General features: G+C 51.5%; 8 protein-coding genes and 1 long non-coding RNA gene across 17 annotated transcripts; 4 read left to right on the forward strand and 5 right to left on the reverse strand.

Moving 5' to 3' along the window:
- Window positions 1-230: 230 nt before the first annotated feature.
- On the reverse strand, window positions 231-23,554 carry Xrcc1 (X-ray repair cross complementing 1). 2 transcript variants are annotated; one of them, XM_020187651.2, is made up of 17 exons: window positions 23,427-23,554; window positions 22,944-23,036; window positions 14,911-15,021; window positions 8,239-8,397; window positions 7,550-7,624; window positions 7,342-7,453; window positions 6,910-7,019; window positions 6,721-6,832; window positions 6,112-6,370; window positions 5,696-5,812; window positions 3,184-3,277; window positions 2,901-3,033; window positions 2,572-2,623; window positions 2,361-2,500; window positions 990-1,080; window positions 513-588; window positions 231-421 (listed from the first exon to the last, which is right to left on the reverse strand). In XM_020187651.2, the coding sequence occupies exons 1-17, from the start codon at window positions 23,475-23,477 to the stop codon at window positions 308-310; spliced, it is 1,899 nt and encodes a 632-aa protein (XP_020043240.1). In that variant the 5' UTR covers window positions 23,478-23,554; the 3' UTR covers window positions 231-307. The 2 variants fall into 2 exon arrangements, with proteins under 2 accessions (XP_020043240.1, XP_020043242.1); XM_020187653.2 differs by lacking the exons at window positions 22,944-23,036; window positions 23,427-23,554 and adding an exon at window positions 15,638-15,660.
- Window positions 23,555-24,358: 804 nt separating this feature from the next.
- Window positions 24,359-28,072, forward strand: Pinlyp (phospholipase A2 inhibitor and LY6/PLAUR domain containing). Of its 3 annotated transcripts, XM_074057449.1 has the most exons (7): window positions 24,359-24,498; window positions 24,685-24,831; window positions 25,843-25,959; window positions 26,475-26,636; window positions 27,065-27,217; window positions 27,557-27,700; window positions 27,833-28,072. In XM_074057449.1, exons 2-7 carry the CDS (start codon window positions 24,762-24,764, stop codon window positions 27,985-27,987), a joined length of 801 nt encoding a protein of 266 aa, XP_073913550.1. In that variant the 5' UTR covers window positions 24,359-24,498; window positions 24,685-24,761; the 3' UTR covers window positions 27,988-28,072. The 3 variants fall into 3 exon arrangements, with proteins under 3 accessions (XP_073913550.1, XP_073913552.1, XP_073913551.1); XM_074057450.1 differs by lacking the exon at window positions 26,475-26,636 and having other exon boundaries at window positions 24,362-24,498; XM_074057451.1 differs by lacking the exons at window positions 25,843-25,959; window positions 26,475-26,636 and having other exon boundaries at window positions 24,360-24,498.
- A 2,660-nt stretch (window positions 28,073-30,732) lies between these two features.
- On the reverse strand, window positions 30,733-38,286 carry Irgq (immunity related GTPase Q). 2 transcript variants are annotated; one of them, XM_074057452.1, is made up of 3 exons: window positions 38,085-38,286; window positions 37,248-37,776; window positions 30,733-35,891 (listed from the first exon to the last, which is right to left on the reverse strand). In XM_074057452.1, exons 2-3 carry the CDS (start codon window positions 37,772-37,774, stop codon window positions 34,589-34,591), a joined length of 1,830 nt encoding a protein of 609 aa, XP_073913553.1. In that variant the 5' UTR covers window positions 37,775-37,776; window positions 38,085-38,286; the 3' UTR covers window positions 30,733-34,588. The 2 variants fall into 2 exon arrangements, with proteins under 2 accessions (XP_073913553.1, XP_020027709.2); XM_020172120.2 differs by having other exon boundaries at window positions 38,065-38,285.
- Window positions 38,287-38,366: 80 nt separating this feature from the next.
- Znf576 (zinc finger protein 576) lies at window positions 38,367-42,548 on the forward strand. Of its 4 annotated transcripts, none has more exons than XM_074057455.1 (3): window positions 38,367-38,497; window positions 39,029-39,129; window positions 40,604-42,548. In XM_074057455.1, exons 2-3 carry the CDS (start codon window positions 39,045-39,047, stop codon window positions 41,029-41,031), a joined length of 513 nt encoding a protein of 170 aa, XP_073913556.1. In that variant the 5' UTR covers window positions 38,367-38,497; window positions 39,029-39,044; the 3' UTR covers window positions 41,032-42,548. The 4 variants fall into 4 exon arrangements, with proteins under 4 accessions (XP_073913556.1, XP_020027676.1, XP_073913557.1 ...); XM_020172087.2 differs by lacking the exon at window positions 38,367-38,497 and adding an exon at window positions 38,519-38,720; XM_074057456.1 differs by lacking the exon at window positions 38,367-38,497 and adding an exon at window positions 38,774-38,911.
- Window positions 42,549-48,738: 6,190 nt separating this feature from the next.
- Window positions 48,739-59,469, reverse strand: Znf428 (zinc finger protein 428). The gene is made up of 3 exons (XM_020172089.2): window positions 59,100-59,469; window positions 55,533-55,734; window positions 48,739-49,383 (listed from the first exon to the last, which is right to left on the reverse strand). Exons 2-3 carry the CDS (start codon window positions 55,606-55,608, stop codon window positions 48,887-48,889), a joined length of 573 nt encoding a protein of 190 aa, XP_020027678.1. The 5' UTR covers window positions 55,609-55,734; window positions 59,100-59,469; the 3' UTR covers window positions 48,739-48,886.
- A 1,891-nt stretch (window positions 59,470-61,360) lies between these two features.
- Cadm4 (cell adhesion molecule 4) lies at window positions 61,361-76,055 on the reverse strand. The gene is made up of 9 exons (XM_074057453.1): window positions 75,948-76,055; window positions 65,213-65,359; window positions 64,855-65,007; window positions 64,480-64,614; window positions 64,001-64,165; window positions 63,805-63,895; window positions 63,229-63,401; window positions 62,711-62,839; window positions 61,361-62,377 (listed from the first exon to the last, which is right to left on the reverse strand). Exons 1-9 carry the CDS (start codon window positions 76,009-76,011, stop codon window positions 62,268-62,270), a joined length of 1,167 nt encoding a protein of 388 aa, XP_073913554.1. The 5' UTR covers window positions 76,012-76,055; the 3' UTR covers window positions 61,361-62,267.
- Window positions 76,056-82,444: 6,389 nt separating this feature from the next.
- Plaur (plasminogen activator, urokinase receptor) lies at window positions 82,445-97,701 on the reverse strand. Of its 2 annotated transcripts, none has more exons than XM_020172122.2 (7): window positions 97,555-97,701; window positions 95,509-95,619; window positions 93,432-93,569; window positions 86,926-87,081; window positions 86,332-86,466; window positions 84,431-84,577; window positions 82,445-82,976 (listed from the first exon to the last, which is right to left on the reverse strand). In XM_020172122.2, the coding sequence occupies exons 1-7, from the start codon at window positions 97,610-97,612 to the stop codon at window positions 82,723-82,725; spliced, it is 999 nt and encodes a 332-aa protein (XP_020027711.1). In that variant the 5' UTR covers window positions 97,613-97,701; the 3' UTR covers window positions 82,445-82,722. The 2 variants fall into 2 exon arrangements, with proteins under 2 accessions (XP_020027711.1, XP_020027710.1); XM_020172121.2 differs by having other exon boundaries at window positions 93,432-93,572.
- Window positions 97,702-109,484: 11,783 nt separating this feature from the next.
- LOC141418211 (uncharacterized) lies at window positions 109,485-112,881 on the forward strand. Its single transcript, XR_012442889.1, has 4 exons — window positions 109,485-109,618; window positions 110,242-110,393; window positions 110,946-111,086; window positions 112,667-112,881. It is a non-coding gene; the product is annotated as an uncharacterized lncRNA (long non-coding RNA).
- A 19,665-nt stretch (window positions 112,882-132,546) lies between these two features.
- Window positions 132,547-133,944, forward strand: Irgc (immunity related GTPase cinema). Its single transcript, XM_020172090.2, has one exon. The coding sequence runs from the start codon at window positions 132,547-132,549 to the stop codon at window positions 133,942-133,944; it is 1,398 nt and encodes a 465-aa protein (XP_020027679.2).
- The last annotated feature ends 3,257 nt before the right edge of the window (window positions 133,945-137,201 follow it).

The raw sequence follows: 137,201 nt of genomic DNA on the forward strand, positions 1-137,201 counted from the left end.
CCACATAGAGTGGCAGGGTCCCAATTCCCTGCACAGGGCTACAGGGGCAGGGAGAAAAGGCCAAGCCCCTCCCTTCCTGATCTCTGAGAGATCTGCATTCATACCGGACCCCAGTGGACTCTAGGACAGGGACCCTAAGGCAGCCTGGGGCCCTCGGAGGGAAAGTAGACCAAGATGATTCCCAAGCTGGGAGCCTCTCGCAGTTTATGGAGACGCCAAGTGAGATGGTCTCCAAACCAAGTCACCTTTATTAAACGTGTGTGTATGAGTGTGAGTGTGTGCACATGTGTGCATGCAAGGAGCACACTCAGGCCTGGGGCACCACCCCGTACAGCTGGTGAGGAAGTAATCTCTGCTTCTCGTTGCAACTGTAGATCCATCGGGGCCGGACGAACGCCAGGGAGGGGTTGTCCACCAGGGCCTGGGGGGGTCCACATGGGCATGTGTAATCAAGGAACGGAGGGCATGTGAAGGCAGATTGGGGTCCCCCATCTCTGCCCCTCCAGGCTCACCTCCTCGAAGCTGGGATCCCACTCCTGTGCTGTGATCACAAATTGGACTCGGTCACTCATGTAGTCCTCGAGTTCCCTGGCAGCCAAGGAGAAAAGAAGTGGAGGGCATATCAGAGACTTGGAGGCCCCTCTCAATACTGTGCTCCCTAACCTTTCTCAAAGACTCTGACCTCCCTCCAGCCCAGCCCCTGTCCTCTGGAGCTGTCTGTGGGCCTCCACCGCCCATGTGGCAGCCTTACCAGGCCACAGTGGCAACGCCCCACAGTGGCAATCCTGATGGCAACTCTTTCAGAAGGAGGTAAGGACCCTCACTTGGAGAAGAGCAGCCTGACGGGAGGCATTTGGTCTCCATGGCCTGTGCCCACCCTGCCGGGCTCGCCCCTTCTCCATCCTCCCCACTGCCCTCCTTCCCACAAGCCCGTACCCTCTGTCATGTCCCTGTGCCCTCAGTTAGACCATCCTCCACCCCAGACTCACCCATTGAAGGCTGTGACATATCGGATGAGCTTCCGACGCTCGTCTCCAGGGAATTCCCCGTACAGGAAGAAGTGTTTACCCTGGAAGAAGTCTGAGGGAAAGATGGTGGAGGGGCAACTGTGACTCCCAGAAACCCAAGGCTCCAGTCAGGAGCAACAGAACACTGGAGCTGAGACAGGGAGGCAGGAATGGTGGCTGAGGATAAGTGGGGGGGTGGGTCACAAGGGACAGACACCGATTGCAAGCCAGTTCCCAGGCCAGTGGCCCATCAGAGTTTCCGGGAGGTTAATTTGTGCCTTTTGCTTATGGATTGACTGGTGGTCAGTTACTTAATAGTAACTTGTCTTCAACACAGGCTACAGATGTTTCACTGGTCTGAACCAAGATGGAAGATCCAGAGACAGCGGTTTCTCCATCTGGGCTGGCTCATTCTTCCCACCACCTTCCCTCACTCTGGTCTCCAGGGTGACTTTCCAGGCATGGACTTGCTGGTGCCCCTTTGGGGGCTTTGGAGGATCAAGGTACTTTCTAGCAAAGAGCCTGGCAAACAGTCCTCTCAGTGGTCCTGAGCCTCACCTCCATTCACACTTCCCTCTGTTCCTGGAACTTCCTAAGCAGTGCTCCACCATCTGAGCCACATTCCCAGCTCTTTTTGTTTTGTGTTGCAGTTGGGCCTCCTGTTTTTTGCCTGGGTAGGCCTGAATCTTGAGCCTCCTTCCTATGGCCTCCTATGTAGCTGGGATTACAGACACACACAAGTATGCCTGACTTATTGACTGAGATGGGATCTCAGTCTTTGCCTGGACTGGCTTCAAACCTCGATCCTCCTGATCTCCACCGTCCCAAGTAGCTGGGATTATAGGCATGAGTCACTGTGTCTAGCCCTCCTCCCTCTGATTCTTGAGGGCAAGAAGTTCTGTCACGCTCCCCATTCTGCAACCCCCTGAAATTCTCCTATTGCCTGGATTTCCTATTTATCTTAGGAACTCAAACAAACGGTGTACAGCATCTGTGTCCTGGGTGATAAAAATGACAGCAAACACATGAGTGCCCACCACCAAAGTCCCAAGAGACAGCAGTGTCCTCAGCACTTTGCTCTTGGGAAGGCCAGGCCTCCCCTAGACAGAACTGAGAGGCGGGGTGAAGCACTGGTGAAAGGGCAGGTTGGTCACACAGAGAGGGGAACCCCAGGTGACACTGCTGGACTGTAAGGAGGGTGGCAGAACAAATCAGGAGGGACAGAGGAAAGTCACACAGAGGATGCTGAAGGGAGGGAACAGGCTAGGAGAATAGGGAGCAACCCTAGGTTTCTGGCGCAAGTCACAGCTGGGGCAGAGGGGCAGGAGGTACAGCAGGGACAGGATTTCCAACCTGGGAGCTCTGGAATGGGCAGGTCGGGAGACTCCGGGTGATCCTCATTGTCTGTGTTCTCATCCGTGGAGCCCGCATACGGGTCCTCACCGTTTTCCCCTGTGCCAGGGGGCTGCCTCTGCTCTCTCCGCTCCGCCACCCTGGTGCAGCCAAGAGTTGCAGGGGGCGAGTGCACAGAACAGACCCCTCCCCCTAGGCCACCCAACCCTACCTCCTCAGCTCGTCCTCAGTGTCCCCGGACTCTTCTGCCCCATTATCCGGTCCTGCAATTAGAAGCTCAGTCAACCAGAGGCCACATCTCATCTTCAGACACCTAAACACAGTCCAGATATGCTAACCCAACCTCATCTGTGCTCCCGATCCAGTCACCTGGACCCATGGCTCCTCTCCCTCCACTCCATGTATCTGGATAAAACCCCACCTCCCTCAGACCCAAGAGTCCAGGCCCAGCCCCTCCTCCCTCAGACCCAGGGGTCCAGGCCCAGCCTCCTCCCTCAGTTCCAGGGGTCTAGACCCCACCTTCCTCCCTCAGACTTTGACCTGATGGCTCGTCCTCGATGTCTGTATCTTCCTGGGGTCCTGGAGAGGCTGCTTTGGTCAATTCAGGGGTTGGGGGCTTTTGGGGTGAACTGGGTCCCGCTGCCTGGGGGGGCTTAGCCTTGGTCTGGGGATGCTGAAGAGGATAGATAGGTGAGGCATGCAAGAGTGGTGTAGCTGTGGGTGGGGGGGCTGCTTGCAGAAGACAGGTATGGGGTGGGGGGAAGCACAGCAGACCCTGGCACTGCCCCCCCTGCACCCTCCCTCCCCAGGCAGGGCATCAGACCTTTTGAGGAGGCTTGGGGACTTCATCTGAACTGCCGCCGCTGTCAGAGCCCCCTTCATCCTCACTACTTGAGCCAGGCCCTGCCATGAGGTACCTGCTTGGGGCAGGGAGAATTGGGGCCTCAGACAGAGGACGGAGTCCTCTGAGGGAGGCAGGAGGGTGGTGGTGACAGCCACAGGCATATACCACATTCTCTTGTTGGGGGGGTCCTGGTGTCTCTCTCACCTGCTTCTTCCCAGCATGGGCCCCAGCCAGCCTAGCCACCCCCACAGACACCTAAGCACACGTTCTTCCATTCCTTTGGGGAAGCAGTGTTCCATGTCAAGAGGAAAGAAACATCTGAAACAGCCATCCCCTTTGGAAATTAACTCAGCTGCTCATTAGGAAATAACTCTCCAAAGCAAAGTCCAGTCCCTCGAACCTACAACTCCATCTGGGCATCCAGCCAAACAGGGATGCAAAATATTTGGGGAAAAAACTGTATCTGAAGCTGGGTGTGGTGGTGCACACCTTTAATCTCAGCACTTGGAAGGCTGAGGCAGAAGGATCATGAGTTCAAGGCCAACTTGGGCTTCAAAGCAAGACCCTGTCTCAAAATACCAAAACAAACAAAACAACCACCAAAAAACTGCACCTGTACTGAACATGTACAGACTTTTTTTTTTTTGGTCCTTAGTCCCTATGTAACAGTATAACAATTATTTCTGTAGCATTTACACAGTGTTTGGTATAATAAGTCACCTGGACAGGATTTGAAGATGAAGGTTGTGGGAGCTAGGCAACTGCTATACTGCTTTACATTATGTACTTGAAGGTCTCTAGATTTTTGATCTCAGTTGGTGTTGTGTGTACATGCATCCTGAACCCAATTCCCGAGGACAGAGAGGGCCACCTGTGTGTGTTAAAGACCCAGCACCACATACATGGTCCCTTCCACCACAACACTGCAGGAAGACTCCTCCAGCTCTAAGAAGTGGGGCTTCCTCCCAAGCGCCAGGCATGGTTCTGAGCATGGGACGAATGTTGAGTCATGGAATCCTGAGGTGGGGCAGCTATTTTTAGCCCATTTTACAGGTGAGGAAACTAAGGCACTAGGAGATTTTTTTTTTCTTTTGGCAGTACTCGAGTTTGAACTCAGGGCCTCACACTTGCTAGCCAGGCATAATGCTTGAGCCACTCTGTCAGCTCTTTTTTGTGATTGGTATTTTCAAGATACAGTCTTAAGAACTATTTGCCCAGGGCTGCCTTTGAACCATGATCCTCTTGATTTCTGCCTCCTGAGTAGCCAGGATTACAAGTATGAGCCACTGGCACCCACCCATCCTTTAACTTTTAAAACACAATGTGCTCTCTGAATTTTTGCGTGTTGAACCCAGCCACAGCCTCTTCCTCCATGGCCCCCCTGGCCGCTCCCAGGCAGACCATGATCCAAATCTGCTTCCTTCTGCCTCGAATGTATCCTAGCCTCCTCTGGTGTCTCCACCTGTGGCCTTCCCTTAGCACTCCCACTCACCACAGCCTGCCCCTGTCTTCCTCAATCCTGTGTCCTCCACTGGTCACACAAGAGATCCTTCAGGCCAGATGAACTTCCAAATCCTGGGTTTTTCAGATTTCAGAGGTGGAAGGCGGGTCTACAGACTGTCACTTAATCCCCCCAGGGGGCCTGGGGGAGCACCCGGCACCAAGCCAGCCACTTTTCTGCAGGCCACCATGGCACACCTGAGGGGTCCACCCGGGCCACAGGCAGCCTCATGAGCAGCAAGCAAGTCTGCACTAAGCCTGGGAAGAGTGCTCAGCTTCCAGAGATGTTTGGGTTCCAGAACTAGGTACAAGGGCCACAGAGCCAGATGGAGCCCAGTGCCTTCCTTGGCCAGGTTGAGCTGACCTGCCCACCTTTCCAGTCTCATTGGAAAAGCCCCACTTTGGAACCCATGCAGGCCATGGAGCACAACTCAAGCCTCCCCTCCAACCCACAGGCCTCAGAACGTCTCTCGTGGCTCCTACTGCTCTCGCCCTGGCTTCCTGGCCACTTCTGTCCTCCCTGCCCCTCTCCTCCAGCACCAGCACCACACGCCTGCCCTCGCCTCCTCCGCCTAGCATGCCCTCTGCCTCTGTCGGCTTGTCCTCTCCTCTCAGTCTGCAAGAACCCTGCTGACTGTGGAGTTGTAACACATCTGACCCCTCGTCCAGGAGAGAGGCCTTCATGACAGGCCATGACGTCTGGCACCAAGAAGCTCTGAGTGACTGTGAACAGTCTCGGTGTTCTGTCCTCCAACCCTGCACTGCTTATGTGCTGTCCCAAGTCTGCAGTTCCCTTTACCTCCAAACAAAGCAAATGCCATAGACCCTTCTGTGACCTTCCCAAGCAAGTCCCCACTCCATCTGCATGCCCCAGCCCCAGCCCCTCTCTCAGAAGCTGCTGACTCTGTGTCGAGACCACCTGAGCTCAGCTGGCAGCCTCTGGGGAGGAGGGGCAGGCGTGGACCTGAGTGTGGGCGCAGAGGGTCCTCACCTCCGGGAAGGCAGCCGTCGCCGCACGCGGTGACAGTCTAGCACCCACTCTTTGCGCACAATGCGGCCTCCGAGGCCCAGGACCTGGCTGTACTTGGGGGTGTTGGCGAAGGCACAGCTGGGGTGGGCAGAACAGAGGCCTGTCAGTTAGTTGTGATCTGAGGGGCAAAGGGGAAAGAGAGAGGGGTGACAGAGAGAAAGACCAAGAGTAAGAGAGACATGAGAGAAACAAACCAGAGGGGAACCAAGGAAGAGAGGCAGACATCAGAGAGAAAAAGACACAGACACCAAGGAGGCAGTCAGAGAAACAGAGAGAGAAAGAGAGAGAGAAAAGAGAGGCAGGCAGCAAACAGCTGACACAGGGCAAGTGAGGAGCCAGAGGGAGGTAGAGCAGGGCTGGGGAGGGCACAGGCCTACATGAGGTGGGTGCTGTCCGAGGTCCAGTCTGGCCGATACTTGGCCCCCAGCTCCAGGGCCTTGTCTCGGAGCTCGGAGCGGAATGGGTTCTGGAAGCCACTCAACACCACCACCACACCCTGAAGGATCTTCCCCAGTTCCTGCGCACCAGCTCGGGTGCCCTTGGGCTTGGCGCCTTCTCCCTGGGGCTTCGCTGACATTGTGCCCTGTGCTGGGGTGGATACTGGGGCTGCAGCTGGGGCACGGTTTGGGGCTGGCACTGCAGAGCCGAAGGACAGAGATTCAGTTAGCACCACTGGACTATGACCGGCCCTCCTCCCTCAGACCCAGTGGCCTAGGCCCCAACCTCAACTCCCTCAGACCCTGGGGTCCAGGTCCAGTCCTCCTCCCTCAAACCCAGAGATCAAGGCCCTAGCCTTCTCCCTCAGACCGAGGGGTCCAGGCCCCAACCTCCTTCCTCAGACCCAGGAAAGCCCAGCCACCTCCCTCAGACCAAGGGGTCCAGGTCCCAGCCCTCCTCCCTCAGACCTAAAGGTCCAGGGCCCAGCCCTCTTCTCTAGGACATTGGAGCCCAGGCACCTATGGAAACAAGGTACTGAGTATGCTCACCTTTGGGTTTCTTGAGGGCAGGTGGTGAGAGCTGGGTTGATGGTTTGCTGGGGGTCTTCTTTTCTTCCACATTCAAATCCAACTTCCTCTTTCCCTTCGGAGACTCTTGAGGCTGAGGAAGAGGAGCGAGTCTGAAGCTCCCAGCTACTCTCTCTCCTCCTCCACTCCACTAAGGTGTGATGATCTCACCTTGGAGGTGCTGCCTGCAGCCTTGGACACTGGCGAGGCTGAGGAGACTGCACTGGAGGCCTGGAGCGTAGCTGCTGCATAGCTGGGTCCTGCCGGGTCACTGGCTGTGGCTATAGAGGGAGAAATGGATCCAGGATAAAGGGCAGGGCGCTTCAGCTCCTCTCTAGGGAACACACAGTGTGATTCCCCACACATGGTAGTGATCTAGAAGTGCAGATCCCAGCCCTCCTTCCTCAGCCCCAGGAGTCTAGGCCCAAACCCTCCTCCCTCAGACCCAGGGTTCTAGGCCCCAGCTCTCCTCCCTCAGCCACAGGGGTCCAGACCCCAGCCTCCTCCCTCAGACCCAGATCTCCAGTTCCCAGGCCTCTTCCCTCGGACCCAGGGTGCAGGCCCAGTCTCCACTCATTGAATACCCAGGTTATCTACACTCACCTGGAGACATCTTGTTGATCCGGTTGAAAAAGAGAGCCCCCGGTCTCAGGGAGTTTGCACTCTCGTCCTCCTCCTTTACCCGGAATTGGCCAAGCTTGGTCACTGTCACCTTCTAAGGTCCCATAAGGTCAGTGTGGTGGGAGGGCTGCTGGCAGGTGGGGGTGTACTAGTGGGGAGAAATCTCTGGGAGATGGTAGGTGGAGCTTACCTGGGATGGGGCCTCTGCTTCTTCTTTGTCTGGGCGGCTGTGAAGCCGTACAAAACTCAGGCCATAGGGGGAGTCCTGGTAAAGCAGGCCGGGCAGGCAGCGTATTGGTCCAGTGCAGAGCCTGGCCCCTGGACTCCTTCTCTTAGGGCTGCCTCTTTCTGACTCTTTCCCTCTCAGGGACACAGGTCTAAGCAGGTGGCCTGATGACGATGATGTTGATGACAATACTGAAGTTTACTGGGCCATGAATCTGGCTCAGGCTGGGCCCTCTGCCTTACATGCATTTGAGCCCTCACTCAAATGGCAATCTGCTGGGTGTCCAAGAGAGTCCACTTCTGCATGGCCACCTTCCTGCCTCAATTCACTTCTGGAACACAGAACTACCCCAGGTTCTTTGCCCCTCTGGCATGCAGAGGCCAAAGGCAGGAGGAGCCTGGGTCCTTGGCCCTGATAATAGTAGTTAACATTACAGAACCTGACTTGACACCCCCCCTTCCCTCCAGAGAACCAAGCTTCCCATCATGGGGAGGATCCAAAGCTTTTCTAGGAACTCAGGGACCCAGCCTCCCCAGAATCCCTTGGGGACACCAGCTGTCCATTTCTCCAGCTCCTTGGGACTCAACATTGGTGCTCCAGTTCCTCTCACCCAGGACCAAGGACTCTCCACCCGCTGCTCACACTCTAGGTACCTTGCTGTAGGGCTGGCTGCACACAATCTTCACCCGGTCCCAGCGCTTCTCTGCTGCTGCCCGGACCAACTTGTCAGGCCCAAAAATGCGAACGCGGTTGGGGTTTGTGCCACTGCGGCTCTCAGAAGGAGACATGAAAGATGAGGTGACCAGAAGGACCTGGGAAGGAGGTGGCACAGGGCTGTATGGTTCTGATGACAACTCCCAGCCGGTGGGCAAGAGGGCAGGAGCCCCAAGTAGGGGACAAGGAGTCACTATAATCCAGATGGAAGGCTGGAGGCATGGCTTACATGGTAGAGCACCTGCCTAGCAAGACAAGGCCCTGAGCTCAAAACCCAGTACCATCAAAAAATAAAGAAAATCTGCCAGGTGCCAGCAGCTTGTGCCTGTAATCCCAGCTACTCAGGAGGCAGAGATCAGGAGGATCTTGGTTCAAAGCCAGCCTTGGCTAATAGTTCGAGAGACCCTATTGAAAAAAAAAAATATATCACAAAAAAGGGCTGGTGGAGTGGCTCATGGTGAAGGCCCCGAGTTCAAATACCAGTACTGCAAAAGTAAATAAATAAATAAATAAATAAAAAATAAATAAATAAAATTTAATTTAAAAAAACAGATCCATCTTGCGCCTCGATGTTTGTAGATTCATCCTTTGTTCCAGAGCCCCTGGTGGGTGTTGCGCTGACACAGAGCCTCAGAGGAGTAAATATGCGCGGATGCGTGTACACACACACACACGTGTGCGCGGATGGGTGTACACACACGTGTGCGCGGATGGGTGTACACGTTTTTAACTGACACGGTGGGACATTCAATACAGTGTGTAATGACGAGATTAGGACAATTGGCCCCTCAAACATTTGTCATTTCTTTGCATGGGCGCACTCTAATCCTCTCTGCTAGCTATTTTGATTTCTTTCTTTTGGCAGTGCTGCCATTTGAACTCAGGGCCTCACACTTGCTAGATAAGTGCTCTACCATTTAAGACACTCTGCCAGTCTTTTTTTTTTTTTTTTTTGTATTGGGTATTTTTGAGATAGGTCTCATGAACTATTTGCCCGGGTCTGGCTTTGAATCGATATCCTCCTGATCTCTGCCTCCTGAGTAGCTAGGATTATAGGCATGGGCCACTGGCACCTGGCTGGGATCAACTTTTTAGTTTCCACATATAAGTGAAAACATGTAGTATTTGTCTTTAACCTGACACAATGTCTTATAGTTCCATCTATCCATATTGCTGCAAAGATAGAATTTTATTATTTTTTTTAATGGCTGAATAAGATTCCATTCTGTAATATACACATTTTCTTTATTCACTGATGGACACCTCAGTTGATGCCACATCTTGGCCACTGTGAATAGTGCTACAATAAACATGAGTAGACTGATGCTGGTGGCTCACACCTGTAATCTCAGCTACTACTGTAATCTCAGGAGGCTGAGATTACAGGTGTGAGCCAGTAATCAAAGCCAGCAAATAGGACTGGCAGAGTGGCTCAAGTGGTAAAACCACCTGCCTAGCAAGCATGAGGCCCTGAGTTCAAACCCCAATACTGCCAAAAAAACCAAAAAACTAAAAACCACGGGAATGTAGGTGTCTCTTTGACATGCTGACTTCACTTCCTGTGGATGTAATATCCAAGGGTGGGGTTGCTGGATCATGTGGAAACCTAGAGGCATCATTCCTGCTCCAAACTCTTGAGTGGAGTCTTCAACCATCAGACAATATGGTGGGCTACAAAGCCTAAGGAACTGAACTCTCCCAGTGAAACCATTCACAATGACATTCAAATACCTTCTGAACATGCGTGACTGAGTCAGCAGAAAGACAAGAGGACTACAGGAGCCCAGAAATGAGAGGGCAGGTTCCAGGTAGGCAAGGGAGCAGTGTCAATTATTAAGTGTGGGGTTTCTCCACTCAAACCCACCTCCTGGCTCAACTCTGCCACAGGCCTGCAAGGCTGACCACATTCTGCTTGCCAGCTGCGCTTTACAATGACTGTCAGTAGGGGGAGCTGTAGAGAGCAGGCATGTAGAGCTGTAGAGGAGGGAGACCCTGCTCCTCTGCTCATTTGCAGGTCCTGTGAGCATCACCGCAGGTCTGCTTCTTCTACTTCTGCACTAGCTCCTTCCCACCACCAGCTTCCTGACACCTGCAGAACCAGCCTCATCCAAACCCTCTCTCTTGGGGACAGATGTACATGAGGGGATGGGGAACAGATTTGAGTTTCAGCTCCCCAAGACCACATCTCCACACTTGTAACCATCAATTATTCAATTATTTCACCCTTTCTTTTGTTCCCCTACCCCGAGGGGTGGAAGCTGTCCCTGCCTTGCTTCTTCCTCAGACCTGTCTTGCCCTAGCACCAAGTCCTTACATTAAATTCTGTTACAATAACAGCCTCCAGGTGGGGGCAGGGCTGCCAGGCAGCTCTGATGTGGGTAGCCTGTTCTGGGGCTGAGCCTGGGTGGCCCAGAACTTGACTTTAAACGCCCCCTTGTGGTGGTGGAGGAAGGCAGGAGACAAAGCCTGGCTCCCAGCAGGGAAGATTGCATCCCAGAGAAGGGTGGAACAGCAGGTGGCTGGGTTCTCTCAGAAGGCAACACCCTCAGTAGGTACAGCAGGGACTTCTGCCTGTGGAAACAGGCAGTAGGAGGGCTGTTTGGGCTTCCACAGAGAAAATTCTAACCATGAGTACTCCTCTCAAGGATTTCACATAAAAATTCACACTAGCCATCTGCATGAAGAACCCACAGTGAGCATTTTAAGTGGCTCTCTGAGCCACTACACCCTGACCTAGGGCAACTCTTCCTTACTGACTGTCCTGCAAGGCAGGCTCTTAGAGGTGTTCTACAGCAGGGCAGGGCGGCACTAAGGAGGTTGAGAGGCAGGAGCATCTCAAGTTTTAGGCCAGCCTGGCTACATGGCAAGTACAGGGCCAGCAATGCGCTACGAAGCTAGACCCCGTCAGAAAGGAAGAGAGGGAGGAAGGAAGAAAGGAAGGATTCACAGATATATTCACACACACACATGCGCAAACACACACACACACACACACCCCTACGAGGACACAGCTGAGGACCTGAGTTCAGCAGAGATCACAAACTGCACACTTAGACTTGCAAAGTCTGCATATATTGATTTTTTTGTTTGTTTGGTAGCACTGGGTTTGAATTCAGGGCCTCACACTTGTGAGGCAGGCGCTGTACCACTTGAGCCACTCCACTAGCCCTCTTTTGTGTTTGGTATTTTTGAGATAGGGGTTCACAAACTATTTGCCTGGGGCTGGCCTTGAACCTCAATCCTGATCTCTGCCTCCTAAGTAGCTAGGATTATAGGAGCGAGAAACTGGTGCCTGGCTAAGGCTACAAATATTGAAATTATAAAACACAGTATAAAAATAAGTATGTTTAACAGCTTAAAGGCTCAAATGGAGATATTGACAGTACGATGAAGAAACAAATGACAGTCAAAAGTGGAAAGTTTTGAAAGAGTGGGAGAAGAACTGTGTGCCCAACATACAGGAGCTGGTTCAAGCAACCCCGTCCTTCTGCCGGTGGTTGGCCGTGACCCAGTGCTGGTCAATCATATGAAAGAAGGAGGCACTCAGAGCTTCTAGGAGAGATTCTGTCCTTCCTTATTAAATAGACAGCCAGGCATGGTGAGGCATGCCTATTATCCCAGCACGTGGGAGGTGGAGGCAGGAGGATTGAGAGTTTGATGCCTAGGCTACACAGTGAGACCGAGAGAGAAAAAGAGAGAGAGAGAGATACCATGCCACCTCCTCTAACACTTCTTGCTTTGAATGCTGCTGAAGCAATAACCATCTACCAAGCACCCAATCTTTGTTGAGCTGCAAGACCAACTCTGGTTCTGCCCAATGCTAGCTGCCTCTCCTAAGGAAAGAACCACTTTGATTCCTTCTGCTGCAAGTGAACTTTGAGTTGAGTGTAACTTCTCATTTACTTACTCTTTTCTAACTGACATACTATGAAATTCCTAAAATTAAAAAAACAAAGCCTTTGGCTGAGAAAGAAATGTAGACTATAACTGTATGTTTCTTTGTGGCCAGCTCTGATTATGAAAAAGAAACCAGAGACAAAGAAAATTATATAGAAGGGAGACAGGTCCTGGGCCCTGGCTCTATCTCTTTATGAAAGGCTCAGCTGATGGGAAGGCTGAATTTAGCATCCAGTGACTAAAATGAGGAATTATGCAAAATGGCTGGCACCGTGCCACCACGAGGCAGCGTTCCCCTGAAACCCCTTGCATGAGAGAGAAAACCACTCTGGAATCACACTTCTCTCATCCACCACCTCCAAGCTTCTGAAATTAAATGTTTTATCTTTAGCCTATGCAAACCCCAAGTCTGTGATCCTCCTCTGTATACTGTGCAGGGGAGTGAAAGAACTCTTCATGCTGCGCTGAAGATGGCACTAGCCATCACCAACATGAGGCTCATGCTTGATGTGTAAGGGACATTAACCCTGACCTCCCTCCTCAGCCCGTTTGCCTTACTTTCATGGTTCTTCTGGCTATATCTAGGTTCTGGGTAGAAACCAGGCATTATGCCCCAGAGCCTTCATTCAGAGGTGGCCAGAAGTTCCAACAGAAATCTGGCACTCAAGCAAAAATTTATAATTTTTTTTTTTTTTTTTAGCAGTACTGGGGTTTGAAGTTAGGGCCTTGCACTTACCAGGCAGGTGCTCTATAACTTGAGCCACTCTACCAGCCCTTTTTTGTAAAGGGTTTTTTCGAGATAGGGTCTCAGGAACTATTTGCCCAGGCTGGCTTTGAACAGAGGCTCTCCTGACCTCAGACCTAGAATTATAGGTCTGAGCCACCAGCGCCCAGCCAGAAGTTTGAAATCTTGAAAGAAACTGGGCCTGGTGGTGACACGTGTGACCCCAGTTACTCAGGAAACAGAGGAAGAAGGATCTTGAATTCAAGGCCAGTCTGGCAAAGGGAGTGGGACTATATCTCAAAAACAAAATACAAAATAACAATAAATGGGGGGCATGTCTCAAGTGGTACACATACACGCACACCATATATATATGCACATATATATAGTCAATTAATTTTCAGGAAGTCCCAGACTAGGAGAATGAGCTGTGCCTCACATATCTGAGAAAGAAGACATTGTTAACTCCTATGACAAAAAGACAACCTACCAATAAACAAACAAACAAGACAATAGAGACAAACAACCTAATAAAAACTAAGCAGGAAGTTGGGTGTGGATGCCTATAGTGCATACCTATAATCCTAGCACTTGGGAGATGGAGGCAGGAGGATGGAGCGTTTCAGACCAGCCCAGAGGACACAGCAAGACCCTGTCTCAAAAGATCAGGGTCTGGGGATGTACTTGTGCAGTGTGTGTAAGGCCCTGGGCTCCATTCCTAGCTCCAGATAGACAGAGAGAGAGAGAGAGAGAGAGAGAAAAGAGAAGCAGGAGACTTGAGTAGACACTTCATACTCTAAATGACTGGCTAACAAGTACATGAAGGCACACAATGTCTTCGACAGAAAATGTAAATTAAAGCCACTACTTGAGGACTGCAGTGCAGCTCAATGGTAGAACATGTGCTTAACATGTGCAAAGCCCTGGATTCAATCCCTAAGCATAAAAAACAAAACCAGCCGGGCACCAGTGGCTCACGCCTATAATCCTAGCTACTCAGGAGGCAGAGATCAGGAGGATCTCAGTTCGAAGCCAGTCTGGGCAAACAGTTTGAGAGATCCTGTCTCCAAGAAACCCATCACAAAAAAGGGCTGATGGAGTGACTCTAGGCGTAGGCCTTGAGTTCAAACTCCAGTACCACAAGAAAAAAAAAGTTGGAGGGGGAGGACACGGGGAACTTAAAGGGACACTGGAAGGGCTCTATGTGTTGACCTGAGGATGGAGGTACAGGTGTGTACACACACCAAATCTCTCACCTGGACAGTAAGATCCTTGCACTTTATTGCACACAGAGTCAACCTCAATTAAAAGCTACTTTTCACTGTAAGAAGAAAACACATCTTGTAGGAAACTGGTTTGTTCACTTAGACTTGTGAGTGCTCTTTGTCACAGCAGGTTTATTTTTACCCACCCAGAGTTTCACCAATAACCAGCTGGTTAAGTAGGAGCTCACATGTTCGATGTAATGAACTCAGCCAGTTCATGAGAGCTGGCCCACGCCTGAGGACCCAGCTTCTAGGAGGCTGAGGCTTAGGACCCCTTGTGCCTGGGAGTCAGGGCTGGCCTGGTAATACAGCAAGACCCATCTCAAAAAATTTTTAAAAAAATTTCAAAAGGGCTGTGCTGACTTTTTGATGATTCATAGGATAGTCACAGGCATTCTTTCTTGCCAAAATTTGTCACAACTATAATGGCTAACAGGCATCCCAAACACTGTAGAATCCCAATTTTCAGTATATCTAAGAGCACCTTGGGGACCTGAGAGAAGCAGCTTTGTCCTCAGGCAGTGCCTGATTCTGCGGCCAGTGATGCAGGTCACCTGGGATCTCCCCTGGAGGGCGGCTCATACCCTGCACCTGCTTTGTCTCTGCAAGAGGTGATCTTGCAGAGGGTAGCAATCGGTGTGACTCACTCCACCCCCACGTGACCTCCTGGAGGCCTTGGGGACAGCAGAGGGATGAGGCAGCACCCCTAGTCCAGTCCTACTTACCTCATAGTCTTGCTCGCTGGTCCCTCCAGCCGAACTGCCCACCAGCACTTCCACAAAGGCCGAGCCGTCGTTCCCAATGTCCACACTGTGTATCTGCTCCTCCTTCTCCAACTGCGGGTAGAGAAAGGCCACCGTCAGGTCCTAGTCTGCCAGGCCCTGGTCTGGGCTTGCTGCAGGACAGGGATAGAAAGAGGGATCACCCTGGAATGTCACTATATGTCCCTGGCATGCAATCCAGGGCGTGACGTGGAACAAGAGCACTGAGTGAATACACTGACTCCTACCCTGCACACACTGCTTCCCCAACTTTTCCAGACTCCTCTGCATCAGCTTATCCACACAGAGCTCTGCTTGGCGGCACCTGCTACGGGTGTAGCTTACTCAAAGTGTCACACAGGCAAAAGGCATTCAACTTCATGGAGGCTCCCCAGATGGACGGAGGACAAAGGTTGTGCCCAGTTTTGCTCGCGCCAATTGCTGGGATTGAACCACAGCTCTGCTGTACACTAACTGTAGGACCTTGCTGGCTAGTCTCTTGGAGCCTCAGTTTTCCCATCTATGATGGAGAGGGTCAGCATGTGGAGGATCATGGATATAAATAGCAAAGCCACAGAGCACAGCATACAGTAGGAGCTTAACTGCTGTCAGTTAGGAAGCATTCTTAGTCAATGTTGGATAACTATTTGTTGAAAGAACCAAAGAGCTAGCCAGGCATGGTGGCAAATACCTGTAATCCCAGCTGCTGGGGAGGCAGTAGAAGCACAAAAGCTCAAGACTGGCACGGACTAAGGAGGGGACCTTACCTGAGGAGTGAAAAAAAAGGGCTGGGATGTGTGGCTCAAGTGGCAGAGCGCAGTGCCTCACTCAAACCCCAGTACCACAAGGGAGGGAGGGAACTACCTGTAAGAATTCCCCTGAATGATCACCTGCCCTTCCAGAAAGGTGTGCAGGGCCCTGGGGTGCCGGGAAAGACTGAGGCACATCTGCTGTCCAGTCTGGGGCTCCTTTATCAGGATCCCAGAATGACAAGTTATTACAGCCCTCAAAGGTCCCCAGGTCACTGCCCTACAGTGCCCTCCCCAGGGGAGGCTCTCTGGCTCCCTTCTGCTCCCTTGCAGTCAGGAGGTCACCAAGACACCACCTGCCAATGCTACAGACAGGAACCTGGCTACATGGAGGGAAGGAGTGGGGGCTTGGAGTAGGAGGTCATATCACATCCAGCCCATCTGAGAGGCAGCTTCCTCAAGTGAGAACAGCAAGGGTCGTGATAACGGCTCTCCTTCAGAAGGGAGCTGAGACAACCAGAATAGCACACACCAACGTGGAATGACAACACAAGGATTGACTTCTCACAACAGCTCTGCAAGGCAGGTGTTATAACGACCTCCATCTCACACATGAGTAGTGCAGGCAGGAAGTGCAGCAAGGCCTGAGGGAGCCTGAGCTGTGCATCGAGGTGCTTCTGTGTGGAGGAAGAGGCAGCCAGTACAGGGCCAAACCCAGGCTGAGCCCTGCATGCCTCCTGCACGCCTGACCACACTTCACCAGTCACAACTCTGCCTCTTGTCCAAGAGACACTGGCTCCTGCCCACCTCAGGGCTTTTGCATCTGCTATTCCCCAATACCTGTCCCACTCTTTCCCATATCTCCTTACTTTTGGAACCTTCCATCCTTCAGGTCTCCACTCAGATGTCACCTTTTCTGACCGAACTCACCTCCTGTCAGGTGCTACTCTCTAGCCCTAAGCCTGCTTCTCCCTTAGCACCACTCGGGCTTTTTTTTTTTTTTTTAAGTAGTGCTGAGGATGGAACCCAGGGCCTTGCACATGGTAGGCAAGGACTATACCTGAGCTATGTCCCCAGCCCCCACTTAGTAGTCTATACTTCCACTTTTGTATTTGTCTAACATTTATCTACCCCATTAGATTTTTAAGCCCCATGGGAGCCAGGAGGATGTGTGAATTGCTCTTGACCAAGTACCAACGTCAAGAACAGGGTCTGGCCGGGCACAGGTGGCTCATGCCTGTAATCATAGCTACTCAGGAGGTAGAGGTCAGATGTCACGAAGATCGCAGTTCCAAGCTAGCTCAGGAAAATAGTTCAGGAGACCCTATCTCAAAAAAACCCATCACTAAAAATGGAGTGGCTCAAGTGATAGAATGCCTACCTAGCAAGACTAGCAAGTGTTGAGGCCCTGAGTTCAAGCCCCAGTACCACCAAAAAAAATTAAAATAAAATAAAAATTCAATCCCAACACCAAAACAAGTGAGAAGGAGAGAGAAAGGGAATGAAAATACCGACGTGTGCTGTAAGATGGATAAGCCTCCAAACACTCTGCTAAGTAAAAGACCACACATACATTCCTAGGAAACAGCGAACCTGCCGACAGAAAGTAGATCGCTGGCTGTAAAGGCAACCTGGGGGCGGAGAGGAAGTGGCTGCTTGACGATTCTGTGGTTCAGAGATGGTCATGTGTATAGAGGAGGTGGCTGCAGACCACCCACAGTAGACTGACAGCCACTGGACTGGACACCTGAAATGGGTACAGTGGTGAATTTGTGTTCTGTGAAGTTTACCTCAAGGAAAGAACTGAGTGCTCAGTGAAGGTGAGTGCTCAAGGTAAGGGGGCTGAGGCCCAGGGCCACTGTCACCTGTGGACCATGTTTGTCAGCACACACCTTGCTCAGGAAGACACGACACATGAGAGTTGTGAAATAAATGGGATACAGAAGGTTGTCAAAGTTCCTGAGGCATCTTGTGAAAACCCTTGTCTACGTCAATAAACATGTTACGTATCACTAAAAAGAATGAGGGGGTGCCAGGTGTGGTGGTACATGCCTGTAATCCCAGCACTAAGGAGGCTGAGGTAGGAGGATCACGAGTTGCAGGCCAGCCTGGACTACATATGGAGACCCTGTCTCAAAAAAAAATAAAGCAAGCAGAGTGCATATTTTTATTTTTATTCATTTTCATTTATTTATTTATTGTTTACTTATTTAGCAGTGCTAGGGATTGATCGCAGGGCATCACATGTTAGGCACGTTCTACCAGAACCAAATGTCTTTTTGTTTTTTATACTATGCTTTTTTATTTTCTTTGTGGTAGTAGAGTTTGAACTCAGGGCCTAATGCTTGCTAGGCTACAGTGTAGCACTTGAGCCACACCCTCAGCCCCTGCACTACCCACTTTAAAAGGGTAGAGGAAGCAGATGTACAGATATATTTGTGTGTGCACAGAGTGAAGCAGGAAGTCACACAGTGAACTTCGGTTCTGGTTGCCTCAGGAGCCCAAAACTGGGTAGCAGAAGTCAGGGGAGAGAACAGGCAGAGACAGGAGGTGGAAAAGAGGGTTTTCTTTTCTTTCTTTCTTTCTCCTTCTTTCCTTCCTTCCACTCCCTCTCTCCCTTCTTTTTTTTTGTGCTACTGAGATTTGAACTCAGGGCCTATGCCTTGAGCCACTCCACCAGCCCTGTTTTGTGATGGGTTTTTTCAAGATAGGGTCTTGAGAACTATTTGCCCAGGCTGTCTTCCAACCTCTATTCTCCCGATCTCTGCCTCCTGAGTAGCTAGGATTACAGTCGTGAGTCACCAGCATCTGGCTCTTCTTTATTTTCCTTTCTTTTTTTCTTTTTCTTTTTTTTTTTTTTTGAGTCACTATATAGCCCAGACTGCCCTCAAACTTCCTATCCTCCTGCCTCAGCCTCCCTGCTGCTAGGATTATAGGAATACACCATCATGCTCAGCTTAGAGGCTTTCTTTTTCAAAAAGAAAAGTTATTTAAAATCACAATGGTAAAAAAAGAAAAAAAAAAGAAAGAAAAAGAAAAAAGCACAAGCACACAAAGCACCCACAATGGTTATTTCCACACAAGGAAATACAACACAGGAAAGACAGAAGCAGGAAGGAAGCCTCTACAGCTACATGCAACAACACAGGTGAAAGCCACAAAGCCATGAATGCCGAGCGAGAACAGCCAGACACAGAGCACAGACTGCATGCTTCTACTGACGTAAAACTCAAAGCCACGATAGAGTGAGTGTGCTGTTAAAAATCAGGGCAGTGTGCCTGGTGCAGTAGGAGGCTCAGGCAGGACTGCAAAGTCAAGGCCAGCCTGGGTTACACATCAAGACCCTATCTCAAAAAACCAATCCAGACAGGGGCTACCCTTGTGGTAGGGGGAGGTGTGATGGGAGAAGGAGGCAGTGGCAGGAAGGAGCAAGAAGGGACTTCGGGGCCAGGCAGGTGCTGCTCCTCTCCTGCACTGGCTGGGAGCACGTGGGCTCAGGTTTGAAGGGCCACTAGACTGAACCATTACTTGTGCATTCTGCTGTCTGTGTGACACACTTCAAAAACAGCCAGGCGCCAGTGTGGCTCATGCCTGTAATCCTCGCTTCTCAGGAAGTAGAGATCAGAAGCCAGCCCTGGGCAAATAGTTCAGAAGACCCTATCTCGAAAAAACCCTTCACAAAAAAAGGCTGGCAGAATGGCTCAAGGTGTAGGCTCCGAGTTCAAGCCCCAGTACTGCAAAAAAAAAAAAAAAAAGTCAAAACAAATTTCAAATACCACCGTGGCCTTCTGAGGACCTAGAGAAGTACAAAAACATCCAAACAAGCCGTGTGCCACTGTGCTGTTGAACACTGCTTCTAAAGAAAGCACCTGTGGTGACGTGCAGGGCTCCATCTGGATCCGGCCAGTCCTCCCCTCCAGGCCAGGAGTGGTTGGCAAAGAGATTGAACTCCTTGCCTGGGAGCAGGTGACCAGCTGGCAACAGAGTCTCCTGTGGCCATTGAAAACAACAAAAGGTGTGTGGGGCCATCACGAGCAGAGGGCTAAGCCCATGTGGCAATACCCAGGGGTTGTGTAACTGTCTGGAGAACACAAAGGGCGGCAGGAAAGCCCACTGAGGAGCCTGCTGTCTCTGTCCAGAAATGTCACCCTTACCTGTCCTGCACAGGGCAGGTACAACTGGATTTTCCAAATGGTCTGTGGCATACAGTGAGTGAGTGCCCTGCTCACCCCGCCCCACCCCCCACACTTTATCCCCATCATGGAACCAGAAGGATCCTACCAGGGCTTCAATGGGATTCAGTCCCTCCTCTACTGCATCTCCACTGGCTCCCATTTCACCCAGGGGAAAGCTTAAGTCCTCACAATGGCTCTCCAGGCCTTGAGTGTTTGGGGGGCTTTCACCCTCACCCCATTTGCTCATCCCGGCTGACCCCAGCCCAGCACACTGGCCTTCTTGCTGTTTCTCCGGTGTGCCAGGAATGACCTGCTCTGACATCTGCCTCCTCCCTGGATGGATGCATAGCTCATTTTACTCAAATGTCACCTGCTGGGGAGGACTTCCCTGCCCTCACCCCACATTCTAATAAAAACATCTGCCACCACCCCTCCCCAGGCAGGCACTCCCATTCCCTTAAATGTGTTTTGTTTTGTGTTACTGGGGTTTGAACTCAGGGCCTCATACTTGTAAGGCAGGTGCTCTATCACTAGAGCCACTCCACCAGCTCTTTTTGCTCTGGTTATTTGGAGCACTTTTTGCCCAGGGCGGGCTGGATGAGCCTCCTATTTGTTTCCCATGGTAGCTGGGATGGCAGACTTGTGTTGCCATGACTAGCTTTTTCTGTTGAGACAGGGTCTTGCGAGCTTTTTTTACCCAGGTTGGCCTGGAACCTCAATCCTCCCTATCTTAGGCTACCATGTAGCTGGGATGACAGGCAACAGGCACACAATACTGTACCCAGCTATTGGTTGAGATGGGGTCTTGCGAACTAGTTGCCCAGGCTGGCTTTGAACCTCAGTTCTTCTGATCTATGCCTCCAGAGTGCTAGGATTACAGGCATGAACCACCAGCACCCAGTCCAGTCCTCTTCCTTGTTGAATTTCCTCCCAAGAGTTCATCATTGGCCATAGGTTCTATTTGCTGAGTTGTCTGTCACACTTTCCCTACTAGCATGAAAGCTCCAGGGGGCTGAATATTTTTGTCTTGTGCTGTCCTCTGCTCTTCAGGCCCCTAACCTAACACACTGTATAAGTCACTTAATGAATACTTGTGGAATGAATGAATGAATGAAATGAACAAATGAATCCATCCAGTCCTGAGTGTCCTGCCCTGCCTATGTGACGACAACCTCTACACCTGTCTCCAGCTCCACATCTGATCTCTGGATGCTCCCTCTTGGAAGTGCCAAAGTCACATCAAAGCTAGACATTCCAACCAGAAAACATCATCTGCTCAAGCTGCTCCCACTCTGGGTGACATCGTAACCCTGCAGTCTCTCCCAAGGCAGAGAATCCTGTGCCTTGTCCCCCTGACTCCCTCTCTCTCCACATCCTGTCTCTCTGCCTCCAGCCTCTCTGCTCCCACTGCAGCTGAGCTAACAGAACTGGAGGTTATTTCCTTGGGGTCAGTGGATCATGAGAGCCCAGCAGAGTCATCACCCCATGGTAAGTCATAAGCCCCTCCCTTTCTACAAACATCTACATGCTGACAGATCACTTCTGCAGACATCATGTCACCAAATTCTTACAACCACCCTGGGCTTGGATGTCATTATTCTCAATGGACAGGTTTAGAGAAATGAAAAAATTTGCCTGAGGTAATAGAGCGAGTATGAGGGAGAGCTAGGATTTGAATCCAGGTCCTGAAACTAAATTGTCAGTAACTTGGATCTGCCACAGTTTAAAAGACTGGCTTTCAGTTAGTTGAAAGACTAACTTCTCTGGGCCTCAATTTCTTCATCTGTAAACTGGGGATAGTAACCTAAGTCATGAGGTTTTTATGGGGATTCAATGGAGTAAACCATGTGAGACATGTAGAATGGTGACTGGCATGTTGTCACATTGAATAACGTTAGCTCTCATTATTATCTAACGTCAGGGACTTAGGAGACACTTAAACATCTGAAACCACTCAGTAAATTTTGTGGGTCTGTGTACTGAAGAGAATCCTCTCATTCTCATTAGGTTCTGTGACCCAGAACTTTTCAGAACCACTAAGCAAAAGAGAGCCCAAGAACACGTTCAGCATCCAACACCATCGTGTGTGCCTTGACTCCATCAACATCCCCTCCACAAACTGTGGACTGTGGCCAATTCCAAGAAATCCAGCCAGTGGGGTTGAGGATGAAGCTCAGTGGTTCAAGCCCATGTGTGAACACACAGCACTACGACAAAATGGTGAAAAGGACCAATACTCAAGTCTTAGCATGTCATTTATTAGTGCTGACAATGGCCCTTACATCATACACATGGCGAAGGGCCAATACTTAAAACTCATTTAGCTCTCTTCTACCAGTTTGTTTGTTTGTTTTTTAAATCCCTGTCAGGTACAGCCTCCTTGGAATTCTAGAACCATCTCAGGTCAAAGCCCCCTCTCCTATTTGCCGTCCTCCAAATCCACAGGATCGTGTGTGGATTTGGTGAAAATATGTACAAGGCTCACAGCCTGAACCCAACCAGCAATCCAGAAATGACAGGCCACTCGTTTCCCCTCCCTACACTTCAGTTTCTGTTGTCAAAATCAAGTTGATTTGTAGACTGGGCATAGTGATGCATACCTGTGGTCCCAGCTACTTGGGAGGTGAAGGTAGGATGATCACGGCTGGAGGCCAACTGGACAAAGTTAGCACAAAACCCTATCTGAAAAAGAAACTAAAGGAAAAGGACTGGGGGCGTGGCTGAAGTGGTAAAGGCCCTGAGTGCAATCCTCATCCTCAGTGGTGGTGGTAGGGGGTTCATTTGCTTAGATGACCCCTTTCAGCCCTTAATCCCACTGACTTTAGGAGGGCAATGACTCATTCTGTTCCAACTGAGGAAACTGAGGCCCAGAAGGTAGAAGCAACCTATCTTGGCCCATGCACTGATTCCTGAGTTCCCTGGGCCTGGTCCTTGCGTCTCTGATCTCCTCTGCTGAGGGGCACAGGGATTACCTACCCATTTTCCAGGTAAGGAAGCTTAGGCCCAGAAGGGGAAAATGACTCAGCCTGGGATCCCGCAGCCCTAGTAAGGAGGTGAGGGAGCACGGGATCACCTGCAGGACCACGGAGATGGTCTTCTCGCCTGCCTTGGCTGCCCGCCATTTTCGGTAAGTGTCTGCTTTGAGAAGATTTTCTGCACAGTGGGTCTGCAGATAAGAGGGAAAGGAACGTTAGGGCAGGGATGAGAGCTAGGGCCCCAGCTCTCAGCTTTCTCCTCCGAGACTTCCCAAACCCTCTGGGATTCCCCAGATTGAAGTTCCCCTGTCAGTCCCCCACACCACTCCTCGAGATTCCCCAATATTTCCCCCTGGAAGCTATGTATGGGCTCTCCTACTCCTTTTCTCTCCAGAAGTTCCACAGACGCCCCAAAGTTTCCCTATTCCACATATTTCCCAGAATTCACTTTTGGCCTCTAGAACTCCCCCGTGACCCTCCTTAGACTTCCACGAAGTTCCTCTCTGCACCTCTAAAGTTCTGACGGAACCCTCTTCACTAATTCCCTTCTTCTTCCAATCTCCCCCACGCCAGTGCCTCACCGAATCCTGGCTGCTGCAGGACACGACGTGGCGGAGACGGATCTCCGGCATGTCAACGTGGTGGGCTTCGCCTGGACTGAAGGATGAAGGGTCTGGGCTGGGGGGGGGGGCGGGGTGGGGTGCGTTCTGCGCGGGCTTAAGTGCGCAAGCGCGCGAGGCTCGGGCCTTTCAAACAGCGGCGCGCCGGCGCTTACGTCAATATTGCGCATGCTCATTCGCACCTCTCCAGAAGACAGCTCTGCGTTCCCTAGCAACGAGCTCTTCCTATGGTCCCGCCTCTCTCTGATCCGACCTCTCTCTAGCCTGGCTTCCTGATGACGTTCAGATCTTGCTTTCCGGACGCCTAGCAACAGGAGCGGCCTCAGGGATTGGTGCTTAGAAGAAACTCCCCATTCTCATTGGACAACGTAGTCACCAACCAAACTGAAGCCTAGAAACGCGGAGTAGTTTTCGCAGGAAGCCTGGGTCCTACTGCAACTTGATCTCCTCCACCTGTTGCTGCTGCTGCACGCTTCTCCCCTCTCCCTGCGCACACACGCGAAAAAACCAAAAATCTCAGCTCTCTTTCAGCTCTATGCCTGGGGGGGAGAGAGAGAGAGAGAGAGAAAGGGGAAAGGTCCTAAATAAAACACAACGCTTGAAAAAACACGCACACTCAGTCTAGCACGCTTCCTCAAGTGCCTCGATTTCCCAATATGTGACCTGAGGGTATTTGTCTCCTCCCTAGTCCGCCTGCGGCCGCTCACAAACACCCCTCTGTTCAGTGCCCTGGAGACCCAAGGGTGCAGCCCTGGGCGGGGTCGGAGCTGAAGTCAGCCTAAACACAGAAGAGCGAGTGTGAGCCAGGTACGGGGAAGGAGAAGGGATGGGAGACAAGGCGCCCGGCCCCCGCAGGACGAGCTTGGACATGCTGGGCACTCCCAGGTAGGACCCCACCCACGCTGGGAACCTCGTTGGGGAGCGAGAAGAGAGGGGATCCCAGTCTTTGCAACCGCTCTCCACCCACAGGGTATCAAATGACCCGACTCCACTCTTGGACGTAGAGGAAAGGAAAAAAATGGATGGTGGAAAGGTAAGAAAACAGGAGTGACCTTCTGGGTTCTGATGGAAGAGAGGGTTGGAGGTCCAGATTCCTGGGTTTATGCGGAGGGAGGGCTGGGCAGATGTTTGGGTTCCTTTGGATGCTGCTTCCGCCTCCCCAACCCCGAGGCTGCGGAGGACTGTCCTAGGTTCTGACCTCAGCTATTTCTCACTCCAGGGTGAAGGTGGGTCCAGACCCGCCCCTCCTCGGCTCCCTATAAGGGCAGAGGACCTGGGACGGTAGACTCACACACCATGAGGCCATCCACAAGACAGAGGACCTTCCTGCTGGCCTTCACGGTGCTCTGTACCCTCCTGGGTCTCGGTAAGTGACAAGGGACCTTGACTTCTTTCTGGGACTTTAGGGAGCATTCAGCAAAGTCCCTCAAGAGGGGACAGGGAAGGGATCGTGGGAATTCGGGTCCGTGAAGGAGGCAGAGGGTAAGGGGGGAAAAAGTCTTGGGACCCCAGAGGGTTTGGTGGGCTCTGAATCCTATGTCCCGTACGTAGGGTCTCAAAATAAGATAACTGAGTTTTAGGAAATCAGATGACAGCATGACTAAAATAGTTCCAATCTTTGAGTTGAGTGGCTCAAAAGGTAGAGCATCTGCCTAGCAAGCGTGAGGCCCTGAGTTCAAACCACCCCAGTACCGCCAAAAAAAGGGAGATCTTTAAAGAATAATTAATTTTTAACAAGAGGAAGAGAGATTTCCTTTCTTCTTGGACTCTCGGGTCTCCAGCCCCCTTTTCCCTCCAGACGCAGCAGTCCATGCCCCTCACGTTCCCCAGGACCTAGGTGTCTGTGCTCCTCGCTGAGGACCAAGGGGTCCATGCCCTCAGTCTCCCTGGTCCTAACTGTCCCTTCACCTTGACCTGGGACACAGACTCCGGCCTCAGTAGCCCCTGCTAAGCCCCTGCTCTCCACGAGACCTGTGCGGTAGCTGCCAGGAGGCCAGTTCCACACCCAAGAACCAGCTGGACCTGAAGTTTCACAAAAGCCCACGGAAACCTTTTGCCACGACCCCTCCCTGCCCCCGAGCTGGCTCCGAGGACCCTGGCGTCCAAAGTCCCCAGCCTTGTAATTAAAGTAAGCAGGCTCCACGGTGGAGTCGCTTCCCGCCCCTGGAAGCCACTTTCCTGGCTTCAGCATTGCTTCCTTCTCAGCCTCTGGACAGTTCCCTGGACAGTGGTCAATGCCCCACCCATGAAAAACCAGCGAGACGCCGGCCCCTCCTCTTTCAAGACTCAAAAGTCATCTTCCCTCCCCCCATCTGAACCCCAAAGTCGAAATCGCGGTCAGAAGACCCATGACACAGCCTCGCCCTCTACACTGCAGGGTGCCCTCTAAGCTGCGAAGTGTGTAAGGGCCCCGGGCACACGTGCAGCGGAAAACTGAAGAAGTGCGAAGCCGGCAAGGACGCATGCGTGGTCCTCGTGGGCGAGTCCAGCACAAGTAGGGGGCGTGGCTTCGGCGGGGGCGGGGGCAGGGGACCATTGCAGTTCTCAGGCGCGGGAAGAATATCAGAGAGGGGCAGGAGAGTAGGGAAGACTGTCGCGAGATGGAGGAAAGAGAATTGAATGGTGTCATCAGGGATTCTGAAAATGAGACTGTCCAAAAGAGAGGAAGATTGGGGGAGGGGGTGCGTACCGAAATAGTGGGAGGGAAAGAATCCAACAGGGAAAAGGTAGGATGGGGGTGGGGAGTTCGGAAGGAAGAGGCTGGGCTGGGCTGGGGGAATGTGATCAGGGAGGAGACCATTTCTGACAAGACGAGAAGAAGTGATGTTGGGGTTGGAAGAAAGAGAAGTGACCACCCAAGACAGGAGAGGAAAAGGAACCTCCAAATTCAGAGCAAATCCTCGTAAGGAGAAGAGGTAGATGGGGGAGGGGGAGGGGAAGGGAAGGCCGATGAGTGAAATGGAAGGAAGAGGGGGTGAGGACCTAAATGAAAGAGACTACCCTAAACAGGAGCTGGGGATTGCCCCCTTCCTCCGGGTAAAGAGCGGAAGCATTGGAATTGGGTTGGAAGACACCAATACATGGCTGGGGAGGGGGCGTGGAGACTGGAAGAGACCATCTTGGAGAAGACCTGGGGACAGCCAGGAGAGCATGGATGGGAGATCTGGGGAGGTGGGTATGAGTCTTTGGGGGACAGCATCCTGCGGTTTGATGAAAGAGACTATGGGAGGGGGGAGGAAAGTGGTGACGGCTGGAAGAGACCACTTCATACAGGCACGGAGTGTCCACAGGCGGCTTGGAAAAGACTCCAAGGAGAATGGTGGAGTGGGGTACAGTGGGTGAAAGGGATCACATCAGGCAGGCTCTTGGGAGCCACGGGGGACCACCAAAACCCAACTCGGGTTTGTCGCACCAAAGGACAAACCACCCCAGACAGCACACCAGGCAGGTTAGGGAGGATGGCTGCAAGGGACAGGAAGAGACCACTACCCAAGGGAGCGGCGGGGTTGAAGTAGTGTAAGGTTAGGGGAAATCCCCGAGGTGGTGGGACAGTGGTTTGGCAGTGCCACCTGTCCTCTGCTCCTGTCCCCACCCTGCAGAGGGCCGCAAGTCGGTGAACACCTTGAAGGCCTGCATGAAGTTTAGTGATTGCTACTCTGGCTTCGTATCCACCACCATGGGCCCCAACGACTACATGGTGTCCAACGCACAGTGCTGCCAGAGCGACGGCTGCAACCATGACTCGGTGCCCCGTAAGTGCCAGTGCACCCCCACTCCAGTGGCCCTGCCCCCAAGGACAAAGTGCTGGCCTTGTGACATCTGGCAAACGCCTTGCTGGTTCTGAGCCTCTGTTTTCTTACCTGTAAAAAGCAGTGTCCAAGCTGGACGTGGTGGTACATACCTGTAATCCCAGCACTTGGGAGGCCGAGGCAGGAGAATCTCTAGTTCAAGGCCAGCGTAGGCTACATAGCGAGTCCTGTCTCAAAACAAATAGCAGTGTCCACTAGCAACCCCTGTGTTCCCCAGGGTTTTGGAGGTTGGGGTAGGGGCTCAAACGTCCCTAGCTACCTTACGCTTCCTCTTGTCCTCAGCGCCCCAGAACAACCGCACTGAGAACGGCCTTATGTGTCCCTCCTGCATCGTGCCCTTCCAGGACTCCTGCCCAGGAACCCGGGCAACCCGCTGTGTTGGCCAAGAAACCCACTGTATCTACTTCGCTGGCAATGTGCAGGCTGGTGAGGGCACCTGATCTCTGAAAGAGGGAAGGGGAGGCTGTTGGGTTTCGGAGGAGGGGACTCCAGAGAATCGGGTGAGGAGGTGGGGGGGTATGGAACCCCTGGCTCATCCAATCTGAATCCTCTCCCCAGGTATTTTTAACACCAAGTTTGCCACACGAGGCTGTGCCACCCAGAGCGCCTGCTACACCAAGCCTGGAGCCGAAGTGCCCTCGGCCTCCTATCTCTACTTCCTCCGCCGTGCAGACTGCCTTCCAGCCCCCCAGCCCCCTGGCAGGGCCGAGTGAAGAACTGAGGCGGATGTGGCTTGTACCTCTCTGTCTCCAGCCTGCAGCTCCCATGTGCTTATAAATTAAACAAATAACCAAGCAAGCCTCAGTCATTAAGACATGATGCATCTGTGGGAGGTAGGACACATGAGGGTACGGGTCCCAATCCTCTTCTGTAATGCCCTCTTTTCTTTTTTTTTTGTGGTGTTGGGGCTTGAACTCAGGGCCTACACCTTAAGCCACTCCATCAGCCCTTTCTCGTGCTGTGTTTTTTTCAAGATAGGGTCGTGTGAACTATTTGCCCAGGCTGGCTTCAAATCACTGTCCTGATCTCTGCCTCCTGAGTAGCTGGGATTACAGGCGTGAGCCACCAGCGCCTGGCAATTGTGGATATTAATGGTCATAACCTCGTAGGGTTGTTGTAAGATGTGACAGGAAGGAAACTAACAGCATGCAGCACAATTTAAGAGAACAAGTAAATAGTCGTCATCATAATACCTGCCACTTAATGGCCGGCCATTAGTTGACAGGCGACATCCACTGGCACCAATTGGGTCACACTAGACAATGTTCCAGTAACAAACACTCCTTGGTGTTGGTGGCTGTGTGAGTCAACTAGTGCTGCAATGGAGCCCTGTAACAAGTCATCCCCAGACTCAAGCTTAGGACAACACACATCTTGTTTCCAAGGATTTGTGGGTGGCTGGGGTGACCCCACTTCTAGCTGCATGCTGGCTGGTTTGGAGTTTGCTTGGGAGGAGGAATTGTCTCCTTTGGAGGCTCCCGGGCAAATGTTCCTCATGGCGAGTCACAGAGGTACAAAAGTCAAGTGCATTTAAGGTCCCTCCCTCCCACCCCAGATGCTGGTGACTCATGCATGTGATCCTAGCTACTTAGGAGGCAGAGATCAGGAAGATCAAGGTTCGAAGCCAGCCCAGGCAAATAGTTCTATGAGATCCTATCTCAAAAAAGCCCATCACAAAAAAAGGGCTGGTGGAGTGGCTCAAGGCGAAGGCCCTGAGTTCAAACCTCAGTACTACCAAAACCTTTTTTTGTGGTAACTTTTGGTGGTACTGAGGTTTGAACTCAGGGTTTTGAGTTTGCTCGGTGGACACTGTACCACTTGAACCACATCCCAACCCTTTTTGGCTTTATTTATTTTTCAGATAGGGTCTCATGTTTTTTGCCCAGGCCAACCTTTAGACCGAGATCTTCCTACCTATGCCTCCTGTGTAGGTGGGATTACAGGCATGAGCCACCACCCCCTGCTTATTTGTTGAAATGACTATCACAGTAACCTTTTTTTCTGGGCTGGCCTCAAACCTCCATCCTCTTGATCTCCACCTTCCAAGTAGCTGGGATTACAGGTGTGAGCCACCACACCCAGCTTTAAGGACCTTTCTGAGGTTAGGACTGGTAACATTCCACTGAGTGAGAGTCATTTGGCCAAAGCCATTATCATGAGGCATGGGAGCAAACTTCCCCTCCATGGATGGAAGGGAGTGGATTTCTGCAAAGGAGCAGCCACTCACAAAAGCTCAATGGTTTCCTTCACGACACCAGTCACCAACTTGAACGTGGCCAGTTTCTGTGCCAAAGGAAAGGGGTGAGGAAAGTCCTGCCTGTGATTAAAAGCTGTGGCCCAGAAGTGGCTTAACACCTTCAACTCATGGGATAGAGCTTGTCACACAGCCTCACCCAACCAAACAGGCCAGGAAGTACAGTCCTGCCCTAGGGTCACACAGCTGAGAGGCCAGCAGGTTTCACAAACAGCACACGAGGTCACCATGGCATCCCAGGGGCTGGTTCTTTTTATCTTCAAGACAGCGCCACATGACAGGCACTTCTATTGCCATTCTTGCTCTAGGAGATGAACCTGAGACTCAGAAGAAGGGTGTCACATCGAAGGTCACACAGCTGAAAAGTGGCAGAGTTTGAGTTTAATCAAAAGCAGGTGTGGTGGTTCACACCTGTAATTCCAGCCCTTTGGAGACTTAGTAGGGGGAATCTCAGACTGGGCCGATTCAGGGCAATATACATGAGACCATATTCAAGAAATAACTAAAAAAAAGAAAAAAATGAAGGGCTGGTGGAGCAGCTCGAGTGGTAAAGCACCTGCCTAACAAGTGTGAAGCCCTGAATTCAAACCCCAGTACCACCAAGAAAAAAAAATAGTTTAATCACTGGGTCATGCTGACCACATCTCAGAGACAGAGGGAACAGGTCTGTGCCAATTACCTCTCACCATATAACCAACCACTCCAAAACTTAGCAGCCCGTCCCCTCTGTTTCCAAGGGTCAGCTGGCTGTAGACTGGGATGTCAAGGGTAACTGGGTTACATGTCCCTTCATCACCTGGCAGGTTAACCGGGGCATTCTGTGTGGCCGTGGCAGCCAGGTTCCCAAGGGCAGCAGGCACAAGTCTCAATGCACGAGTGATTTCAAACCTCTGCTGTGTGACGTTTGCGTGGTGGCCAAAGTTAGGATGTGAGGGGACAATTCAAGGACATGACCACAGACAGGCTGAATAAACTGGGGACATTAGGGGGTCATGCTGACAACAGAGCTAAGATGTTTGACCATCGAAAACCTGCAAGCTCTGAGTCACTGCCCCTGCCAGGGTGGCTACACTCAGCTACAGGATACTCCCCGGATCTGAACCCAGTAACTCTTTCTGGACAGATTCCCCACTGTCCCCTCCCTGAGCACCAAGACCCCAGTCCAAACCCCCAGCATCCTTCAGACATCCAAAGACACATAAGAAAATTTCTATTCATTTTTATTCATTTCTCCAAAACACACTTCAGGCAGATGGCACCTTCATGGTTCCCTGCTGCAGTGGTCGTTAAGTCCCTTCACCATTACACACGTGTGTGACATCTGCTACAGTAATGAGGACATGTCCTCCTGTCACCCAAATGTCGGCAACATCAAGATTCACCGTTTCCTGGAAGTCCTGCCTTGTGGGTCTTCCAGTCCTGACATGCCACACGGACACGCTGTGATCTGCTCCCAAGGCAGTTTTAGTATTTTTCGTTCAAATGCTCTTAGAGACAGAGGTCTCACTTACAACCTAATGCTGCCCAAAGCCTAATGTTCAATCCTATTAAAAGTCACAATTGAGGAAGCTGGTGTGGTGGTGCCCCCCTGTAATCCCTGATGGGTGGCGGAGGCAGGAGGATAATGAGTCCAAGGCCAGGCCAGGCAATATACCGAGACCCTATTTCAAAGCATCGAGGAAACAAAAAGAAAGGGAAAAAGAAGCCCTAATTGCAAAAGCAACCACCTCCCACCTGTAATGCCAGCCCTTGGGAGGCTGAGGCAGGAGCCTCACCGGAACTTAGGAGCTGAGAGCAGCATGGGTGAGCAAGACCCCATCTCAAAAAAAACACAACTGGACAAAACCGCCCTGCTTTCCGTGGTACCATTCCTGCTGCCACTGGGCACTGGGAATTTTCAGCAGCAAAGCGGAGAGCAGCAATGTCAGGCAGTGTCAGAGCCAGGTGTGGTAGCACCCACCTGTAATCCTGGCGCTTGGGGGAGGGGTTGTAGAGGCAGGAGGATTTCCAGTTCCAAGCGAGCCTGGGCTACAAGGTGAGGCCGTCTCATAAGAGAAAGAAAGAAAAAAAAGGACTGGCAGAAAAAGAGGGTACTTTGTGAGCCAAGGCATTGGGGTGACAGCTGCCTGGAGCTGAGCGTGTAGCATAGGCAAGAGGACTAAGGTTTGGGTTCCCAGTGTGCCTAGCTTCTCAGAGGGGGCTGTGGTACAGTGTGTGTGTTCACAACCATGTACATACATGTACACAGTGACCGGGAAGGGAGGTGGCATTTGCTGCGTGACTCACTCCGCCAAGGTCCCCCAGAGTCAGTAGGGCTGTCTCCCCTAGAGCTGTGCTAATACAATTTCCTGCGGTCCCCAAAATGTCCTAATGTCTGTATTCCCAACATTGTAGCCACTAACCACACCTGGCTACTGAGCACGTAAAAGGTGGCTAAAGCCACTGAGAAACTGAATTTTACACTTTATTTTTAATTAAAGGACACTCATCTCAGTCATTGAGAACCTATCAGATACAACTGGGGCAGCTTGGGTGTGTGTCCACTTCTCCAACTATGAATTTCACGACCTCTACAGAGGCCAAGTGTTTCCAATGAAAATTTACCCTAAGAATTAGATGCGCTATAGTGTGGTATAAAGTACACACAACATTTAAAAGACTTAAAAGTGTAAAGCATCTCATGAGTACCATTAATTACAAGGGGGCTTGATGGAGCACGCCTGTAATCCCAGCACTCCGGGAAGTGGAGGCAGGAGGGTGGTGAGTTCCAGGTCAGTCTGGGCTACAGAGTAAGACCCCATCTCAAAAAATAAGTACTGATTACATGTTGAAATGATAATATATTGGGGATACTGGGTTAAGTAAAACATATTAAAGTTTGTTTTACCTGTTTCCTTTCACTTTTTTTTGTTGGTAGTTCTAGGGTTTGAACTCTCAAAGCTTCATGCTTGCGAGGCAGGTGCTCTATCACCTGAACCACACCCCCAGCCCTTTTCTTTTTTAAATTTTACTTTACCGTTTTTGCATTTACTGATATGTGTATACATTATTTGGGCCACCTCTCCCCCTTTTTAAGGGTCTTCCATTTTTGCACAGGGCTGGCCTCAGACTATGATGCTCCTACTTACAATTTGTATAGCTGAGAGCACAGGCATGCTCAACTGTGCCTGGCTTATTGATTGAGATGGGGTCTTGCCTTGAACCTCAATCCTCTCAATTTCTACCTCCTGAGTAGCTGGGATTACAGCTGTGAGCGACAGCACCCAGCCATCCTTTCTTTCTTTTACCATGGCAAATAGAGCATGTAAGATGACTGCACACTGTTTCTACTGGTAGCATGGCTCCTACCTTTCTCATCTTTCCTAAGGCTGGCATGTTTGATTGAGGGGCTCCAAGCTAGACGAGGAGGTGGAACTGAGTGGCATCCCAAGAGTTGAGGATATGGGGAACCCCACCCCTCCAAGGCTGAGTGGACCATGTGTGCAGCGCCTGGAGCTCAATGGCACAAGCTGCTGCAGATGCGGGCACCGTCCCCCACTACCTGTTCCTTAGTGGTGACCCTTGTCTTTAGCTGTCGAGGGTCACTCCATCTTGGCATTTAGGGTTATGGTCTGAGCCTTTCATTTTTCAGCTAGGAAAATAAGGCACTGGGCCAGTTGACAGAGGAATAGTGGCAAGCCTGTGCTTGCTTCCCAGGTCTCCAGACTTTAGACTGGGTGTTTTCTCCAGTTAAATGCTTGCTTCTCCCTGACTTGTTCCTTTCCGTGGCAAGAGGCCCATCTTTATAAATTAGTCCTCCTCCTGCCACTGATTGACAGAGTAAGCACCTACTGTGTGTCAGGCACTGTTTCAGGTGCTGGGGGGCCCCAGAGAATAAGACAGACAATGGGGTGATGGCAAATAAACAGGCAAATAAATAAATAAATAAGGTCTTTTGCTAGTAATATTTGGGACAAGGAAAAATCAAGTGGGCAGATCAGTAACGTTGGGTGTGTGGATTCCTCCAGCTAGGGTGATCGGGGAAGGCCTCTCTGAAGGGTCAATTCAGTGGAGCCCTGACAGACAAGGAGTCAATCACAGAAGGACATGGAGGCAAGAGCACTCCAGCCAAGAACAGCCAGTACAAGAGTCCTGAGGCAGGACTCAAAGTGGCAGAAAGATCTCAGCAGCAGAAAGATCTAGCCAGCTGGCTGGGGTTGGCATGGACAGGGATTGAGAAGAGGCAGGGGCCAGCACACACAGGGCCTTGCTGTGTGCTGTTGGGCCTTCAGCCTGCCCTGCCGGGATTGTTCTCCCCACCTTCAGTCTTCCTTTTGTGTCTGACACCAAAGAATTCCATAACCCCAGCCTTCCCCCTACACAGAGCTGGCAGCTCAGAACACAGTAGGTACTGTGGTTTCTGCCTCTGCCTCACTGCTGGCCCCTGGCTATCCTCAGAGCCCACCAGGCCCAGGCCTCTTATCCCTCCCCTCAATTTCTGTGGCACCACGGTCTCAACACCAAACCCCTGGAAAGCAAATATAAGACACTCCTCCACTCCCTAGAGACCCAGGAGTCTCCAGCCTCTCTCACCACCCAAGACTGGCAACTAAGGTTCACAGCCCTCTTGGGAACAAGGAATCTGGGACCCCAGCGACACCGCCGCAGTTAAGATTAGCTGCCCCTTGGGGGTCCCAAGAGGTTGCATGAGGGCCTTGGCCTTTTCCTCCAGGGAAACCTAGTCGTCCCCCCTCCCCCCAACACTGGAGTCCTGTTCCCAGCCAGGAATCAGACTTTTGACCTGTCTCCCCTGGAAGGCTGAACAGTCAGAGGCTCCAAGGGGAGATTGAGATGTACCCCCTTCCAGGCGTGAGGGCCCCCCAACTCCCTTCAGGACACGAGGGTCAGGATGGTACAGAGTAACCGGGAGCCCCTCAGGATCGAGAATCCAGGTTACATTAAGTCACACACCCTAAGCAGCAGTCAGAGCCGGCATGGCCCCCTAGTCCCAAGATTGATTCCAAGTGGCGGACACCCCCTCCCCCCAGTCTCGGAGACCAGACGTTCAAACCCCGTCCCCTCTAATCCGACGGGGACACTCTGGTGCCGGGGGACGCCAGGACGGCCTCAGCATCTGCCAGCATCTCATCCAGCGCCTGCAGCAGGACGCCGTGCGCCGCGCGGTACCCCAGCCCGCCTGTCGCGGCCGCGCCCCCCGCGGGCCACAGGAAAGAAAGAGCGCCGAGCGCCGCACCGCCCGCAGTGCCCTCGCCCGCCCAGGCGCCCAGCCGCGCTTCCACCTCGGCGCGCGTCACTGGGCCCGGGAAGTGCGCACGCGCGGCCAGCTCCCCGGGCGCCAGGCCCAGCGCACACTCGCGGCGTGCGAGGGCCGCGGGTTCGAGTCCCAGCGCCCGCCGCCACTCGGCCAGCTGACCCCTGAGCAGCGCCACGTCGCACGCCCAGCCCAGCCCGGGTATTGGGGCAGCCGCCGCCGCCAGGCTGGCTAGCAATGCGGGCCTCCACGCTCCGGCCCGCAGCGCCGCCGCCTTCCTCCTCGCCGCGCCCGGGGACGCGGGCGGCAGCGCCAGCAGCAGCGCCCCCGCCTGCGCCGGGGACAGCGCGCGCTGCAGCCACGCGCACAACCCCGGGAGGCCCCCGGGCCGCAGCGGGAACACGGGCGGCGGAGCCTCCTCCAGCACCTCCCACGGCTCGTCCTCGGGGCTCAGAGCGCCCGCGCGCCCCGAGTCCCCGCCGCCCGATGTCTTAGCGCCGACCACCTGCGGCAGACGCTCGTCGCCTGCCTTCTGCGATCCGGCGCCGAGGTTCTTCTTTCCCTCTCTCGGCGCGTTCTCCAGTGCCCCCTCGCCTGCCTTCTCCACCTTTCCCTCTTCTTCCAGAGACTCCGGGGGGTCCTCACCCTGGCCATCCGTTCGCACGCAGACAAGCGGCGCATCTGGTGACACCAAGGCGTGCACCTGGGCCCAGTCCTTCTCAGCAGGGGCTCCCACGGTGACGAGGATAACGGCATCGTAGTGGGTCGGGTGAGGGGCAGAGGCGGGGGAAGTGCCCGTGGAGCCCAGAGGGACGGTCCAGAGCACCACATTGGGGCGCTCCGGAGCCGGGAATGGGGTGGGTCCCGTGGGCGCCGATGCAGGCTCCGCTCCCGGGTCGCTGGGATCCAAGCCGAGTAGCGCATTCAGCACAAGGTCCATGTTGGTGGTGCCGGCCACCGCCAGGTCCAGACGCGCGCTGCCCAGGCGCTCCAGGCCCGCGCGCACCCACGACAGCGCCGCCTCCAGGCCACCCGTCTCGAAGGCCTCGCGCACGGCCTCCAGTTCTGCTGGGCCCAGCACCTCGAAGCCATCCTGGGCCGGTGGCAGGAGTCTGCGGGGGGGACAGGGAGGGACGGATCAGAAACAGAGCGCTAATTGCGGGGGAGCTGTACAAGGACTACGCTATGGTGACAAGGTAATCAGAGCTTTCCGAATAATCTCGGAGGCCGGAGCTGGAAAGTGACCAAGCTGATGATAATAGGAACTAGTTGGGGCGGGCTACTAAGGGAAGGGAGGGGCTTAAGGCAGCGATGGGGCCTTGTCCCGCTGCAGGTGACTTGAGTTCAGGTTTCCAACAGCCAAAGATGGGACACTGCTAAAACTTCCCCCAGATAAAGTGACTTGGGAACAGGGCTTTTCGGAGGGTCTGCCCAGCGGGACAAATCTCACAGAGGATGGGGTTTACAGCAAGGACAGAATGTCAACTGTAGATGGGTGCAGTGGCTCACAACCGTAATCTCAGATACTCAAGAGGCAGACATCAGGAGGATCATGGTGAGAAGCCAGCCCAGGGCAAATTAGCGCGGGAGATCATTTGTCAAAAAAAAAAAAAAAAAAAAGAAAAGAAAGAAAGAAAAAAGGGCTGGCAGAGTTGCTCAAGAGGTAGAGGACCTGCTTATTAAGCATGAGGCCCTGAGTTTGAACCCTCCGTGGAAAAAAAAAAAAGGTCAAACACTGTTCCACATTGTCCTTGTAGAGGTCTCCAAGGACAACCTTACCTGAGACTGGGAATTAGGTTAGCCCCTGAGGGGAGAAGTCTCATCCACTCCTTTTTATAAGGAGGGTGGCTAAGGCAACATGAGACAGGTGAAGTTACGGGAAAAAGAGCCGTGGACATAGACGAGAAGCTGCACCGATTTGAGCCTCATTTTGAAGACCATACAACGAGGCAGCTGGCACGTGGGGGGCAGGGGATGCAGGTGATAGCCAGAGCGCCAACACAAAAATAAGAGGCAATATGAAGCTCAATGAGGGCGTGGCTTTAGGGCAAGGGAGGTAGCTTGAGAACCAGGGAGACAATGGGAGGACAGAAGAGGGCTCCAGAGTTCGGAGTCCAATCCTGGTGGGGACAAACTGTTGTAGACAGATGAGGTCCCCCAACAATTTGCCTGCTGGCAGTATTTAAACAATAGGCCAGGGCCTCTCGTAGAAGTCTCACTAGGGAGGGGGACTGTGACCTCAGAGCGCTCGCAGGTGGCAGGACCTTCATTACAGGTTGGGGCTTCCACGTTGAACCTCGGCTGGGGCAGAGCTTAAAAGACAGAAAGGGTCAAACATTGGCTTAGGATGGAGCCTCCCCTGACCTCAAAATCAGTGCAGAAGGGCGGGGTCTGGACGAGGTGCAGGCCCTCCAAGAGCACTTTAGCCGGGTGGCTCTAGACGAAAGGGGGTCGGCATCCCCACCCACCTCTGCAGCGCCTCCGCCTGGCTCCGCAGCGCCCCCCGCAGGCGATCCAGCTCCTCGCAGTGGTCGCCGCCGCAATCGGCCGGCAGCACGAACAGAGTGGCGGCTCCTAACCCCGCGCCGTCCAACAGGGCCGCTGTCTGATCCCGGATCTGGGCGTCATTCTGGGAATCGCCAGGACGGAGCTTCCGCACAGCCAGCAGCGGGGTCCCTCGGGCCAGGGCGGCCCGCGCTGCCTCTCCCAGCGCCGGGACCAGGTGCTCCCCGTTCCCCTCTGGTCCCGGTAGCACCAGTACCAGCACGTTGGCCTCCGCCGCCCAGGGCCCCGGAGCTGCGGGTGGACAGCTCAGTTCGCCCAGGAAGAGGCCTGGGCCCGCAGCTCTCAGGCTGGGGACCCCGGAGTCCCGCCGTCCCTCGGGGATCTCTACCGTCTCCACATTGCTGTCGCACAGCGCTGCGATCAGCGAAGACTTTCCCGAGCCCGGAGGCCCCAGGAATAAGGCGGTCACGTCACCCCGCGGCGGAGGCATGGCTGGAAAGCAAGGGGTGGGGAAGACACGGGTCAGGACGCACCGAGCCCTCTGTTCTTCCCTAGCCGTCCACCCCGTCCCCGACTTCTACTCTCGGGTGTCACTCTCCGGGACCGAGAAATTCAACGCCTAGTGCTTATTCCCTGGGCACCCTGGCGCCTGTGCACCCTCTTTCTGGACGCAAGCGTTTCCCTTTTGCTTCAGAAACTCAGAAATCTGACAGTCAATCCCTGTAGCAATCAAACTCGGGGACGGCCCTCCCCTCCCCTCCCCCCTTCCAAATCACCAACCGATTAAAGAGCTGACACACCGGCGGGGTCGAAAAGGCCAGACCACCGGGATATAGAGTCGTCGGGACGCGTTCGATGGCTCTGATATGACGTCACCCCCCCCCAACTAGAAGGTGTGTCTTGGAGCGTGACAGAGGAGACACGACGACCTTCGCTGCGCTGAACAGCGGAGGCTAGCAAGCTCCCCCTGCTTCTGCAGCCTCGGGTTCTGGAACAATGAAGGAGCCAAGGCGCATGCGCAGTAAGCGCAGCTCTGTACGGCACGCGGGGCTAAAACGAAATCATAACGCGCCTCAGCGCAGAGAAGGACCCGGCCCATTTGTCTGAGGACCGGACTGCCGTGACTGTACTACTGCCGGACGAAAATCCGTGACCTCAGCTTCGAAAGTCTTCAGGCAAAAAGCCGCGGAGACCACAAGGCCTCCCAGACTCGGTGAGCCCTTCTCCACTCCCCACCGGTGGCGGCGCTGTGGCGAATGACTGATAGGCATAGCGAAAGGCAGCCCTCTGCTGTACGGAGTAAAGCAGAGTCCCGGACCACCTAGTGCCGGACGCGGCGGCTGGAAGCGCGCGTGGGAGGAGGCAGGGACTCTGGGTGCAACAAGAGTTACAGAATGTCAGAGGAAGCTGTCTCCCGGGAAGAGACGGACTAAAGGGTGGGTACCACTAACTGCCCAGAGACTGGGATCAGGGTCACGGCTGGGGGCGTGGCTCAAGTGATAGAGTGCCTGCCTTGCAGGCACGAGGCTCTGGGTTCAATATCCCATAAGGGATGTGGAAGAGGGAGAATCAAGGTTCCCACCTTCTTCGAGAGTTAGTTTGATGGAGGAGGTCTTAGATCACACAGGTGAGAAGGCACTGGGGAGCCCAATCTGGGAAGAAGGAAACTTCGCTAGTGAGAGCGCGATCAAAGGGTTTGTGGGCCATGGAAAGCTGGTGACGTACATGCTTTTCTCTTGATCAGAAGGGTCCCAGTCACCATGGAGGACTCGCACCCTGAAGACACCATGGAGCAGCAGGATTCGCCCAAGGAGAGGAGCCCGGGCAGCCCAGGAGGCAAGCTCTGTGAGTACCACAGGCTAGAGGACGGTGGGTACAGACTGGAGCTGCAGGGACCTCGAGCATCTCGGTGACCAGGGAGCTGCCAGGCCTTTCATGTTGGGAGGGGTTGGGGTGACTCAAAGGTGCTTGCCCTGCTCTGGTCACACAAGCAGAAAAGGGATACTGTTCAGAGGGACAGGGTGGCCTCCAGGCGAGGCTTGGCACTGTGACTCAAAATATCTCTACTGTGCAAAAACCCAGGAGGTTCGGGTCTGCCTCTGTCTACCCTTGATTTCTGCATGATGGGGACTCAGTTTCCCTATCTGTCAAAAGCTGCGGGCACTGACCACCTCGAAGTGCTGTGGCAGGCTTAGCTGCAGACAGGGGAAAGTGCTGTTAATGAGGGTACCTGGGTTGATTACGTAGCAGGTTCTGCTACTGAAAGCTTTTATATGCTAGCTGTGTTCGTTATCATATTGTGAATGGCTTTAACTTCTGGGATCGCATTCAGCTCCTCTATTAAAGGACCCTTTGTCATTGGAACTGTCACAAGAGCCATGGTGTCAGTGCCCTCCAGCTACAGACCAGCAGGAACACACCTGTCTTGAGCAAGTTGGGCTAATTGTGCACTGCACCACACACCACAGAGGGACTGTCAGGAAGTGTTAAGGACTTAAAGGATTTGGGCTCACGTGTGATTTTAGGAAGGTTTCAAAGAACCCTTTTGCTCAGGACGCAGGGACAAATCCGTGACTGGATTATCTTAATTTATCTAGAAAGAGGGGTAAGGCGAGGCTCAGGCCATCACAGACACGTGGCAGCCATCACTCATGTTAGCCAGGAAGGGGGAATGGTCAGTCATTTCTATGGCTTGAACAATCTTCATATTTTGTCTGTGTTCAGACATAATCGTGGCATAGTCTTGTCTTGATTCACCCAGATCACAGCATGGCCTTGTCTGTCACTGATGCTCTATGACATGGTTTATGTTCAAGAGATCACCAAGGTGCAGCTGTGAGTGTTAGGTCAGCGTCTGGGTGTCCTGCTGCTTTTCTGTGTCTCGGCAACATTAATTGTGATCACTGATCCGGGCACACTTAAAAATGAACTCATTGTCTTCCACTGACCTATGACGTAGCCACTCTTATGACCCCATTTTCCAGATGAGGAAACTTGTACCTGCCTAGGATAGAAGTGGGGTTCAATCCCAGGTAGTGCTGTATCACCACACTGCTCTGTAGGGTGGGCAGACTCTGGGTTCCAATCCTGACTTCATTTCCTAGCCTTGTAATTGTGGGTTACTTGCTTAACCTCTTTAGTCTCAGTCTCCCCATCCCTAAAATGGGTTCAATTAACAGTGGTCCTTTACTGGTGATGTCTGGCCCTAGTATAGAGCCCGACCCATAGAGCATCCATGGTAACTGTGGTGGTTCTGGGGCTCGGGAGAGGTCCCTGAGGCTCTTTCTGGCCCCTCCCGACCTCTCCCCACATCCCTCAGGCCACCTAGGGGCCCTGCAGTGCACCCGCTGCCTCATCACCTTCGCTGATTCCAAGTTCCAGGAGCGTCACATGAAGCGGGAGCACCCGGCGGACTTCGTGGCCAAGAAGCTGCAGGGCGCCCTCTTCATTTGCTTCACCTGCGCTCGTTCCTTCCCTTCCTCCAAGGCTCTGATCACCCACCAGCGCAGCCACAGTCCAGCCACCAGGGCCTCCCTGCCTGTTGCACCCACCCCCGTGCAGCCCACCTTCCCTTGTCCTGACTGTGGCAAGACCTTCGGGCAGGCTGCTTCTCTAAGGCGACACCGCCAGGTACACAAGGCCCAAGCCCCTCCTGGCCCCTTTGCCTGCACGGAGTGCGGTCAGGACTTTGCCCAGGAGGCAGGGCTGCACCAACACTACATCCGGCATGCTCGAGGGGAGCTCTGAGTGCAGCCCGAGCCCTCTCCACCATGACGTGGGCCCTGGGTTTCCTTTCTTCCCTGGGAAGACAAAGGCTCTCAATGAATAAGATCTAGGAGATTCTCAGAGTGTCAGTCTTCGGAGGACACAGGCCTTTAGGGAGATGGTGAGATCACATAATGTGGAGATCTTTTGTTTTCAAAGAAAATAAGCCAGAAAGAGAATGAAAAATGATTTTTCTCTCCCTCATTTCCAGTTAAATAACTGACTGCAGATCTTAATCACCTTTAATTTTTCCCAGATGGATGCCATAGGCTGTAGGAGCAAATTGGCCTGGATCTGTGCCTGTGGTGGGGAGGGGAGGGCAGGGAAATGTGGGGGTGCTGACCCATAATGCTACTGTGTGGGCAATTTGAGCCTTTGGGATGGGGCAGCAGTGTTGAGGAGTTGGACCCTCAGTCACAAGGCTGCAGTTTAGGTTCTTGTCTCCTCCACCCCCTGCTAGCCTCCCTGACTTACGGGGGTGCCATGCCATTGGATGGCACTAGCCCTCCCCAGATAATTTATGCGCTATTTAAGTAATTTTGTGTACCATTCTAGTCGTGGAATATTTTTATGCACACAGGGGAGATAGCATGAATAAGCTAACAGTATCTAAAACCAAAACATCCAGATGAAACGTGTAACTTGGGAGGCCTGGCTTTTGGGTGGGAATTGCCAGAGAACATGAGGACATGGGAAGGAGGGAGCATGGGGCAGAGCTGGCCTAGCCTTGTAGGATATGCAGTTTGGAATCAAACAGAGTTACCTTCTGTTTCATGTTTTATTTGGCCAACACTGGGAGAATCCCCATGGAGCTCCTATTTTCAGCTCTCGAAAGGCCCAACCCAGGGTGTGCTGGCATTGTCAGCACAGGGCACAAACTACATACAGGTGGGCCTGAGCCACGGGTGTTGCCCTGAGACTGGGGTTGAGTTCACCAGGCCCGTTTTACTCCCTTCATTTCCTGTCCTGGCCCTGGAGACCATGGCGTTGCCTGGCCTACAGTATTCACAGGCTGTTTGAATTGAGGCATCCAGGTGAGGCGGATGTGGTAGAGGATGAGAGCTTTCATTTTTCAGTTAGGCACGTGGTAGCTAAGACTACGTTGCCCAGACTCCCTTGCAGCTAGGTGTGGTCATGTGACTGAGTGTTGACTAAATTCCTGGGTAGAAAGAATCCTCAAGCCTGAGAAAGGGACATGCCTTTCCTCTCCCTAATGGGGATGTGGACATGGTGCCCAGCCATCCTGCACCACAAGGACAAGAGCAACAAGACAGCAGGAGCCTGGATCCCCAGTCAGCTTCACAGCATCCCGTTTCTGTGCTATCCCGTTTCTATGCCTTTCTGTAAGCCAAAAATCAACCTCCCATTTTGCTTAAGCCCCCATTGTATTGGGTCTCTGTCATATGCAGCAGAATTTGCAGCCTAAGGCAGGGATCTGCAAACTATGGCCACCTCCAGCCTGCTGCTTAGTTTTGCAAATAAAGTTTTATTGGAACATGCTTAGGCTCATGTATTTCTTGTTTAGGGCTGCTTTTCCATCAAACAGTAGATCTGAGTAGTTGCAACAGAGACCTCACGGACCACAAAGCCCGCTGGCCCTGGTCTAACTGAAGACTCCTGCTGGCCTCACCTCTCCTTAGGCCTACCCTGCGTCTGGAAGCTGGGATTCCCACCCAAGGAGTACCCCTCCACAGGTGTGCACTGATGTGCGTGTTGGGGCTGGACATCGCTAGCCTAGATCTTTGCTGGGTTACCAGTGGGGAAGCAGGTTTGCAGTCAGTCAGCCATCACTTTTTTTTCCCAAGACATCAACCTCACCAAAGCCAGACATTTCCTTTGGCAGCTGGGAAAAGCTCAGGACCTAATGTCACCTGCTCTCCCAAGACAGACAGTTGCTAAGTACAATTTGGGCTTCCTGTTCAGGTCTCCATTCTGCTGAGATGTCACAGGCTCTCAGGCAGGAGAGATAGATGAGGAGTAATTATTTTAATAGATATTTAAAGGGCCAGACTCAGCCATTAGAACAAGGAAGTAAAAACTGAAAAGCTTCCCATCTCCTTTTAGATGCTAAGTTACAGGGACAGGGTGACAAAAAGCCGCTACCTGCCTCTGCCTTTCTCTTTGAGATGCTATTAAGCGGCAAGGCTCCTTGAATAGGTAAAAGAAAAGGCTTGTCTGGCAGAAGGAAGTCCTAAAGCTCACCTGTAATCCCTGTGTTTTGGGTGGGTCTAGGTATCATTGCCATATTTTACAATAATAAACAGCACCCATCTTGGGCACTCAGCACCATAATTAGGGAAGTAACTTTTTTTTTTGGTGGCACTGAGATTTGAACTCAGGGCCTCACACTTGCTAGGCTGGCGCTGTTACCGCTTGAGCCACTCTCCCAACCCCAGACCACTATCTAATGGTTAAGGATTGCTGCACTTCTAGCAACCTGGGTGCCCCCATCCCAGGAAAGTACAAGAGCACAGATACTAAGTCACCATTTTGATGCATGGATGACACGCGCAGGAATTTCAGGTGCTCGGAGTTCTTGAGCCTGCTCTGAGGATGAAAGCACAGGCGAGACTCCAACAGCAGAGGTCGGAAAGATTTTATTTGTAGAGAAGACAAAGACTGCATATTGGAGAATGCAGGGGGATCCGGAAACCGGAGAGCCCCTGGGTCAGGGTGGAGAGTGGGGTTTTATAGCCTATTTTTGCATTGCCTGATGGCGGAGATGCCTTTCAGATGCGAACAGGCGTTTCCTAGGGAGAAGTGTCTCCTTGATCTCCTGGGGTGTGTCCTTCAAATTTGAGTGGGAACAGGAAATGGTTCCCTTTCTCCACTCTCCACCATGTCTACTTTATCCTTGTTACAGTGTCCACCTTGTGAGACACCTTGAAATGCTCCTCACGTCTGTGGATCTCAAGGACTTGTGATTTTGCATGAAAACTGGGAAGTTGTGGGAGCCCCCTTATCTGTCCTCTGGTAACAAAGAATTGCAGGGATTAGTTCTTTTTTGGGGGGGAGCAGTACTAGGGTTTGAACTCAGGACCTCATGCTTGCTAGGCAAGCGGTTCTACCACTTGAGCCAGTTTGGGGTGGGCTATTTTAGAGAGAAGGTCTCACAAACTATTTGTCCAAAGCTGGCTTCGGACTGCGATTACAGGCGTGAAGCACTGGAGCCTGGCAACCCTATTTATTTTTTAAAATAAATTTATTAGAATGTATTCGTTATGGGGGATTCGGAGTGACAATTCTGATGAGTGTTATTTGGCAACCCTCTGTGCTTTTATTTTCAAGATGAGCCTTTGCATTTTTGCTGAGGCTGGCCTGGTCCTCGACCATCTCCATCTCCAGAGTTTCTGAGATTACAGTGGTGAGCTACCATACCACGCCCCTTGCCATCGTCACTCTGCAGCACTTCGCAGCACCTGGGATCACACTTTTGTTGATGTGATTATCTGTGTCCTTCTGAGCTCCAAGGGCAAAAAGTGCCTTGTCTCAGACCCTCACTGCTTCTTCTGATGCCTAGTACAGTTCTTGGGATGGAGGCTCAGAAGCGCTCGCTGTGGCCATTATGTTCCTAGTGTTCTCAGCTGCAGGTCTGGCCTGAGTGATGCTGGTGCTTTCTGCAAACTACATTTCCCAGACTCCCTTGAGAGCTGACTTTCTCAGGCTCTGTGCCTGAGAGGTATGGACAGAATGGAAGGAGACTTGTCTGCTTCAGGTGGGAAGGAAAAAGGGGGCCAAGGAAATGAAGGTGATCAGTGATCATGGGGCCTGGGGTCCCCCACCTCTTAAAGTCTCTACTCTCAGGACAAGAGGCATTCTGCCCCTTGCACCTCGATCCCTGCACCAGCCAGCTACACGTGGCTCAACTCTATCGAGCCTGTTTGTACCCTAGGTGGGGAGTGGACTCATGCAAAGATTCTGTTACTTCACTTTCCTGAGTTTGCACTTTTAACCTGCCAACACCATGCAGCCAGCTCCCTGTATTCATGCCTCTCTGGGATGCCTAGCTCGGTGTCCACATTGTAACCGGGTGCCAAGGGACCCAAATGGCAGCAGACCAGCTCTCCTGAGTCCTGGAGTCTTGTGATCTTTAGTGGTATCCGCAGATGGATGGGTAACTCTCTCCAGGTGCTCAGAAATCCATCTTGTGGCAGAAGTGGGATAAGGGCATCTGTCCCCATTACCACAGTTACCCATGTGCCAAGGCATGACATGCTGAGGACCTCCACTCCCATGACAGTATTAAGAGGTGGGGGTCTCACTGGGTGCCAGTGGCTCATGACTGTAGTCCTAGCTCCTCAGGAGGCAGAGATCAGGAGGATTGAAGCAAATAGTTCTTAAGACCCTATCTCAAAAAAAGCCATCACCAAAAAAGGGGATGGAGTGGCTCATTTTGAAGAGCACCTGCCTAGCAAGCTCAAGGCCCTGAGTTCAAGCACCAGTGCCTCAAAAAAAGAGGTGGGGCCTCTGGGAGAGCATTTCCAGAGAACCATGAAACTGTAACCCAAAATAAATCTTACCTCCCTTCATTTCCTCAGTCTGATTAAAACAGAAGGTGATTAAGCCATCATTAGGACTCTGCCCTCAGGAATGGGATTAAGCACCCTCATGAAAGTGGGAACTAGCTATGCCTTTTGCCCTTCCATCTCTTCTCCCCTGAGAGGACACAGCAGGAAGGCGCCATCTTGTAAGCAAAGAGCAGTCCTCACCAACACTGCACCTGATGGCACCTTCATCTTGAATCTTCCAGTATCCAGAACTGCAATACATTTCTGTCCTTATAAAGTACCCAGCCCGAGGTAGTTTGTTATCACAGCACAAATGGACTAAGACACTACTCTCCTAGGAGCAGTGAATTTTTGCCTTGATGGTTCTGAGATTTTGTGATTCAGCAGTTGAAGTTATGGAAGTCCCATTTCAAAATGGATAAACGTCAAGTTGTACAGGGGCTGGTGAAGTGACTCAAGTCATAGAGTGCCTGCCTGGCAGGCGTTCGGTACTGAGCTCAAACCCCAGGACCATGAAAAAAATATTAATAAAAAAAAGTCAAGTTGTACAACTCTGGGATGAGAAACATGGGGTGGGTTGGTTGCTTCTTTTTGAGACAGAGTCTCACAAAGTAAGCTCAGGCTAGCCTGTAACTCCCAATTCTCCTGCCTCTGCTTCCTGCGTGCTGGGATTATAGGCCTGAGCCACCATGCCAGGCAGAGAAGCATGGGTTTTGAAAGGCACTTTTGTCTAAGATCCTGACAAGTGTCAGAAATACAAATGCTCCTCTACTCCAAGCAGGCAGGACAAGGGGCACCCAGTGAGACGGTGGCAATGTGATGTCCTCATCCATAGGAGGCAGCCCCCACTCAGCTGTGGCACACTGATGCCCCTGGGATCCTGAGCTCAGCAGTGTGCATCTCACAACTTTCAACTGAAGCCAGGAACTTCCTTTTTTTTTTATGTGAAATTCCCATTTTTCAATGCTCATAATCAATGTGATCTTGAAGACCAGATACGCCTGCCAGTCAGGAACTGTGTGGGCCGCCACACTGCTACTCTCCATGTGTGGCTTTGGGTAAGAAGGCGTACCAGGTGTCTGCATTCAGCCTGAGCTCTGCTTGTTCCTGGCTATGTGACTTTCAGCAGGTAGGGCAACCTCTCTGTGCTCCTGTTATAGCAGCCGTAGGTGGGCATGAAAACTGCAACCTGTTGGTTTCTGGGCAACACAGACCACCCTGCCCACCCCCCCAACCAGTGCTCTCTGCCTCACCTTGCTTGGCACAGCTCCACCTCGGTGGTCCTTGCTCTGATGTCTGCTGGGTGACCTCTGACCAGGCTTCACACGCAGGTGCACTAGATCCTCCCACCCCTTCCTTCCAAAGCGCTGCGCACCTTACTTTACCTAAAGGCTTGCTGTCCTCCCCGCTGCGGCACAACCTCACCGAGCCATCGTGTTCTGCAGTGCTCCCGCTCCAGGGTCACTGCCTGCCACCTCACAGGCACTCAATAAATCACTGTGGACCAAATGAGTAAATAAGGGACAGTCCCTTCCTCATCAGGCCCTGAAGTGCTTCTTCCCGTGAAGCACTGTGCCCAGGGCGCGATGGCAGTGAGCGCTGACTTAATGACGCCATTAGGGTAATTCAGGTGTTCTTGAAGGTTCTTAATTGCCAAACTGCTATGAGCTGACACGTGTAAAGCGCCTCGGAGCGGGACTCGGCACACGGCAAATGCTAAGTGGTAGCTATCATTTTAATCAGGCTTCTATTTGCAAAGCAGCTTTGGTGCCAGGCTGCTGTGAATTTGTACTTCCCCTCAGAGTTTCGGCAAGGCTGGGATGACCGGCCCTCTGTCCCCTGACCTGACGCATCCTGCAGCACAGTCCACCTCACTCCATTCCAGTCCCTCCACCCCCCACACCCCAGGAGCGCTCCGGCCTCATCTACCCTGCTGGGTTTTCGCCCATATGCACACCTCCCTCCCCCTCCTTCTTTCAGGTCACGGTCACCTTCTCAGGGAGGACTGGGAGATACAGAACTGTCCTCCTCGTATCGCTGCCTTATTGTTGCTACAGCGTTTGTCACCACTGTTTACTGTGTCTCACTGGCAGACCCGCCCACCCCACGCCAGCTCCATGGGGATGAAGACGTTATTTTACTCAGTGGCATATTCCCAGCACCCACCACTCAGCAGGTACTCAAAACTGTTAAGTGAGGGGTGAGAGGGAGTTTGTACCAAGGAGATAGAGCACTTGTCTGGCATGCACGAAAGCCCAGCTCTGCAAAAAAAAAAAAAAAACAACAGAAACCACTATTTGTTAAATTAATGTGGGAGGCTGGGGAGGACCATGAGTGCAGCCTGGGCTATGGGGAGACCTATTTTGTACAAAAAAATGAGGTGGGGGTGGGACAGGTGTGGTGGCAAATGACTATAATCCAAACTATGCAAGAGGCAGAGGTAGAAGAATCACAGTCTGAAGCCAATCCAGGCAAATGCACGAGACCCTATTTGAAAAATTAAAGCAAAAAGGGCGGAGTGTGTGTGTAGAGTTCAAACCCAGCACAACCCCTTCCCCACCACCATCCGGATTTAATGAATCACAGTCTCTATCTCAGAGTTATTCTGAGAACCCGATGAGCTCAGGAAAAGAAAGTGCAGTGCTGTGAGTGTGGCAAGCTGGCAGCGGGAGTCATTCTGTTCTATTTTTGTGACTTCCTAGAGGCACCACTCCTGTTTCCACACAGATAATGCCCTTGGATGGGCATGGCACCCCAGGGAGCACCAGGAAGCCTGGCCCAAGGCTCATGGGGGTCTTCTTTGTGGAAGTGCTTGGGTGAGGTGGCAGAGAACACTGAGTCCCCCCACAAACAGTCCTCTGCTTTCTGGGGTGTGGCCACAGAACTGACTTCTCAACACAGGAATGGCAGTGGCAGCTTGTCCCACCCACAGGAGCCAGGACTGGCACCCAACCTGGACCTCAGGGGTGAGGACAGCCTTAGGGGTGCATGGACCCCACTCACCCACCCAGACTGTAATGAGAGCGAGTCTTGGAGTAAATGTGGACCCACGTGGACATGAGTCTTGGGAAATGTTAGTGATCTTTGTCAGCCACCCTGAGGTGCCTCCAGGGGGGACCCCAGGATAAAGGCCAGGAGCACCCTGTACAAAATGAGCGCCCCCAAATGCACGCTGGGCCAATACACACACAATCTGGTTTTTATTTTGGCCTTCACACACCTACTGCTAAGACTACACAGATAGGGTACCCCAGCCCCGCGACCACTCCAGTCTCCTTGGCCCCTCCTCCCACCCCTTCCCTTCTGCAGAGCTCCCTGGGGTGCTCTGCCTACACCTCGCCCCGGGCATGCAACATGAAGTGGCCGTGCAGCTCGCCCAGATTGTCGAAAGAATCCTCACACTCTGTACAGTGGTAGGTGCCCCCTTCCTCCTCATCCTCGTCCTCCTCCCGCCCCGCTGCTCGGCTGTCTCCAGCCCGAGGTGGCTCCCCCTCTTCCTCCCCCAGGGCCCGGCCTTCAGGGGCTGGGGCTTCCTGGGGGGCTGTAGCAGGGCAGCAGAGCCGGCAAGGTGGGGTACCTGGCGGGGCCTCCCCCAGCGGTGAGCGGCCACAGAGCTGGCAGGGCTGGGCTGGGGGGCCCGAGGGCTGGGCTGCCCGGGGGGCCCGGCGAGATGGGCCCCCACGGCCCCCCCCAAGGCGTTGCTTCACCTTGTAGCCCGGGTCATATTCAGGGTCATCAGTGGTTTCCTCCTCCTCCTCCTCCTCCTCCTCCTCTTCAGAGTCCGGCTCTGACAGAGTGTACTCAGAGTCGGAGGAATGTTCAGGGCCTGTTGAGGATACACAGGAGATTGTGCGATCAGAAGACAGAGGGCTCAGGCCAGCCATCCCCCCTCAGCCTCACTCAGACTTGCCAGAGTGGAGAGGGCGGCCTGGCACTAATGCCCTGCATCCAGCAGATGGATGTCTGGCTAGACCTGCACCTGGAACCAGGCACCAGGGGCTCACGCCTATAATCCTAGCTACTCAGCAAACAGAGATCAGGAGGTCAAGGTTCAAGCGAGCCCAGGCAAATAGTTTCTGAGACCCGAGCTCAAAAAAACCCATCATAAAAAAAGGCTGGTGGAGTGGCTGAAAGTGTAGGCCCTGAGTTCAAACCCCTGTTAAAAAAAAGAAGTGTAGCTGGAATGGGTGTGGGTTTAGTGATAATAGTATCTGCTGCTGTTTTATTTATTTATTTGTTATTACTATTTACATATTTATTTTTGAGACAGGGACTTGCTATTTTCCCTGGCTGGCCTTGAACACACGCTCCTTCTGCTTCAGTGTCCCCCGTGCTGGGAGGACAGGTGAGCGCCACTGCACCTGGCCATCCACTGCTATTTTAAAAGCCCATTCCTGTCCATTCTTTTAATCGAGCTGCTGCTCAGAATCTGAGATGGGCCTGCCTGGCTCATCATATTTGATATCAAAATTTCAAATCTCTTTGAAAGACAGCCAACAAATTAATCAGGACCAGGAACCTTCGGACAGTGGCTATGCAGGGAAGAACTGAAAAGTTGGTCAGAAGTAGGTTCTGCCCAGACCAGCCACTACTCAAAGCAATGTTTATGAAACCTTTTAGAAAACAGGACTTCTGATCCTTGATCTTCCCAATCTCAGCCACCCAAGTAGCTCCCCAGCAAAAGGCTCCCCCTCCCCTGCCCCACACACAATTTGTTACAGGTCCTATCTTAGTAGTACAAAATCTAAAAAGACAAGCACCCAGTAGTTTATATCTTCCCTTCATTCCCAGTGACTTTACCTCCTTTTACTAAAACCCAACAATGAAATAATGTATCTGTCTAAGAAAGAGGTAAGCAAAATCCAGTATATGCAGGGCTTACTAACAGAAGCTTACTGTGTAGTATCCTTCTTGGTCCCATCAATTTAAAGATTCTTACAACAGCTGTCATGCTCTTTTAAATAGTTAATCACAGGGTAGCCCACAGATAGAGCATCACTTAACCACTCCCACAAAGATCATTTCTTTTTTTCACTTTTAAAGAACCACATTAGGGCCAGATGTACCTGCCTAGCAAGTGCAAGGCCCTGAGTTCAAACCCCAGTACCACCAAATAAATAAATAAAACCAACCAAACAACAACAACAAAAATAATGTAGCTGGGCACAGTGGCTTGAACCTGTACTTCTAGCTACCTGGAAGGTGGGTATTGGAGGATCATGATTCAAGGCCAGCTGGGAGAAGAATAAAAGGTTACAAGACCCCATTTCAATCAATGGCTGGGAGTAGTGGTGTGTGCCTATCATCCCAGCTGCTTATGTGAAGGACAAATGTGAGGAGTGTGGTCCGGGCCAGCCAGGCATAAAACAAGACCTTGTCTCAAAAATAACCAACATGAAAAGGGCTGGCAGAATGGCTCAAGTGGCAAAATGTCTGCCTAGCAAGCACCAGGTCCTGAGTTCAAATCCCAGTAACATCAAAACAAAAGTTTTCTCCTTTAAAAAATAAATAAAATAAAACCCGTTTGTGTATAGTAACTCACTTAAATCCTTTTCTCAGTCCTTGGAGAGAGGTGCTATTCTTACCCCCGCCTAACAAGTGTGGACACTGAGGCACTAAGCAGTTAGACTACTCGCTCTCTGGGGGTCACATGGCTGTGACATGGAGAGTTAAACATGGCAGAGGCTGACTCAGCATCACTTCAGGGAGACAAGCATGTGAACAAGTAATTAAACAAATCAAAACATACATATGTACTGTGAAATAGCGATCAGATCTATACAGTAAGGCGAATGAAGACATTTATTTGGGGCTGAGGCTCTGTGGTGGAGCAAGCACTTGACTAGCACACATCCTGGTTCCTTCCCCCGCACTGCCAAGAAAACACTGCTACTGTGACCTCACGGGTATGAGAACTTATAGACAAATCAAGGTTTTAAAAAGGGTGGTAGTTGCCAGGCACTGGTGGCTTACGCCTTTAATTCTAGTTACTCGGGAGACAGAGAGCAGGAGGACCGTGGTTCAAATCCAGACCCAGGCAAGTAGTTCAAGAGACCCTAACTCAAAAATATTCAACTGAAAAAGGGCTGGCGGATTGGCTCAAGTGGTAAAGCACCTGCCTAGCAGGTGTGAGACCTTAAGTTCAAGCTCCAGCACTGCCCCGCCCCCCCAAAAAAGGGGTGGTGAGCTACAGGTATAGCTCAAGTGCCAAGAAAAGGCAAGACCCTGAGTTGAAACCCCAATATCACCTAATTAGTTAATTAACTAATTAAAATAAAAGGAAGGGGAATGTAAAGTGGCTACACAGGGAAGGGCGATGAAGGAGCTGGCTGGAGGCCACACACAGAGCAATGGTAGTGGAGTGAGAGCCCCCACACAGGGTGGGAAGTACGGGCTTGCACAGCCTGGCGGGCAGGACCCCAGCAGCCTTGTTCCATATCCACTTTGGCCCCTGCCTTTGTCTCCTCCCGCAGCCCAGAGGGAGCCAGCTGCCTTCACTCACATTGCCACAGTGGCTGCAAATGCTCCAAGAGTCTCTGCCGTCATCTCCTGCTCTCACCAATCAAAATGGGCTCCTCCCTGTCCCTCAATACCCCACCAAGCTCAAGCCGTCCTTCCCTCCCATGGTTCTGCTCAAGTGCTCCCTTCACAGTGACACACCGAGACTGTGATACCTGTGTCCCCGGCACTCCCCATGCTCCTTACTCTGTTTTCCTGTCACATTCTGTGCCACTGTTCACAACGGGGTGGGTGTGTTTACTCATGTCTCCAAGGACAAGGACTCTGGCTCACTGTGGTGGCCCTCGCATCTAGAACATGCTTTGTGCCTACATATCTGTCAATGGATAACTTTGTGTTCCATTTGTCAGCCTGCTTCTGAGGCCACACGCTGCTCCCCTGCCATGCGTGTCCTGCCCTGCTTTCCCCATTAGGACTCAGGATGAAGCTCCTTCTTTGATAAGGTGTGCTAGAGGCCCTCACCCCACATAGCCAGTCACCTTCCCACCGACCTCCCGCTGTCCCGGCCCCAGTCCTCAGGGCTGTGGCGTCTGTGTCCAGCCAGGTCCCCTGCCCACCAGACCTGGGGACAGGCCTGCTCTGACTCATCACTAGATCTGAGCCTCCCCAGCCCAGAACCGGTTCTAAACGGTTCACTGAACATCCCTCCCTGCAGCTCTTGCTGTCTCTTACTTGTTTCTGCCCCATCCTGTGATCTCCCTGCCACTCAACAAACATTTCCTGAGGCCTTGCCATGCTCTGGTCCCTCTGTCTGGAACACTGTTCCCCACTCTGTCCACCTGGTCACCTCTTACTCATCCTTCAGAACCCAGCAGACTGTGTCTTCTATGAGGCCACCACCCTGACGCTGCTGACTTCCAGCCAGGGTCCCCCACACTCCGTCTTCTCTGCTTCCCCATCACTTGTCACTGTTCTGGAGGCTGTGGCCTTCTAGGTCCCCACATGTCTCCCTCATTAGCCTGGAAACTCCTCAGGGCAGGTCTGACCTTGGGGTTCCACTCGGTCTAGCAGAGGACCTGTGTGTCAACAGCTGATGGTGGGCACAGGCATTGACCTCCTTCTAGGCCTTTTCTTCTGCTCTTCCCCATGGAGACCTTTTCCTGCTCTCCTGACAGCCCCTGCTCTTCTTTAAGTCCTGTTCACATGTCTCCTCATCTGTGAAGTTCTCCTTGGCCCACGAAGTGATCAGTGGCTCTCTCCTTTAATTTCCTCACCCCATTGCACCCTGACGGACCCTGGGCAGTGACCACCTAGGCCTGGAGATCCATTGAGGCATCTGATCCATCTCCATGTCCCCAGCCCTGCTGAGCAGAGTCCGTGTCAGGACACCTTTACTACAAAGTGGAGGACAGACCTCCAGCCTCAGGCTGCAGCCCCTGCCCTGACTTCATACCCCACCCTCAGGGGGGCTCAGTCCCACTATGACTTCATGCAGTGGGCCTGTGACAGGCCATCAGGCTGTTGTCTATAGCTACCAGGTCTTGCCTGTCTACCGTGACTTCCAGAACACAAGCCCTTTCGTATCCACCATGCCGTCTCCACCCAAGAGATCCTCAAAGCCCAGCATGGCTCCAGCATCCACTGGGCCTTCTATGCCCGCCACAGCCCCCACACCTTCTGCCTCTCTGAAGACCACCAAATCAGCAATGCCCAACACTTCCTCAGTTCCCCTCAAGCCATCAACGGCCCCCAGCTTTGTCATGAGCCCGAAAAGTTCCAAGTCCACCAAATCAACAAGTACGAAGACTTCCAACCGGTCTAGCAGCAGGTCCCAAGTGCGCAGCAAGGCGAGAACTCCCAGTAGGGTGAGCACTGACACCAAGGCCAGCAAGGCCTGCAAGGCCAGTGGCACAGGACGCCAACCACAGAGAGGTACACACAGTCGGGGTCGAACTCCTGGCAGAAGGGAAAGCCGAGGCTCCAAGAGGTCACCCAGCCGGGCTAGCACTCACAGCAGGATGAGAACTCATGGTGCCACAGCAGGTGTAGCCAAAAAGGTGAGAACTCCTACTTCCCAGCGAAAACAGAGTAGAGGCAAGAGTTACAGCCGGCCTAGAACCAACACCCAGGAAAGAAGTGACAGCCAGCCTAAAAACATGAGCAGAAAAAATAGGAACAGCCCACAAGGAGCTGCAGGCATGGGAAGCAGCTCCAAGCCAGCTGTCACCCACAATAGGGCCAAGAGTCATAGTCCAGCTGGAATACCCTTGGAGGAGAAGGGCTTCAGCCAGCCTCTGTTGTTACTGAGGAGGGTAAAAAGCTACAGCCAGATGACGGCCCCTGGTAGGGAACAGAGTTATAGCCCAAGTGATGTGGCCTACAAGGTCAAGTGTCACATCCAGGCTAGCACCTCTAGCAGAACACGAAGTAACAGCCAATCGAGCACCCCCAGCAGGTTTAGAACCCCTAGAAAGTCAAGAAGCCACAGTCGGAAAAGGAACCACAGCAGGGTGAGGAGTTACAGTTGGAAGAGAAATCACAGTAGGGCAAGAAGTCGCACCCGGAAAGGAACTTCCAGCTACATGAGAATACACAGCCAGTCTAGAGCCCACAGCAAGGCAAAAAGTCAAAGCCAATCTAGAACCCCCAGAAGGGAAAGAAGTCACAACTTGTCTAGAACCTCTAGCCAGGAAAGAAGTCGCAGCTCATCCAGAAGTGCCAGCAAAGAGAAAGAGAGCAGCCAACATAGCATTTCCAGAAAGGAAAGAGATCACAGTCAATCTAGAACCTCCAGCACAGAGAGAGACCCCAACCGATCTAGAACCGCTAGCAAGAAGAAAGAACAAAGTCAATCTAGACTCCCCAGCAAAGAGAGAAGTCAAAGCCAACCTAGAACCTCCAGCACAGAGAGATACCCCAGCCAATCTAGAACCTCCAGCACAGAGAGATACCCCAGCCAATCTAGAACCTCCAGCACAGAGCAAGACCCCAGCCAATCTAGAACCTCCAGCACAGAGCAAGACCCCAGCCAATCTAGAACCTCCAGCACAGAGAGAGACCCCAGCCAATCTAGAACCTCCAGCACAGAGAGAGACCCCAGTCAATCTAGAACCTCTAGCAAGAAGAAACACAGTCGATCTAGGCTCCTCAGCACAGAGAGAGGTCGCAGCCAACCTAGAACCTCCAGCAAGAAAGGAGACCATAGCCAATCTAGTACACCCACCACAGAGGGAGACCCCAGCCAATCTAGAACCTCTAGCAAGAAGCGATCTAGACGCCCCAGGAAACAGATATACCATAGCCAATCTGGAGCCACCAGCAAAGACGGAGACCCCAGCCAATCTACAAGCCCTGGGAGTTTCAGCTGGAAAAGATCTCCTACAAGGACGAGGAGCTCCAGTCAGAACAGAGCCCCTCACAAGACACTGAGCCCCTCCCCATCACGATTTCCCAGTGGAGAACAACCCCTAGGCCAGGATAACAGCCAAGCCAACACAACCTCTAAGGCCACCTCACCTGGGGAAAGGTCTTCGTCATCTTCCTCCAAGCTGGCATAGCCTCCAGTCTCTGCTGGCTCACGGGTCTCTGTCATGGCCAGGGGAGGGGACAGGAGACAGAAGCAGAGCAGCAGCTGGGCGGCGTCCCTCCCTGGCCAGCCTCTCCGCAGTCACACCTCCAGCCACACGTTCTTCTAATCAAGGATGTTGGCAGGTAGACACTGGATGGGGGAAGGAAAGACCTGGGGTAACTCAATAAATTTTTACATAGCACCTGTCACCACTCTAAGCCCAGGTATGTGCTCAGTGCTAGGGACTTGGCAAAGATGGCCCCAGATGTCTGACTGCCTAGGCACCTTAACTGCAGGTCTTGCCCCTCAGTGGGCCTTCATTTGCCCAGGGCAACAAGACTCTTGTCTTATTTTGTTTTGTCACTGGGGTAGGGAGAGGTGACATTTCAAGTATTTAACAGTAAGGCCTGACATGAGCACCAATCAGAACTAAGAAAAGTGTGGGGAAGGGGAGGCAGTTAGTCCAGGCATTAACCCTTTGGTTGCGGGATTGTGGAGAAGTCAGGGCTGAGAGAGGATCCAGGGGGCTGTGAAGGACACGGAACACTACTCAGCCTGGAAGTTATTTCAGTATTTAAACAATTGATCAGACTGCACTAGTTGGGGATGTAAGCCTTCTATATCAACTGGCAAGAGTGTCTGGGGTTAGCCTGGTGCCAGTGGCTCACACCTGTAATCCTAGTTATTTGGGAGGCTAAGATCAGGAGGATGGTGGTTCAAGACCAGCCTGGGCAAAACAGTTCTCCAGGGCCCATCTCCAAAATGACCAGGGCAAAATGGGCTGCAGGAGTGGTTCAAGTGCCTGCTTTGCAAGAGCAAAGCCCTAAGTTCAAATCCCAGTGCCACCAAAAAAAAAAAAAAAAGTGTTGAATGTCAATGTGTCACTCTCTAGTGTGTACCTTCAAGAAAGGACCTCATTCCTCTAGTCTTTTCTTACTGTAGGAAAGGGGATTCAGGCCTTGGCTGATGTACTCCTTACAACATGTGGAGACATTCACTCCTACGAGCAGAAAAGGAAGCCAAGGCACAGAGAGGACAGGCAGGTAGCCACAGGTCACACCATCTGGTAGGTGGTTGAACTAGGATTTGAAGCTATGCCAAAAGATTTCTGAAGATTCAGTAAACTCATTCATCTAAGTTGCTGGTCCATGACAGGAACTCCACACAGTGGCGGCTACTACTCCCATGCCTGCCCTTCTATAACTTCTAGCCAATCCAGACTCCTCACCTCTGTCTGTAGACACAGCCTTTTTGCATTCTGGGTGCTTAGTGTACTTCCTGTTGCCATCTGAAATGCCCCTTGTAGGTCTGGAAAACTCACTTTTACCCTTTAAAACCCACCATAAATAGAAGACCCCTATACTTTTTCCCAGTCCTAATACTCCCTCTGCTGCTTCCAGGAAGCCTGCCCTGATTCCTCTCTTTTCTCTCCCTCTTTACTAACAGTCCCCCCCCCCCCACACACACACGGCATCTGTTCTGTCTCCCACTGTACTTCCTGATGGTAGAGACCTATGCAGGTCAGTTAGTGAAGGGCACAGTGTCAGCTACATCCACTTTCTTTCCTTCCTCTCCCCTTGTTCCCCCCCTCATCTCTCCCTTCATCCCTCCCTTCCTCCTTCCTTCTCTCTGTTCATTTTTTTAAGGAAGGTCTAGAACTTGTAATGCTCTTGTTTTGTAATCCTCCTGCTTCTGACTCTGAGTGCTGGGATTATAAGTGTACGCTTAATGCCTGGCTGTGGTCAGCTCTATTGTGGTATAATTTAAATTTTGATTTCCTGTGGTATAATTTACACCTGGCTCAGTTACACCCCTTATATGCCAGGGCCTGTGTTGGGCACTAAGGATACAATGATGGAAAACACACAATCTCTTCAAAGCCAAGAGGTCAAGTTCACTGCTGGGAACTAAAGAGAAAAAAATTCAAGTCAGGCATGGCCCGTAATCCCAGCTACTTGGTAGGTGGAAGTAGAAAGAGACTTCCAGGTCAGTTAGGGCAAAGTTAGAACAAAACAAGACAGTGCTGGAAACGTAGCTCAAATGGTAGCGCGCTTGTTCACTGCAGGAGGACTTTCAAAAAAGTGAATCTGGACTTCTAAAGACAGAATTCATAATCGGCAAAGAAGCAGTCTCAGGATTGTCTCCTGCACGTTTGGCCCCATTTGGCCCTAATTTGGGAGTTCTACCTTAGGCCTAGATACAACTGCCAGACTTAGCAAATAAAAACAGGATGCCCAATTAAATTTGAATTGCAGATATGTTCCAAAATTATTTACGTATGTTCCAAGATTATGTACCTGAAATTAAATTTAACTAGACAGTTTAAATTATATATTGTTATATAATTTTAAATGCCTTTGTGTGTGTGTGTGTGTGTATGTGTGTGTGTATGGTGGTGATTCTGGGGCTGAACCCAGGACAACACACACACACAGGACAGGACAGGGGAGCCACGCCCCCAACCCTTTTGTTAATACTGTTTTTTGAGATACCAGGTTGGCTTTGATCTCCTGATCCTCCTGCCTCCAGAGGAGCTGGTTTGGGTATTCAAAAATTTTTTTTTTTCTGGGCAGTACTGGAATTTGAGCCTAGGCTTGCCAGGCAGGCACTCTTGCCACTTGAGCCATTCAGCCAGCCCTAGTTTCTGTGGTGGTCCCCCTGGGCTGGTTTTGAATCGTGATCCTCCAGGTCTCTGCCTTCTGAGTAAGCTAAGATTACAGAGGAGCACTACCACGCCCGGTTTCTTTATTTCCATCTGGCAAATACACACCAGGGACAATAAGGACTTCCCATGAGGTTACCTCGAGACAATGCCCACCAGTCCAGCCTGCCCCTTCCCAAACCCACATCACACAAGGCCTCCTCTAGAGTATCCCACACATGAGGTGGAGGCATCCCTTAGTTCCAGAGTCCCACTTCTGCAGCAACACCTATGGCGGCTGGACTGGCTTCCAGGATCGTAGGTCATCAACGAAGCTCGATCACTACCATAAGGCAAATACCGTGACCCAGACCCCACAAAGCCCTGAATCTAGCAACCAACTCCCCTAAAGGCCCCCGTGAACACAATAGGAAGCCAGGACCAAAACTTTATACAAAGCAATAAGGACCAGTCCCCACATCTTCCCAGGATGCCTCGGGCCTATAGCGACCACTTTCCAAGCCGCCATGCATCTGAGCACTCCAAGCTTCTAGGATGCTCAGCGGAAGGTGTCTGACAAAAGGGACCAGGATCCCCACAAGGAGCTAGGGTAATAATCCTTCCGCAAATGCACGGAGCCTAACGCCTGGCAGACCGACTCCCACGGTGCTGTCAGGCGGAACGCCCGGTTTTCCCAGGATGCCCCAGGACAGTGCAGAGCCGCGTGGGGGGAGAAAAGGGAGCCTAGGTCTCGCCCTCGGGTCACGACTGCTGGCGGTGGCTCGGTGACAGCAGCCCGCCGTTCCCATCATGCAGCGGGGCCGTAGCGCCCGCTTCCCAGCATGCCCCGCGCACCCCGACCCCGGACACTCACCGGCGCCGGCGGCCCCGGCTCGGGCTCGGCGGTGGCTGCTGCACGCCCGGGCTCTGCGCCTGCGTTGCAAGGAGGGTAGGAGGGAGACAGCAAGGGGCGTGAGGAGCCTAGGGCGCTTGCGCAGCCAGATGGACCATTCCTGTCTCACTATGGGAAGAGGGGCTCTCGGAATCGGGCGGTCCACCGAACCGGCTCAGGGGGTGTCGTGCTCTGCCCCTCGCTGTCCGGTTTACTTGGTACAGTCCGCGGCCCGCAGGATCGGGAAGCTGCAGGGCGCGCGCGTGCGTGTGCCGAGCAGGAGCGCGCCTAATAGAAACAGGATGAGCTCGGGGGTGGAGGGCGACTAGTGGGCCCAGGATCCTGAACTCGACTCTTACTCATTTGCCTAATCCTAGTGCGGGACAATGGAAGGCCTCCCTCACTGAAGAGTGATTTACATATTCCTGGGAGAGGCTGTACTCCCGAGCGCAGGGATTAGCATATGGACTGGGGGGAGGGGGTCGTCTGAGCACCGCATGCGCATAAGGACTGCAGTCTTACGCGAAGTGGGTAGCCTTGTGTTAGATGGGGGGCAAGTCGCATTAGATGACAGCGCACAAAGGCCAGGATCTCGACCAACCCTCACACCCCTTCCAACCAGAATAAATATTGATCTTTTATATGTCAGGTCTTGTGCTGGCAAGCACTATGGTTTCTGCAGTGAATAAAACAGCTCTTGCCCCCATCCTCGTATGACCTCACAGGGAGAACCTGATTAGACTGCTACCTAGAACTGTCAGACCTGGAATGGGTGAGGCACAAGTAGTGCCTGCCCCCGGCCTGGGCTTCCAAGAGGTGAATTTTAAACCAAATATGAACAGGAGCCAATTAAAATGGGACTCTTTTCAGCAGAGGGGACTGCAAGGGCAAACACCCACAGGCAAAGAAGTGCTTGGTTTGATTGAGGAAGTGAGGCAGCCCTGTATCCCTGGAACACAGAATTGGCGAGGAGAAAGGTTCCTATAGGTGATTTTAAAGAGCTCAGATTTTACACGTATAGAAGTTATCCCAATATTCCAGGCTTTTTGAAGAAGTGACTCACTCAGCAATTTAAAACTCTACCATGGTGTCCTATTACACCTGTGCGGAAAGCCACTCTATCCTGATCTCAGAGGCCTGGCCTGGCCCTGCTTCTTTCTGACCTCCCCCACCCTCAAGTACCTAATCTCTTTACCATCTCAGGCCTTTGATTTTGCTGTTCCCATTACCTGAAAATGCTCTTCCTTCTGATCTTTGACTAGCTACTCTGCTTACTATTCCTATCTAGACACGTATCAGTCAGAGAGGCTTTCCTTGATTAAAACAGTACCTCTGGATCTGATGGGGTTATGAGTAAGCAGTACTATGAGCTGAGGGTGGCTGAAACCGAGGTGAAGGGTACATGGGACTTTGTGGCCCTTCCTGTCTACTTCAGTATGTTTTCCATAATTTGAAATAAAATATATCCCCCCCTACATTTTATCCTAATAGCTCTTATCACAATCTGAAAATGTTTCTTTACTTCCTTCCTTATAGTCTGTTTTCTTCATAAAAGCATCACAAGGATCAGAATAGTCACATTTCACTTTGGATCCTCAGAGCCCAGAAAAGGATCAAATTTTAGATTACTGTTAAACTGTCTGTAGTACCAATAAGAATTATTGGCTGGGTTTTGTGAAACAGGGTCTGGATATGTAAGCCCAGGCCGACCTCAAACTCTAGATCCTCCTGCCCCCTCCTCCCAACTGCTGGAATTATAGAAATGAGCCTCCATGTAGGCTTTTTTTGTTTTTAAGAGATGGATGGTCTCAAACAAGATATGATGGCACTGTTCCCGTAAAACCAGTAATCTCAGCACTTAGGAGGTGGAGGCAGGAGGATCTAGTGTTTTCAGCCAGACTGGGCTACATTGCAAGACCTTGTCTCAATTTAAAAAAAAAAGTTTTCCTGGATATTAATGTCGGGTGGAGGTGAGGAAAGCCCAGGACTAGGGTCCAGGCCTTGGGGATGGGGCCAGGGAAAACTCAGTTGCTATCAAAGAGACAAGACTCAGTGACTATTAAGCTAAAGCCAGGAAAAAAAAAGGCAGTTTCTCACGACAGTGGGACAAGGTGTCCTTGCAGAAGTCAGAAGCCTTTCCTGCTCTATTCCAGCAATCTTAAAACTCCCCTCCCTCCCCCACCCTTGTTCCCTTCCTACTGGTGCAGCCCAGGCAGAGGGACAGACACACAGCCACCCCAAGCACTTGTTCTCTCCTCAGTTTAATGGTGGTTAGTGGGATTGCCAAGCCCCCTCCCCATTCCCCTCCCCGCCCCGTACAAAAATGTGTTTTTAAACAAGAAAAAGGGGGCAAAAGCCAGGAATGGGGGGAGGGGGTGCAATCTGATATTTTCTTACAGATTTTTGAATTTTTAATATATTATATATAAAACCATAGAGACCACGCATCCCCCCAAACTCCTTTCCCCCTCCCCGGGGGGCCTGGAGGAGAGATGAGGAAGGCCCCCCCAGGAGTGGGTGGACACACAAATATGGGTGGGACAGACATAGGGGAAGGGAGCCCAGGAACCTGGAGAAGGGTGATTGGAGATTAGGGTTGGGGCTGTCTCCCTCACTGCCCCCAACAAAGTTTTGACACAAAGACACAGAATCCCTGTTCCCACGCCCTCCCCCCACCCTTCCCCCCACCGTGCAAACATGGCTTTGCAAAGAGGTGCCCAGAGCTCTGTGGAACTCTAACAATGGCTGGCATGGGGTCTGGGACCCCCCAAAGAAATCTGTGTTCCCCTTCCCTGCCCACCCACCCTTCCCAGACTCTGACCCCCTCCCTACAAGACCTGGTTCTGTCGCCTAGGGGCCCTGGCCTTCCCCCGGTTATCTTCCCCCAACCCAATCCCTACTGCCCTCCCTGACTTGGGGGTCTGGACCTTTGGCCTCTGCCCCCTGGGGGACCCGGACTTCTGGGCCCTTACTTCTGGCCCTGGCTGAGATCCAGGCATCCAACACCCCATCCCTGCCCAAGCATCTGAGGTGTTAGTGGTGGGGGGAGAAGCCCACCATCCCAGACTCTGGTAAATGTCTTTGCTGGTTCCTTGCAGCTGGCAGTGGGGGGAGCCCCAGCCCAGGCCCAGGCCTGGGGTGGGGGTGGGGTCAGATAAAGAATTCTTCTTTCCTCTTGTGTCCCTCGCTGCCATTGAGGAAGGCTTCTCTTGCTTCTCCCTGCTCATCCAAGCCACTGGCCTCGTGGGTCAGATAGGAGCCTGAGAGGTACCATACCCCAGGACAGCAGAAGTTGGACAGAGACGCATGGGAAGCGGGAGAAGCGGAACATATGGAGAGGGAGGTAGATCCAGGGAAGAACAAAACAGTGTAAGAGAAAGAGGTAAAAAGAGAATTAGGGAAATTCCAAAAGCCCCGCCCCCATTGGAATCCCAGCCAGAGGTCTCGTGGGATTTCGAATCCAAGGTCGGCTCTGCCTTGTTACCCTGGTTCTTAGCCCGTGCTCTTCCGAATCCGGGCTCTAGACCCCGCCCCTTCCGAATCCCACAACCAACCACACCCTTTGCTGGCTTCAGGCCCCGCCCCCCACTCACCCTTCTGTCGTACGGAGCACCAGACCATGCCCACTAGCACACATATGATCAGAAACACCAGTAGCGCCAGGATGCCGCCAACAATGGCATAGGGAACCGACGTCTGAGCTTCTACCACCGCACCGGGGTCTGCCGGAAGGACGGGCGCAGGACCAGGCCATCAGAGATGGCCCAATCTACGCCCACGCTGCCAAGCGCTTCGGCCATTGTGCAGACCACAACCAACCGCGCCCCTTTCTGTGCCATGCGCCTCAAAATTGCTGCCATCTCCTCTTTCCAGATGCTCTACGTCCTCAAGGAATACTTGGTTTCTACATTGTCTGATCCTAATCCCCGCCCTGCCTCCTTCGCCCCCCCAAGGACAGACACACATATCACTTTTATTTTGATTCAGTGCTCCCCGGAGAAAAATAAAGTCCAAGCCCAAGAAACAGCTGTTTGTGCACCGAATCAGTCTCTTTGCTCACGCTCCGCCCCCAACGCCCCGCCCCGGCCCGGAGCCCCGCCCCCGCCCTCACCGTATACCACCAGCACGTAGAGCGCCCTCGCGTGGCCGTGCTTGTTCGATGCCTCGCAGGTGTAGGTACCGTTATCCGCAGATACCAGACCCGGAAGCGTGAGCGTCTCCCCCACTGCCTCTGCTCTCTCTGGCAGAGACTCATTCCCACGATTCCAACGGATCTGGTTTGGCCTGGACGGGATAAAGTACAGTAAGAGTTAGGAACGCAGGTGCCAGCACCCAAGTCTGATTTAGGATTCTAGACGTATAGCTCTCACTCACCCCGCACGAACCTGAAAGTGAAAGGCTCCCTCCTAGCCCTTTCCTTCCTGGAAAACCAAGAGGCCTGGGCTCAGCTTCCTTCCTGTCACCGGGATCTCAGGAATGCTAGCCCTCCTAGGCCCCTTCCACCCTGGGAATCCAAGAGTCCGGGACTCTAGAGGCTGTTTCTTCATGATTCAGAAGGCGAGCCCAAGATCCCTCCTTCCTAGGACCCAGAAGTCCAGATCCCAGCTCTCTGCTCGCCGAGGCCCTTCTTTGCTGAGACTCGGGTGTCCAAGACCCCCATCCTTCTTCTCAGGACCCCAGAGCTCACCTGGGGTTGCCCGTGACAGCGCACGTCAGCACCAGCGTGTCTCCCTCCCTCACCACAGCTTGGGAGGCGTGGATCCTGGCCGTGGGGGAGTCTGCGGGCCGAAAGAAGAAGGGAGATGATGCGGAGCTAGGGGGCCACTAGAGACAGGCAGCTGTGTGGATAGGGACCCCTGGGGCCCTGCCCGCCGGGCACTTACACTGCACGTCCAGCACGTACTGCGTCTGCTTGCTGTGTCCAGAGGGCAGCGCCTGGTTTTGCGCTTCGCAGATGACGATACCACCGTCGTCCTTTCGGTCCACGCGGAATCGGACGGTGCTCGCCACGCTCCAGACCTTGCCATTTTCCTGGCCGCTGCTCACTCCTGCCACGCCAAGCCCAGACACGGGTCAGGCCAGGATTCTCCGATTCCGTCCTCCACCAGTCCCAATGCAGGCTATTTGCCAATCCCCGCCCCACCCACAGGCCCCGCCTCCTCATGTTCTCTAAGCCACGCCCCTCGCCAAACTCAAGTCTCTTCCCAAAATCCCTCTTTCACACCCACGCCTTCTCATTGATCAGTTAATTTAGCCGCTGAATATCTAATGCAGGATTTGTGCGAGCTTCTCCAGGCTCCACCCACTTCCCTAAGCCACGCCCTCTCAAGTCCCGACCCGGGCCTGCATCTGGCCCTGGTACCTTTCAGCTCCTTGCGGTCACGGTACCAGCGCAGGACTGCTGCGGGCCGCGACCGCGGAACTAGGCAGCTGAGCTCCACCTCGCCGCCCTCCACCGCCTGCTCTCGGACCTCCACCACCGGATTCTCCGGGGCCACTGCGCAAGGGAGAAGGGGTGCAGGTGGTTAAGGGAGGCACCGAGGTCGGCTCAAACCCGGCTGCAGATTCCAGGGATCAAAGGGAATCGGGGTCCCAGGTGTCGGGAGTCAAACCCGGAGACTAGAGGTCATGTTTACTGCAGCCAGATGTCCAGGAGGTTACCAATATTCAGAGGGACAAGAGGGTCTCAGGACAAAAGAAGCAGCAGAGGATGGAGGAGGTCGCGGGAAGCTGCTACCTAGGACAGTGAGAGTGGCAATCTGGTGGTGCGTGTCCTCTGTATAGAGCTGGCAGAAGTAGCCCCCCTCGTCCTCCAGGCGGGCATCTGAGAGCCGGATGCGCACCCGGCGCGGGGAGAACTCCTCAAGCTGGAAACGCTCGTCCTTCAGGGCTAAAGAGTGAAGAGGAAAGCGTGGACCTGGGGAGTTCTGGCCTCAAGACCCCCACCCTCCAGGAGCTCAGATCCAGCGCTCCAGCCAGACCTGTGAGTCCGAGCTGCCCAAGTGTTTACTCCCTTGGGACCCAGAATTGTTCAGGTCCTCCTGCCCTCTCTTCGTTCCAGATGCCAGTGCCAGTGCCCAGGCCTCAACACTCACCTCGGGTGCCATTGAAGAAGAGGGTCTGCCGGGCGGGGTTCTGGATGACCACAATGGATCCATCATATTGATGCAGACGGCAGGTGATCTCTGCCACCCCACCCTCAGCCACTGTCACGTTCTCTGTCTGTACTTCCTGTCCTGTCCCTGGACCAGCAGAGATAGATTAGGAGACTCACTTAAGGCTATAGTCCTTTCTTTCTCTCTCTTTCTCTGTTCCTCTCCCATCCAACCCTCCAACCTGTCTCCTGTCCCCTCATTTGGTTCATGTTACCTACCTAACATTTCCGGTGGGCTAGAGCCCAGAAGCAGGAGAAAAATCTCTCTAGAGGGCACAGGGCACACTAGAAGCTAGAGGAAAGGTGGTCACGAAAGGCTCTAGAAGAAAGCCCCATTGGATGTGACTTGCACTGACCAACAGAATTTGCTAGAAGTGATACTGTAGGAGCCACAGACCCCAGGCCTGAAGAGGTCTTGCAGCTTCCTTGTGTGCCCTCTGCTGCCCAGAGATTGCTGGGTGGAAGAGATGCCCAGCCAACAACCAGCACCCGATACCTGCCATGTGAGGAAGGCCATCCTGGATTACCAGGAGACTGGGGCCACACAAGTGACCCCAATTGAGACCAAGAGAAGTCTGCCTACCTGACACAGCCCAAATCACTGACCCAAAGTCATGAGCAAATGAGTGATTATTGTTTTAAGCCACTAAATTGGGGTTTTGTTGTCATTTGTGGAGTTTGAACTCAGGGCTCTGAACTTGCTAAGCAAGTGCTCTATCACTTAACCCACACCCACAGCCCTTTTTGCCTTAGTTTATTGCAGGTGGGGTCTCATGCTTTTTACCCAGGCCAGCCTCAGACCTCAATCTTCCTGTTTCCCGAGTACTAAATTTTGAATGGTCTGTTCCACCGTAAAGTTAAACAGATGCATCACACACCTACACTACTTCCGCCAGCATCCTTTGTAGCTGAATGGAGCCACGTGACTGATCTCTGGCCAATGGTTTGTAGACAGGAGAGACCACTACCTCCTCCCACTGGGCCCTCTCCCTCTCAGTCCAGCAGGCTGGCTGGCTGGGAGGACTCCAGGGACTCTAGAGACGGGTAGGCTCACAAACTGGAAGGAGCCCTGGTCCTTGACTGGCTGTTATCCACCACCTGCCAGTTCAGGATTGCAACGTGGGCAAGCAACACACTTTTGTGCTGCACCATTGAGTTTCAGGGCTGTTTGTTACAGCAGTTTACCTATCCTGACTAATCCATTGGAGAAGTGAGTAGGGGAGGGATTCAAGATACGAAAGGGAGTGTTGAGCTGGAGGTGCGGCTGGAGGGTGGAGTGCTTGCCCAGCATGCTCAAGGCCCTGGGTCCCATCCCCAGCACCACAAGAAAAAAGAAGATAAACTGGGCGCCAATGGCTCGTGTCTGTAATCCTAGCTACTCAGGAAGCAGAGATCAGTGGGATTGAGGCTTGAAGCCAGCCCCAGCAACTAGTCTCACAGACTATCTCGAAAAAAAAACATCACAAAAAAGGGCTGGCAGAGTGGCTTGAGGTATAAGCCCAACACTAGAAAAAAAAGAAGGAAAAAAAGATGAGGAAAAAGGAGAAGAGAAAGAGCAGATGAGGAAGAAGAAAACAGTCTAGCAAAAAGCCAAAAACCAAGAGTAATCAGCAGTAACATTACTGTCAAGGTCATTGTCATCTGCAAATAACAATAACTACCATAGCTACCGTTTATTAGGTACCTGCTATGCTAGCCCCCTGCTAAGAGCATTACCTGTATAATTTCCATTTAATCTTCACAATACCTGTAGAAGGTAGGCACTATTTTCTTTTTGTGTGTGTGTGGGGTACAGGGGTTTCAACTCAGGGCCTCACACTTGCTAGGCAGGTGCTCTACCACTTGAACCACACCTCCAGCAAAGGTAGGCACTATTTTCAATCCCCATTTTCCCCAATTCCCTTTTTAATTTTAATTATATTTATTTATTGGTGCTGGGGCTTGAACCGAGGGTCTGTGTTCAAATTTCCTATTTTTTTTTCCTTTGGCAGCACTGGTGTTTGAACTCAGGGTCTCAAGCTTGCTAGGCAGATGCTCTACAACTTGAGCCACTCCACCAACCCTTTTTTTATGTTGGGTTTTTTTTTTTAGATAGGGTCTCTGGAACTATTTGCCTGGGACTGGCTTCAAACTGCAATCTTCCTGATCTTTGCTTCCTAAGTAGCTAGGATTACAGGAGTGAGCCACCAACGCCAGGCTCCAATTCCCAATTTATAGGTGAGGAAACTGACCCAGAAAGATGAAATGACTTGCCCAAGGTCACAGCTGAGAGTGGCAGAGCCAGGATCTGGACTCAGATCTCTCTGATCTCATGTCCTACATCCATACCTACTCCCTGCTGTGTGGCCAAAGTGTTCCCCACTAGCAAGGGATTGTGGGATATGCTTGTGATGGGTCTGGAATGATGAGCTAAGTCTTTTTTTTTTTTTTTGTCCTCTGGTATGCTAAGCAAGTGCTCTACCACTAAACTCCCCTCTAGCCATAAACCTATTCTTTTATCCTAAAGAGCAAGTGGAGGTTTTGAAGTCTCACTATGTTACCCAGGTGGGTGTCAAACTCCTGGCTCAAGTGATCTTTCTGACTGAGTCTCCTGAGTGCTGGGATTATAGGTATACGCCACAGGGCCCTGCTGGTTATTTGTCTTTAAAGGCCAAGTACTGTCCATGTCTCTTACATTCTGTTGGCTCATTTGAACATTGCCTGAGCCTCATGTAGGTTTCAGGGGCTGGGTACCTGGAGATGAGTAAGGTGAGGTCTCTGCCCTGAAAACCCTTTAAGGTTTATGAGGAAGTAGACACAAATCAATGTAATAGCCCATCAAAAGTGTTCTATTTTCTTCTAAGAGGCTAGGTTGGTCAGGGGTAAAAAAGATTAATTCTGTGGGACAGAGGCAGAGACTGCTGGCTTCCTATCGCTCTTCCATTTCTCCAAAGTAAAACAACCCTGATTCGACTATGGTTGCCCTATGTCCAGCAGAAAGTCTTCCTTGCAGCAGGGAGAGGCCATGTGGTAAGGTTTTGTCCAAATGGATATATAAGCAAAAGTGTCACGAACCAATTTCGGGAGTATTTCCTAAAAAAAAAAAGGGCGGGGCAAGTTCTTTTTCTATTGGGTCATCTTTGTGCTGCTTAAAACAAGGATGTGATGCATGGAATTGTGGCAGTTATCTTGGGCCATGAAAACAAGGGAAGTAGGAGTGGTGGGACCAAGAACTGGGATGTAACTGGGCATCGATGAATAGAACGGCCATAACAGCTCTGGACTCCTACTTCTGGACGTCTTTTGTTAGAGGATCACATACTGGGTATTTAAGCCATTATTTGGGGTTTTACCATCACCTCCAGGAATGTCAAGCTTAATTTATCCAATTCTAATCCCAAAGTTTCCAATCTCTGTCTCTCTCTGTGTCTCTCTCTCTCTCACTCTCTCTCTCTCTCAGTCTTGCACTTTGCACTTGCTAGACAGGTGCTCTACCACTTAAGCCACTCCTCCAGCCCTTTTTGCTTTAGTTATTTTTTGGATAGGGTCTCATTTTGCCTGGACTGACCTCCAACTGTGATCCTCCCTGATCTCTACCTCTTGAGTAGCTGGAATTACAGACATGAGTTACGGCACCCACTCCCCTCCCCAAGATTTTACAATCTCAATAAATGTAAACCTCACCTAGTTGCTCAGGCCAAAATCCTAGAAATCACTCAAGTCTTTTCCCTTTCCTTCCCCGACACTCACTCCATCAGCGGTATCTGTCCATTCTTACCTCCAAAATACATCCAAATCTATTCACCCTGTCTACCTTGCTCACCACCACCACCGCCACCCCCAACAGCATCACGTCTCACATGAACCCTTCAAGAGCCTACCACGTCCATGCCTGCCTCCTGTGAGGCCTTCTCCATTAGCAGACAGAAATATTTTATTTCTGAGACATGGTCTCACTGTGTAGTCCAGGCTGGCCTGGAACTCTTGATCCTCCTGCCTCAGTCTCCTGAGTTCTGGGATTACAGGCATGCACCACCATGCCCAACTTAGACAGATTTCCCAAAAAGGGAAGTCAGATCAAGTCAGCTCTCTGCTTAAGACCCTCCAAGGGTACTGGGGTGTAGCTCAGTGGCAGAGCACTTGCCTAGCATATACAAGGCCCTGGGTTCAATCCCCAGCACCATCATTGCCATCACCACCATCACCATCACTGCCCTCACCACCACCAAACCTGGGAGGACTCATATTACATTTAGAATAACATGTAAACGCCCATAGAACTTCAAGATGTGCCATGGCCCAGACCCTCTGTGAACCCACTTCCCACCTCTTTCCTGCTACTCACTACACTCCAGGCTCACTGTCCCTCAAATACGCTCGGTAGCTGGGCACTGGTGGCTCACTCCTGCAATCCTAGCTACTCAGGAGGCAGATCAGGAGGATCGAAGTTCAAAGCCAGCCTGGGCAAATAGTTCCTGAGACCCTATCTTGAAAAAACTCATCACATGCACAAAAAAAGTGCTGGCGGAGTAGCTCAAGGTGTAGGCCCTGAGTTCAAACCCCAGTACCACAAAAAAACAAAACAAAACAAAACCACTCAGCTTGCTTCCACCTCAGGGCCTTTCCGCGTGCTCTTCCCTCTGCCTGGAATGTTCTCCCCTGCACCCACCATCCTAGGGCTGCCTTTGTTCTCACTTGAGTCTCTGATCTCTGACCTCCCTTACTTCCAGGTCCCTTCGCCTCCAAGAAATTTTCTGTTTCCTCCCTATTGACTTATGTCCTCTATGGAAATGTCATCTACTCTCCACGAAGGCAGGGATGAAATGTGTGGGGTTTATGGCTGCCCCCTGGTGCCTGGAAGTGTGCACAGCCATGATAACTGTGTGGGGAGGCTGCTGAAGGACCTACACATGCACAGCAGGATTTCACTTCGGCCTTGCGATTGTGGGAAACCATCATTTTCATCAGAAACACCAAGTGGGTCCCAACCCCACTGCTTGCCATCAGTGTGACCATGATACCTTTGTGAGCCAAAGTCGCCCAGCCTAGAAAATGGCCACGGTGCCAGTGCTGGCCTTACAAAAGTGTGCCAGGTGCCTGGGGCTCAGGGATAGCCCTCCTCCCCCCAGGCCACTCCCGAAAGCTCCCAACTTCTGGAAACCAGCCTGTGCCCACAAAAACTGGCTTGTGTGCTGGCCCTTTAAAAAAACATCTGGACATCTACCTGTGGATCCTGGATCTCAGCACTAGTCTCTTGCTAGCCCCCCATTTTACAGATGTGGAGAATGAGGTTTTTATTGGGGGAGGGGGCACCCCATGCAAGTCAGTGACAAAACTCACCATCTTCTGGGAGCCATTGGGGACCTCTGGATCTTCCCCCTCAAATTATCCTCTGCTCTCTGCTTGAGGGTGCACATAGGGTGAGGGTGGGGGGCTTTTGTTTTCTTCCCTCCCCCTCCTGAGGAGTCAGTAACCAACAGTGACTGTGCCTGGAATACTAATGTCCCAAGGGCTTTTGTTTCGGGGCTGGGGGGTGGTGGGGGCGGGGCTTTGTGGTCAGAGAGGGGCTGAGCTTTTGGGACTTAGGCACTGGCCCTTTAAGTGCTGTTGACAGCTAAGAGTCCGCTAGTGCCCTGATAAAGGGACAGGAGAGGGTTTGGGGAAGAGTGGCTGAGCAGGTGATTTGAAGAGTTCAGTCCACAACCAATGTCTATCCCAGGACCCAGGAGCATGGGTTCCACACCTTCTCCATCAGACCCAGGAGTCTAGGCCTCAGCCCTCCTCCCTCAGAACCAGGGGTCCAGTCCCCAGCCTTCCTCCCTCAGACCCAGGGATCCAATCCCTGGCCTCCTCCCTCAGACCCCAGGGTCCAGACCCCCAACCATTTCCTCCACTCAGACCCAGAGATCCAGGCCCCAGCCTCCTCCCTCAGATCTAGGGATCCAGACCCCAGCCTCCTTCCTCATTCATGGGATCCGACCCCAGCCCTCCTCCCTCACACCCAGGTGTCCAAGCCCCCATCCACTTCCTTTACTCAGACCCAAGGGTCCAGCCCCAACTACCTCCTTCCTCAGACCCTGGCCCCAGCCCTTGTCCCTCACACCATTGGTCCAGGTCCCAGCCTCTCCACCATGTGTTCCAGGAGTCTGACCTCCACTTCCTCCCTTAGAACTAGGGGTCCAGGCTCTCTGCACCCTTCCTCCTTCAAACCCACGGGTCTGAACCCTCCGCCTTCCCCTTCAGACCCAGGAGCCCCAGACTCGAGCCCCTCCTTCTTCAGACCCAAGAGACAGGGGTCCAGAACACACAGCTGGTGGATGTTTCCACACAGACTAAGCAGAGTGGGGGGAGCATTTCCTGGGTCCTGAGTCAGCGAATACCCAAGGGAGTCTCAAGGTCACCGTTTCAGGAAGGTCACAGCCACCCCCTCTGTATCCGCTCCCCAGGGGGCTCCTGGCACCTTGCCTCCTTCCCCCTTCCTCCCCTAGGGAGGTGGTACATCCCTGCATTTTGACTGAACCCCCCTCACCCCCCCATCAATGGCAGAGTCCGAACATCCTCACACAAAGCATCAATTCTTCACCAGCTCAGCCTTGTGAAGGCGCCTGTATTTGTAGGACCTAGGCATCAGGGTCCCAGCCCCACCTCCCTTGGAACACCAGCCCTTCCTCTCTGAGGACCTAAGGGTCTGTAACCTTTCATCCTCCTCAAGACGTAGAAGTATGGACTCCCAACCCCTCCAAATTCAGAACCAGGAGTTCACACCCCAGACCCTTCTCCCTCAGATCCTGGGTTTCAGACCCCAGCCCTCCTCCCTGAGACCCAGGGCTCCAGGCCCCAGCCAGCCCTCCTCCTCGCTCTGACGCAGGCATCCTGGTCCCAGCCAGCTCTTCTCCCTTATACCCAGGGGTCCAGACTCCCAGCCCTCCACAGACCCAGGGCTCCAGGCCCCAGCCCCTCCTCCATCAGGCTCTAGATAGCTGTCCCCCACTTCCTCCCTCAGACCCAGGAGTCCAGACCCCAGACCTCCTACCTTGGACCCAGGGCTCCAGCCCAGCCCCCTTTCTCTTGGACCCAGGGCTCCAGCCCAGCCCCCTTTCTCTTGGACCCAGGGCTCCAGCCCAGCCCCTCCTCTCCTGAAAACTTTGGATTCCAAGTCTACGGCCCTCAACCTCCAGAACCTGGGTCCTGCCTTCCTCTGTCCTTTGTCTCCCTCCTCTCTTGGGACCCAGGCTTCAGGTGGGGGCGTCAGGGTGAGTCAGCAGCGTCACATACAAAGTCCTCCCTGTGGCCCCACGTTCCTGGGATATTCAGGACTCCCTGGATTCCAGGCCTCAGGCCCAGCTAGAGGGTGGGGACTCTGGAGGGTCACCCTGGGTGTGGGGTTCTGGGGTAAATTCCTGCTCCTAGAAGAGTACAGCTAGCACTGAGCGGCCCCTGTTCGATCCTCCACCCCCAGGGCCTTTTATTCACCCCCTTCCCGGAAGAGCTGAGGCTCTGCCCCCACCCCTGCCCCCCTGTGTATCCATGGAGGAGCCGGGGTGCCTGGATTCTACAGGCTGAGTGTGCCCAGGCAGAAACCATGGGCGTTTTGGGTCCTGGTGCCACAAGCCATTGGATGCTGGCGGGTCTGACTGTCTCCAGCCCCCCCATCACCACCCAGAGAGAGAAAGCTGCCTTTGTGTCCCCAAGACGGGGACAGGCCAGGCTCGCACGACATTAACCCACCCCTGGGCCCCAGCCCTGCTGGGTCTAAGGTCTTGGATTCCATGGTGGAACCTGACCCCCCACCCCCCCGGGGGGTTCTTGGGGATTCAAGCGACCAGCTCATGGGTGAGTGGGGAGGGTGTAGGGTAGAAATCTCCCAAGACCTGTTCCTTGGTGTGGCTCAAAAGGAGGGGAGGGTCCCCCACCCTGTTCTCAGAGTGGCTGGTCAGAACTTTAGCAGGGAAAAGTGAGTCAGCCTGGGAGGGAAACACTGTATTGGAATCAACAATCCCCCCTTCCCCAGTCTCCCCAACTCTTAACAGCCGCTTTATTCTTTCTTGGTATCTGTAATCTGCCTTCTCTACTTCTTTCTGTTCCACCCAGTTTCTGGCCTGTGGATCTGTTTCCTGCTGTGTGCATCTCTGGGCAGGGAACTCATCTCTCTTTCTCTCCATACTCTAACCTGCCCACCCCAGACCCTTCTTTCTTTCAGCATAAATTCCATCCATCCTCCTCCTCTGGTATTCTTGTCATCTGAGTGAGCCAGCACAGAGAAAATAGGTTTTGGAAAGGCCACAAACATAGGTTCCATCTCCCATCCCCAACTCCTGCTGGCTGGGTTAGGTGACGGAGAAAAGGGATGACTAAGAAGGAAATGTGGGGACCACTGAGACTCCCTAAAATTTGGTGTCCAAGGTTATTCTGAAATAGCCAATGAATAAAAGCCAGCAGGGTCCCTGGAGAGCATTTGTCACAGCTTCCTACTCTGTACTGTACAGAAGGGACACTCGGTGGCTCAGAGAAGGACACAGATGGGTATAAAATGATATCAAAGAGGATGAGGTGAAGCTGGGACCCAGTTCCTTAGCACCTAGCCTAGAGTTCTCTCCATGATACAAAGCTGGCTGTCCACTTGTAAAGCCCCACACATGTAATTTAGCAGACATTTACAGAGAGGATGTGGGTGCCAGGAAGCAGTGCCTATAATCAAACCAGGGACAAAGCTGAGAGCCATCTCTCGACAAGAGTCCTCAACTGTGTAGGTGGTCAGCTGAAGTCACATTCTGATAAGTCCCTTGATTCTGTGGGGCCAAGATGCCACATGTCAAGGAGGTCAAGATCCAAGAATTCCAACAGCCAAGATTTCAGAATTTGAAAGATGTCAAGATGCTAGAATGCTATCACCACCAAGGTTCTAGAACTTTAAAAGTGTCAGGGTTCTAAGGACGTCCAGATTCTAGAATCCTAAAGATAACAATATTCTAAATTCCCTCAGATTCTTTGTTTGCTGGGTTCATTGGTTCCAGGATACAATGATCCTGGTTTTCAAGCCTAAAAAAAAAAAAAAAGAAAGAAAGAAAAAGAAAAGACTGATGGAAATGTAGCTAAGCTCTCATCTGGGAAATTGGGCATGATTGTGGTAAAGGAAGGAGAGAATGGTACAAGTTAGGAAACAGACACAGAAGGCTACAGAAAAAAGAAAGGCAAAGTGTCTGAGGTTAGCCTTGGCTCTCGCCTTGTATGGTGGGGGGGGGGGGCGTAGTTCTGCCTCAAACCTTGGAGAGGGCAGGTGGAAGCCCCTTCGCACCCAAGCTGGTATTGCCTTTCAGGTCACTGAGTTCAATGTCATCACTTTACAGACCAGGAAACTGAAGCCAGGGAAGATGGGGGTGTTTGTCATTGGCTGCTTAAACTCAAGTCCCAAGCCCTGTGCCACCTGGGCACAACTCCTCTCCCAAATCCCTATAGCACACCTCCCAAGTCCTGCCTTGGTTCAGGTCCTTCCAAAAGTGGCTTGACCCACCAGGGAGGAGGTGACCCATAGTAGGTTTGAGACACACACAAATGAGTCTAAGTGTTCAGGTGACATTTCCTGACCTTGTCTCCAGACTCAGGGTCACCCTGTCTTGGGGGTCCAGCTTCCCACAGTATGTAGCGAGGGTGTGTGGACCGCTCCCTGGATACCATGAAGGGGACTGCTCTGTAAGCCACGGCCTGGGTGTGTGAATGGGTGGGAGGGCTTGGAGACGCATCTGCTCCGTCCACGTGTATACCCACATGCCAAGGTTCTCCACCCCACTTCGCTGCCACACAGACCTTTCCCCCCAGGGCTCTTTCGGCTGCTCTATTTGACTGAATTCCTCTCCAGGGACACAGAGGGGTACAGACGGAGGGATGAAGGATGGGTTGGGGTTCCTGAGATGGAGGTTGTATGGGTAGCAAGCAGGGAGACATTGGGACAGAGAGGAGGAAGGAGGGAGATAAATTACAGAACAGGCTAGAGAAACGGGTGACAGAATGACAGGGGACAGAGAGACAGAGGTTGGGGGACAGAGAGAAAGAGAAAAGAAACAGGGTGACAGCAACACAGAAACAGAGATGCAGAATGGGGGCATAGAGGGAGGGCAGAAATACAGGGGGACAGAGTTGAATAAATAGAGAGGATGACTGGGGAGGTATAGAGTGACCCAGGAAAAAGGGACAGAGATCAAGGGACAGAGGTGGGGGACAAAGACAGGATAGAGACAAGGAGAAAGGGGGACAGACAGGAGAGACAGGACTTCGAGACTGAGGGACAGAGGACAAGGGTGGGGGGACAAGGAGAGAGAGGGATCTAGGAACTGGCGGACAGAAGGACGCAGAGACCAGACAGGACAGCGGGACTGGCCCGGTGAAGGCGGGCTGGGGTGTGTGTGGAGGGGGGTGGTCTCAGGTCCTTTGTCCCCGCCGGGATCGGGGCCTGTGCGGGGTGTGCGGGGTGGGGGTGGGGGGCTGCGGCACCGCGACCAGGGCCCGCGCCCCCTCCCCCGCTCGTGGCTCCCGGCTCCCGGACCGCGCTGCGCTTTGTCCCGGGGAGGGGGCCCTGGCCCGGCCCCGAGCGCATTGTTTGGCCTCTGCGGCCCCGCGGCGGCCGAGCTGTCACCGCGGCGCGACCCCCCCACCTCCCGCCCGCCCTAGCCCGGCCGGCAGACCCCGGCCCCCAACCCTACCTGGCCCCGCCGCGGCCGCCCACAGCAGCAGCAGCGGCCACTGGAAGCGCCGGGCCCGGCCCATGGTGCCGCCGCCGCCACCGCCGCCGCCGCCGCCGCTCGCTCCCGGCCCGGCACCTGCACCGCCCGCGCCGCCCGCCCCGCCCCCGCGCCCCGCCCCCTGCCCGCCCGGGGGCGGGGCTTAAGGGGAGGGGAGGGGCTTCGAGGCAGGGGCGGGGCCTGGGCCGGGAGGGGAGGGGCGGAGAGGCCGCGGCAACTGGGTGGGGGGCGGGGAGCGCAGCGAAGGGAGGCGCGCGCTGCGGGGGCGCCGAGGGTTGGCGTGAGCGTGACAGGGTGGTGGGGGGTGTGGGGGGGCGAGGACGTGGGTGTTGCGCGCAGGTGGCAAGGTGCGTGTGCGGGCAGCGGGAGTGGGAGACTGTCAGCCAGTGCGGCCCAGGGTGCAGCGCGAAAGGTGCGCGAAGGTGCGGGTGGGTGGTGTTGAGGGGGTGAGTGTACGCGTGAAGGCTGGGGTGCGTGTGACAGGGGAGAGTGGGGGTGTGCGTGACAGCGTGAGCTTGAACGGAGGGCGTGATGCGGGAAAGGTGAGTGCGAGAGGTGTTTTGTGGGCAGGTGAGTTGAAGGTGAAGGTGAAGATGTCTGGTATGATGGAAAGCTGGGCAGGTACGGGATCTCGTAGGGCGGGGGCTCCCTCCCTCCCTGCGATCCCCTAGTTCAGCCTCACTCCCTGGGAGGGGCCCCCAGAAAGTAACCAACTGAAGGAAGCCCGGTCCTGGGCCTGGCGTGGGGGTGGGGTAGAGACGCTCCTGTGGGCACCTCCCAGGCCTGGCGTCCCAGCTCCCCGCCCTTCTCTCCTTCCTGCTCAGTCGGTCTAGGTCCGGTCTCTCCAGTGAAGCATCTGCTCTGACCCCGTCACCCCTCCAGTCTCCAGTCTCCCATCCAAGTACTAACCAGGCCCGACCCTGCTTAGCTTCCAAGATCAGAGGAGACCGGGCGCGTTCAGGGTGGTATGTCCGTAGACAAGTCCCCCGTCTCTTCTCCCTCCTGAAGAGTCCAGTTCTATGGGAACCTGAAGACCTGGTGCAGGATTCTCACCTGCAGAACCCAGGAAAAGTGAGAAGCAATGGGAAATAGGCCTTAACTTCTCATGTGCCCCATTGACAGTCAGGAAAACTGAGATCCAGATATGCCAATTCTTTATCGCCATGACTACGAAAAAATTCTACATCCAGGCCAATCAAGAGACTTCAGCTCCCAACATGCTTTCTGTCCAGTGCCCAGCCCCTAGCATCCTCTCTGGCCTCAGGACCAAAGCTTTCATCAAGCCCTGTATTCCCAGGACTACGACTGTAAGCAACTTTTCTTTTCAGTCCTCGGTTTGTAGACTGGGGAAAGAGGTGGTCAGATAGGAAAAAATCTGATCCTTCTGGGGATGGCGTTCTGTGATCTGGGCTGGGTGGGAGAGAAGTGTTTGACCTGAGTTTGGGATACTGGTTCAAGGTGTATCACGTGTTTTCTGTTGGCAACAACACAATGCCTACACTGGGCAAGTTGTAAAGAAAAGGTTTATTTTGGCAATGAATTGGGGCCCCAGCTGGTAATGTCCTTCTTGGCTGGCAGAGTCACTGGTGGCACAGGATATCACATGGCAAGAGACAGGGAGTACATGTGTCTCTCTGATTATTTCTTCTTCTTCTGTCTCCTCCTCCTCTTTCTCTTCTTCCTCCTCCTCCTCCACCACCACCACATTAAGTCTTCCAATTTTTCTTGTGTTTTTTTTTTTCTCCCTCTTCGTATAAAGCCACCAGGAGCTGGGTGCCAGTGGCTCATGCCTGTAATCCTAACTACTCAGGAGGCAGAGATCAGAAGGATCGAGGTTCGATGCCAGCTGGAGCAAATAGTTCGTGAGATCCTATCTTGAAAAATCTCGTCACAAAAAAGGGCTAGTGGAGTGGTTCAAGGTGTAGGCCCTGAGTTCAACCCTAGTACTGAAAACAAAACCAAACAAAAACACCAGGATCCAATCATGGGGACTCCACCCTGATGACTTTATCTAATCCTAGTTATTCCCCAAGTCCCACCTCTAAATGACATAGTTGGATTAAGTTTCTGCCCTCTTCATATCTCATGATGGGGATTAAATGTCAACATTTGATTAATGCACACACTCAAGCCAGATCTAAACCATGCCAAGTGTGTAGCTAACAGCTACATTTCCCCAAAGAACCAGTGGGCTCCAATGCATGTCTCCTGCCCCAGCCATGAAGCATCCTGGGAGATACTGGTTTGGTTCTCATCTGTCATCTTTGGGTCCCATCATTTCTTCTATCCGAAGACATCAGGAGAGTGATGATCCTGTCCCTGTCCTCCAGGTTGCTCTGTTCTTTAGGGTTTTAGGGTGACAGCAAATCCAATCCCACTGGCTCCAGAGAAAGAAAAATGTTTCATGTGACATATGGTTCCAGGCTGGCTTCGCTGGATCTGTTCATCTCTCCATTCTGAGGATGGATGAATCCCCACCCTCGTGTCGTCAGGTGGCTGCCAAACACCTCTGGGACCAGATTCCCATGGGAGGGGGCAGGGAAGAGAAGAAGACAGATAAAGTGAAAGAGGAGAGGAGAGAAGGAAGAGACTTGAAATACCCTCATCTAAAAACTTAAAACTTAAAATTTTGGGTTCTCTCTCCCTCCATACCTCAGACTGATCTTGAACTTACTACATAGCCCAGGCTAGCCTCAAACTCTGTATCTTTTCCCTTTGTCTTTCCTAAGACACTGTTGAATCTGTTTAGGCATCCACCTTTCTTTCTTTGATACCCACGATGAGGGGTGAGCCCACAGGATTGGGTCTGAATACACTTTACCAAATGTTTAATCCTATTCTCTTTTATGGTGATTGCTTCCAGCATGGAAGCCAGGCAAGTGAAACACAAGGGTAAGTCTGTCTGGACATTGGGAAGTTAAGTTTTCATTGTTTTTCAAAAGACATCCTAGAATTGGCCCCTTTGCTATTGCCTCTGAACATGAGTGTGATGTCTGGAACTGAAGCAGCCATCTTGAGGCCAAGAAGTAGACAAGCCTGACTGGAACATTTAAGACATGGTGGACCCATTTAAGACATGGTGGACCCATTTAAGTAGTCATCCCAAGTACTGCCCTAACTCGTGGTCTCTTGTTATATGAGATAACCAATTTCCTCTTTGTTAACCATTTTGACTTGGGTGTCCTCTTAAGTATAGCCTTGACTCCCATATTGCCAGTGTTCACACAAAATGTGTGGAAGCAGCCCTGCTTGCTGATTAAAGCATACTAAATGATAGAAAGGTTCTTTTTCAGTTGTTCCCCCAACCTGTGGCAGGATTGCTCTTACAGGGTCTGTTTTCCCAGCTCTGGTGGAAGGGCAGCACCCCTTGAGGACTGTGCTTGACCTGAACAACTCTAGGTGGTGGCTTTGATGTGAATTGCCCTGGCTGGGCAGAGGCTTGACTTTGGCCCTAATGGAACCCAGTCAGTCTTCCAGCTAAAATTTGAGAACAGAGACTCAAGTAGCTCTTGCTACATATCATCCCAGTGGGTGTATGTTCTACTGTATGTGTAGAGAGACAAAAATAAAATGGAAACCCAGGAAGGAAATGAGAGAGAGAGACAGAGGGAGAGAGGGAGAGGGAGAGGGAAAGGGGGAGAGGGAGAGAGAGAGAGAGAGAGAGAGAGAGAGAGAGAGAGAGAGAGAGAGAACTTGGGTTTCATGCAGCCTTTCTCTTTTTTTTTTTTTCTGCAACACTGGGACTTGAACCTAGGACCCTCCATCACTGAGCTACATCCCTAGCCTCTTCAGTTCTGTTTCCTGTCCCTGCTAAGCCCAGGAGACCTAGGTCTTGCTTGGCTTTTAAACTTCCAATAACAGTTTTTGCTTAAGTCAGCACAAACAGATTTTATGTGTTACAACCAAAGACCTTTGAACAAAAATTCAAAACCACTAGCAATGGGGGTTTGATACCAGACTCTGGTCCACAGATTGTGAGATATGTGTCCCTAGCCTCAATGTCCGCTGGAGGGCATTGTGGAAACAGTGAAATTATCCTCAATTGTAAATATGGAGCATCTCAGAAGATGTCATCTTAGCCTCTCTCTGCTGTAGAGCATCATGGGAAATACAGTCCTGGCTGGCTTTCCTTCCAGGCATATTTCAGGCAATACACAGAGGCAAACAAATAAAAGCCTTCTTCTACATGGCAATTATAATGGCAAGAGTGAGTGAAATACAAACATACACACACAAGAACCCCCAAAACAACAACTGCTCCAGTTAGTCATTGCTGCATTAAAAAAACAAAGAAAGAAACCCACCCCAGAGTGTGATGGTATAAAACCACACCTTTAGATTTCATGATTCTGAGAATTTTTGGCAGTACTAAGGTTTGAACTCAGGGCTTTATGCTTGCTAGGCATGCACTCTACTGCTTGAGCCACTCCACCAGCCTCTTTGTTCTGGTTATTATGGAGCTACGTCTCACTTTTTGCCCAGGCTGGCCTGGACTCCGAGCCTCCTATTTTAAGTTTCCTACCATAGCTGGGATGACAGGCATGCACCACCATGCCCAGCTTTTTCCCATTGAGATAGAGTCTCAAACTTCCCCCACCACAACAGCCCAGATTGCCTCCAACTGTGATCCTGATCTCTGCCTCCTGAGTAGCTAGGATTATAGTTGTGAACCACCGGTGCCCAGCTTGAGTTTCTGTCATTTTAAGCTACTTAAAATTGTAAGTCTGTAGGATCTGTTTCAGCAGCTCCAGGCAAGGCTTCTGGTCACATGTTCATGGTGGCTCCTTTGCCCTTATCTGGAGGCTGGGCTGACATGGCTGACCATCTGGGCTGTCGCTGCACTTGGCTTCTGTGCTGGACTAGCTTGGGCTTCCTCACAGCATGGCAGTCTCTGGGCAGTAGGGCTTTTAAATTGCAATTGTTTCCCCCATAGCAAATGTTCCACGACTTAGGACATGGGAGTTGAGTTTCTGAAGGTCTGGTTCCTTACCGTGCCACAATGTCACTCCACCACGTGTCTATTAAAGGTTAAAGCAGAGCCGGACATACAGACTTTACGTGTTTGTTTCTTTGGTGACAGAGCGTCTGAGTATGTAGCTCAGGCTGGCCTTGAACTCACAATCCTGCCTCAGTCTCCTGAGTGGTGCGATCATAGGCCTGTGCCACCACGCCCAGTTAGACTTCTCCTCTTTAAGCTACCAGGACAGGTGGTGACACAGGATGAGAGGATGCCTTTAAAAAAACACTATCCCTCACCAGCCCCTAACATTATGTTGTTTCTTCGTGGGAAGCACTTTTGGGGATCGCAATTTGTCCCCATGGGTTGTCACAGTGAACCATGAGAAACACGAGTTTTTCAATATTGTGCCCCGACGGTGCCACTGCAACATAGTCCTGGTGCATCCCCGCACTCGCCCTTAGACAGAAACCTCACGCTCATCCTAACCTGCCTGTCACCCTCTCCATCACCATCGCCCTAACCCCCCAACTCCAACCTAACCCTACCCTCACTGTACTCTTACCTCCACCCCAACCCTCACCCTCATCCTAGCCTCACCTTCATCCTAAGCCTCACCCTAAGCAACCCTACCCCTCACCCCAAACCTCACCACAGACCTCCCCTCACTTTCATCCTAACCCCCACCCTACCCTACCCTCGCCCTTACCCTCACTCTAACCCTAATGCTAACCCCAAACCTGACCATCGCCCTCACCTTAAACCTAAACTAAGAAAAGGACAGAAAAAGAGAGTGTGGGGTTGGCGGAGTGGTTCGAGTGGCAGAACACCTGTCTACCACGTGTGAGGCTCTGAGTTCAAACCCCAGTGCCGCCAGAAAAAAAAAAGAAAAGAGAAGTGAAACAGTAATCTTGCCTTTTTCTATGTCAGTCCTAAGGCACCCTGGGAAATTTAGCCCAGACTTTATTCCCTACCCTAGGCATCAAGGGAAATTTTTTCCTTGGATTTCTCACTGTCATCAAGGGAGTTCTGGCCACTACGTTCTCTCCTATCCATCTCCTGCCCCAGGGCACCCTGGGAAATGCAGACATGTGTCCTTAGAAAAATGAAATAATCTTAACCTTGGACATTTGTGAGAAGAGACGACTGGAAGGTTGGTGCTTGGGTGGGTAAATTAGAAGATTCCATCAGTTGTGTGACATGGTGACTGACATCTGTAACCTAGCTCTTGGGAGGCTGAGGTAGGAGGAAGGAACACTTGGGCTACAAAGTGACAGAATGACATCCTGCTTCAAAATTTTAAAAAAATGCATTTGGAGGTCAGAAATGGATGTGGAGGCAGCTTGGGCGGGGCGGGGGGGGGCGGTACACAGTGACCACTGAAAAGGCAGAGCCTCAAATGGCTGGGTCCTACAGCCTGACCTGTAATTCCAGAAACGTCCAGAAACACCCCATGCCCTGTCAAAGATAGGTGCTACAGCGATGGGCAAATTCAGCCTTGTTCACTGGTACAAAAATTTTATTTATAATATAAAATAAATAATATGAATATTAGTTCATAACAGTCCTAACAGTGGCGACAATATGAATAAACTCAAGATCCTTTCTCCAGGCCATTTTCCTCTGGTGCTCTGGACGACTTGATGAAACAGGTTTTTTGGATAACTGGGGAAACTGAGGCCCAGAGAAGTCAGCACACTGGTACACAAGTCTGCAAGAATAGAGTGGAGGTAAGAGCAAAGACGTCCTTGGATCCAGCCAAGGTGGAGGCTTTTGGATTCAGATCCAGAGGGGAATGTCACCCCACAGTCTGGCAGTCATGAGCAGAGTCATGGTGAGGCTGAGGTAGGCAGAGCCAGGCTGGGAGGCACCTCCACTATGGAACTGACCATCTGGGACTGGGCGGTTACAGCCACTGCCAGAGCAGCAGGAAACAATGACTTGGGTCATTCTGAAGGTGTCTGCCACATGGGAGCCCTGGCACCATGAGGCGGTCGCACAGCCACGCACTGTGTAACTCGGGTTCTGCAACTCTGAGGAAAGAGAAGACCAAGTGAGATTCCCAGCTCTCAGGCCTGGGCCTGGAATTCTCAAGTAGGTGACAGGCCACCTTGCTGTGGGTGCCACCTCCACTGCCACCTGGAGTAAAGGTCCCTCCAACCTATTCCAGGAATCTGCAAAGTCAAAATTATTCTTATACGGGTCAGGCCTGGTGATACACGCCTGTAATCCCAGCTATGTGGGAGGTGTATGGAGGAGGATCAAAGCCCAAGGCCAGCCCTGGCCAAAGAGGGAAACTCTACCTGAAAAATAATGAAAGCAAAAGAGGCTGGGGGAGGGGATGTGGCTCAAGTGGTAGAGCACCTGCCTAGCAAGTGCGAGGCTCTGAGTTCAAACCCCAGTGCCGTCACAAAATTTATCCTCATAATAATGAGGTTTTCTTGGTCTCATGAGTATATGAGAGAAACTCCAGGACATGTGATATTGCAACAGAAAGAACACTGAAGCAGAGATAAGACCCAGCTGTTTTCTATTCACTCCAGACATCAAAGAGGCTTGCGCTGAAGGTGTGACTCAAGTGGTAGAGTGCCTGCCTAGCAAGCATGAAGCCCTGAGTTCAAACCCTATACTGCCAAAAAAAGAGATTTGCAACACAGTAAAACAATGCCTTTCTCCTCACCTCATCATCTCATTTAAAACAGTCATTTCTTATAAAAATGCTATTTACAATAACGTGTCATGAGAGTTTAATTATTTGCAGTGCTGGGGATCAAACCTAGAGACTTGTGCATGTTAGACAAGCATTTTAATCACTCAGTTATATCCCCAGCCCTGTTATTTTAATAAATAAATAATAAAAAACTAATCATGAAATTAATTTGTAATTTTTGCAGTGCTGGGGATGGAACCCAAGGTCTTGCACATGTTACACAAGCAAGCACCTATTAAACTTTTTCTCAGCTTTAATTTTCTTTCTTTCTTTTTTTTTGTGGTACGGGGGTTTGAACTCAGGGCCCACACCTTGAGCCACTCCGCCAACCCTTTTTTTGTGATGGGTTTTTTCGAGATAGGGTCTTGTGAATTATTTGCTGGGGCTGGCTTCGAACTGTGATCTTCCTGATCTCTGCCTCCTGAGTAGCTGGGATTACAGACGTGAGCCACTGGTGCCCAGCCAGCTTTAATTTCTGACGCAGTTCATATCTGTAGATATAACTAACTGACATAGCCAATAATTTCTGAGAATCTGAAAGAGTCCTGAGACCAAAACCTTTGAGAATCCTTCTCAGATTAATGTGCCAAGATAAAAGCTCCAGATGGCCACAGGAAGTCCCTGACATCTCCAGGAAATCCCGCCCCCACAGAAGTCTCAGTGTGGACTGTGGCAGAATGTCCATTTCCTGTTGGACAAGTCCTAATTCCTCACTACAGTTTGTAGTTCCACTTTTCCTCCAGGAGGTGCCCCAGCCACCCAAAGGGCCTTACTTACCCTTAGTGCCTGTGGCTTCCAGACATTGATCCATGGGGCCCTGGCAGTGGATGAGGGAAGTCTTATTGGAGGAACATCCGTGGGTGCTGTTTCCTTCACAGCTGTAACACTGGAAGCCATTGGGTGGCAGCTGTTCAAGTTCCAGGACTTAGGAAAGGACAAGGGACACAGAGACCAAGGAGATTAGCACCCGGAACCCTCCTGCCATGCATTTTCTCCCAGGACTCTGGACTCGGCCTGAGACACTAGGGTGCCACCCTGTGGTCAGGCGTGTGAATGACACTTTCTGGGATGAGGGTACAATTCTCCAGGGCTTATGAGGAAACCCCAAGTCTGTATTCCCCATGAGCCCCACATCTGACCAGGCACTAGGCTGAGCCCCAGCTTAGCAACTGGGTAGCACCAAACAGTTCCTACCTTCTCCGAGCTTAAAAGAGCCACCGGCCACCTGTGGTTTAAATAGCACTAAGTATCATTTAAGCATTTGGTTTACGTTTAAAGTGTTCTGTCACCACATGCAGCAACAGGGACCACAGGGGACAGCACCAGTGTAGAACACTCTAACACTGTGGAAAGTTCTACTGGACAGAGTAACACGAGAGAGCTATATTATATTGGGGAACTGGGGACAGTAAGTTTTCCCTGATCATAACACATTGAAGCTGAGATGTGGCCAGGTATGGTGGTGTACACCTGTAATTCCAACAACAGGAGTCAGAGGCAAGAAGATCTCAAGTTCCAGGCCAGCATGGGCTATACAGGGAGACCCAGTCCCAAAATAAAACAAAACTAAGGGCTGTAATATATGCCAGGAAAAAAAACAAACAAATAGGACCAGTGGAGTGGCTTAAGTGGTAAGAGCACCTGCCTAGCAAGTGTGAGGCCCTGAGTTCAAATCCTGGTACCGCAAAAAAAAAAAAAGGAACAAACAAAAAAAACTAGGGCTGGATATAGCTCAGTGGTAGAGCACTTGCCTGGCATGTGCAAGGCCCTGGTGGGTTCTGCACCCCTGGGGGGGGGGGCAGATCTGAGATATAATGGGTAGGAGCAGCCAGCCATTACAGCTCTTGGGGACACGTGTTCCCCATAGCGGGAAGAGCATGTACAAAGGCCCTGAGGCAGGATGGAGCTGGGTGTTTGTAGGAACTCCTGTAAGATCATGAGGCAGGCAGGTGCCATAACAAGACCTTTGGATTTGATTCTAAGAGTAAGGGCGAGTCAGTGAAGTGCTCCAGGAAAGAGAGTGATTGCCATTAAAAAAAAAAAGTCACTCCTTCTGTGGCCTTAAGCCTTGACTGTGGGTGCCAGAGTGGAAACAGGAAGACCAGTGAGGAAGAGGTCCTGGGGTGTGTGCCCAGGGTGGTGGCAGTGGAGGTGATGAGGAGTGGAAGATTTGGAAGGATAGCATGGGTCTTAGTGAAGGATTGATGGGCTTATTGAATCACTGAAATCCTGTATTTACTTTTTTTGGTGGGACTGGGGTTTGAACTCAGGGCTTTGAACTTCCAAAGCAGGCGCTTTACTGTTTGAGCCACGCCTCCAGTCCATTTTGCTCTGCTTATTTTGGAGATGAGGTCTTGAGAACTATTTGCTCAGTCTGACCTCGAGCCATGATCCTCCCACTAAGATTACAAGTGTGAGACACCAGTGCCTGGCATATTTGTTTTTTTGAGACAGGGTCTCACTGTGTAGCCCAGGCTGGCCTCTTACTAGTGACCTCCTGCCTCCGCCTCCATGTGCTGGGATTATAGAAGTGAACCACCACGCCAGACTAGATCCTTACTTAGGAAAGCCTTGCTATGCCCACTTTTCAGAGAACGGGAGCAATGGGCTCCAGGCCCCGCCCCTTGTCTGACCCCGCCCCCGTGTGACCCCGCCCCTTCTCTGGCCACGCCCCTTACCCGGGCCCCGATTGCACTTGGTGGAGTTGCAGCACTGCAGGTAGTGGAACGTGTGGTTGTTGTGGAACCCGGTGGGGCCTGGGCAGCCCGGAAGGATGCCACAGCCTCGGATGTGGTTCTCATCGCTCAAGCTTCCTGGGGGCGGGATGTAAGGGGGGAAGGTCAGCAGTCAGTCGAGGTGAGGAGGTGAAACTGGACCTTTATTTTATTTAGGGGAGCCACCTTTCTAGCCTCCTTAAGCATAGTCGTGCTCTGGCCAACGGGATCTAAGTGGAAGTGCTTTATGGAACTTCCAGAAAGGAACAAAAAAAGAATGTTTCCTGGTTTTTTTTTTTGCCTCCTTTTCCCACTCCTTCCTGAAACTTGAACACAAGGCCTGGAGCTCTGGCAGCCATATTGGACCATGAGGCAGTCTTGCTAGTGGAAGTAAAAGTTGAGGAATGAAGCCTCTGGGTTCCCTGACACTCTAGAGCTGTCCTAGCAGCCCTGGGCTTCCAGTCACTGGATGTGTGCGCGCGCGAGGGGTCTCTGTTGAGCTTAGCCTTGGGGAAGAGCAAGGCAGAGAGGGGGAGTCGCTGGCGGGTTGGGGCTCACCTTCCAGGCTGTGGTGGGTCACCAACTCCAGACACTGCTCACGGGGAGAGCGGCACTGCAATGTCTGCTCGCGGCCCCTCTCGCAGCTCTTGTCTGCCGAGGTGCAGGAAGAGCACTCCAGGTAACGGCCTAAGGGGACGACGGGCCCCCGGCCCACTGTGGAGAGGACAGGGGGTGAGGCGTGAGGACCCCACTCCTCCTTGCAAAGCCTCTGAGCCAGCTGGTCCTCAGCCCCACGGGTGATTCCACCTCCTTCCCAGCCCCGCGGCCTGTCAGGTCTCCCTCCTTTGTTTCCATCTTTGACACCAGGCTGCTAAGACTAAGTCTGACCCTGCCTTTCCTCTGCTGGCAATCCTTCCATGGCTCCCTACTGCTTTTAGGGCCTGAGTGTGGCACTCAAAGCCCATCAGACACTAGGTCCTGGTCACCTCCTGTCCTACCTCATCACCATGCGCTTGCCCCTTTCCTCCCCCAGCACACAAGCTGACTGGCCTTTGCTCCCCACTTTTCCTAACTCGTACACACTCTTCCCATGTCATCGCTCCAATGTCACCTCCTCTGGGAAGCCCTCCCTGACGCACTAGGCTGGATCAGGGACCCCCTCTGAGCTCCTATGGCACTTTCCCCCATCCCAGCCCTGCTCAGACTGGGTGGTCACTATTTAATGTCAGACTGTGAGCCCCAGGAGGGTAGGGTCACTACTAGCATAGGGCCAGAGAAGATATTCATTATTCAATATATAGACAGCACTGGGGTTTGAACTCAGGTCCTTGCTCTTGCTAGGCAGGCGCTCTACCATTTGAGCCATGACCCCAGGCCTTTTTGTTTTGGGCATTTTTGAGGTAGGGTCTCACATTTATGCCCAGCAAGGCTTAGACCATGATCCTATTTGTGCTTCCTGCGTAGCTGGGATGATAGGCCTGCACCACCTATTGGCTGAGATGGGGCCTCAGTAACTTTTTGCCTGGCCGACCTCACACTGTGATCCTCTAGCTCTCCACTTCCCAAGTAGCTAGGATTATAGGTATAAGCCACCATGCCTGGTTCACTACATTTTTTTTTAATGAATGAATTAAAAATTACTTAAGCCAGACACTGGTGGCTCATGCCTGTAATCCTGCCTACTCAGGAGACAGAGATTAGGAGGACTGTGGTTTGAAACCAGCCCTGGGCAAATAGTTCTCAAGACCCTATCTGGAAAAAAAAAATCACAAAAAAGGGCTGGTGGAGTTGTTCAAGCAGTAAGAATGCCTGCTTAGCAAGTGTGAGGCCCTGAGTTCAAACCCTAGTACTGCCAAAAAAAATTACTTAAGCCTTTCTATTGCTCCCTGAGGTAGCCAGTCTCCAAGACGGCCTCCAGTGGTGTTTTTTGTTTTTTGTCTTTTAGGGATGGAATCCAGGGCCTTGCACATGCTAGGCAAGCACTCTACCAGTGAGCTATATCCTCAGTCCTTGGTTTTTGAGACAGTGCCTTGCTATGTATTCCTTGATCTCTGCCTCAGCCTCTAGAGTGCTGGGATTACAGACATACACCACCATGCCCAACTTGCACTCCAGGATTCCTGGCTTGCAGAGACTTTGAAATAACACATGTTAATTTTTGTTTTAAGTTGGGGGCAATGAGTGAGACAGCAATCAACAACTTATACCCTCTACCTAACTATCTGAGACATCAAGGCCTCTTCATTGATCCGCGATAACTTCCTTTTGCATAAGCCTTTCAGTGGAGGCCAACTGGATCTGTTACTTTTCCCTGGAAACTCTGGGTCATTCCAGTGCCTGGACCTTGGCTCACACATCTCCCCGCCTGGCATGCGTGATCCTTCCTGATCCACGTTATTCAAGCTGCGTCCGGGCCAAGACTTAAAGAAGGGAACCATGTCTGAGCCAAGGCTTCCCACTGGCAGGCTCGCTGTAATTAGCTGAATCCTTTCCATCACAGCCAACTCATCACCCTCAAAGAAAAAACCTGAAAGGCCCGTGAGCCATGCCTTTGCGTGTGACCTTTCAGGAAAATGAAAACAGGAGTTTCCATCGTGGCCAAGGAAGCTGTCTGACACCATCAGTTGGTTTCCTTTGTGAACTCTTCTTAGGCCACTCTTTCTTTCTTTCTTTTCTTTGTTTTTTTGGTACTAGGGCTTGAACTCAGGGCCTGCACCTTAAGCCACTCCACCAGCCCTTTTTTATGAGGGGTTTTTCAAGATAGGGTCTCATGCACTATTTGCCCAGGCTGGCATTGAAACACTACCCTCCTGATCTCTGCCTCCTGAGTACCTAGGATTATAGGCACAAGCCACTGCACCAGGCTTTCCTTCCTTCCTTCCTTCCTTCCTTCCTTCCTTCCTTCCTTCCTCCCTCCCTCCCTGCTCCCTCCCTCACTTTCTTGCTTGGGCTCACTATGTAGCCCAGGATGGCCTGGAACTCACAATCCTCCTCCCTCAGCCTCCTGAGTGCTGGGATTACAGGCACGCACCACTATTCCCAGCTTAAATCAGAGCTATTTTAAAGTTCCTCCAATATCCGAATCACCACCAATCTGTTGCCGTTGTTTGATTTTTCTCAGTTTCTGGTCAGTCAGTTCTTTTTTCTTCCTTCAGGCTACTATACAAGCTTATATTCAATGTCAGACATTATAGATGAAAACTTTAAAGGCTCTATGTGATGTCCTGTCCCGAAGATGGTTAGCTTTTCTTCCTGTCAAGGATGGATCTGGCTTTTTCAGGCCTTCCCCCACTAGGGCGAGGGCTCAGAGGAATGCCTGGGGTGGTGACTGAGGCCACCCCACCTCCACACCTGCCTCATCAGCACCCCGTGCCTGCTGGAAGCCGGCTCAGTTCTGACTTCCCAGCTACTAATTTTTGCTGATTTCCTCCATGTCTCACCCTGGGCAGGCACAGCTTGCCGGTGACTTGAAGGAAATGTGTTGGCAGATCTGGGGACTCCTTTTTCTGGGGTCCCCGCTATTCTGGGATTACACCTCTGGTTTTTCCAGCCTGTACTCCAACCTGTCCCCTCAGTCTAGCGACTCTGTCTGGGACGCTCCAGCAGGGAGTTGGAACGCACTGGGGAACAAGCCAGGCTGCCTGTGAAACCCAGCGTCTGTGCTTCCCGTACTTCAAAGGGGGCAACGCCTCCGGGCCTCCCTCCATTGCTGCTCTCCAGGGACTTCATACCACTGTCTGCCATTTGTCCAGTGTTCCCAGTTGTCATCGGCAGAAGCTTGACCCTGACACAAGTGACTCCATCATGGCCAAACCTGGACGTCTCTGTCCCACACATCACTTAGGTTTGGATGGCTACCAGCCAGAGCTCTTCCACTCAACTGCGCCTGTCTCTTGGCTGGCCACCCTCTCCATCTGGAGCACCTCCATGTTGGCTTCCCCTCATCTACTCCTTTGTGTGTGGCTCATCTTCTCCCATGCTTTTTTCTTTGGAGGGACTGGGGTTTGAACGCAGGGCTTCACACTTGCAAAGCAGGCTCTTTACTGCTTGAGCCACACCTCCAGTCCATTTTGCTCTGGTTATTTTGGAGATGGGGAGTCTCATGAACTATTTTCCTGGGCTGGCCTCCAACCACAATCCTCCTGATCTCAGCCTCCCAAGTAGCTGGCATTACAGGCATGAGCCACTGTGCCCGCTTCCTACCATGTTTTCTTTCCCTCACTGCTTTGACCCAGCTCTTGGTCCTTTGCTGAGAAAGTCTCCACTGGCCATCCCCTCCTCCTCCTCTGCTTCAAGACCCCACACAGCTGTTGCTTCCTCTAGAAGCCCTTCCCTGAGCTGAGCCAGGCATCCTGCTAGGGCCCACAGCTCCTGCTGACCTCTTGCCTGGCCCTGCGCATCCCATCCCTGACTAATTTGGTTAGCATTTGTCTTGTAATGTGTGTGTCATTCGTCGGCCCCCAAAGCACACTGGACTGGGTTGGTCATGCCGTGTCTAAGTGTGGGTTAGTCAACTGTACAAGTCGCCACCACAGGGAAGGTGGCTCTAGTCATGGAGATAGAAGGAATCCATTATGAGACTGCTGAATGGACAGGTGTTAACCCAACTCCCAGTGGACTCTGCCACACCCATCTCTCCCTGGAGACCCCTCATGTCCCTGTAATCTATCAGCCAAAGGGGTAACAGTGGCCCTGAAGGGGGCTTCTTGGGGTCTGTTCTGTCTCTGACGGCTGTTGATATTTTTTTAAAGACAGGGTCTCACTACCTAGCCCAGGCTAGCCTTAAACTTGTCATCCTCCTTGCTCAGTCTCCCAAGTGCTGGGATTACAGACATGCAACACCACTGTTGTTAAACACCTTGACTTTTGTCTCTGATTCAATGCATTCCTTAGGCCCAAGTATTAGTTCTTTCCTTAAGCACATCTACTAGGGAGAGCCAGCCAGTGGCCTCTCTCTTGTCACCGCCTTAAAAATAAGCCAAGTGTGGTACACTCTGAGCACTCAGGAGGCTGAGGCAGAAGGATTGTGAGTTCGAGGACCAGCCTGGGCTACCCATCGAGACCCTGTTCCAAAAAAAAAAAACAAAACAAAAGAGTATCTGACCCAACCCTGCCACTAGATAGTTTGTGGTTAGGATGGAGAAAAATCAGGCCACATGAGAATGGAGGAAGAAGGAAAGCTGAGCTTGAATCAGTTCTGCTTACTGATGTCTCTGTGACTGTGCACGGCCTCAATCAACTTCCTCCCTTACTAGATTGGGAAAGAGGAGGCAGCTGCTGACTGTGCAGCACAGTCCCTTCCTACCCCATCCTGGCCTCTCCTGTGGGATTTGTGGAGAATTTGATCCTTTGTAAGTCAACAAAAGGGCTGAAGAAATTTCTTTGTATTGGTTCTCTCTGTCCCAGTCAAGGGTTGTCAATTCCTAGGGACTTATTCCGCCCACAGCAGCCTGTCATCCTGTCCTCCCTTTTTTTTTTGGTGGAACTGAGATTTGAATTCAGGGCTTCCCGCTTGCAAAGTAAGCTCTTTACCACTTGAGCCTCACCTCCAGTCCATTTTTCTCTGGTAATTTTGGAGACAGGGGGTCTCAAGAACTATTTGCCAGGGCTGACCTTGAACCACAATCCTCAGGATTTCAACCTCCCAAGTAGCTAGGATTACAGGTGTGAGCCACCAGTGCCCGCCACCATCTCTCCTTTTTTTTTTTTTTTTTTTTTTTGCAGTTCTGGAGTTTGAACTCAGGCCCTTCACCATCAGCCACTCCACCAGCCCTTTTTTTGTGTGTTTTTTTTTTCTTTTTTTGAGATAGGGTCTTGTACACTATTTGCTGGGGCTGGCTTTGAACTGTGATCCTCCTGATCTCTGCCTCCTGAGTAGCTAGGATTACAGGTGTGAGTCACCAGTGCCTGGCTCTGTCCTCTTTTTAATTGAATTTGTTTTGCAGTACTGAGGATTGAACTCAGGGCCTTATGCATGCTAAGCAAGCATTCTACCACTGAGCTACCTACCCAGCCCTTTTAAAAATATTTTCACATGGAGTCTTGTTGTTTCCTGTCTGGTGTCAAACTCCTGGGCTCAAGTGATCCTTTTGTTTCACCTTCCCGCTGGGACTATAAACATGCATCACTATGCCCAGCTTCCTCTCTTTTTTTGACTTCCCTTAAGAACTTTGAGCAGGGTGTGGTGATACACATCTGTAATCCCAGTACTAAGATGCAGAAAAGGAAGGATCACAAGTTCCACAAGTTGGAAGGAAGGAAGGAAGGAAGAAAGGAGGAAGGGAGGAAAAGAGGAAAGGAGGGAAGAAAAAAGGAGGGAAGGAAGGGCAAAGAACTTTGAAATTCTGTGTCTTGGTCCTTCCTCATCTATTGCTTGGACTCTGTCTCTGTCTCTGTCTCTCTCTCTCTCCCCTTCTCCTCAGTGGTGGTACTGGGTTTTGAACTCAGGGCTTCATACTTGCAAGCAAGTGCTCTACTGCTGAAACCACACACCCACCCCTTTTTGCTTTACTTATTTTTCCAGATAGGGTCTTTTGCTTTTACCTGGTGCCAGCCTCAGACTATGATATTCCTACCTTTGCCTCCCATATAGCTGGGATTACAAAAGTGAACCACTATACTTAGCTTATTTGTTGAGTTTGGGTCTGGTTAACTTTGTGTCCAGACTGGCCGCCAACCTTGATCCTCCCAAGTAGATGGGATTACAGGCATGAGTTTCCACATCCAACCCTCTAGAACTCATGGAAAAAGTAGCCTTTGAAAGCTAGTGTGAGAGTGTTAAGAGCAGGGGTTGTGCCTTGTATATGACCTATATCCACACAAAGATGAGGGTGAGTTTATGACTGGGAGATGGGGATGGGTTTGGGGTGGAAGTGGGTTGGAGTTGGAGACCCTATGAGAGTAGAGTGAAGTTCAGGCTGTGCTGAAGATGGGTTAGAGTTGGGATACAGGAGTCAGGAATGGAGTTGGAATTGGGGTGGCATAGGATGGGGGTAGGAAGGGATGATAATGAGGCTGCGCTGGGGACACTTTGGGGCTGGCACAACGAGTGCCGCCCTACTTACCAGGTCTGGGCCGGTTGCACAGGTTTCCCGCACACACGTTCTCTGTAAGGCTGATGATCTGCGAGTCAGTCCGATAGCTCAGGGTTCTGTTAGTCTTTTCTGGATGGGCACAGCCTCTCTCCACCACCTCCAGCTCTTCTTCTCTTGTGAGGAACGCATCTTTAGTGACATCCTCGGCTTCAGGGCTCACCCACTGCCAATTCTGATCCTCTCCAGCTTGTCTTTTTTGGCAGTACTGCAGCTTAAACTCAGGGCCTACACCTTGAGCCACCCTGTCAGCCTTTTTTTTGTGATGGGTTTTTTACAAGATAGGGTCTCATGAACTATTTGCCCAGGCTGGCTCTGAATTGTGATCCTCCTGATCTTTGCCACCTGAGTAGCTAGGATTACAGGCGTGAGCCACTGCCTCCCTGCTTCAGTTCACCTCTTCTTTGGGCCCCAACTCTAATTTTTTTTTCTCTGTTGGTGCTGGTGTTTGAACTCAGGGCCTCGTGCTTGCCAGCTAGGCACTCTACCACTTGAGTCAAGCCCCCAGCCCTTTTTGCTTTAGTTATTTTTTCTAATAGGGCCTCACAATTCTGCCCTGACTGGCCTGGACCAAGACCCTCCTGTTTATGCCTCCCTTGTAACTGGAATAACAAACAAGTGCCACCATGCCCAGTTTATTGGTTGAGATGGAGGTCTTGATAATTTTTTTTTTTTTGGCGGGACTGGGGTTTGAACTCAGGGCCTCACACTTGCAAAGCTACCGCTCTACTGCTTGAGCCACACTTTCAGTCCATTTTGCTCTGGTTATTTTGGAGATGAGGTCTCGTGAACTATTTGTCTGGGCAGGCTTCTAACTGTGATCCTCCCAAGTAGCTAGGATTTCAGGCATGAGTCACCAGCACCTGGCTTTGATAACTTCTTGCTTGGGGTTGGCCTTGAACTATGATATCCCTCATCTCCACCTGCAGACTAGCTGGGATCACGGGTGTGAGCCACCAGACCCAGTTCTAATTCTGTCTTTTCTAGACTTATGTCCCACCCCCTCAGCACCAGTTTAGTGAAGAAGGGAGAAGTCTCTAAGAGAAAAATTTTATTTATTTATTTATTTTTTGTTTTGTTGTAATCTTCTGAGGGCTGGGATTATAGATGTGCACCAATACACCCTGCTTCTGATGTGTATTTTAAAAGTGAAATGCTTTGCACTTACCAAAAAGTATAAGAGAAGAATATAATAAATACTGGGTGTTCATAACCCAACTTTGTAAAATATTAGTTCTTTTTTTTCTTTTTTCTTTTTTTTGTGGTACTGGGGATGGAACCCAGAGCCTTCTGCATGACAGGTAAGCACTCTATCAGTTGAGCTACATCTAAGCCCAAATATTAGCATTTGCTCTATTTTTAAAAGGAAATGAGACTCAGAAGAAACAGCTAAAGTTCCAGATTTACACCTCCTAAATTCTATTGCTCCTGATATTATATATGCATAACAACATACACCATTGCCTTCTTTGTTTAAAGCTTATGTAATAAATGATATCAAAGCCAGGTGTGATGGCTCACACCTGTAATTCCAGCTACTTGGGAGGCAGAGAGAGGGAGGATTGATGTTTGAAGCCAGCCAGTGCAAAAAGTTAGTGAGACCCCATGTCATTCAACGAGCCTAATGCGGTGACACCCACCTCTGGCCCCAGTTACATGGGGGACTATAGATAGGAGAATTCTGGTCTGACGCCCTCCAGGAGGCCCTACCTGAAAAACAGCTAAAGCTAAAAAGGGCTGGGGGCAAGGCTCAAGTGGTAGAGCACCTGCCTAGCAAGCCCAAGGCCCTGAGTTCAAACCCCAGTACCGCCCAAACAAACAACAACAGTTCCTTCCTTTAAAGGCAGCAGACTGACTTGAGGTTATTCCCAATTTTCCCTATTACAAAAGTATCCTTAAACTTGTGTCCCTGGACTGTCTACATTCTTAGGAGTTGAACTGCTGACACACTGCCAAATTGCTCTGGGCAACCTCTCTCCCTCGTCTTACCTCCCCCCCCACACCGCAGGGTTGGATGGGGTGGGGGCGGGGCGGGGTCAGTAGCCCTCACCTTCCCACACGCGCAGGACGGTGGTCCTGCAGAGGTCGTGGCCGGGGGCACACTCCTCCTCGCGGCAGCTCGCACTGCTCTCACACCGGATGCACTGCAGGCCCCAAGAGGCTGGGGGAGGAAAGGAGAGCGGGTTACACGCTCCGCACCGGGGTCTGACTCTCCCCTGTCCTGCCCCAAGCTGGAACAGTCTAAGGACCACTTAGGTTCGTGCTCCAGTCACGTTTTGTCGCCCCATGATCCTAACGCTGGGTTCCGACTGGCGGTCCTACCTATTCCTGTCCCACAAGTCCTCCCCCCAAAGTCCTGTCCTGGCCCTTTCCCTTTAAGTTTGTCCTTGTGCGGTGTCTTGTGAAAGTCATACCCCCGCCTTCTCAAACAGGATGACCTGTCCCTGATGCCGTGTAGGTCCTTTCTCCCTCCCAGCTGCCCTCGGCTCCCACCTCTGCAATCCCCCCCACCCCACTCACGCCCCCAGGTTCTAGTCCTCTCCAGAGCCTGTCCTCACAGGTCTCTCTCCCTGCTCATCAATTTATTCTGAGGTTCTAACCTTCCCACCAGCGCTCCCCAGATCTAGTCCCAGCCAATCGAATCTCCCCCAAATTCTCTCCCGCAGGGCAGGCTGTCCGTTAGGTCCTATCCCCGCTCTCTAGCTCCTTCCAGATATTCTCCCAGGCTCCTAACTCCTCCCAGATACTGCAGCCTCTTCCCTAGCTCCGCCCCTTCTCCCTCCCAGATATACTAGCCCCGCCCTCCAAGCCTTTACCTAGGGTCTAGCCCCGCCCATGATTCTTTTCTGAAGTTATCTCCAGGCCCCTGGCTCCTCCCCAATGTCGTAGCACCGCCCCTTTATCTTCCCTTGTTTTAGCCCCGCCTCTGGTTCCTCATCAATGTCATAACCACGCCCCCGGACCGTCCCTGGGCTTTAGCCCCGCCCTCCGGCTCCTCCCTGATGGCCTAGCCCTGCCCACCAGGCCCTCCCCTATGTTTAAGCCCCGCCCACCAGTTCCTAGGGTTTAGCCCCTTCCTCTGGCTCCTCTCAGTTGTCATAGCCACTCCCCCGGACCGTCCCTGGGCCTTAGCCCCGCCCACCGATTTCCCCCTCGCCTCGGAAGACCTAGCCCTGCCCTTCAGGCCCGCCCCTATGCTTTGGTCCCGCCCACCACCTCCTCCCAGATGATCCCGCCCTACCCTCCGGCCCGCCTCCCAAGTGTTAGCCCCGCCCACCGGCTCCTCCCCAAGGCCCCGCGTCGGTCCCGCCAGCTCCTCCCGGAGATCATAGAGAGTCCACTCTGCACACCCAAGCTGTCTCTCTGTCTGTCCACTTGGCCTCCTGGGACGACCCTTTCCTTTCCAGAATTCGGAATTATTACTCATTCTCGGCCTCCCGCGGTCCCGAGCGCTGAGTTACTCATCGCCACCCCACCGCCCCGCCATCCCGCACGGCGCCCGCCCCGCCCTGACTCAGAGCCTCCGCAGTTTCCTCTCATTTCTTAAACCTATTCCCTCAAGTTTTCCGGGGGAAACAGGGGAGACGGTCATGCCGGTAAGGAGACAGTGACAGGGAAGGGGACAAGGCCCGGGTCCCCACCCCCTGGCTCCGAGACTTGAACTTTTTTTGGACTTGTAATGTGGGGTTGCTTTCCCTTAACTCTCAAAGTGGGGATCCGCCGCCGTGGGGCGCAGCTACGGGGTCTGGATCTCTTTTATCCAAGAACTGGCTGTTTGGTTTGGGATCAGTTACTTAACCCCTCTGTGCCTCATTGACCTCTGTGAAGCAGAATTAACCAGAGTCCCCTGCGCAAGCAGCTTAGAAGAGCGACAGGGAACACTTACTACGTAAGTGATCGCCCTTGTTAAATGACTTGTTAAATGTTAATGTTAGCACTTACCGGGTACTGTGCCACGTGGGATTGCGTGAGCTAGCAGGAGAGTTATTTGATGGAGAGGGGAGAGGTGCTGGGGTCTACCCCCAGCCATACTCCCCAGACCCTGACCCCCCAGCTCTTTAGTCCCCGGCGCAGGTATTCGGCACGCAGCCCCTACCTGGGATGCAGGCCAGAGTCCACAGTAGCGACAGCAACAGCATCAGCGCGCGACCCATGCTCCTGTCTTCTGCCTTCCTGTACCTCTGTGGTCTGATCCGGGTACCAGACAGTTTTGTGGTCCCGACGGCTCCTCCCAGACGTTTTGCTAAAGAGCGAGTCAGCTGCAGCTGCGTGGGCGCCTCCCCCTTCCCCCCCCACGACCTCCCTCCTCTCCCACAAAACTTCCCTTCTTGGACAGGCGCGGCCAAAGCGGCCATCTGAGTGAATGGCTCCTACCTGACTCATGTATTGAGGTCACAGCTCTGTCATCCGACTGCCTGAGTTCAAATCCCAGGTCTCCCTCATCCTGCTAGGAGAACTTAAGCAATCACTCTTCTCAGCTTAAAAAAAAGCACTACTGCAATCCTACCTCCTCAGGAGGCAGGGATCAGGAGTAACACGGTTCGAAGCCAGCCCCAGGCAAATAGTTCTTGAGACCCTATCTTGAAAATACCCAACACAGCACAGAGCTGGTGGAGTGGCTCAAGCGGTAGAAAGCCTACCTAGCAAACATGAGGCCCTGAGTTCAAACACCAGTACCACCACCAAAACAAACAAACAAAAAACTTGTCCACACAGGAGGAGGGGTGAACATGATCGACTATTAGATAATGTTAGAACTTTGGTAACTTTTGTTAGGGGAAGGAAATGATGGCATTGGGGTTCTTTTGGTAAAATGTCTGTATCACTCAGGGATGCATTCTGAAACATTTGGATGTGAAATAACATAATGGTCTTTATTTACCTTAAAACATTTCAGCCCCCAAAGTAGATACCACTGTTGAGAGAAAGGTCTTCTGTTTCTCCTCCTCCTCCTTCTTCTTTAAACCAGATGCTCACTGAAGTATCTAGGGGTGAATGTCATTGGTGTCTCTATTTGGAATACATTAGAAGCCGGGCACCGGTGGCTCACGCCTGTAATCTTACCCACTCAGGAGGCAGAGATCGGGAGGATCCAGGTTTGAAGCCAGCCCGGGCAAATAGTTCTCGAAAAAACCCATCACAAAAGGAGGGCTGGTGGAGTGGCTAAAGGTGAAGGCCCTGAGTTCAAGCCCCAGTACTGCAAGAAAGAAAGAAAAAATAGAAAGAAAGAAAGAAAGCAAAAGAAAAAATATACATCAGAAGAAAATTAAAAGCAAAAGATCTGGTGGCCCACGCCTGTGGTTCCCAGCTCTCTGGCGGCTGAGGCAGGAGGACGTGGAGTTGAAGGCCAGCCTTGGCTTCATAAGGAGACCCAGTCTTAAATAAATAAATAAATAAATGAGGCAAATATTTGTATTACTTTTATCACATTTACAGGCACGAGGACTTATGTCATTCTCTCTCTACTGCCGTGTGTTTGGAAAGGTGTAAGAAGTAGAAATAAAATGAGGGCCTAGCTCAAGTGGTAGAGTGCCTGCCTAGCAAGTGCAAGATCCTGAGTTTAAACCCCTTCAAAAAAAAATGCAAAAGACAAAAGAGTCCGTGGTCTTAAGACACGTAGTCAATGACAGAGGAAATGCCTAGAATTGTGACTGGCCAAAATGGAGGGTTTAATAAATTCCTTCAACACTTACTAAGCATCTCCTTAGTGCTGGGACTGACCCAGGAACTGGGGACACAGTAGGAAACAAAGCAAAGCTGCCACCCTTGTGGGCTGAGAGTGGAGAGTTGATAATTGTTATCTAACCTTTCATAGTCAGACAGTGATAAGCAAAAGGGGCTGAGCGGCTGTGAGCTGGTTTAAGTGGGGCAGTCTGAACAGTGAGGGAAGTCTGGCAGGTGCTTAGGAACCTAAGGAGAGGGAGTGTGGGCAGAATGTGCCTGAATGACACCTAGGAATAGCAGAGAGGTCAATGTGGCTGAGGGAGGCGGAGGGAGAGGTAGAAGGCAATGAGAAAACAGTGGCTTCCTTGGCAATAATGGTTATACTCTTTAAAAAAATATTTTGGTGGCACTGGGCTTTGAACTCTGGCCTCACACTTGCCAGGCAGGCATTTTACACCTTGAGCCACTCCACTAGCCCTGTTTTGTGTTGGATATTTTTGAGATAGGGTCACGAGAACTATTTGCCCCAGCTGTTTTCAAACCTCTATCCTGATCTCTGCCTCCTGAGTAGCTAGGATTACAGGTATGAGTGACCAGCTCCTGGCTAATATTATACTGTTGTGATTCTAATTAGTCACTGAAGCCTTAAGGTAATAATTTTAATATAAGGTAAGTCCCAAAGAAGCCCTTTCTTCTAAGTGGTTAAGACTGTCTGGCCCAGTCTATGAGGGTTTAAATTCCAGCTATTCACTGGCTGTGTGACCTCTGGTAGGTTACTCAGCCTTTCTGTGTCCCAACTTCCTTATGTAGAAAGCAGAGATGGCAAGTGTCTCCTTCCAGGGTTGGCATTCTGGAGTAGTGGCCTATGTCTGTAATGCCAGCACTCTGGAAGCTGAGGCAGGAGGATTGCGAGTTTGAGTTTGTGGCCAGCCTGGGCTGCACAGCGAGACCTTGTCTCAAATAAAAAGAACACACTTAAGATTCTTGCCCCTGGCCCAGGGCATGGTACAGACTCAGTGAAAAGGTAGCTTGCAATGATCGCAGTTGCCCCAACTCTGGACTCTGGCCCTATTTCCTCTTCCGGAGTGACAGAGAAGCTGGACATGTGTCATAGAATCTGAGGTCAGCCATTGTCATGCAGATGATGCAGTGGACCACTCCCTGGGTGGGTCACTCTGAGCCAATACAAGCCTTCATTCTGAGACTCCACTTTCTCACCCGGAAAACAGGGTTCCTCACGGGGAAGTAGAAAGTTGGGGTGTGACTGGTGCAGGCAGGTTTTTGACACAGCTCAGCCACTTGCTCCTAGGTGACCCCAGGAAGATGGCTTCATTCCACTGCTCCTCGACTTTCCCATCTGTAAAATGGGTCTGGGGTCGGTGGGAGACATCTGTCAGTGAAAAGAAAAATTCTAGGTTTTGGGGGGCTGTGGAGCTGCGTGGACTGGGGCAACCACTGCCTGTTGTGACCTCAAAGGTCTGGGACACAGTTTCCTCTTTTATTTAAACATGAAGGAAGTTTCTTCCAGTTGGTTCATCATTCCTTGAACTCTGACTTCCTGAAATCTCTGTCTCTCTTCTGTGTCCATCTGTCGTCACTGACTCTCTCTCTCTCTCTCTCATTCTTTTTTTTTTTTGCTTCTGTTTCTCTGTCTGTGGATCTCCTCTGTGGTCCTGCATCTGTTTTCTGACTCTATATGCTTCTCCTCTCTGTCTCTCTCCATGTCTGTCCATCTGTCTCTGCCTCTCTCTCCCTCTCTCTTTCTGAGTGGGTCTCTCCCTCCCTCTGACTACTGTCTCTGCTTCAGGTGACACACCTGTAAGTTTCCTGTGACGTGTTGAGGGAGGGGACACGCAGGGCCCAGGGACCTGCAGAAAAGTGACAAGAATGTTCCCTCTTTCCTCCTTGTGACTCACGTGGGCCTCACCCAGCTCCTGCCCGCCTGCCGGGCTGTGGGTGAGGCCCAGGGTTGCAGGGGCTCCCCCAGACTGATGAGAGGAGGGTTTTGGATTTTATGCAGAGATGGAGAGGGTGAGAGAGCTGGAGAGACAGGGACAGAGGGAGAGAGGGACAGAGAGACAGCAGGAAAGACAGAGTGATCAACAACAGACAAGGAGAAGGAAAGAGGAAGTACAGAGAGGGAGAGATAGGGTGGGAAGGAGAGCCAGTGAGAAAGACAGGACAAGGAGAGAGAGAGAGAGAGAGAGAGAGAGTATGAATTAGAACACCGTCCAAGGATCTTCAGAAAGAAAAGTAGACAGAGTTGCTGTGTGTGAGTGTGTGCATGTGTTCATGGGAACACTTGCATCTGTCTGGGGTCCCCTTAGCCTCTTGCCACCTCCCCTGATGAGCTGACCACCCTCTGGCCTGGCCACTGTCTCCCCTCTGTGTCCCTCTGTGTCTCTAGTCTGGAGACTGGGTCCTGAGTTGATGGAGGTGGCAGGGCTACAGCCATGGCCTCCTTCTGCCAGGAGGCTAATGGTCACACTGACCTGGCCTCAGATCCTCCCGGACAGGGAAGCCCTCTCCCCTCAGGGCCTCCCTGGGGAGGGAACAGCTCTTGATTCCAATACCTCTTTTCTCCCATTTCCCAGGCAAAGAAACTGAGGTCCAAAGGGGAGTCTTTTTTTTTTTTTTTTGAAGCAGAGTCTCACTTTGTAGTCCAGGCTGGCCTCAAACTTGCAATCCTCCAGCCGCAGCCTCACAAGTGCTGGGATTACAGGTGTGCACCACCACACATTGGGACTTTTTGAATCCAGACTTGTAGATAATAAATTTTGGTTCTTTGAGGCTATATACTTTGACATATTTTGTTATGACAACTGCAGGAACTAACACAGCTTTTATGAGTCAATAAAATATTAGCAAAGGACAGGAAAGGTGCACAAATGGCTCTTATAAAAATGATACTAAAATACCATTGACATCAGTTAACCTCTGCTGTCACAAACTTAAACTTAATAACTCTGTGGGCTAGAGGTGTGGCTCAGTGGCAGAGTGCTCGCCTAGCATGAGCAAGGCCCTGGGTTCAAACCCCAGTGCCGAAGACAACAACAGAATTTATCAGATCTCATGGCTCAGTGGATCATCCGGGTACTCTGATCTAGGATGCCTTGGCCAGGTCCACGTTGACTTCGATGTTGTCATCATCTGAATACGTGTGTTCTCTTCAAAATTCACACACTGAAATTCTGTCCACCAAGGATGATGGTATTAGGAAGTGGGCTTTTGGGAACATGATTAGGTCACGAGGGCAAAGCCTTATAAAGTAGGATGAGGGCCCTTATAAAAGGCCCCAGAGAGGACAAGGCACGGTAGTACACACTGTAATCCCAGCTACCCGGAGGCAGACACAGGAGAATGGTGGTTCCTGACCCCAGGCAAAAGCATGAGTGAGACACAATCAGAAAAAAAAACTAAGCTAAACTAAACTAAAGGACTGGGAGTGGTGGCTCAAGACGTACAGTGCTTGGCTCTGCTTTAATCCCCAGTACCACAAAGAAAAAAAAAGGAAGGAAGGAAGGAAGGAAAGGAGGGAGGGAGGGAGGAAGGAAGGAAGGAAGGAAGGAACGAAGGAAGGAAAGAGGCTGCCTGGTCCTTTTACTAGGTGAGGCTACAGCTTCAATGAACAAGAAAGCAGGCCCTTACCAGACACTGAATTTGATGAGCCCTAAATTTGAGCTACTCAGCTTCCAGAACTGACAGAAATCAAGTTTTGCTCTATTTTTTTTTTCTCCTCTCTCTTTTTTCTTTCACTCTTTTGAGACAAGGTCTTGGTGTATATCCCAGGCTGGCCTGGAACTCCCTAGTGCTGAGATTACAGGTGTGAGCCACCACACCCAGCTAATTTCTATTCTTTGTAAGTCATCCAGTTTATGGAATTTTGTTATAGCTGTCCAGACTGACTCAGACAGGTGATCTTGCTCACACGTCAAGAGTCTCAGTCATGATAGCAGGGAGGCAGGGAGGCTGGGAACCTCCCCATAGAAGGTGCATGCTTTCCCATACTGCAGACCTGTCCTTGGGCTCACACACCCAGTGGAAAGGGTCATGTAGCCTTATTTCTGCTGTATTCTAGCAGCTAAAGTAAGTTACAAGACCAGTTCAGGTTCCAGGAGGAGGAAAAGGGGCCTCCCTCATTCCGTGGCTGGAATTCACTTTGTGTCCTACCATGTGCCTGGTGCAGACACCTCTCAGATCAGCAAGAATCAGCAGTTGAGGACCCACAGAGTTGGTGAGGTTGTGGGAGGACTGGCAACTTGTCTAGGGTAAGTATAAATTGGTACAACTGTCCATAAGGAAATTTTGCAAAATCACAAGCTTAGAAAACCCCTTTATTATTTATTTTTTTGCAGTGCTGGGGCTTGAACTCAAGGCCTACACCTTGATCCACTCCACCAGCCCTTTCTTGTGATGGGTTTTTTTCATGATAGGTTTTTTGAACTATTTGCCCAGGCTGGCTTTGAACCATGATCCTCCTGATCTCTGCCTCCTGAGTAGCTAGGATTACAGACTTGAGCCACCGACGCCTGGCTCTAGAAAAAACTTTTGATATAGAAAACCACTTACCAAAGCTGGGTATGGTGGCACCAGCCTGTAATCCCAGTACTTGGGAGGTTAATGCAAGAGGGCTGTGAGTTCAAGGCCACCCTGTCTCAAAACCCCCCCAAATAATAAATAAATTAACAAGAAAACCAAAGAGGAAATACTTTACATAACTCAGATTACATCATTGTCAAGTGGAAAACTATGGGGGCCAGAGGAGTATGTAGAACACACTGTGCTTTGTGCATAAAAGCAGGAGCAGGCGCCCATATGTGCTCATGCACGCATCAAATAAATAACTCTTCTGATGTCCCCTTGCCTCCAGGTTTCAAATTAAGGGCAGGGAAATGTCCCTTCCCTACAGGGCTGTCCTTCACTTTTTAGCCCACAAGCCTCTTGTTTGTGCAGTGCTGGGCTGTTTACCCAGCCTGAGTGGTGGCCCAATAACCTTTGAGGACATTGGCTTCTGGTCGCAAAGATGTGGAGCAGCCTCCTCCTTCTCCTGGAGGCCCCGCTCTGCCTCCTTCCTATCTTTCCCGAGTCAAGGAGTCTGAGTCTTTTCCTCCTGTCTCAACGTCCCCTAAGAAAAGCCAGAGCCCAGCCTCCTGTGCTGCCACTCAGAGGGGGCCCCTTCGAAAGCTCTGATCCACACGTGATCTGGAAGCCCCAGAAGCCAGGTGACCTTGAACTGGCCTTTTCTCTTCTTGGGACCTTTCCTCTGAGCCGAGGAGAGAGGCTAGCCTATTTTACAAGTGAGACTCAGACAGTAAAATATCTTGCCCGACACAGAAGTGGCAGAACTGAAATGCAGACTCAAGCTGTCTCTAACTGTGCCTTGGTTTCCTTGAAGCCTGAGCAGCACTGCTGCCAACCCACTCAACACGTGCTGAGCACTCACTGTAACCCAGGCTCTGTGCTGTACCCACTTAGCAGAAGAGCACACCAAGGCCCCAGTAGGGAAGAGAGAGTCCCAGAGTTACACCTCAAAGGAAGCTCGCGCAACCCTCACGACAGCCCTTTATCAGGAAGAGGTGACCTCCACAGAGACGCACTGTCCCTTCATGGAGGGGTTGCGATCTACCTTCTTTCCACCTGACAGATGTGAAAATCAACATGGCCCAGCAGGGATGGGGACAGGGGCTAATGCAGGCCTCATCTCCAGAGGGCAAGCCACTTCCCTCCTGGTGAAGCCTTCGGGTCAACCCAGGGAGGCCTGGCTCAAATCCTGATGGTACCAACATCCTCCTTTTGTGGCTGTGGACGAGGGTCTGGACTGCTCTGAGCCTGAGCCTCCATTTTTTTCTTTTCTTTCTTTCTTTTCTCTTTTTGAGGTACTGGGGTTTGAACTCAGGGCCTTCACCTTGAGCCACTCCACCAGCCCTAATTTTGTGAAGGGTTTTTCGAGGTAGGGTCTTGTGAACTACTTGCTGGGTTGGCTATGAACCACGAATCTCCAGATCGCTGCTTCTTGAGAAGCTAGGATTACAGGTGGAGCCACCAGTGCCTGGCTCATTTTCTTCTTTCTGAAGCAGGGCTGGTTTCAACTCTACTGGCTCAGATGCATCTAAGTTCGGTAGGTAAAAATCTTCTGGGGCCCAGGCGTGGTGGCATGCATCTGTAATCCTGGATACTTGGGAAATGAAGGTAGGAGAATCGAGGGCTGAAGCTGGCAGGGCAAAAGCGTGAGATCATATCTGCAAAATAAACTAAAAGCAAAAAGGATCGGTGCTCTGGTTCAAGTGGTAGAGTGCCTGTCTAGCAAGTGTGAGGCCTCAAGTTTAAACCCCAGCCCTCTTCCCATTCCCAAAATCTGCTGCCTGGAGACCCTGAGAGCCCTCTTTGGCATTTCTGGGTCCTCCCAGATGCCCAGATATTCCAGAAACTGAGAGGACATCAATGGTTCCATGAAGATCACCAGGATGCCACCCTAGGTATGGGGCACAGCTCTCACCACCAATACACTGGCCTATACTAACTGAGGACCACATATTTTGACTACTATTCTTGGGTAATGATAGTGACTTGTCCAGGTCAAGTATTCCTTATTTGAGATGCTTGGGACCAGAAGTGTTTCAGATTTTGGGGGATTCTGAGACATTTACATAATGAGATGTCTTGGGCATAGGACCCCAGTCTAAACACAAAGTTCATTTATTTTTTATGTACCCCTTCTACGCATAGCCATCTGTTGGTAAGAGTGGGGTTTTTTTTTTTGGTTTTGTTTATTTTGGTGGTGGTCCTGGGGTTTGACCCTTAAGCTACTCCACCAGCCCTTTTCTGTGATGGGTTTTTTCAAGATAAGGTCTTCTGAACTACTTGCCTGGCCTCAAACAGAGATCCTCCTGATCTCTGCCTCCTGAGTATCTAGGATTACAGGCGTGAGCCACCAGTGCCTGGCTAAGAGTGGGATATTGAAGTCGCCCACTATCATTGTGTTGGGGTCAATCTGTGCTTTTATGTCCAGTAGTGTTTGTTTAATGAAATTGGGTGCACTGACATTTGGTGCATATATGTTTACAATTTTTATATCTTTTTTTTTTTTTTTTTTTTAGTACTGGGGATTGAACTCAGGGCTTCACACTTGCTAGGCAGGTGCTCTACCACTTGAGTCACTCTGCCAGCCCTTTTTTGTGTTAGGCAATTTCAAGATAAGTTCTCACAAACCACTTGCCCAGGGTAGCTTCAAACCTTGATCCTCCTGATTTCTGCCTCCCATGTAGCTAGGATTACAGGTCTCAGCCACTGATGTCCGGCTTGTTATATTTTCTTGATGGATTATTCCTTTTATCAACATAAAAGTTATTTTATACAATTATTATTATTTTGATTTTTTTGTTTTTGTAGTACTGGGGTTTGAACTCAGGGTCTTCATCTTGAGCCACTCCACCAGCACTTTTTGTGATTTTTTTTTTTTCTCGAGATGGAGGGTGGATCTGAACCTCGATCCTCCTGATCTCTGCCTCCTGAGTAGCTGGGATTATAGGCATGAGTCACCAGCACCCAGCTTGTTATTTTGTTTTGTTTGAGACAGGGTCTCTCTATAGAGCCCAGGCTGGTTTTGAACTCATAGTCCTCTTGCCTCAAGCTTCCTGAGTGCTCAGATTACAGATGTACACCACCATGTCTGGCTGATTTTATACGATGTTTTGAACAAATTTGTTCATGAAACAAAGGTTCATGGTGTGGGATTTTCCACCTGTGCTGTCATGTTGGCACTCAAAAAGTATTGGATTTTGAATTTTCAGATTAGAGCTGTCCAGCCTGCAGTATTATGGTGTGGAGGCAGTGAGTTGGTGGGTACCTGGAGTCCTAGGCAGACTAGCAAGAACAACAGTAGTAATACACGCTTGTGTCCTTCTTTGACTTCTCTGGGTAATCGCAGATGCTCCTGCATGCCTCAGTTTCCCCATCTTGGTGTTCCCTATGCACCTCCCTCTTATCAGGTGTCCCAGGGGCTGGGAGGGCAGGTGGGGCTGATATCCTCACTGGTTGTTTGCTCTCTGTCTTCTGGAGCTGCCAACTTGGTCAAGGCCCTTGAATAAAAGGCCAGGGCACTTGTGTCCTGCTTCCTTCTCTGCAGCCTGGATCCTGTGCTGGCTCCTCCACGCCCTTGCCCTCCTAGGGTCACTGGCTGCCCCAGCAGGTAAGCAGTGTGGTCTCTCAGACAGGGAGCGGGTCAGTCCAGCGTCACACAGGTGGTGGGAATCAGCTTCAGAGTCTGAGCCCCAGACCCTTTCACCAGGACATGTGGTCAGCAGAGGGGTTGAGAAAGAAAATGGATCTGGAAGCTGGGCATGGTGGTACACATCTGTAATCTCAGAACTCAGGAGGGTGAGGCAAGAGGATTAAGAATTTGAGACCAGCCTGGGCTCCAGCTTGAGCTACATAGTGAGATTCTGTCTCAAAACTAAAGTCCAAAACAAAAAAACAACCATGGTTCTGGAGGCAAGCTGCCTGGGTTCAAATACTGACTTTGCTACTTTTTAGCTGTGTGACCTTGAGCAAGCCACTTAACCTCTCTGTGCTTCAATTTCTCCATCTTAGAAATGAGGATGATAATGACCTTGCTTCAGAGTGTTGCTGGGAGCATTTTTTGACTATGTTTGAAGAACTTGGGACAGCACCAGGCTGCTGGCCACCTTTTTTGAGTGTGAGCTCCCACTGATAACCAGGAGCAATTCTCTATGGTCTTTCACTTTGCTTGCCTGTCTTCTCTTTGGTGCTAATTCTTCCAGATTGAGTTTGACTTGGGAATCTGTGGCCTGGATCCTAGCTTGGACCTCACTGTGTGACCTTGAATGAGACACTAAGTGACTCTGGCCTCAGGTTCCTCATCTAGAGCAGCAGTTTTTAGACTGGCCTTCCTCCAGCCCACAGAAGAATAATCTCTGTCTCTGTCTCTCTCTCCTGCTCCCTCTCCCTCTCTCTCCCTTCCTCTTTGGCGGTACTGAGGTTTGAATTCAGGGCTTTGCACTTGCTAGGCAGGAACTCTACCACTTGAACCACTCCCTCCAGTCCTTTTTTTTTTTTAACTCAGGGCTTACACCTTGAGCCACTCCTCCAAGCCCTTTTTTGTAGCTAGGATTACAGGAATGAGCCACCAGCACCCGGCTCCCAGCCTTTTTTTGTGATGGGGTTTTTCAAGATAGGGTCTCAAACTATTTGCCTGGGCTGGCTTTGAACTACAATCCTCCTGATCTCTGCCTCCTGAGTAGCTAGGATTATAGGCATTGGCGCCTGGCTCCCAGTCCTTTTCTCCTTTAGTTATTTTTGGGATAGGGTCTCATATTTTGTCCAGGTCATCCTAGATCAGGATCCTCCTATTTACATTTCCCATGTAGGTGGGATGACAGGTGTGTGCCACCAAGCCCAGCTATTGGTTGATATGGGGTCTCAGGCACTTTTTTCGGGGCTAGTCTCCAACTACGATCCTCTCAATGTCAACCTCCCAAGAAGCTGGGATTGCAGATGTGAGCTACAACACTCAGCCTCAGGTTTCTTCCGAGACTCTGAGGGGGGAGGGTGCTTCTTGAAGGTCAAGAAGGCTAACTAGGAAGACAAGAATCCCTCCAGCAAGGCTGATTCCACCTCAGTCCCCTCGGTTCTGGGTTTGCCAGTGAGGGTTGACTGGAGAGTGTCCCATGACACTCCAGGTGGAACTGCCAGCAGCAGCAACTCGGACACTGTGGCTGTCACCCTTGGGCCTTTGATGCTGGGTCACCTGACTGCTGTTCCCCTCCTCATCACTTCCCAACAGTCCTGGTCTTCAACCCTGTGTGTGCATGCATGTGGGTCTTTTCTTTCTGCTCTCTCCTCAAAGCACAGGTCTGATCTTTTCTTTCTGCTCTCTCCTCAAAGCACAGGTCTGATCTCCTCTCTCTCCCCACAGGGACCTCCAGGACATGTCCCAACTGCTCTTTGCTGAACAATTGCATGGAGATCACTTGTCCTTCTGCCCAGGACTCCTGTTTGTTTAGCCAGATGCTGCTGGGTGGGACACCGGATAGGACAGAGCAGGCGGAGAGAGTGGACAAAGGCAATGGACAGGGTTGGTGGTGGGGGAGGCATGGAGGAGGTACTGGGGACACCGGATAGAACAGAGCAGGCGGAGAGAGTGGACAAAGGCAATGGACAGGGTTGGTGGTGGGGGAGGCATGGAGGAGGTACTGGGGACATACCAGTACTGTGGGCACATTTGGCCTCACAGTTCAGCTCCGGATGGCTGGAGAGTGTGGCCCTACCTCTGGGGACCACTAACAAGGGGCAGAGACCCAGGAAGGACTGGGAAATTGGTACTCTAATCTCCCTTTCTGCACCCCTATCCCCAGAGAATGGGACTGTCCTGGAAAGTGGCTCATGCGTGGCCCCTGGGCAATGCCAAGAAGGCCCCCTCTCCAGTGCCTGGCTCAACACAACATGCTGTGACAACTGTGGCAGTGTGTCACAACGAGGTTTGTCAGCAAGGGACCTGGCAGTCACACACTGGGTTTAGGGAGTTTTTTGGGGATTTGGCCTGGAGCTCCTGGTCTGCGGCTTTCAGTCTGGATGATTAAGGCAGGAAGGAGAACTTCAGTCTTCCCACCTGGAGGATGGGTGTGAAATACATTTTGTAGGGGTATCTGGAAGGCAGAGTTCTATATTTTCACAGAATACCACAGCAGGTTAAATATGAAATCACAGAATTATTTTTTAATTACTTTTGGAGTTCAAGGTCTCGAAGGGAAAGCTTTCATCTGGTGTGGTCATTGCTGTGTCTCCAGGGTTTAGAAGAGTGCCTGGTACACAGTCAATGCTCAATAAGTGCTTGTGGAATGAAGAAAAGAGCCTTTAGGATCCAGCCTGAAGCTTTCTTTAGGACAGATGAACAGTGTGGGGTCACTCTGCTTGTTACTCCCCAACAAGGGACTGAAATGAGGCAGAGAGCAGGCTGGTTCCATGTTGGAGGAAAGTGATCTGAATTGTTCTGGGGTAGAGGTGGAGGCAGTGAGAGAGGTAGGGCACAGAACAGAGGGCTGGTGGTGGAAGGGAGCCTGGGGAGGGTCCCCATCTCCTGACTACATCAACTTTCTCACAGAAGCAGATTCCAACACTGTGAAGTGTCACTACTGTTCTGGGAATACATTGGCCCCATGTGACTCCTTTTCAGTCATGAACTGCACCGGCAACCAGACTGTGTGTGTCACTCTTAATGGGACATGGAGTAGAAGTAAGGCTCCTCCCTCACAGGTAAATATTGAGGTTCATCTGCATGTGTGTTCTTAGGCCAGACAAATGGTTGGGAAGTTTTTTGGAATCCCACAAAAACTGGGGATGGGGCCTTGGAAGGAGGCTTTAAAAAAAAAAAAAATCTCAGGTTCGTAGCACCACTTGACTCTCTGTAGCAGCAAAAGCCAGCAGTCTGAGGAAAAAGCTCCCAGGATTCCCACAGATAAAAAATGAGTTCACAATCCGAGCTTGTGAAACGCACAAGGAAACAAAGCACCATGAGAGATAGCCGAAACAGCAAACCACAGATCTAGGCAAGTGAGGGGCTCAGCTCTTGTAATTATCAGCTACAGAACATCCCATGTGCAATATAGTTGAGGAATAAAGTTAGAATCACAAAATGAGCAGTGTTTTGCAATAAGAGTTGCAAAAAAAAAAATGGCAAGGTAGATTTGAAAAATGAGATGTACAGAGTTACTAAGAGGTGACCAAGAGATGGGACATTCAGAGAAAGACTTGAAGGTAGGAGACTTGGATTTTGAGTGTCTCCCTAGAGCCTTCCCATTTCTGCAGGGGGTCCCCAAATCCTGATGGGCTGCGCTACACCTGACATACGCCACCTGCAAGTGAATGACACTCTGGGCCCAGAGGAGACTGGATTTCATCTGATCGCCAAGCCTGAATGCAGCTACCTGGTTTCTCCCACACAGCCAGGTGCTTTTTACCGTGCTTTCCTGAGACCTTGCTCTCTGCCATATGCTCTTCCCACACTATGTGTTCCCAGGGTACCTTGTCCCCCACCATGATGCTCCCAGGAAGTACAATTACCCGTGTCACACACACAGTGCCTGGTATATTCAGAAGCAGAAAACCCAAGGGCACAAGTCCACACACATTTTCACTCTCCATCTACAGAGGTGACTGGACTTCTCACATCCTGCCACCTAAGTAGAATTAGAGATGCAGACAGGTTAAGGAACAAATCTGAAGGTCTTTTTCTTTCTTTTCTTCACTTCCTTGCTTGTGAAACAAGGCAGATTTGCCAATAGTCTTCTTTTGCCTCACTAAGGAACATTTACAGTAATATTTGTCTTCCTGAAAAGAGCAGTGTTACTTGAAAGGGCATTTCCTGGGAGCAAGGCTAGTAAGCAATTCAACTGAGTAGAAGCACAGATGGTGTAGAGGTGAGAAAGGCCACACCTGGACAGGTGCCCTTGTTAGAAACCTTGCAGCCACCACGGTTGTGTGGTATAGAAAAGGATCTGTTTGCTGAATCTTCAGGTAAAGCAGGAACAGTCTCACCTTCCTCAAATTCCTATCTGACACAGTAGCACTTTTGAAAATTAAGCAGTAGATTAAATTATGACAGTGAAGAAAAGAAAGGCAGACTTGGGGCTTGAAATGTACAATACGGAAAGGGAAAGGGCAAAGTGAGATTGCCAAGGTCAGCTGGATGCTGGTGGCCCCCACCTATAATCTTAGCTACTTGGGAGGCTGAGATCAGGAGGATCATGATTTGAGGCCAGCCCTGGCAAATAATTCATGAGACCCCCCATCTTCAAAATAACCAGAGCAAAATGAACTGAAGGTGTGGTTCACCTTCAGTGAGCCTGCTTTTGTAAGTGTGAAGCCTTGTGTTCAAACCCCAGCTGCATCAAAAGGGCAGGGGGCATGGGAATTTTGCATGTATGGATACAGACATGCAGGAAGGTGTGGACATGTGTGGACATGGGGTTCTCAGATCCATGCTCAGAAGGGCTGAGGATGGAGCTGAGTGGTAGAGCTTGCCTCACATGTGCAAAGCCCTGGATTCCACCCCCAGCACCACAGGGGAGAAAAGGAAGGGAGTTTTCAGATCTATACTCAGGGATTGGGAAAGACAGGTACAAACACACAAAAGTATAAGCTATACATTACTGACATCCGTAAACGTTCATAGCTGTACGCCAATACTTCTGAGCACCACAAGCACACACCCAGACAGAGAAACACAGACTGACACAAACCAGCCTAAACCAAACCATACATGTAAACACATACATTTACTTATCTCCATAAGCACATATGCAGGGCCCCACAGCAGTACACGTGCAAAAGCCCCACCCTCCCACTAACGGGTCCAGAAACCTGTTTGGCACAGGCTCACACAGGATGTGCACACAGAAATAGCCCAGCACACACAGGCCAGAGCAGACAGCACACACAAAAGGACTTTTTCTGGGCATGTTCTGATATGCCCAGAAACTTCTGCACACATGTATACACACTCACTAGTTGCCTTTCTCTTTCCCCAGGTTCCCACACAACTGTGACCTCCACCAATGCAAAGACCTACACTTGCTTCACCTGCTCAGACCTCTACCATTGTGACCCTCTGTCCTGCCCGGAGGACAGAAGCTACTGCCTTCAGACAGCAGGCATCCTGGGTGAGTGTCCATGAGGACAGAAATAGGGCCAGATGCTCAGCCAGACCTCTCTTTGTTCCCTCATGCTTGGGACCTCAACTTTTCCTGACCAGATAAGACAGACTTGGTGCAAGAGAAGGTATGAGTTTCAACTCTGACACCACACTTGTCTTAGTTATTGTTAAGTAACAATCAGCTGAAAACTTAGTGGCTTAACCAGTCACAAAAGGACAAAGACTATATGATTTCACTTACATGAGACATCTAGAGGAGTCAAATTCATGCAGAGGGAAGTGCATACCTGTAATCCCAGCTACTGGACAGTCCTAGGCAGGAGGATCTTAAGTTTGAGTCTAGCCCGAGCAAAGTGAATGAGACCCTATCCCCCAAATAAAATTAAAAACAAAATGACTGTCAGATGCCTGTGGTTCATGTCTGTAATCCTAGCTACTCAGAAGGCAGAGATCAGGAAGATTGAGGTTCAAAGCCAGCCCAGGCAAATAGTTCCTGAGACCCTACCTCGAAAAAACCCATCACAAAAAAGGTGTAGGCCCTGAGTTCAAACCCCAGTACCACAAAAAAAAAAAAAAAAAAAGACTGGGGGATGTGGTCCAAGTGGTAGAGCATTTGCCTAGCAAGGGCGAGGCCCTGGGTTCAATACACAGTACTCCTCCAATCCCCCCAAAAAGTGGATAAATGGGTGCCAGGCATGGAGGAGGGAGTCTGTGAGTTGTTCCATGGATATAGAGTTTCAGTTTTGCAAAATTAAAATGTTTTGGAGCTTGGCCACACAAGGATGTAAATTAGTTAATATTACATTAACAATGGCTAAGACTATCCTCTTTATACTGTGTTTCCTTTTTTAACCACAATTTAAAAAACTGTAGTGATTCGAAACAATGCTGTGTTATTTCTCCTGATTGGGCTCAGCATGGCAGCTCTTCTGCTCCCAGCAATGGAGGCAGAGGCTCACTTGTGTGACTGCATTCAGCTGGGAACTTCACTCGGACTGGGTGCCCACAACAGCCTCTCAGCCTCCAAGCCTCTCCGTGTGGACTCTCTCAGTCAGTAGCTTAGCTTAAACTTCCTTTCAGCATGGTGGCTGACTTCTAGAAGGAAGAAGTAGACTCTACCAGGTTCCTTAAGACACTGGTCCAGCCACAGTGCATTGACCAGAGCGCGTCACAAGCCAGCTCAGATTTAAGGGATGAGGAAGTACATTCTGCCCCTTGGATAAGGGAAGAGAAAGTCATGTTGCAGAACAGCACATGGATGGGAGACATGGTTGCGACCATCCCACCTACTGCACCATTCCTGGAAGGAAACCCCCTAAAGGTGTGTCCATCTGCCCCCATAAAGGTCAAAACTGGACTCTTGTGTAAATGGGAAGAGGAAATGAACTGGAAACCAGCTCTTCGTGGTCTTCCAGCAGCATGAACAGAAAGAACAAGAAGTCCCAGAGCCCCGGTGCTGGGCATTTGTATCTGATGACATGCGTGAGGTGCTGAAAGACAGGTTGGGGAAACTTGCAGGTACAGAGGTCACACCCTGCTCATTGAAACCCTAAGGGAGAAGGCAGAGTATCAAGGAAGGCCAGATTTGGGTTTATTTTCATATACATTTTTGCTTGGCAAGTGCTGTACCCCCAGCCCTTTTGTTTGTGTTTTGTTTTTGAGATTGTGGTCTCATGGTTACCTTGCCTGAGCTGGCTTTAAACTAGAGATTTTCCTTTCTCTGCCTCCTGAGTAGCTGGGATTACAGGCATGTACCACCACATCCAGCTTCAGTTTCGGGTTTATTATGGGGGGGGTAGGGATCTCAGGCAGAGTGAATGCCAGCCAGGTGACATCCAGTGGGATCTGAGCGGGTTCCATTGGGTGGTGGGTCGTGACTGCCATTCCTCATTAGTTTGCTGTCCCCGTCTCTCCAGCCTTGGGGGAAGGGGACTCTGTGGCCTGGAGAAATGGTTCCTGCTTGGCCTCCGATGATTGCAAGCTGCACAACTCCATCTCCACCTTCACCTACAGCAATGGCTTTGGCTTCTGGGTCAACACCATCTGCTGCCGAGGCCACTGCCAGGAGCTCACACCTCTCAGTACACACTGCTACCAGAAAACACTGGGACGGGTGACCAAGCAGGTGGCAGGGTGACTTGGTAGGAGAGCTTGTTGTGGGTGGAGGAAGACAGGCAGGCACAATCACAACGTGGGGGAATCACTCCCATTCCCCAGCCAGGGCTGGGGCTCCCAGGACCTGTGCAGCACCCTGGCAGTGATCCAAGAACACCCGGCGCTCCTGGGCCACCAGCTGTCCCACCGGCCTGACTGCAGCACCAGCCACCGAGCCACCCTGGGGTCCCAGTGCCACTCGGGTGCTGTCCCTGGCCTCCAACTTGCCTTGCCCATCCTGGTGGTGGCTCTGGGGGCCACAGTGCTCTCTTGAGGAGTCACACTGGACCACTGTTGCCCGCGACGCCCCCTCCACCTGCTCGTCCTGCCTTCCCTAGATGGTACCTGGTCCCCCTCTGCAGAGTCACTGCTGGGGCCTGGACACTTCTGGTGAGAATGTCAGGACCCAGTGGCGAGCTTCCTCCCTCAGACAAGGCTTCCAGAAGCCTAAGAGTTTCCCAAAGCTGAACACCGTCCTGGTATTCAAGCTCCCCAAAGCTGTTCCTCCCTCCATCAGCCTAGGACAGGCATGTCTCCTCCCTCAGTAAGGCCACCTGCCCAGGGCTCCACCTCACCCTCAGAGAAGATGTTTCCCAAGGCCAAGCCTCCTCCCTCACACTATAGTTGTTCTTTTAAGATTACAAACACCCACAATCTAATTCAGAACAGAGGGCCCCCAAAACAACCTTCATCCAGCCAGGGGACCCCCCAGTACCATACTGCTCCCTCAGTCTAGGACCGTGTCTTCCTCCTTCTGACTCTTCCTTTAGGGTCTAGTGAAGCCCTGGATAGCCAAGGTGGAGCTTAAGGATCCAATATGTCCCCTCTGAATCAGGCTTCAGAGCAGCTGGTTCCCTGTCCCCACGGCTGGGATGGGCAGGCGGCCTCGGGCTGGGGAGGAACTCCCTCCTGCTGCTCACGTCCTGCTGTTACCAACTCTGAATGAATCCCATCCCACAAGGTCAAGGCTTGACTTTCCTTTATCTGGAGTTACAACATCTGGATGTGGGCTGCTTCCTCCTTCCAGGCCAAGGGAGGCCTAGCTGCAGCTGGGGATTCTGGGACTTGGGGTGGGGGTGCTAACAATGACAATGCCTGCAACCGAAAGTGGGCACAAGATGAAATGTTCAGTCTGGAGCGAGCACCATTTTGGAGCCAGCACCCAATCCAAAGGGTCGAGCAGAGGTAGAATGGGAAGCGCACAGTAGGTAGATTGGCAGGAAATAATCTGTTCACAGCTGAAAGCAACAGAAAACCCAACCCGAAGACGAAACAACTCATGGCTCATCTCATGAACATGTACTGCTGGTGCTGGGGTTTGAACTCATGGCCTTTGCACTTCCCAGACAGGCGCTCTACCATCTAGCCAGTTATTTTTTACATACAGTCTCCAGTTTATGCCCAGGCCATAACTGGACTGAGATCCTCCTAACTATGCTTCCTGCATACCTGGGATGACAGGTGCACCCCACAATGCCCAGCTTATTGATTAAGATGGGGTCTTGCTAACTTGTTGCCCAAGGTGGCCTTGAACCTGAATCCTCTCAATCTCTGGCATGAGCCACACCAGTGCCTGTCCACTTACCAGATTTTTTGATCCACGAAATGGTGAGATAATAAATGGGTGCTATTAATTTTTTTAAGGGCAGGGTCTTGCTGTAGCACAGGCTGGCCTCAAAATCTCAATCCTCTTGCCTCAGCTCTCTGAGAGGTGGGATTACAAGTGTACACAACCTGTCTAGCGTTAAAACTTTTAAAAAACCATGGTAAAATCCATACCACATAAGATTTACCATTTTAACCACTTCCAAGTGTAGAGTTCAGTAGGGCTAAGTAGGGTTAAGTATTTTCACATTGATGTGCAACCAATCTCTAGAACCGTTTTATTACATGACTGAAACTCTTCCCATTAAATTAAAACCCCTAAAACTCCCTTTTGCCCACTCCCAGCCTCTGGCAAACCATTCTGCTTCCTGTTTCTATGAACATGGCGACTTTAGATGGCTCACGTAAGTGGAATCATACAGGATTCTTTTTTTTTTCTTTCTTTCTTTTACAATGTTGGGTTTGAGCTCAGGACCTCACACTTGCTAGGAAGTGCTCTATCACTTGAGCCATGCCCTCAGCCCTAGGATTTGTTCTTTTGTGACTGGCTTAAGTCATTTAGTGTAATGTCCTCAAGGTTCATCCATATGGTAGCATGTGTCAGAATTTCTTTTTTAAGGCTGAGTTATGCTCCATTGTGGCGATTCTTCATGTGTTGGTGGATATTTGGACAATTTCTACCTCTTAGCTATTGTGAACAATGCATCCATGAACATGGTATATCCATATATCTCGTCAAGTCTGCTTCTGGGCTGGTGGGGTGGCTCAAGTGGTAGAGCACCTGCCTAGCAAGCATGAAGTTTTGAGTCCAAACCCCAGTACCACCACCAAAAAAAAAAAAAAAACAAAAACAAAAACCCAGTTTCCAATTCTTTTGGATGTATACCCAGAAGTGGAATTTCTGGATCATGTGTGCTTAATTTTGGGGGGAACCAGTATGCTGTTTTCCACAGCAGTCACCCCATTTTCCATTCTCAGCAATAGTGCTCATAGTTTCCAATCTCTCATCCCTTAGTGGTACTTGTTACTTTTGTTTTGTTTTTTCTAGTAGCCATCCCAACGGGTGTGCCCATGGGTGCTGTTTCAAGCCTCTGCTTGGGGTAATTTGTTGCTCAATACTAAATGCAATTGGGAGGGGGATGGATAGATACAATTGGGTGTGCTGGTTGCTGGTGGCTGACGCCTGTAATCCTAGCTAATCAGGAGGCAGAGATCAGGAGGATTGGGATTCAAAGCCAGCCCAGGACAAATAGTTTGTGAGACCCTATCTCAAAACAAAAACAAAAACATCACACACAAAAGAGGCCTGCTGGAGTGGCTCAAGGTGTAGGCCCTGAGTTCAAACCCCAGTACCGCAATACATACGTAAGTACACACATACAATTGCGTGAACATCCCCAGGAAAAAGGTCATGCTGCCTTGAAGACCTGCCCTCTGGAGTCACGTGGCATCATATCTGCTGAATTCTGTTTGTCTAGGTTCCAAGGAAAGGGAGCAAGGAGTAGCGGTGTTCTGAGAAAACCGGAAATGTCTCTGTGGTCACTTCTGTGAAAATACAGTTTGCCTGGGGAGCCCCGGGTCAGCAACTGCAGGAAGCAGCAACCCTGGGGCAGGGAACAAAAGAGAACCTGTGGGTTAGCACATGGGGAGTTGCTGTGCAGCTGGGTGGCCCGTGGCCAGGGCTGGGATCACAACAGAGGCCACAGCCAGTTCCATAGACACCGACAGAAGCAGGGTGTGGAAGCTTCTTGCTTTTTCTTTCTTTCTCTTTTTTTTTTGGCAGGACTGGGGTTTGAACTCATTGCTTTGCACTTGCAAAGCAGGCGCTCTTCTGCTTGAACCACACCTCCAGACCATTTTGCTTTGGTTATTTTGGGGATGAGGGTGGGGAGGTCTCACAAACTATTTGCCCTGCCTGGCCTTGAACCATGAGCCTCCAGATCTACTAGGATTACAGGAGTAAGCCACCTGTGCCTGCTGAACAAGAGCGGTTTCTCTTTGCAGAAGTCAGGGGACAAGGGAGCCTGGGAAATGTAGTTTTCAGACTTCTAGCTCCAGCGCGAAGGGCAGAGTTGGGTGATAGGGAGCTGAGAGGCCATAGGTAAATCACAAGTGCACTGAGCACATCCTGTCCTCTCAGCCTCAGTTTTCTCATCTGTAAAATGGGAGTAGTAATCGTTCCTGGAAAGGTGAGCAGCTGTGGAGTATCCAGTAAGTAGTAAGCACTCAGTATACGACAGTTGTTAGAATGTCACTTGTCAACTAGAGATTTGGCTCAAGTGGTAGAGTGCTTACTTAGCAGCACAAGGCTCTGAGTTCAAAACCTTGGTACCACCAAAAATAAATTCCTAGAATGTTACTTATCACACTCAGTTCCAAACTACAAAATAGTTTAAATGACAGAAATCTCTCTCTCCTCCTTTCTCTCTCCCTCCCTTTCCCTCTTCCTCCCTGTCTCCTTCTTTTTCTCCCTCCTCCTTTCTTTCCCTCTCTCTCTCCTGATGCTGGGGTTGAACCCAGGGCCTGGCTCATGCTAGGCAAGTTTCTGAGTCTGAAATCTGACGTCAGGGTGTCAGCACGGTCAGGTTCGGGTGAGGGCCCTCTTCCTGATCCACAGGTGGCCACTTTCTAGAATACTGTGTCCTCACACGGCAGAGGGACACAGATCTCATTTTGTGGGCCCCACTCCCATTAGCTGCTCTATACCCCGAAGCCCCATTTCCGTGTACCAAGCACACTGTGGGGTTAGAGCGTCAACATATGAATTTCAGGGGACACAAGCATTCAGTCCAGAGGGAAGGAAGTAGTATTTCTGGCTCGCACTGTGTAGGTGTTTCACATCATATATCTTATTTGATGCCTTACAAAAGTAGGCATGGTAGCCCTCATTGTGAAGAGAAGGGATGGAGGCCTCTGAGTCCCCATCTCAAGGTCATGCAACAGGTAGCTGGGCTCCTCCCCTGTGGGGGAAAGGATCACCGGTCCTAAGGTTGAGAAAAGCGATGGGGATGTCCCTTCCCCAGCAACATGAGTCAATCCTGGAGCCTTAAGGCTGGTCTTCTCTGTCCCTGCCCTCTGTGTCACACTGACCACAGGGTTCCAGATCAAGTGTGCCAGCCTGTGTCCTGGAGTGAAGCAGGCGGTGGACAGGGCCACAGCTGACCCTGTGGACATGTGGTGAGAGAAAAACATTCTGTTGTAAGCCGTGAAGACACTGTGTGTTACTGCAGCGTCACCTGGCCTGTCCAGACTAGCACAGATGTCCCAAAGGAGATGATGGCAGAGCTGAGGGAAGAGCCAAATATCTCCAACTGCTGCCCCTGGTAATTGGGGCTCCTTGGGCTCAGACATCCCCTAGGGAATGGGGCCAGCACGTGCTGATGTGTGGTGTGAGTCACACATCTGCTGCGCCGTCTTGACCAACGCTCACCACTTCTCTGGGCCTTGTGTTGCTAGCTACAGTAGTTGGACTCACAGATTGTAAGATAGTATTGTAAAACACAAAATTTGGAACATTCTATGCTCTCCAAAGATGGAATTTCTCGCCTGTCAGTGTGGTTAATGTCATGACAACTGTCACTTATTCTGTGTTGTAAAGATTTGGATACTGTCTGGGCACCGGTGGCTCACACCTGTAATCCTAGCTACTCAGGAGGCAGAGACCAGGAGGACTGAGGTTCGAAGCCAGCCCAGGCAAACAGTTGAGACCTTATCTTGAAAATACCCTTCACAAGAAAAGGGCTGGTGGAGTGGCTCAAAGTGTAGGCCCTGAGTTCAAATCCCAGTATCTCAAAAAAAAAGGAGGTTCACAGATAATAAAGAACCGCCAGCAAGTGGAATGTTGGGATTTGAACCCACATCTGTTTGACTCAAGAGGATAATCTCCCCCAAACACATACTTTAAACATTAAGGCAATAGTGCAATGACCCCCCAGGTATCAGTCTGGCTGTATGAAAAATTACTCAACACTTTAGCCAGATATGGGGGCTCACGCCTATAATCCCAGCTACTCAGGAGATTAGGAGGATTGAAATTCAAGATCAGCCTAGGCAAAAAATTCTCAAGACCCCATCTCAACCAAGAAAAGCTGAACGTAGTGGTGCACACCTGTCATCCCAGCTACTCAGGAAGCATGACCACTGTTTAGGTCAGCCGGGGTAAACATGTGAGACCCTATCTTAAAATACCTAAAGCAAAAAGGGCTGGCGCTGGGGCTCCATCAGTCAGTAGAGTGCCTGCCTGGCAAGTTTGAAGCCTGAGTACTGCAAAAAAACCCCAAAAGTTGAAATATACATCTCCTTTCTTTCCACCTGAGCATGGGATTTCTCATTTTGCAGCCTGTAGGCCTCCATGCCTTTAATTCTGACTTATTTTCACATCAGATTATTATTATTATTTTTAAAAGCATGCCAGCGTGTAGCAAGGTTTGAGGGAGGCATGCCTCCTGTTTAGAATTTTCCTTTTTCTTGAGGCACTGGGGTTTGAACTCAGGGCCTTCACCTTGAGCCTCTCCACCAGCCCTTTTTTTATGATTGGTTTTTTGTTGTTGTTGTTGCTGTGTTTTTGAGATAGGGTCTCATGAACTATTTGCCTGGGCTGGCTTTGAACTGTGATCCTGCTGATCTCTGCCTCCTGAGTAGCTGGGATCACAGTCACCAGTGCCTGGCTGAACCCCACATCTTAAAGTTTTCACCACCTCCCAATAATGCTGGGGACAAAGCCTTCAACACACGCCTTTGAGGGACATTCAAGACCCAAGCTAGAGCAGCCGGCATTACCCCCTATTATTTTCCAAACTCAATATACATTTTTTTTGGCAGCACTGGGGTTTGAACCTAGAGCCTCACACTTACTAGGCAGGCACTCTTACTGCTTGAGCCACTCCACCAGCCCTGTTTTGTGCTGGGTATTTTTGAGACGGGGTCTCATGAACTATTTGCCTGGGCTGGCTTTGAATCATGGTCCACCTGATCTCTGCCTCCTGATTAGCTGGGATTACAGATGTGAACCACTGGTGCCTGGGAAATAACCCCATATACATTTGATACACACACGTGTGATTAGATAGAGGAATATAGAAAGATATCTTAATATGTGCAGATATATACATATCTCCACACATGCAGGTATGTGGGATTTTTTTTGAGGCAGGGCCTTGAACTCTTGTGGGGGCTGGGATTATAGACATGCACCACTACACCCGGCTTTAGGAATCTTTTTTTTTTTCTTTTGTCTTCTAAAAGAAGATACTAGCCACAGCTTTCTGCGTCTGTCCTTCCTCCCTTGTTAGTAACTCACTCGATTCTTCCTTCCTATGGCTGTATGGTGTGGTTTTCATGGCCTGTGGCGTGGTTGCACTGACATTTATTTGATCATCTTCCTATTGACGGTGATTCACAAGGTTTCCTTTTTCTTCCTTCCTATTGTGGGGAACTCATGCAATTTCCCTTTTTTCTTCCTCCCAGGATGAGAGATTCAGCAATCAACATCCGATGACAGGATGACACTGTATTATCTGTTCCGTTTCTGTGTGTCGCAAACAATTCCTGATAAATTGTACAAGCTTAGATGACACATCTCTCTCATGAGTTTAAAGAACATTCTAAAGTGTATAATGAAATGATATTGGAAGTTACAGTGAAAACTTAAAAGTAAGAAACAGTGAAGTCCCTTCCCCCTAACCTCCCAGGGAGCCATCTTCACCCGGTGAGGCCCCCGGATAGTCTTCCTGTGACGGACTCTGAGTAGCCAATAAATCACTCAGTCCCAGCCAGGTGTGGTAGTGCACTCCTGTAATCCTAAATACTTGGGAGGAAGAGGCAGGAAGATCATGGTCTGAGGTTGGCCCAAGGAAAAGTGAGATCCTATGAAAAATAAAGCTAAAGCAAAAAGGCCTAAGGGCATGGCTCAAGTGGTAGAGCACCTGAGCAGCAAGTGCAAGGCTCTGAGTTCAAACCCCAGTGCCTCCAAAACCAATAAATAACTACAATAACTCAGTCCTGAAAAGGTACGTGGGCTAGAGTCTTGGGAGGGGTGCTGGGTTGAAGGGCAAGGGTTGAATGAATGCGTGATGTTGGTTGGGTTGCTCTTAGCTGTTCTTCTCTGTCAGGTAGAATCTGACTTCACAGCCTCCCCTCCGCCCCTCCCAGCCCTTTCTCTTCTGTCCCTGGAGGTGAGGACTTGGGGTTCTGACCAGCGCTGTGGTGAGCCACACCAGGCTGACACCAAAGACCCATGCTTGTGTCCCTGCTACATGAGCTCTTGTTTGTTTGCTTTACGAGGGAGGATCTCCTGCCTCAGCCTCCTGAGTGTTGGGATTATAGATGTGTACTACCTCACCTGGCTTCTCAAATTTTTTAAAAGCTAATTTCCCCCAGAATGTTAGTTGAAAGAAATACTAAAAAATATTGTAAGATGGCATCCAGGAGCCAGTGGCTCACGGACATCAGGAAGATCATGGTTTGAAGCCAGGCTGGGGACATAGTTTGTGAAACCCTATCTCAAAAACTGTCAACACAAAAAGGGACTGGTGCAGTGACCCAAGTGGTGGAGTGCCTACCTAGCAAGCATTAGGCCCTGAGTTCAAACCCCAGTACTGCCAAAAAAAAAAAAGGTGGATATATTAAAACTCACATTAATTAGAGCAAAAATATTTTAATAACACCAAAATAAAATTTATTATGACTTGAACTCAGCTTGTTAATTAAAAATTATTTCATGTCACTTAGGCGAGAGAAATTGTCAAGTGTGGAAATTCTCCTGATTGAGGTAAGTCCAGGAGTTGATTTTAAAAACATTAGGCATGAGTTCGTTTCCATCAAAACATCCTGGACTTGAGGGTGTTGATTTTTATTTGTTAAACTATTGCATTAAAATATCACTTATGGGCTGGAGGAGTGGCTCAAGTGGTAGAGAGCCTGCCTTGCAAATGGGAGGCCCTGAGTTCAAACCCCAGTGCCACCAAAAAAATACCACCTATGTTGATAACTACGTTTTTGGCAGCTCAGTAAAGGTACCCAAGGCAAAGTGTGTCACTTGCTGTAAGAGCGGTCCCTGTCATTTCTTTCTTACTATTCAGGCCGCACGGTGGTTGGGCTCAGCTGTTTGGTTCTTCTAACTCCCACACGCGGTTGGGTGGGTCCCTCCTCTGGCTGCGTTCAGTGGTGGTGCCATTGTGGCTAGAATGTTCGAGGAGATGTTGGTGCAGCTCCATGTGGCAGCTGTCTCTTCAGAGTCTGTCAGCAGGGTGGCAGGACCCCTTAACATGGAGCTCAAGGCTCCAAGGAGAAAGCAGAAGTCAGGACCTCTTACAATCTAGGCCTGGAAGTCACAGAATGTTGCTTTGTCACAAATTGTTGATTAAACAAATCCCAAACTTGAGCTGAGATTACAGACGTGAGCTACTATGCCCAGCCCACCATCCATTCAGCACTTTATCACTGTCTAGAGCTGTCCTGGGCACCTAGAAGGCAGGCAATGTTTGAATGAATGAGTGAGTCCCTGGGAACTAACTTCAGGTTTATCCAAGGTTATAAAAATGGAGACAAGGTGAAGGCTGTGATGCATACACATTTCTAGGGAAAGCGTCTTTGGGTTTGAATTCAAGACCTCATGCTTGCTAAGCAGGCACTCTACCACTTGAGCCATGACCCCAGCCCTAGGAGTTCTGAGACAGAGAAAGGACAGGGAAAGAAGGAGGATTAGAAGTGGGCAGGAGAAAGGGGATGAAGTTCTGAGAACCTCAGGAGAGATGTCAGGAGCTGTCCTGGTGACCATTGTGTCTCCAGCCTCAACCAGCAGCAACCTGGCCATACAGGTGCTCAGAAACCATGAGGTGAAAGCTTTGAAAGAATTAAAATGAGCCAGGTGAGGTGGTTCATACCTGTAATCCCAGTCACTTGGGGGGTGGGGATCAGGAGGATCTTGGGTGGAGGACAGCTGGGGTAAAAGTTCTTGAGACCCCATCTCAACCAACAAGCTGGGTGTCATGGTATGCACCTGTCATCCTAGCTGTGCAGGAGGCTATCGGTAGAATTGACATCTGTGTCTGGTCCCAGCAAAACCATGAGCCCCTACCTGAAAAACAGACTAAAACAAAATGGACTGATGCTGTGTGGTTCAAATGGTGGAGTAACAGCTTTGAAAGTGTGAAGCCCTGAGTTCAATGCCCAGTCCCACCAGAAATAAACAAATAAATAAATAAATAAGGCCTGTAATCCCAGCCACTTGGGAGGTGGAGGTCAGGAGGACTGCAATTTGAGGCCAACTTGGGCAAAAAGTTAGCAAGACTCCATTTCAATGAATAAGCCAAGCATGGTGATGCACACCTGTGGTCCCAGCTACTTGGAGGCCATCGTTGGAGAATTGTCAGACAATAGTGAGACCCTATCTGAAAAATAGCTTAAGCAAAAAAGGGCTGGGTGGGGTGTGTGGCCTAAGTGATAAAGCACCTGAGTTCAAACCTCAGTATTGCCAAAAAAAAGGAAAGCACAGGGACAATGACTGCCCCAGCTGCTCTTGGAACAGCTTGAGTCTCACTCTCCGGCATCATGTTTGCCTCTGAGCCTTTGAGGCCTGCGCTTTCCACACTGCATCGTTCTCTTCAGATGACGGGATCTACTAACAAAAGAAAAGAAAAGCTGGAGGCGCGGCTGAAGTGGTAGAGCACCTGCCTGGCAAGCGTGAGGCCCGGAGTTCAAACCCCAGTACTGCCAAAGAAAGAGGATAGATAAATAAATAAATAATCGCTCCACATCGTGGGTGGGGTGCACTCCTGTAATCCCGGCTACTTGGCGGGAGGAGGTAGGAGGATCTCCGTCTGAGGCCTTCCTGGGCAAATGTGTGAGACCCTACCTGAAAAATAAACTAAAACCAAAAGGACTGGGGGAGTGGCTCAAGTGGCACGACACTTTCTCAGCAAGACAAGGCCCTGAGTTTTAAACCCTAGTACTCTATTCCTTAAAAAAAAAAGGCTGTACTACTGTCACATGGGGGCAGTGACACCCCTGTCACAATGGCCTCTTGGTTGCCATTTACTGTGACCCTTCCTGATTTCAGAATTGCTACAATGTGAAAAAGACAAACACCTGTGATCCTGGCACTCGGGAGGCCGAGGCAGAAGGATCTGTGTTTCGAGGCCAGCCTGGGCTACATAGGGAGACCCCATCACAAGAACAAAGTGCAACCTAGAGTTAATGAAAGTGTCGGCTCTGCTTCTGGCCAGGCTGGGTCATGCAGTGATGGTGACAGCCCTGTCCCAGCCTGTCCCACAAAGAGGAAGCTAAGGTTGCACACACTGACCACAAGCCAAGGGCTGGTTGGTTGTTGGAGGCCCAGTGATGACGGAGACAGCCCCACCTTTGTCCCAGAGGGACTCAGGGTCCAAGGGAGACCCAGATGGTCCCCACATCGTGATGGTCCACGGTGTGTGCAGGGGCTGTGGGAGCCGAGGGGGAGGCTGACCTCAGCAAAGGGTTCTGGAAAAGTCTGATCTTTCAGCTGAGCCCAGCCAACCCGGCCCGCAGACTCGTGAGGACTAAGCCAGGAATGAGGACAGAGAGCTGGGGCAGGCACTGAGGCGGTGGCCTTGGGAGGAAATGTGAAGGGCTGCCAGAAAAGCCTCAGATCGAGATAAATATTATTTTAATGAATCAAAATTAATGCAAAAAAAAAGTGCAGTGTTTGAGCAAAATTTTAAATAAAAGCCAGTGCCATACCAGACCATGTTGGTACCTGAAGCAAAAGCTTGAATGGAAACACACTATGGATAAGGTTTTATTATGTTTTATAATTCATAAAATAATAATTCATAATTCATAATAATTCATAATTTATAATTCATTGAAGCTGGGCCTTTCTCACGCCAATCAAATACTTTAGGACTTGGACCACACCCTAAACCTTTTGTTTGTAATTTTTTTGAGTCAGGTTTTGTTGAGTATCCCAAGCTATCTCAAACTGTGATCCTCCTGTTTCTGCCTCCAGAGCAGCTGGCATTACAGGAGGGTACCACCACACCCAGCTCATTATTATACATACATATATCTTTTTTTTATTTCAGTACTGGGCTTTGAACTCGGGGCCGACACCTTGAGCCACTCCCCCAGCCCCTTTTTTTTGTGACAGGCTTATTTGAGATAGGGTCTCACTCACTATTTGCCTGGGCTGGCTTTGAACTACAATCCTTCTGATCTCTGCCTCCTGAGTGGCTAGGATTACAGAGGTGAGCCACCAGCACCTGGCCTTCTTTTTATTTTTATTTTTGGTGGAACTGGGGTTTGAACTCAGGGCCTCTCACTTGGTAGGTAGGTGCCAACTGAGTCAGTTCATTTTGTTCTGGGCATTTTGGAGTTGGGATCTTACAAACTATTTGCCCAAACTGTCTGGGAACTCAATCTTTCCAATATCAGTCTCCCAACTAGTTAGGATTACAGGCGTGAGCCACGGACGCCCAGCTCCCTTTCAAAACTTTTTGAGACAGAGTCTCACTGTGCAGCCCAGGCTGGCCTCCAATTCACCATCCTCCTGCCTCAGCCTCCTGAGCGCTGGGATTACAGGTACACCTCACCACACCCGGCCGTGGTTTTCTATTTTAATGTACTCCATACTGATGTACGATAAAACTCTCGGTTTTAAAATAAGTTACCAAGACCTCTTCCAGCAATTGTAAAATAAAAATTTTAAGCGATAAAGAAAGCTTGCATCATCATTTTACTGGCAGTGCTTTTGTTTTTGTTGTTAGCAAAACTGAAAAGGACTTGTCTGTCTGACGGCCAATGGCACAGTAGATTTGATTATATGCAGAGCCGTGGAAGTGGAGAATGAATAAATGTGAGCCTCTCATTTGTCTCTGCCTTTTCTCTACCGGCCTCAGCTCCTCCTGGCTGATTTTGGTGTTTTGTTTTTTTTTAAGGTTCTGGGGATGGAGCCCAGAGTGCCCACACGCTAAGCACGTACCACTGAGTACAGCCCAGTCCCAGCTCCTGCATTTTGGATGAGTCACGAGAACAGAATTCTAGTCTTGCCAAATGAGTTCCTCCAACCTGTGTGCTTTAAAACAGTGCCCTGCTCAGGAAGCATGTGCCATCGTCACGCCGTCTTGAGGTGCCACCATGCCATCCCACCAGCCATGAGTCCAGGTTGAGCAGGAATACTAGTTCGTCTCTGGACCTGTAGGGGGTCTGGCCTACGGTCGAGTCTGAACACACTTTTAGGCAGGGACCAAATCCTGGCATGAATTATTGGATCAACGGTTCTCTTTTCGTTCAAGGTTTTTATTTGTATTTCTCTTTTTTATTTATTATTTTTTGTGCAATTGGGGATTGAACCCAGGGCCTCTCGAATGCTAGGCATTTGCTCTACCACTTGAGCCACGTCCCCAGGCCTTTTGCTTTTGTTTTTAAGATAGGGTCTCACACTTTTGCCTAGATTGGTCTCAAACCTTGATCCTCCTATCTCCACCTCCCGAGTAGCAGGGTTTGTAGGTGTGAACAACCACACCTGGTAGCTCAGGGTCTTTGTGTAGGGGGTGGTCCCTTTACCAGGGATGTCACTCACCAGAGGTCATGCTCACTCCTAACCATCTTCATATCTCAGCACAAGAGCCACCTCCTTCCAGGACTCCCAGGCTGGGTCAGGAACTTTCTTTGTGCTCCCATCACTCTGGAGTCCCCCAGTCCAACTCTGCCCACTCTGGGTTGTCCATAATTTGTGACAAATCTGACTTCATCGCTGGACTCTGAACCCTGTGGGCACAGAGACGCAGGCTTGTCTTGGTCATGGCTGTGTTCCCAGCACTCAGCCCAGGATGGGTCCTGGAGAAATCTCAAACATTTGATGCCTGAAGGGGGAAGAGGAGACCTGGCAGGTCAGTGGGAATGCCGCTTGTCTGGCTACTGCTCTCAGGAGCAGCGGGGATGGGATGCCCTGGGTGCATGCCAGCCTGCATGGCCTCTGTTACCCTGGACTGTAACAAATCTCGCTGTTTTCGGACCTGGAGCCTCCCCACCCCCCACCCCAGGGCAGTGGCCAGGTTTGATGCACCTCTGGGGCCTGGCTCGGAGCTGGGGCAGAGTGAGTGACGTGCATGATCGGTGCCCTGGGCTCTGCAGATATTGTCTGTGTGTAATTTAATTGCCTCTCAAGTCTGAAGGGCTGTGTGTGTCTTTTGAGACTTGTGTGTCTGTGGACTTGTTTAACGATTTTGTATTTGAGAGCGTTTTTCTTTTTTCTCCTTTTTTCTTTTCTTTTTTTTTTTTTTTGAGATAAGGTCTTGCTATGCATTTGTCTCAGGTTGGCCTGGATTTTTCCATCCTCCCGCCTCAGCCTCCTGAGTAAGTGCTGGGATTATAGGCGTGACCACCATGCCCAGCACATTCCTTGTTTTCTTTGTGCTCCTGAATATTGAACCCAGGGCCTTGAGCTTGCCAGGCAGACACTCTACCACTTGAGTGATTGCGCGATGACCCCAGGCTTCCCCCACCCATTTTTCGTTTTTGTTTTTGTTTTTTTGCAGTGCTAGAGATGGAACCCAGGGCCTCGCACAGGCAGGGCTCTGCCACTGAGCCACACTGGCCATGGGCCCCGGTCCTTGATTCCTGTCCTCTGGCTCTGAGTCAGTTCATGCTCTGTAGCCCACTTGTCCCTTGCCCCCTCTTTCTTCCTTGCTGTCCCGTTTCTTTCCCGGTTGGGGGATGGGTAGGGCTTTCCCCCTCCCTCTTTTCTCATCTGCACCTTTCAACTTTCACCTTTGTCACATGGACGCCACTTTATAGGGTCATGAGGAGGCAGAGGAGGAGAGGCAGAGTGGACGGAGGTGCAGTGGAAGCCTGGCACCTGAGGGGGCCCTGGCAGGTGGGCTGGGGTGAGTAGAAGTCAGGTAAATCCTGGGGAAAGAGGAAGGCAGAGGTCAGGGAGTCTGGGGTGTGGCTGCTAACCTGAGCCACCTCTGTCCTCAAATCCTGGCTAGGGCCGGAGAAGGTGGTGCTGGCAGGAACCAAGTGGGTGGTTTGAGACCTGGTCGTTTTTCACTGTCTCTTCTCACCTCAGCCAATGCTGACCAAGCTAAGCCACAACTCACAGGGCATGTGGCACCTTGTGAGGGGTGGAGGTAAGTAGGTGACAGGCCAGAAAATGACCCATTTGGGAAACTGAGAGTCCCCTGGATGGGGGTGGAGCAGTGAGCAGGGCCAGGTCCTCAGACCCATGCCAGGCTGTGCTTTGGGGACTTTGTCCTGGGGATGAGGAACACAAGAGAGTCTTGAACAAGTCTGTGTTAGAAAGATCTCTCTAGGTTGGGCGCCCGTGGCTCACACTTATACCCCTATCTACTCAGGAGACACAGATCAGGAGGATAGCGGTTCAAAGCCAGCTCAGGCAAATAGCTCCTGAGACCCTATCTCAAGAAACCCATCACAAAAAGAGCTGCTGCAGTGGCTCAAGGTGTAGGCCCTGAGCCCAGTACCACAAAAATAAAAAAGATTCTCTTTCCAGGGCCTCCTGTGGGACTGAGGGCCCAGTGTGCCCAGGAGTGGGGGCCCTAGGAGCAGCTGGGGTGTGGGTGGGGTCCCTGCTCCACCCCGGCTCCGCCCTCTGACATCACTGTTACATTACTGGACTAGGCCTGGCTGGCCAATCAGCTGCCACTTGCTGTGATAATGGGTCCTAGCAACAGAGTGTGATGTTAGGCTAACAGGGGAGGCGACCCCACCAGTGGGGAGAGTGTGAGGGGAGAGGGAGAACCTGCAGGGCAGGTGAGTCCCCTGTGGCCAGAACTACCCAGGTGTGCCCCACGGGAGGGTGCACAGAGCCAGGGGCTTGTGAAGGTCCCATTCTTGATCCCTCAGTCCAAATTCTGGCCCCGAGCCCACTGAATTGGCTGCCCCCTGCTGCTGGGATCTGTCCCAGGCCTACCTGAGGTGGGTTGGGAGAGGGCACGGGAGGGGGCAGTGGGGGGATGACCTCCCTAGCAGGGAAACATGCTATGAGGACAAATTTTGCTGTGTGGATTATGTCTATAATCTTAGCTAATCGGGAGGTGGAGGCAGGAGGATCATGAGTTTGAAGCTAGCCTGGGATTGGGGGTGGGAAAAAGTTACAGAGACTTCCATCTCAAAAAACAAAATAGAAACGAAAGGGCTGGGGGCTAGAGGTGTGGCTCCAGTGGTAGAGTGCCCCCAAGCTCAAACCAAACTACAACAAAAAGACAAATTTCTTTGGGGGTGGGGAGAGAAGCTGAGAATGGGAACCAACAGGGGATCAAGCAGACAAGGAAAGAGGCAAGGGTATGTGGCTGAAGGGGGAGCAGCCCTTTTTCGGCAGTATTGGGTTTGAACTCAGGGTCTAACACTTTCTAAGCAGGAGCTCTACCATTTGAACCACTCTGCCAGTCTTTTTTTGTGAAGTGTTTTTTCAAGATAGGGTCTCATGAACTATTTGCCCAGGCTGGTTTTGAACCAGGATCCTCCTGATCTCTGCCTCCTAAGTAGCTAGGATGTCAGGGGCTAAGCCACTGGAGTCCATTTGGAATAGCAGCTTTTCAGAGGAATGAAGGAGCCCAGGGCCTTGGCTTTGAGTCTGGCTTTACCCCTGGGTGGGAACACATCACCTATCTTGTCTGAGTCTCAGTCCCTCTCCGTGTCAGGTGGGGACATGATGCCAGGTGTGAGGTCTCTCCCAGAGCCCTGAGGAGTCTCAGTAGAGGTGAATGGTAGGGGGAGGCCAGGGAAGCACCAAGGGGAGGAGGAACCATGGGGATGGTGCCAGGAGATGGGAGGGGAAACTGAGGCCCAGGAGGCAAGGGACTGGGCCTAGCAAGGCTGCCATGGGAAGGCCGGGGGTTCCATGAAAGGGACCCTAAGCCTGGCTTCTCCTACAGGCTGAACTAAGAATGCCCTCAGCATTAGCCTAAGGTTAGATAGGTGAGGCTCATGATGGGCACAGTAGCCCTGGGAGGAGGGCAGGATGGTCCCCAGGGGGACAGACCAGGTGCCAGTGGCTCAGGCTTGTCTGTAATCCTAGCTATTCAGGAGGCAGAGATCGGGAAGATCACGGTTCAAAGCCAGTGGGGGCAAATAGTTCAGTGAGACCCTATCTAGAAAAGAACCTATCACAAATAAAGGGGCTGGTGGAGTGGCTCGAGGTGAAGGTCCTGAGTTCAAACCCCAGTACCGTTAAAAAAAAAAAAAAGTCACGGGCCAGGAACAGTGATGACGTTAGTATTAGAGCACCTGCTGTGTACTGGGCACGGCTGTTTTGCTTGCTTGGGTTTTGTTTTTGTTTTTTTCTAGTACTGGGGTCTTTGTACTCGCTGGGCAGGTGCTCTACCATTGAGCTACTCCCCCAGCCCTTTTGCTTTTTAGTTTGCTCTTCAGGTAGGGTCTCGCACTTTTGTCTGGGCTGGCTCCTACTCCACCTTCCAAGTAGCTGGGATTACAGGCATGCATTACCACACCCAGCCCTTTTGACACTTATACCCACATGTTACAGATGAGGAAAGTGAGGCAGAGAGCTAAGTTATTTGCCCCACCACTTGGCAAGAATCTGGCAGAGCCAGGATTTGCCCTGGGCCTGAGTCCCTTTCACCGTCACTTCACGCTGCCTCCCAGTAACAGCGGTGATAAGGAGTTCAGCCCATCTCTGGTTGGGCCTGGGCCACAGGCAGGGGCTGGACTTAGCCCTTTCCTATGCAGGTGCATAGACGTAAACAGGCACAGAGAGGTGCGTCACGTTACTCCAGGTCACACAGCAAGTTAATGGCAGAGACGAGGCGTGAACCTGGGTTTTTGGGACTCCAAAGTTCCATAACTCATGGCAAATGTGCCCGGGTTCTTGAGGAAGAGAAAGCTTTGGGCTCTCTCCACCTCTGCGAGTCTCTCCCTGTGTCACACCAAGGCCCAGGAGGTGCGAACCAGCCCCTTCTCCTCCACAGACGCTGAGGATCACGCGTCCTGTGACTCTCCCCCGTCCCCTGCCGTGCTCTAAAACCCCTGGTCACCATGGCCACTTCCAAGTTGCCCGCGGTACCCGGGGAGGAGGAGACCACCATCCTCATGGCCAAGGAAGAGCTGGAGGCCCTGCGCATCGCCTTCGAGTCTGGCGACATCCCCCAGGCCGCCTCCCGCCTCCGAGAGCTGCTGGCCTCCTCGGAGACCACCCGGCTGGAGGTGGGCGTCACGGGTGAGTCGGGGGCTGGCAAGTCGTCTCTCATCAATGCCCTCCGTGGCCTGGGGGCCGAGGACCCTGGCGCAGCTCTCACGGGTGTCGTGGAGACCACAATGCAGCCCTCGCCCTACCCACACCCGCAGTTTCCTGATGTGACTCTGTGGGACCTGCCAGGGGCTGGCTCTCCGGGCTGCCCCGCTGACAAGTACCTGAAGCAGGTGGACTTCGGCCGCTATGACTTCTTCCTGCTTGTGTCGCCCCGGCGCTGCGGGGCCGTGGAGGCCCGCCTGGCCTCGGAGATCCTGCGCCAGGGCAAGAAGTTCTACTTCGTGCGCACCAAGGTGGACGAGGACCTGGCGGCCACCCGCACCCAGAGGCCCTCGGGCTTCAGTGAGGCCGCTGTCCTGCAGGAGATCCGGGATCACTGTGCCGAGCGGCTGCGGGCAGCCGGCCTGAACGAACCCCGCATCTTCCTCGTGTCCAACCTGTCACCAGCCCGCTACGACTTCCCGATGCTCGTGTCCACCTGGGAGCACGACCTCCCTGCCCACCGGCGCCACGCTGGCCTGCTGTCGCTGCCCGACATCTCGCTGGAGGCTCTGCAAAAGAAGAAGGTCATGCTACAGGAGCAGGTGCTCAAGACGGCCCTGGTGTCCGGGGTCATCCAGGCCCTGCCCGTGCCCGGGCTGGCGGCCGCCTACGATGATGCCCTGCTCATCCGCTCTCTGCGTGGCTATCACCGCAGCTTCGGCCTAGACGACGACTCGCTGACCAAGCTGGCCGAGCAGGTGGGCAAACAGGCAGGTGACCTGCGCTCGGTCATCCGCTCCCCGCTGGCTAACGAGGTGTCGCCTGAGACCGTCCTGAGGCTCTACTCCCAGTCTTCCGATGGCGCCATGCGGGTGGCCCGGGCCTTTGAGAGGGGGATCCCTGTGTTCGGTACCCTGGTGGCTGGTGGCATCAGTTTTGGCACCATCTACACCATGCTCCAAGGCTGCCTCAACGAGATGGCCGAGGACGCCCAGAGAGTCCGCATCAAGGCGTTGGAGGAGGACGAGCCCCAGACGGAGGTCAGCTTGGAGGCGGCTGGTGATAGTGGCGTGGAAAAGCGGGGACCTGGGGAGGGAGGAGGCAGCGAGGAAGCCCCACTCTCGGCCCGCCGAAAGCTCGGCCTCCTCCTCAAGTACATTCTCGACAGCTGGAAGAAACGTGACTTGTCAGAAGAGAAATAAAAGTGCAGCCCCATCCCCGCCTCCCCCACAAACCAAGCCTTAAAAACCAATCAAGCAACCAAACCAGGCCCGTGTGGTGAAACCAGAACTGCCATTGCTGAGGGCTGGGGTCGGAAGAAGGTCCTGGAGGGGGGTGACGAGCCTGATGCCTTGGCTGAGTCATGCGTGTGTGTATGCTCTGACTCGTAGAGGGACAAGAGGGCACAGGTGGGCCCAAGTCTTAAGAGGAGAATACTGTTTGGGGTAGGTTGACCCTGGGGGAGAGGGCACAGTGCGCTTGGTGGGCCCAGGGGGACTTGTGTGGCAGGACAACACAATCTGGTTTCCAGACAGGAGACAACTGTCAACTGCTGCGGGTAGCAGATTGGTGACTGGGTCCTGACTAGGTGCTGGGGATGGAACCCAGGGCCTCAAGTATGCTACTGAAGTTTCAATCCCATGTCCCTTTCGACCTTGGTGTCCCTCTAGAGGCAGCCAATCAGTGGGTGGCTGGGACTGGCACAATGGTGCCTAGCAACGGGGTTACAGAGAGGTGGGGGACAAATTTGGGCCTGCTTGGCTGCCTGGGAGTGATGGCAGGGTGGGGGTGGCCAGGAAGAAGAGGCCACACTGCCTGGGACTCCCCTCAGTGTGGGGAAGGCACAATGAGACCGGGGTGACAGTGCGAGTGGATGGCTCCCATGAACATTGAAAAAGAGGTGAGGCCAAGGGCACAACTCCATAGCCCAAACTGAATCTCTCTCAAGTTGGTGTCTCCCTGATGTGAGTGAGTTTCTGGTGTGACTGAGTGGGACAAATTTTGTAAGTCTGCCTGATTTTGATTCAGTGTGTCTAGGACTCTTGAGCTGGTCACCAAGTTTGGGGTTACCTGTCACTACGTAGTTGTGTATGTTAGTCACTTTTCATCAGTGTGACAAAAATACCTGTGCAAATCAACGTAAGGGACAAAGGACTTATTTTGGCTCCACTGCTATGGGTCTGTGGTGAGTCAGATCATCATGGCGGCTGGAGCACACATGTGACAGAGGCGGCTGTCACATCATGGTGTCAGGAAGCAGACACAGGAAGAGGCGAGGATGGGGCTACTCCCCTCAAAGACACGCCCCCAAGGACCCATTTGCTCCAATCAGGCCCCACCTTTCAGTGTCTGCCACCTCCCATATCCAATCACAGGCCATCCGTGGGTTAATGCATTGATGATGTCAGAGCCCTCATGATCCAGTCACTTCCCCAAAGCCCCGCATGTGAACACGACACTGGGGACCAAGCTTTCAGCACGTGAACCTTTTGGCAGGACACTTCATATCCCAGCTAAATGCTGAAGGACTGAGAATGGGGGTGTGTGTGTGTGGTGGGGGCTAGGGTGGAGTCTGAAAGCGGCATGTCACTGTGACTTGTGCAACACAAGAGGGCGAGGCTAAGTGTCCCAGTGAGACCATCCTGAGCCACTCACTAGGAACTGACACTATGCTCGGCTCCTGGTGGTGATCAGCGGGTGCAAAAGGGATTCAAACTCACGCCTTCCCAAGCCTGAGCTCTTCTGTGCTCAGTGAAGGGTCACGTGTTTAAAAAATTAAACTACCAGGTTGGGAGTGGTGGTGGATAGGACCAGGGTGGGCCCTAGGGCTGCTGTGGGCCAGGCCAAGGGTGGGAGGGGAGGGTTGTGCATTCGGGAGCTGGGTTTCCAGTTTGGAGCTCACCGGGCTGGGACAGGACTGGTGATTGAACCAGTGGCACCTGCCACCGCTTTCCTGAGGCTTGGGGGGACACCAGTAGCTGACTTGCTGCCCAGCATGGCGGGCTCAGAATGGCCTAGAAACGTTTGAGTGGAGAAGAGCCCTTCCTCCTGAGCCTGGGGGTCTTGGGGAGGGGGAGGGTGTGCAGTTTAGGCTGAAAGCTCAGGTTCACAGCCAGGGCACAGACGGCCAGGGGAAAATGGATGGGATTGGAACACCTGGCTTAGCACTGCAGGTTGGGAAGAGATTCAGGCGCCAGGGCAGGTGAGGGAGGCTCACCTTTCAGCTACAACAGGAGCAGAAATATGAAGTGACCTCCCTTGGAGAGTGTCCTGGGTGCCTGGCTTCCCCTGCTGTCTAGGAGGAAGCCATAACGGGGAGTCAAGTCCTCTCCCAGGCTCTGCCTCTGCCATTGTGGTGGTACAGAAGAAGCTAGGAAAACACAGCCAAGGAGGCTTTGGAGGCTGGTGGCGGGTGGCAGATGGAGGCACCAGGGAGTTGGCTTCACCCTTAGGTGCTCAGGGATCTGGGAATTCTAACCCCAAATAACTCGACTTTAGGAAACCGTTCCAGACTCAGGCTCCACTCTTACGTTGGGGTTACTAAGGGTGCTGATTCCTTTTGCAAAAGGACACCCCTCTCATGCACCAAAGGGGGTACAGAGGATCATGGTAGAGAAATCCCAGACCCCCCAGGTGGTCCCTTCAAATCCACGCTCCTAACCAGCCCAGGCCCCGTGGACATTGTGACGTCGTTCCAAACTCAAGATGCCCTGGCCCCACGCGGGGCAGGGCTAGAAAGGTCAGGAATAGATATGGCATGCTCCCCACACTGGGCCTCAGGTTTGAGAGGTTGTCTTCTCCCTCCTCTTCCCCCCCACAGCCAGCTGGTTCCTGCATTTTGTCCCTTTGCCTCCATCTCTTCCTCTCTCGGCCCCCATCCGGAGCCCCTCAGCCCCTCCTCAATTCAGGCCTTGCTCTCTCCATACGGCAAAGAGCCCCAGCCTCCTGCTTTGGCTTCTGGACTCCACACTCATTGCCCGTTTTTTTCTCGCCTACTTGAACCTTCCATGATCAAGTGGTCCAGCCTGAAATTCCAGACCCTTCCCCAGCTCACCTCGGCCTGAACCCTGACCACAGGAAAGCTGGATCTTCCTAAGCCAGCAGAACTGGGAGTGCTCTGTGGAGTTAACTCTCCATTTAATAAAGGAGGGATCCTCTAGGGATATGGCCCAAGTAGTAGAGCGCTTGCCTAGTAGATGCAAGGCCCTGAGTTCAAATCCTGGTACTGCCAAAAACCAAAACAAAACAAGGAAGGGACCTGTCCCCTACAGCCTGTCCTACCCCTTGCAGAAAAAGGAAATAAAGGCCACAGTGGGGACAGGATCTGCCTGATGTCACCCAAAAGTCCCTGGCACGGATGGGATTAGACATGGTTGTGTCTGCACTGGTTTTCCCTGGCCATGATATTGGTGAGGTCAAGTCCCAAAGGCAGGGCTGGGCTTGCCTCGCTGTGCACCCC

The sequence above is a fragment of the Castor canadensis genome, chromosome 16 (genome assembly GCF_047511655.1).
Source record: "Castor canadensis chromosome 16, mCasCan1.hap1v2, whole genome shotgun sequence".
In the NCBI taxonomy this organism is placed as follows: Eukaryota; Metazoa; Chordata; class Mammalia; order Rodentia; family Castoridae; genus Castor; species Castor canadensis.

Bases quoted from the DNA above. Each gene is read 5' to 3' on its own strand.
- Xrcc1 (XM_020187651.2), bottom strand. From the start codon at position 23,477: ATGCCGGAGATCCGTCTCCGCCACGTCGTGTCCTGCAGCAGCCAGGAT. The intron at 8,398-14,910 runs GTAAGTAGGACT...CCTCCTTCCCAG, and splicing joins CCAGCGAGCAAGACTATGAG to GTCCTTCTGGTCACCTCATC. The intron at 589-989 runs GTGAGTCTGGGG...CTTGGCTGCCAG, and splicing joins TATGTCACAGCCTTCAATGG to GGAACTCGAGGACTACATGA.
- Pinlyp (XM_074057449.1), top strand. From the start codon at position 24,762: ATGAGGCCATCCACAAGACAGAGGACCTTCCTGCTGGCCTTCACGGTG. The intron at 27,218-27,556 runs GTAAGTGCCAGT...TCTTGTCCTCAG, and splicing joins CAACCATGACTCGGTGCCCC to CGCCCCAGAACAACCGCACT. The intron at 27,701-27,832 runs GTGAGGGCACCT...TCCTCTCCCCAG, and splicing joins CGCTGGCAATGTGCAGGCTG to GTATTTTTAACACCAAGTTT.
- Irgq (XM_074057452.1), bottom strand. From the start codon at position 37,774: ATGCCTCCGCCGCGGGGTGACGTGACCGCCTTATTCCTGGGGCCTCCG. The intron at 35,892-37,247 runs GTGGGTGGGGAT...TCCCCCCCGCAG, and splicing joins CAGGCGGAGGCGCTGCAGAG to ACTCCTGCCACCGGCCCAGG.
- Znf576 (XM_074057455.1), top strand. From the start codon at position 39,045: ATGGAGGACTCGCACCCTGAAGACACCATGGAGCAGCAGGATTCGCCC. The intron at 39,130-40,603 runs GTGAGTACCACA...CACATCCCTCAG, and splicing joins CAGCCCAGGAGGCAAGCTCT to GCCACCTAGGGGCCCTGCAG.
- Znf428 (XM_020172089.2), bottom strand. From the start codon at position 55,608: ATGACAGAGACCCGTGAGCCAGCAGAGACTGGAGGCTATGCCAGCTTG. The intron at 49,384-55,532 runs GTGAGGTGGCCT...TATCCTCAACAG, and splicing joins TGACGAAGACCTTTCCCCAG to GCCCTGAACATTCCTCCGAC.
- Cadm4 (XM_074057453.1), bottom strand. From the start codon at position 76,011: ATGGGCCGGGCCCGGCGCTTCCAGTGGCCGCTGCTGCTGCTGTGGGCG. The intron at 65,008-65,212 runs GTGAGTGTTGAG...TTCACTCTTTAG, and splicing joins CTTCTTCAATGGCACCCGAG to CCCTGAAGGACGAGCGTTTC. The intron at 63,896-64,000 runs GTAAGTGCCCGG...TTCGGCCCGCAG, and splicing joins GTACGTGCTGGACGTGCAGT to ACTCCCCCACGGCCAGGATC.
- Plaur (XM_020172121.2), bottom strand. From the start codon at position 97,612: ATGGGTCGCGCGCTGATGCTGTTGCTGTCGCTACTGTGGACTCTGGCC. The intron at 87,082-93,431 runs GTAAGTAGGGCG...TCCTCTCCACAG, and splicing joins GTGCAACCGGCCCAGACCTG to TGGGCCGGGGGCCCGTCGTC. The intron at 86,467-86,925 runs GTGAGCCCCAAC...TCCCGCCCCCAG, and splicing joins GACCCACCACAGCCTGGAAG to GAAGCTTGAGCGATGAGAAC.
- Irgc (XM_020172090.2), top strand. From the start codon at position 132,547: ATGGCCACTTCCAAGTTGCCCGCGGTACCCGGGGAGGAGGAGACCACC.